The sequence below is a fragment of the Takifugu rubripes genome, chromosome 7, assembly GCF_901000725.2.
Source record: "Takifugu rubripes chromosome 7, fTakRub1.2, whole genome shotgun sequence".
Taxonomy (NCBI): domain Eukaryota; kingdom Metazoa; phylum Chordata; class Actinopteri; order Tetraodontiformes; family Tetraodontidae; genus Takifugu; species Takifugu rubripes.
Window position 1 is genome coordinate 864123 of NC_042291.1, and position 122291 is coordinate 986413.

Sequence of the window (122291 nt, forward strand, 5' to 3'; positions counted from 1 at the left end):
TTGAGCAGTACAGGTCTGTTAAGCACCAACTTTGATATTAATATAACATTATCAAAGTCGTTGTCATGCTAGAGAGTGGCGATTAAAACTAGACATGTGTGAAATTTGGAAGAATGAGCCATTTCCCTGTTTTGATTTGCTGATTCTTCCTGTTTTTAAACTACGGGCAGCCACTCGCTGTGTTCATGCACTCTAGCTGACTGTGGGCTTCCTGCCCAGCATGAGATGATGAAGAGCCAGGGTTACTGAGTGGCTGATGAATACAGTCAGACATCTGGGAAGCCAGAGAGCCAGATGTTTCTGCGCTAGAAGAGAAAACTGTGAAGATGAAGCAATAAATATTGGACTCCACTATATCGCTGCGTCTTGTGGAAGCGTGTCAGTGATGTACCCTTATGTTTGGGATGTGTGGTAAATTGATGTCTCACAGTCCTCAGACTGTTATTCATTCATTTTAACCTTCTCTTCACTATTATTTAATTACAATGCTCCAAATTTTTCTCTGTAGCAGTAACTTCTCTCCAAATGGTTCCATCTTTGTAGATTTCGGTGCGTCAGCAGCCATCAGAATCTCACCCTCATATAGCGTCTGTTACAATCAAAATTGCTTCTAGGAGCTTTCCAGAATCTCAGGGCCTGACCCCCAACAGTAACAGTGGCAAGGAAAAACTCCCCTTTAACAGGAAGAAACCTTGAGCAGGACCAGGCTCATGTAGGGGGACCCTCCTGCTGATGGCCGGCTGGGGGGAGAGAGAGGAGAGGGGGGAGGACAGGTAGAGGATAGAATAGGCAGAGATCATAGATACAATAATTACAACAAGCTGTCAGTTAAGAGTTGAGAGGGTCAGCGAGGGGTGAAGACAAGACAAGAGGAGACACAGTGACAGAGGCTGCTGTAATGGAGTTGCACTGCAAAATGGCTTTTTTTTTTTTACAATTTAATACTTTTTTCTTTATTTATTGTGAGTTTGGGGTTTCAACATTAAATAATTCCTTTTATAATGCAGATTGATACCTCTTCCTCACATCACGGACGCATTGGTCACCCGTCGATGCCCTGTAGTACCAGGGTCGGCCTCAGTACTAGCTGAATATTGCTTATTGCATGCTGCTTCAATTTTGCCTTTGGACAAATGGAATACAGCTCGTTATTTTTTGCCTGGTTGATTGTAGCACAAAGGGACTGAGAGGCCAAAGAAAACATGGGTGGGGACGCTGTAAAAGGGTCAAATTTGGATTTTCCAAGTGTTATGTAAATTCACTGGAAAATCAGACTCAGAACTTCAGTTGCTCAACAGATGTGTGAAGATCTGAAACAGTTCTCCCTGTTTCCTTTTTGCTTTCTACCTTCTGTGAGCCTGGGCTTATAATGTAAAGTTGTAGATTTTAATTTCCTTGTATGAAACAGCAGCAGATTGTCTTGGGTTCAGCTAATGTGATCCACCTGCACCGTGCTTCCGTATACCTTATTACCACAGCAATAAATATGTTATACTGGTATTTTCATGTTATCTGGTTTAGATAAACAGCCTACAAAGACCAATCATTTAAATGTGCTCATTCTTGGGCTTATTTGTGTGAAATGCAATAAAACTACTTTATCATGTTCTGTATTTTCTCTCAGCAGATCTGTATTGACTTAGCTTCCCTCTGAGAGTAAACAGATGCATGCAGGCGTAATAAAGGAGTGTGTATTAACTACAGTGCTATACGACTTGGGGCATCAAATTGCAGGGGGAAAAAAGCATGCAGTGTTGATTTAAATTAAATCTTTTTTTAATTTCTTCTTCCAAATGGAACCCAAATTAATGCATAGACAGAAAAGTTTTTTTTTTCATTTTAATATCACATATATTTTGGGATGCAAAAATTCTACACAGAGAGACTCTGACAATGATATGAACGTATTAGTGTCCACATTGATGTTCTGGACTATATGCAGCTACGTGCCTCGCAGCTTCAAGACAAACTACTGATGTGTGACAGAATAGCCCGATGGGTGGAGATGTGCACTCTGTATCAATGAAAGTGTCATCCTGCCTCGCCTAAATGTGCTCAGACACAGACATAGACTGAGGCTGTTGAATGGATCCTTGAAATGAACAGAGTCTTAGAATGATGAAAGTCAAGCAGTTTTGGGCCAGTGGTTTGGCTCCAGAATCAAGGAATCAAGCTCCGTCCTCCCGGTTAATTCTTGAAGAGACATGCAGGTGAGGGAGGTTGGCGGCATATGTTTAGCTAGAGGGCTGAGATGGCCGGCATAGACCCCTTGCTGTCATGGTTGTCGTATGTGTGCAAGTGCTGAGTGGCTGAAGGTGAGGTAAATGAGACAGAAGGAAGGAAAGAACAGTCATCAACTAAAACCCCCACAGTTCTCAGGAGAGCAGAGCAGACTAAAGTGATTGGTTATTCTTAAGTGATACTCAGATTTCAGACAGGCACGTAGAATGAAAAGTTGCCTACAGTGAAGCAATGTGAAACCTTACCGTATTATGAGGTAAATACACTCAAACATTTATGTTTTGCAAGCCGACATAGTTGACTTGGTGACAATTTGCCCAATTCAGTTGAATGGACTACGATGCTCATCCAAGGTGGCGTATTTTCACGTTGATTAGTTGACCTGCGTGTATGTTTTTTTTTTTAAATGTCATTTGAAAATTAAAGGTTCAAAAGATAGTTGAATATCACACGATGATCTGAGACTGACAACATTTTGCATTAAACATTTGGTGTTAAAAGTCCTGGGAGAAATAAATACACGTAAATGACCAAAAAAAAAAGCAAGAACAATCTGGTGAAAGAAACATTTTAAAAATAACCACAACACAGTGGCATAACAACAAAGATAACAGGAATATCAGGGGACAGTGGAAAAAGCAAAGTCAAATATGACAAACTAAATGTTATGAATAAAAAGTGCAGCAGTATTTCTGCTACAGTGACTCTGTAAGGAACCCTCCAAAATACCATGATGATTCTATGATGATGATGATGACTGCAGCAGGTCCCGGAAGACTTGTAAAAGTGGAAGGTAAGATAAATGTAGCAAAATAAAGAGAAATCCTCACAGACCTGAACCTCAGCCTGCAACCAAACTACAACTTGGAAAAATACTTATTCTCCAAGCAGAAAATGACTTGAATCATATCAGGAAAACCACACAGAAATGTTAATAAGACCTTTATGTTGTAGAATGTACTCTATATACTTTTCTATAGTTTACTTTGATTGTCTTTTATTGCAGTTGCTGATCTCGGAGTGACACCAACTGCTGAAGGCTAATTTAGTTATATCAGGTCTCCCATCCAACACAGAAGTTCTCACTGGGCTGAAAAGTGTTGTTCAAACTTAAAAATTGATAGTGGAGATGTAAGTATTGAAGATTTGGATTAAAGTTCAAATCCTTCTCTTCCTGTATGCCGTTGAAATGATTTACTCATTTACGTAACATGATGTTATGTTAATTTTGAGCCTGACAAGTCTATGTGGCATTCCTTAATACAGTCATTTAAAAAACAGGAAGTGAATTCTGCAGTCCTGAAAATCAGATCAGCCATATTCCAGTGCACAGGACATACTAGTGAACTAATAAAAGCAATTTACATTTTGTCATTTGTCCCTCCTTTTCGTAGATAACCCAACCTCTCCCTCCCCCAAATCACCACACAATTTTCATTTTACTATAAATTTACCAAAGTCAAATATGTTTAGCACAGTCAGCCTCGGCCAAGGTAACAGCAGTCTCACTGTGAGACATTTTGTTCTGACTACAGAGGCCTCAGCTTGTCATGTCGGTCTTTTCTGCTACTTTACTTTTGCCGCGAGGCTCAGCGTGTCATCACTGGGAGCTGGTGTGACATTTATGTGAGAATGCACAATGGCATTGCAGGTCACTTTAATTCACTGTCAAGCTAAGATCCTGGGATGAATTTCCAGCACAGGTTTTAATATTTGTGATCTACATCCCAGCAATTGTTTGATAAATCTTTGCTAATGCAGTCATGAAAATGCTAATATTAAGGCCGAGATGCAGCAATTTAACAAAGTAATTTCAACATTAATATACATAAATATAGCAAATTCTTACATAATTGGTGGAATCTGTTTAGTTATATCAGTAATAGGTCAGAGAAACATCTGTGTCCAAATGCTTTATCGCGTGCTTTACAGTCAAATTAAATGTTCTTGTTACAGTGACAAAGACGTTACTGTAACTCTGGGACTTTTCGTGCCAAATATCAGAAGGGACCAAGTATGAGAATGCAGATAATGCAAATGGTATACCAGCAGAGAATGATGGAGCCATAAGGCTGAGAGCAGCCACTCAGAGATGACACCAGGCACTAACATTATCCAGGGTCACGTTCCCAAGTAAATCTTGAGGAAAAGGTCACTTACTCTTTGAATGCAGGCTCAACATCTAACACCTGCTGCTGTCCTTGGCTACAGGTGCAGCATGTCCCTGCAGGGCAGATAGCTGCTTAGATGATCTCCCCAAGGTCACTGGAGACATTGGATCAAAGCAAATGGATGTATGGAATGCTGCAACTGACAGAGGTTATACCCCTTATTGCACCAAGCTAGTGTTTCAAATTGCATTTGACACCCACTGGAGCTCAGAAATATTCTGAGAAATAAATGCGAGGATTGTAGTTTGGAAATTCTTGTCACACTTCCATTGCTAAAATGAGCACTGCCTCAGAAAGGAAATGTAACTTCAGAACTTTGACCGAAGTTCTTTCAGGACAGATCTTTCACAACCGACCTTCACTGTGAGAAGCTTTTTGCAGCAGCCCTTAAGTGCTTGGGGCCACCATTCAGTGACACCATCTGCCATGCTGAGCCACTTTCCTCCATCCTCTTTTGGGTGCAGAGTCTAATTCAAAGCAGTGTTTTTATAGTGTCACAGCCGTGTGTCATGTCACTGAAAAAACAAAGGCCCCAAGAAGAGCCGGAGGACTTTGGATTTTCTGCTATTATTCAGTCATACAGATGACAGTGCAGCAAACCGTTTCGGCTCTGGCAGGAGTTTTTGTGAAAGCACCGGAGAGAACAAAATCAGACAAACAAGGAGATCTGGTTTCCCGGAGAGGAGCTTTTCAAAAGGTCACAGTGTGGAGTAACCTTACACGGGGCGCCAGGCATCACCAGGTCATATCCCTAGAAATAATTCAGTAAGGCCTAAATCCATATTTCAAATGAATTATTGTTTTTGTCTTATTTATATGAATACATGGTGCATCTTTTGGCTTTCGAAGACCTTGTTTGGTTTACTTTTGGAAAGTCTTCAGCTAGCTTGAATCAAAACGTACAACATTGATCAAAAAACCAGACTGACGTAATAAATAAGGATGGTTGGCACTGTTCAATCCAAGGCTTGTGCTCCAATTAATCAAAACATGTATTAATTAGGGTGAAATGAATACTGCTTTCCTCAGGTTGAACTTCTGTTTTGCATCAGCTCCAGGCTCCTGAAGTCCTGCGCAGACCAGCTGTGTGGGATCTTCAGTCACATGTTCAACCTGAGCCTGAAGCTGGGGAGAGTGCCACAGCTGTGGAAGACGTCCTGCATCGTCCCAGTGCCGAAGACACCGCACCCCAAGGAGCTCAACAGCTACAGGCCGGTAGCCCTGACGTCTCATCTGATGAAGACGCTGGAGAGGCTCATCCTCACCCACCTGCGCCCAATGGTGAGGTCGTTCATGGACCCGCTGCAGTTTGCCTACCATCTACCTCCTCCACACCTCCCTCACTCACCTGGAGAAGGCTGGAAGCACTGTGAGGATCATGTTTTTTGATTTCTCCAGTGCATTCAACACCATCCAGCCCAGGCTGTTGGGGGACAAGCTGCAGGTACCTGGGGTGGATCACCACCTCACAACATGGATTCTGGACTACCTCACACAAAGACCACAGTTTGTGAGGGTGAAGGGCTCCGAGTCAGATCGGCTTCTCTGCAGCACTGGTGTCCCGCAGGGAACAGTTCTGACTCCTTTCCTGTTCACCCTCTACACTGTGGACTTTTCACACAGTACATCTTCATGTCACCTCCAGAAGTTCTTTGACTACTCTGCTGCTGTCGGCCTCATCACTGATGGGGACGATACGGAGTACAGGGAACTTATTCAGGACTTTGTGGACTGGAGCCTGTGGAACAACCTCTAGATCAACGCTGGCAAAACCAAGGAGCTGGTGGTGGATTTCCGCAGGCGTACCAACCCCCCGCCTGCACCAGTGAACATCCTGGGAATGGATGTTGACGTGGTGGAGTCCTACAAGTACCTGGGTGTTCACCTAAACAATAACCTGGACTGGACACACAACACAGACGCCCTTGTCAAGAAGGGCAATAGCAGACTGTTCCTGCTCAGGAGGCTGAGGTCTTTTGGAGTGCAGGGACCACTTCTGAGGACTTTCTATGACTCTGTGGTGGGATCAGCCATCTTCTATGGGATAGTCTGCTGGTCCAGTAGCATCACGGACAGGGACAGGAAGAGGATGGACAGACTGGTAAGGAGGGCCAGCTCTGTCCTGGGATGTCCCCTGGACTCAGTGGAGGTAGTGGGAAATGGGAGGATGATGGCTAAGCTGTCATCTATGTTGAACAACACGTCCCCCCCCCTACAGGACACCCTGACAGCACTGGGCAGCTCATTCAGTGAGTGGCTGCTCCACCCTCGCTGTGTGAAGGAGAGGTATCGCAGATTTTTCCTGTCGGCTGCTGTCAGACTGCACAATAAACATAATGCCCGCTAACACAATCTGAATATTATATATTCTGATATGTATATTGTATTCACCCTCTGTACTATGTACAGGTATACAGGGCCCGTATATCCATTTACCTAGATTATTGTAAATATACATCCTCTTTGTATATTCCAAATTCTATTAGATTTTATCTTATTTTTCTCTGCGTGCTCTTGCTGTTGTTGCACTGTAAATGTCCCCGTGTGGGACAATAAAGGACCTAAATCTGAATCTGAATCTGAATTAAAGCGGCAGCTATGTAACTGTTTATTCACCTCGTGCCTGCCGCTCCTAACAATAATTATGACCATCATGGAAATTGAGGAACATTGGGAGAGGTCAGAATAGACAACAGAAAGAGACTAGATGTTCTGACAGGACGGGTAAGTGAAGAAGATGAACATCAACATCATCTCACCATTCCAGGATGGATTCTGCATTGGAACAAGATGTTTTATGCAATTGTATTTTATCCCCGCTTAAAAATGTGTTAGTTTGTCTTTTACATATGAAAACTATATATTTGGAAGTGTTTTTAATCAATAAATTAGTTACAAAGCCTGTGATATTCACACACAGATGCTGATGACAGGCCTATATTAATTAATGATTTCACTGGGACCAAGTCCAAGGGCGAAGCAAATGCGCCAGAACCCCAACATTAACAGCAGCACATATCTGGTGTTGAACTGTTTAAATGTGTATTGATGGACCATGGCAAATTGGTTGAGAGGCAGCCACTGAAGTGAACGGCAAACAAACATTTAATTGAACATTCTCTTCCACTTAGCAACTTTGTTAGGAAAGTAATCAATTTTAGAGAGCCACTTTGTTGGATCTGAAGGATGTGGAATGAGGGTTTTGTATAATTTTATTGTTCTGTAGAATTGTGATCATCACGATTTGACTCCTAGTGCACAAACTTTCTCTTCTACTTCCTACAACAATGAAAAGACTGATTATAGGTCTCTGCCAAGCTCAGAAAATTGTTTGCATGTTTTCATGTGCTAAGGGCCAGTTTTTAATCTACTTGTACATACAGTAGTTGTCTGACCACACAAATCTGAAATTATTCAAAAATCCCCTTAAAAAAAGGGGAGCTAATATGTGAGAATATGTTTCTCTGAAGTACAAGTCTGGCTGTCAGGCCAAAAGTTGCCCACCAAGTCTCTTTTCTGTTTTTATCAGTCCTGCAAAATCTATGTTCAGAGGGAAAGAAATCCAAATTGCTCCTGCAAGCGATAAGTCCCAAGCAGACAAAATGAATCAAAATTCATTTGCTCAGCCATTTAGCCGCATCTCTGGCCGAGTTCACTTAAGGAATCAATATCTGCCCTCTCTCACACTTGTGTAGCTGTTTGTTATACAACAAAGCAGCACTGAAGTTAATGGTACAAAAGGTGTGTGATTTAATAGCACTGTAGTTCTCAAAGCTAGTTTATCTGTCATGTAAAGATTGCTTTTCCAACACTACAAGCACATTTGTTATGACATAATCTGTCTTCGACAAACAGACTAAGCAGACCAATGTGTCATTTTATACGCATATCTATCAAATATATCTTTTTCACTTTCCCTGAATTGGAAGTCACAAATAACAATGATTTCTTGAGAATCTCAATCTAAATCTATTTACAGTGTACTGACCTGGACATTAACTGTCACCTATTTCATGAGTGCCTATTAATTACTTATTCATGAAGCTATAGTTTCTCTTCATTTGCTCATATTAAATTATAACGTTGAAGCACCATACCAAGTTGTCTTTTATCTTAATCTTGCAACAAGAATCTGAAAATCAAGCTAATACTATGTGCCATTGAGTGTTTGACAAAATAATGCATTCTTTTTAAATTTTATTGGAAAATATGTTTTAAAAAGACTTTAAAGTTCTTTGTCATCTTGGCAATATTCAGTGTTTGAACATCTATTTTAGCCCAACTACCTTCTACCCGTTTACTCCTTTTGGAGCTTTACCTCTTTTCTAAGTCTACTTGCAGGAAAAAGCACAACATAAGTTGCGGGTGAAAGGAAGCGGTACAGTGGAGTTTAACCACCAGAGGGGTGGCAATGGTGTTCCAGATTTCTGAGGTAAACTGTGAGCCTTGGTCCAAAAAAAAGGTTAGATGAGGTGGGCCGCAAAAACAGTCATCATCTGTCAGCATAATAGGGTCCAGCCATCGAGTGGTCTTATCCATCATTGTAAGGAAGAAAGTAAAAGAAAAATAGGAAGAAAGGGAGCCTTCAAAGTCTACAATTCTCTGGCAGGGGAGCTAGGGGTGTGCCGGTAGTGCTCTATTGTGCCAGTGAACTCCAGAATGCTGACACTCCACGAAGGTTCCCAGCACATCCTTCTTTAGTCTATGCTAAACAACCATGGATGTGGGAGAGGTTGTGTACCACACTGAACGCAAGCCGTTTCCATGCAGCTGGAATGATGGGCCTTGGTATGCCATTGGAAAAAGCACAGCAGCATGGTGCTGGCCTTGCCAAAGGCACTGTCCTTTAATTGCAGTTCAGTGGCCTTGGCTCTGAATGACACTGCCCCTGGGCATTGGTCTAATTGGTTGCAAAGTGGGCATAGTAAAGCCTCAGGTTGTCAATTCTGGCCAAAGCATGGGTGAGGCAGTCTGTGACAACATCGGTCTTGCTGGCAATATTTTAAATGTCTCTAGCAAATTTTGATATGTAGGACAATTGTCAACAGTGACAGGTGGACCAAGACTTGGACCGCTCAAAGCAGAAGTTTTACACAACAAGGTACAGGGCAAACAGTTCTTGTATGAGAGCATTAGCCTTGGGCGTGAAGTGGCAACACAAGTTCACCATTCCCAAGAACTCCTGCAAGGAACCACATCTGTATCATAGGAACTCAAACACCTATCTTAGACAGGAATGGAACGCCCCATCCTTCGGGAGTTGATGTCCCAGGACGTCAATTGTTGTTACCTCAAACTGGCAACCAGCTGGGTTAACAATGAGTCCATGTTGGCTGAAATGCTCAAAGGAGGTCCTTAGGTGGGACAGGTTTTGGCAGTGGACATATTTACTGCAAATATGTTGTCCACAAAAACAAAAATCAAGTCATACTTGATTTCATACCACAATGAAATCATTTGGTGGTGTTCTGAAGGCCAAAAGGTATCCTCTGAAAGTCAAACAGTCTGAAAGAGGTAATCAAGGCTGTCTTAGTGGGTGTATGTGCACTTGGTAATATCCACAGACAAGGTCGCCTTTTGAAATGAGGACCTCACCTGCCGGGTGTGATAAAAAATCCTAGATGTAGTGCACTGAATAGTAGTCCAGCTTAGTAACAGTGATGGTGGTAATCGCCATCTCTCAGCCTTGGGAACTCCCACTCTCAGGCTTGGGAACCATGTGGAGGGGAAAACACTAAGGGCTGTTGAAGCGGTGAATGATTCACAACTACTCCTTGTTGAATTTCACGACGGTGAACTTAGGGTTATCGCCCGTGGTGGCGATGAAGTGCTACACTTCTTGCTTGGTGGCAGAAGATGAAAGGTGGGCTGCATGAGTGCTGAATGAAACATCTAACATGGTTCTTTCAGCACTCATGCAGCCTGTGAGAGCACTGCAGACAATATGATGGAGCCTACACCACTACTGCACAGTTGTATGAACAAACATTGGTGGCTTCAATCAAGTGATAGTTTCCTGTACACACCTACAAGCTAGGCACCCAAGAGGGGAACAGCCACTTTGACGGTAATGAAGCCTCAGCTGAACTGCTGTGGCTGCCTTTGGGGACGGGCCATGTCTGTGTGCCAGGAAGTCCAGGTTTGTTGCAGGCAGGCTACTCCTCAGCAGCGATGCAGGTGTTATGGATGAACAGCAGCTCACCAACGTAGGTGATGCTCATGGCCACCTTTAAGAGCCAGCCCTGGCATTTCCTGTCCCCTCATAGCCGCAAGGTAGTTGGCAATGCTTGGCCTTGGGTCCAAGTTTTGCATGATATTAACATAAGCAAAGTGGACAACTCCCAAATTTCATTGCATCTTTCACCATCATTGCGGGAAGTATGTAGAATGTGGGCAGTCACCAGTGTGCAAATTACCTTGGAAGGAAGAGTCAATTTCTCACTTCAACAATGCAACGGCAAGTAATTTATTCAGTCATCACAGACAACACAGCAAGTGGACTTTAAACAATCGATAGGTAGCATATTTAAAGGGACAGTAATCGCATAACATGTACACAAAATAAGGCATGTTTGGGTGTAGAACGCAATAAAATTCTGAGTGGCATGGAACATATCATATTAATCATAAGGAGAATCATGTCCATAAAGTCAGCCACAATGGAATGGAGTGTTTGAAGAGTTTGAATATTGAAGTAGTGGAAAATGATAATGCATAATCTTACGCATCAATACCATCAGTGCTGTGGTGATGATCCAATCCTGACTGTCAATCACCACAATGACTTACTATACCAACGGCATCAAACACTTCTATGGACAGCAGTGAAGCACAGCATAGGTAAGCACTGGTGGAATAAGGCACAATGAGATGAAGATAGCGGAGGGAAAAGAGTAATATCAGTCTAGATGAGGTGGTGAAACGTCTGCAGAAATGCATCAATGATAAGAGGCAAGATCAATTCAGGATAAAATGTACGCAATTGATTTGGGAGGAAAAAATAGTGACAGCAGGTAGGCAGGCTATGTAAAAGGAAAATGGAAAATGAAAGATAAAGGGATATCAGTCGTGGATGAAACTGACCATGAAAAAGGGTGACACAGCAGGAATGTTCCAAATTAATGTTTTTAAATGTTCTTTTTAGTCATTACTTTAAATTGACATTTAAATTGACATTTAAATTGACATTTAAATGACAAAAGGTGAAAATAAAACCCAAAATCTGAAAACAGAAAAGTTTATGAAGAGAATGAAAGAAAATATTTTTTCATCAAATTAATTAATACATTAACTCTCTCAGGCACTACCTTTTTGCTCTACCTCTATCATTTTAAGTCAGACCCAGCACTACATGAGGGAGAACGGACACTACTTCAGTAGGCTCCGAAATCCATACTCATATTATTTGAGCACCTTGGTGACACTGAGGTCACAGAGAGGGGTAGTGTGTCTGTTGTACACCAGTTATTAAGTGCAGTTTTGGTCACAATTTAAAATGCTAACACAATAACATTACTAATGATGCAGGGAGTGTTGTAAAATATCACGAATTGCCTTTTATGCTATAGCTATTTTAATTAAAGTAGAGTAGTTTCATGGATAATGTGAGAAGGATCAACTGGGGTAAACTGGGAAACTTTATGTGAGCTTATTTGTGAAGAGAACAGAATAACAATGTGTGATATCTGTTTGGGTTAGGGCTCTCAAGGCTGTGCGCCGGTGTGCAGGCTGAGGACCGCTTCGGTATAGCCAAAATATGTGCAACGTGACTGAGCTGATGTAAACTATGTAACCATGGAAATGCTTCTTACTGTGTCTTTTACCCCCTGGTTGAAAAGCAACGTTGGCTTCTGATCTCAATTTGTGGTTAACTTGGTTCGTGCGCCTGTCTGAGTACACTTCTGAAGATTTCGACGTCAGGAGCTGCAGTTTTATGTATCTACAAGGTCAGGCCCTATGTGACTCAAGTAGATAATAATTCGATAAATGAACAATGTCAATCCAACAGAGACCAAATGGCAATAATCCTTTGGCACAAGTTAGAGTTATTTTGCTGCATGAGATTAGCAAGAAGATTACAGTGAATTAGAATTGTGTTTTTCATGAAATGATTTGCTTTTACCTTTTTTGCTTATCTTGCAGGCTAGGGTGCATTTGCCAAAAACTCTTCCTACAAACCGGTCTTTCTGCCTCCATGTCTGGTGCGCTGTATTCCCTGGTCCCATCTTCCATTTTCCCTCCTTTAACACCTCAGGCAAAATGTGCGGTTCCTATCCTTATTAACCTCGTGGTCTTTCTCCTGCTCACCCCAGGCCAAAACCACCTTAAGCTGCACTCATTACTGCTAAATCAAGCTGAGGAGACGAAGATTTGAAGCTGCAAGGAAGAGAAAGTGAGATTGGGAAAGACAAATTGTCAACTGGAGGAGAAAGACTGTCATGATGGGTGATCGAGAGGGAAATAAAAAAGAGAAACAAAAAAGTCAAAGAAAGATAGAGAGGAGTAACTCCCTTTAGTGTATTAAAGGATAAAAGAGACAGAGGATCTATTAGGGCGTTCTATAATGGCTACGATGATGTGTGATCAAGTCATAAGCCCGAAGTTTGAAACTTTGGCACTCGGTGTTGCTATCAATCTCAGTCGTGTCAGGTGTTCATCAACGCCTCAGTTCTCTTTCACAGCATTTGACTGTTCTTTCTTTTTTCTTGGGGATTCTGACTGGACACATCTGAAAAAGAAATTCAAAAATAGTCCCTCAAGAACTTCATGGAATTTGATTGTTAAGGACTGAAAAAAGAAAAGCACTCATGCAGCTGTTTTATCACAAATTTGAAAGAAAAACAAATCCAAGCATGGCACGGATTAGATGGGAAAGCATAGAACAAAGTCTTTGTTGAGCCCAGTTAAAAAACTGGACACAAAACATAATGAAGTGAATGGACCTGTGAGCGTGCTTCTTTCGGCACCGTACTTGCACGTCATTTAGAGGCAGGCGTCTGGATCCTGTTGATTTGTCTAGGCTGTTGCCATTGTGTTTCAGCTGCTCTGCAGGTGTGCTGTGCGGTTTAAAAATGGTGTGATGATGTTTCCGTATCCCACCCCTTTCCCGTGCACAGCACCTTTATGCCTGCTTTCATGTACCAGGGAACCCTCCGTCAGAGGGCCTGTGTTAAACATTTACACGTCCATTGATATGGTGTTGCTAACATAAGCTGAATTTTGAGGAGATGAAAGAAATACTGGATAAAAATAAAAAAATCTTGCTGGTCCTGAAAATGAGAAATTGGAGACAATTCCTATCATGGCAGGTCCTGCTCAATAGAACTTTCTGCTGCTTCCACCCATCTGCTATGATAATTATTTCCTCTAATTTGTTGTGATGATCAATGGCTTGTAAAACACATTAAGAGTACACTAATTACAATTTTAAAAAAAAATGGTAGTAGTTTTTCTTTGGCTGACATGAAACAAGAGAGCTCAGCAGCAAACGGGGACCCTGTAACTACAATAACAGAGGTACAGATACATAGTGTATGTGCTGCCATGTGTGCGTGTGTGTTTGAGGGGGTATCAGACACAGACACCAACTGCTTAAATCTGGAAAGGCAGTGCTCTTCCAATCACATTTTTATTGGGAGGAGAAATAAAATGAAGCTAACATTACAGTTGCATCTTGGAAGCCATAAAAGAGAGAGAGGGAAATAGAAGAGAGAGAGAGGCAGAGAGAGAGAGAGAGAGAACATTAGCCAGCAAACCTGATTAAAAATTCCATCATCTATTACAGCTTGGCTTGCAGCTTTGATCTAGCTTCAAGGCTGCACTCTGATGTGCATGGGCTCCATTTGCTTCTTAAAAGGTGACACTGCCTGCACTGTCTCATCATTCATTCACAATCCATCACTCTCCAGCAACTGGGAAAGGTGTCTATGAATGCCTGTATGCACCAAAATGCACTTAGTTACACTTAGCCTTGGTGTTTCTTCATCGCTTAAAGCAATTAGTAGCTTCCAACGAAGATGGAGTACAACATTTACATTTTTGGTTTCTGCAGTTTGTTTATCTTTGCTTGACTTCTCTTCCTTCACTTTGGTTTTTCAGCTACATCTCTTGGCAGACTCTGTCACATCCTTTTCAAATTCTGCTCTATTTTCTCAATTTCAAGGTACTTAAGAAGCATGGCATGCTGCAGCCGTGGCAGTGAGCGGTGAAAACAATTGTACACTTTAAGTGGATGTAACAACATTAACATGTGAGGCGATAACGGCACTGCTTGTACGAGGGGTGGAAATGAAACAAATTAATAGGTCATGGTTGATGAATCAATTCTCCTCAATTACAAATCTGAGGTCTATTTATTCCTGACTTTTACTCTCAGTTAAAAAAAGTTTATAGAGGACAAAAAAGGAAAATCATCTGTCCATGTCTTTATATCTCTTATGTGCTTACTTCCTAAACAACCCCTTTGGATAGACTGATGCCTGAGGCTTTCTCCCCATTTAAAATAAATAAATAAATAAATAAATAGATAGATAGATAGATAGATAGATAGATAGATAGATAGATAGATAGATAGATAGATAGATAGATAGATAGATAGATAGATAGATAGATAGATAGATAGATAGATAGATAGATAGATAGATAGATAGATAGATGGTACATCTTTTGTGTTAACAATGCAGCAAAGAACTATAGAACTACACATTATAAGTGTGCCATTGTAACGTTGTGCTGAATTTTTAAAAACTATATTCAAGCCAGAGATGATTTTTTAGAATGTGAACACTAGCTAAAAGGGGACTATAACAAATGATGGCAGCATCCTCTTTCCCTGTACAATTTCATAGCCTTGATTTTAATCAAACATTTAAACCTATTCACATTGTTTGCGTTACTAATGAGCTAACTCTTAATTACCATTTTTAATCCCTTCCATGCATCTCCTAACCGACCCTCCCCTTCCATGCATCTGCACTTCCGGGAGTGGGACGGCTTATGTGACAATATCATCTCCAGTTTATGTCCCTCTCTTCCACTTTCCATTTCTTTCTCTCTCTCTCCACCTCTCACATCTTCAGTCTTTGGCTTCCTTGCTCCTCCAGGGATGGCAAAACGCAGCGGAGAAGCTTTTCAAGACCAAAGGCTCCTGGGCACGGCCCCCCTCCCCATTCAATCCTTCCTAGTGGGGTTCTCCGAGGGACACTGATTACAACCAAGTGATTGCTGCTGCTGCCATGCTAATTAATGTACGTGGGCTTAAAGATGGAGCAAGGGGACAGAGGGAAAAGGTGCCCATGCCCGCATCACCATTCATTACCATACTAAGCAGGCTGGTAGGATGTCTCAGCCCAACTGGTAGCTCAACAGCGTGCTGTTCAGGGATGCACGCCTCCCCCCAGACAATCCGACATGTTTGCTTAAACTGTACGGCTCTTCAAACAGGCCCGGCAAGCTGTCCTTCTGCGTCTGTCCTCACAGCCACGGTGCCCCCTTTTGACAGGACAGGTCTGATCTTGACATCATTAATGATGTGGCTCATTGACACTGAAACAAAGATGCAAAGCTCCAAACATACACTGATTATACTTCTAAAAGGACAATTATGCATACATCGCTGTGTATAAACCTGCAAGGTACATGAGAGCCAAGCCATTATTTAACATTAATTCTACAATAGCTTAACGAGTCGAACAGCTATTAATGTATAAAATATAAACTATACAGGTAACTTCTCTGAGCTCAAATAACAGCATCTAAACATGGATTTCATAACCACAGTTACTGTCATTATATGTGCATCACATCTCAGTTTCCCACAGCATCTCTGTATTGTGATCTCTGAAAACTTACAATGCAGTCAAACTATATCCTCAATTACAAATGCACCAAATGGAAGTGGAGTCATGCAGAACCATGACAGGGAAATGAGGAGACAAAACAAACATGGCCTTTCTGCTTAAAACATATTCTCTATTCCAGCCAAACATGCTTATTGGATCTTTTCGGAAGTCCTATTTTTCGGGTTTGAAAAAGGGCACTTTATGTATATACAGATATATCCAAAAGCCATGTCTGCTCAGAATAACCTCCATCTTTCCTCAATGTTTGCAGTTATTTTTGCTCGTCTTTGAGTTAGATATGGTTGCAAGTGATTCCTCTGGCTGCAGCTCATTCAAACTACATCAAACTTGTCATTCCTATGTTGGGTAGGATCCTAGATTACAAAAGCAAGTTTTGCACTATCCTGCCCCTTAATGAAAAGGTAATGATAAGTAACCATAACTATTCCAGACTGACATATCAGAAAATGTCCTCAGTTACTATTTCATGCAATCAATCACTGCACTTTAGACACAGGAGACACACAGGAGGAACTAGAACTGTTTCCTGTAGCTATTACAAGCATCAATTGTAAAAGAAAAAAAGGTTGTAAGTAAAACAGAAAATTTACAAATGCTCAAAGCTCAATGCTCACTCTTCTAATTAGTATTAAGTCTGGAGATGATGAGGCTTTCCCTCCCCTCTTCACGATAAAACTGCGCCTCAAAAGCTATAAAAAAGAGCTGATTTTCTTTGATATTACAGTCTGTTTTTGTACCATCTTTGAATCAAATAGATACCCTGTACTGTCTATTCCATTATATCTAATTCAAACAACCTTTAAAAAGTTTCAGCTTGTCTTCGAATTCAGCTTGCCTTCAGCATTTTCACTTGCATTTCTTACCTCAAACATACTTTCCGACTGAATTCTGCTTTACTTGTGTGTCTTTGAATTTACTCTTTCATTTGTTTTCATTATTTACCATTTTGCAATCCCTCGCAAACCTCGGCGAACCTGCACAGGTCCTGTAATCCTCCAACAAGCCACAAGCCTGGCTCATCACTCATATTGAAGCTGCATATTAAAGCTGCACGTTGATGTGAGATAAAAATCCATGTCTTTCTTGGTGGTGGTGGGGGGGGGGGGGCTTGGATGGTGCATTTAGATTAAAAACATGTAATTAATTCAGGAAATTAATAAACCAGACCTGACAGTTAATCAAGATATTATCAGAAAAACAGCAACTGCAATAACTGGCACATTGAAACAGTTTGTTTTATTTCATAGGCTCCAGTCCGTGGCCAGTATGCTAATGATGGTATTGGTTTTAGAATATTGTTCTTGCCTCTGCGATCCACCCTTCTACCAACCTTAACCCTATCTGTTGACTTTGAGTTTGCTTGCCTGTTTAGACTGCCTGCCAGTACGAGCTGCGTGAAATAAAGGGAGACCTTCCCATTGTATATTCTGCATTCTGCAGTGGAGCCCAGCACAACTGTTTCTGACACTTAGTTAAGTTATGTAGGTGACAACAGATTTGCCTTACACCAAACTTGTGATTCAGTTCGTTCATATATATAAAATATACCTGAAATATTTTTATTTTCCATTTTGGAACTTGTTCATCATGGAAATCTTATGCACCATAATGATATAAGAACAAATGTTAGGGGATTCCTTTGAGGTGATAATAGAAGAACTGCTAAGGGACAAAGTGAGAGATGAAGAATGGATGAATAATTAATTTGGTCCTCAAATAGATTCAAGCATTGAGTTCATGCTGCGAAGCTACAAAGTGTTTTAGAAAACACCTCAGAGGTGGCAGCAAATGTAACTCTAAACTTCCTTAATCATCCAAATCATATGAAAATGATCTCTACATCTCAAGATCTAACATTTTAATGGACTCTGTCCTGCTGTAGGTGTCATATATTTGCCAAAATCTTGTGTTTTAACATAATGGTAAAATTATTTATATTGTAATAATCATATTCAGTCCGGGTTGTTTGTGTGACATTGTTTTTTATTTTTTTTAACTGATAGCACTGGGGTAATGCTACTCATTTCTAGACTTTTCATTCAGGTTGCTTAATAGTAAATCATATATATGTAAACAAATGATGCAGTAGTCCTATTAGTAACACGTATTTAGCTTTGATTAGCTGACGCATTAATCAGTCCTGTTCTCTTTGTTCTTGCCTGTTTTTCTCTGTCTTTCATCTAAGACAGACTTAGCCTGCAGTCACTCATTGTCAGAAATGTAGGTCTAATAATTCAATTTGGATACCATAAAGCAGCCAGCAGCCTGACTAATCATGTAATCAGACTGTTCAATGTAACAATCTTATAGTTTAATTCTGCAAGCAAATTATCTTTATTATGTAATCATATATTCAATTCATTGAAGGGTCAGAACGTGTGGCTTATTTGTTAAAAAGTGGACATGTGGGATGTATAAATGAACACATTTGTGTTGTGTTTGAAGGATCTGTCTCACTTTGTACAAACCAGTTCCAGTTCTAGTTCCAGACTGAGGTGATTGACCAGCAGGACTCCATCTGTAAAGGTAATTAAAGCCTTTTTGAAAGAGGAAAATTTAGACCTTTTATGAAAATGCTTCTCAAACTTTTTTTTTTTTTAGCAAACTGCAAATTATGTGAACCGGGTGACTGCAGTCTTAGGAAAGTTTTAATGTAAGAGCAGTCATTAGTAGTTTGTAATAAATTAAGTCTTAACTCGACATTACTGTTCTACTTGTATAACTCGCGGGGTTTTCTCAGTTATGAAGGCAACGGCTCTGTTTTTTTGTTTGCATTAAATATATTATAAAAAAAAAAAGCTGCTTGCCTCCATTCGAGCCTTTTTCACCTGTGTCCCTGCTGTAATCACGCCTGTCTGTCCCCCCGTGGACTGTTTTCTCGGTGTACTGCAGTAACATCGAACAGCTATAAATCACATTACATTATCGCCGCGTCGCGCTTCGCCTTGCGCACCGCCCTCCCAGTGCGCGCAAGCGATTGGCCGCTAAAGCTCCTCGGCCGGCCTCTCCGCGCGGGTTATCGGTCCAACCGTAAATCCCGCCTCCTTTCTCGGGGTCCAGTGATTGGGGAAAGTGGCTCTCCTTGAACTGTCAATCATGCTCTTTCTTGTGCGCCTCGCTTTCAGCGCAGCTCCCTGCAACGCGCCGAGTGCGGAGCGACGAGACGCGCTGCATACCAACAGACACACGAGAGCAGGACAGGGCTCAATTGGTGACTTGCGAACGGCCAGGACGCTGAACCGATCCAGATAACCGATAGCAACTATATTTATGCATTTATTTTTTTCCCATCTATTTTCTTAAATATTTGCTCTTTGTTTGAGAGCCCAATATTCATTTGTTGCTTTCTGCTCTGCTATTTTCTGGTTTTGATTCTTCTACAAGGGTGCACAAAAAAAAAAAAAATCTTCTCTGACACTACGGAAAAGTCAAGAGACCAAGACTGGTGTTTTTGTCCCGTCACATGTAGAAGCGTCGGACTATTGCTCCAGGCATTTCTTCACTGGGTCATTTTAACACAGGTTTACGTCAACGTCACCCTAAAGGAGGAATATCGAGGCTCTGTGCGCGTCAAAACAAGCAGAAATCCGGTCAGTACTCCATCATGGGCTGTCCCCTCTTGTGGAACGCGTTTGCAGCCTTGGTCCTGGTGCTGCTTTCCAAAGGTAAGTTCTCACCAGCTACTTTGACAGTGTGCATGCCGCCGCTCCACGCGCGCATCTCTGCCTTTGATTTTCTGAACACGCTCGTGGAGGTGAATACTAATGATGACGTGCAGGGTATTACCTGCCCGCGAGTCACGAGCTCGCGCCAAGCCACTGCGCTCCAGTTTCCTTAATTTCGTCCACGCACGTACGTAGAGAAGCCGAACGATTGGTGCGAGTGCGCGTGAGGTGTGCGCGTGTCTCCGAGCCAACCATGTGATTCAGCGAGGGTAACGAGGAGTGCATGTTAAGATGTTTACTACAAAAAAAAGAAAAAAAAAAAAACATCTCCAGGTTTCTGTGAACATTCCTTTACGTGACATGAATGGCAGGGTATCCCACGCGCATGACGCACCACCAGAACAAGAGGCGGGCGTGAGAGGAGGGGGGGTAGGAGAGGTGGTGGGTGCGAGGGGGCTATAAGTGGGTAAAAAGATTACAGGTGGTCTCTGGGGGAAGGACCATACATCCAAAAATAACGTGCAGATGAAGCAGATTACGATTGCTGTGAATCTCAATTATTCCTTTGTTTGTTTTTGGCACAGAGTTCTTGAGTCAGGATTTGTTTTTTTTAATACGGGTTTTGACATCATAACCATGTTAATGGGTGTGCCAACATATGACATTATCAGCATGTGCTTATTTCCCTCCAGACACAAACACACACCTGGCTCAATTAGTGGTGCCCCCCCTCCCCATCCTGTGGGAAATCACTATATAAATCAGCTACTCTGGACCTTAATAACAATAATTGATGTGTCAGTGCAATGAAATGTGAGGTTAACAATCTGCAAATTAAGACTGGGTGGGTGGGTGGGTTAGGGTTAGGATATGCAGGCGGGAGGTGACGCCTCGGGTACCATCGCGCTGTGGGCGCTCAAGTTTCTCTGGTGGGTGACGGGCTCCTCCTCAGTGAGGCTGGGGGTGTACCGTCCTAGATCGTCTGGTGGGGGCTCCACCAAAGCCATTTTGCTGTCTTGGGGAGGAATCGTGGTTGTCTTTGAGATGGTTGTTTAGCCTGTTGCAGACATCATTACAGCTCTGCTTAACAACTCGGTCTGTTATTATTAATTCTTTATTAATACATCTACTTTACTGTTGCACAAACAAAACAGTCATTTCTCCTATCTGGGCAACAATAAAGGATTTTTCTTATGTTTTGTTTTTTGTGTTTTGTTCGCTTCTGTTTCTATTTATATGTTTGCTTGGCTGCTGATATGCTTGGATGATTGCTTTCCTAGCTCACCTTCAGGTCCTGCATTTCCCTTAAAAATCAATCAATCAACCAATCAATCAATCAACCAATCAATCAATCAATAAATCAATTAACCAATCATCACACAAATAAATAAAAATCATCAATCATAATAATGATAAGATGAGCATAACAGAATGCAACTCAAATAAAAGGATCTGTACTGCTACTGTGCACTAAGACACATAAGACAGGACAAGTATTTAAAAGAAAAAGAAAAGAAAAGAGATTCAGACTGGCTTTATTGTCTTGCTCCTCAGATTCTCCAGGGTAGGAGGAGTGCAGGTGGACACGGTTGCCTTCTCACACTAAGACCCTTCTGCACTCTTGACGGTGCGCAGAAGGGTCCCCTGGTAACCCTGCAGGATACGAATGCAACACAACCATAATGGGCTCAACAGCACGCTAAGCAGCCTTATACACAGTCACATTCCACTTTTTTGGACGTTTACATGTGAAATCTATGGGCTTTTGGGATGTGACCATGCAGCCAATCATGTAACCTACAGTTAAGGGAATGTTGGATATTGAAGTGAGTTGTGCACATTGCGGCACTTATAAATATCAAGTTCTCTTCTGCTATTCCAAGATACTCCAGGTTCATCTTTTAGAAATAACATGCATTATAGAAGAACACGAGTGTTGAAAGAGCACACTTGGATGCTTGATAAATCATGCAGCAGAGGACTAATCCTATTTATCTGTGCCCAAAAGAGTTGGACCAGTGTGGCCTGCAGAAGCTTTGATGCTTTACTGCCACTGTTTATCAGATAGTGTCTGTATTTTTTTTATTGCTGAGTTAATGAGGTAAATTCTGGAGATTTGAGTCCTCATATTGTATTCATCCCAAAATATTGATGAGAGCTAAATAGGTGATATTCTGCCAAGATTATCACCTATTTAGGAATTAGAATGCAGCCAATATTAAAAGTGTGTCTGTACCCTGAGTTAGAGACAAAAATCTCATCATCTGTAACTATATCCAATGGCTCCTGTTGGCCTTGCTTAAGAATGTACTATGGATGCGTTGGTCATCTTTTCCACAATCATTTTCTCCTCCTCAGCCTTTTTTGTCCTTTCTTTCAATTAAAATGTCCGTGGATTGTCCCTCCAAAGAGGAGAATGGCTGCCTGCCCACTCGTACGACAGTGAAATATCTACATATTCCTGGCGCACGGCTCGTTTGCAAGTAATTTAAACCTGTTTCTATGAGACCAGAAATTTTGAGGTTTGCTGATTTCCCACTGATGGAACAATAAGGCTTAGGCAGTATCCGTGCACGCACGCACCTTGATGTGAAATTAAACAATTTAGCCTCTCCCCAGAGGATTTCTGTTATGACAGAAACCAGCAAGATCTGATAATGGAAATAATGCCATCACTGATACAGTGAAAAGCAAAGAAGACAAGAGAAATTTCTTATTATTATGGTATATAACATCAAAGCAGTTGACAATTAAGGCAATAAATCAAAATGGATCAGATTTAAGGAGAATTGCTTTTGTAATTGTTATACAAATTGCTGTACACATGTAGAAAGTAAAGATTAAAGAGCTTATTGAAAGTTGAGGTTCATAGATAAATGACATAACAGGGTTAGAACAGACTAAGGGAGGTAAAATGTTCAAGCATGTATGTGTTTAAGTTAGAAAGAGTATGGAAGATGAATAGTTACTGAGAGTGCAGGGAAGGCAAGAACGCTTGTAAGAGAGGAAAAGCATTTGGAACTGAGGTCAGGGCTTGGGCACTGAAAATTGTGTGAATACAAGTGAGCCTCAGTTGGCCACCGAGAATGTATCGAGAGAAGCTTCCTCGTCATTGTCGTTAGTACATCTCACACTCCTGAAGAATACCTATCACTTATATTCTGTTTATGTCCAACAGTCTAAGACCCTGGTCTGATGAATATTGTGGTTCGAGGCAGGAACAAAGATGAGAACAGGCAGGACCACTTTATTTTACCCACTCTATTTTCATCAGCAACTCATGGAACGTAGTAACATGTGCATTGCACATGTTGCATGTAGCCTTTCTGTACATACTATTCTGCTACACACACACACATATGCAAGCACACACAACTGGATCAAAAGTCTTGGCTGGGAAATGAGGGGAAAGGACATGCCAGCATCAACAGATGCCTTGCAGACTGTTTCTGGAGGGTCTTTCTCGCCCTTCCTTTGAAATCAGTGGGGGTTTTGTCCGCTGTTGTCTCTCTATGTTTGGCACGCAAACACATTGCCATTTTGGCAGCTTTTATTTATCACAAGCATTGGAGTAAGAGGGCCCGGAGCCTCAGGGACATGGGCCGAGGGTTTAAACCAGCCTGGAGTGGCTCTGCGTTTATCCATTGGGTTTATGACTTCACCGTGCCTCCTTGCTGTTGTGTGGTGGCCTGTGATGCAGTGAATCCAACATCTTCTGCTAATTCTCTCTCATGTGCTGAGCAGGGAAGGCAAGAATGAACTTGCCTAGTTAGCTCGAAGCTGCTTTGGGTGTTTTTAGATTACTGTGTTGTGATGAATAGAGAACTGATCCAAATGAATCATCCTGATAAAGTCAAAATATTTGGATAATAAAAATAGGTTTTCAGATCAGTTAAGCAATGCAAACATTTGGATGATGTGAGCCTATTATTTATTCTTCACGCAGTGCAAAGAATTGTGCCTTCGTCTGTGTTTTTACATCAAGGTCAAAATCAAGGACAGTAAAATACACTTCTGGTAGTTGTGTCACACAGGAGATATGAATTCCAGAATGACAAACTGAGCTGTGACAACAATCAGTTACCCTGTTTTGGCTAATTATGCAAAACATTAATAACATTCCTGTATTCCTCTCTGGGATAGATAAAATTTCAAATTACTAATGAGAAACTAGCATTTTTTCTTAATTGAAAGCAGTGCCTTTGTCTCAAAGCCTTAAAGCCACTAAAGAAATGACTTTTTAAAACAAGGTCTAGGAGGAAATCCATCCATCCGTCCGTCCGTCCATCCATCCATCCATCCGTCCGTCCGTCCATCCATCCATCCATCCATCCATCCATCCATCCATCCATCCATCCATCTGTCCGTCCGTCTGTCCATCCATCCGTCTGTCCGTCCGTCCGTCCGTACATACATACGTACATACATACATACATACATACAGCCATGCATTACACCTGTAAACATTCTTTCCAACCTAGAATAACACAGAATATCATTCCCTCTGCTTCATATTTTTACTGTAATTTGCAAACGTAAACTGTAAACATTTTTCTTCCATATCTATCCATATGTACATATGAAAACAGCATGTTTACACAGGAATACGGTCACTGTGCTTTGCATATATTTTAGATATGAATATTTTACAAGGACCTTATTTCTCAAGTTAGTTGTTCTCAACAACGATTATTTTTAATTGCAGAAATGAGAACACAATTCAGCGGCCTGTAATGACTTAAGCTTTGCGAAGTCTTCAGCTAAGAGTGTAGCCTTGCCTAGTTGTCCTACTGCAGAGCGCTGAAACAGAAGTAAAAACAACAATTTCTAATAATTTATAGGTACTATGAATACCCCCTATAAATAATAGTCTCTGCACAGAACACTGTGGTGGACCCTCAATTGTTTTTCAGTGGAAACACCTCGTCCTATATGAATGCCAAACCACTGAGGTCAGCAGTAACAGCGAGGGGTTTCTGATACCGTTCGGATGAGAATGGGGGAAACAGTGAGGCAGGTACCCTAAATAGAATTTGAGGGATGAATGTAAAAGGTTCCCAAAAACTGGATGTCCTCTCGAAGCAGTTTTTACACAGCTTTAAATGCAAAGGAACCAAATATCTGTCATAGCAAAAATACACAACGAAAGAAAAAAATAGCAACTGATGATATCAGGGGATATTAATAAGTTTGAAAACCACAGAACCGTATTTGAAAAATATGTTTTCATGGGATTTTGAAAGAGCTGAAGGGTTTTTCAAGGTAGATTTGCATTGGGAGCTTTTCCAGAATCATCATTTTGGGCTTGACCTTCTGGGATGTTCATCTATTTCTTTCAAAGAAGGTAATTTATGTTGTCAAAATGGTTTCAAGAATTGGCAACAGCATCAATTGAGGAATGTTGCATTTTATGTATTATCCCGCCCTTAGACACTTGTTTTCAATTACAGACAAAAATGAACAAACTTGACCCTGTGACCCTTCAGTCTAAAGCTGAAGTCTGCATTTTAAATGGTAGCAACTATCTATCAGGTGTCAAGTCTGAGAGGTCAAAGGGTCAAATCCATGTTTGAGCACCACTACATTGCCCTTTCAATTTTTCATGTCAGCTCTGATAAATACTTCACAGGTCACCACATTTGTTATAAGGCCGTGGGAATTACACAGTGTCAGTGTGAGGCTTGTTTACAATTCTAATTGTAGTTTTAATATGTGAAGCTCAGTGTGATAAACATGAGAGGCTCCTTCCTGCTGGAGACATGTAGTTATATTAGCTTTAATCACTGTTGAAATTCCCTACAACTCTGTCTCTTTTTTCAGTGTCAAATTCAGCTTTATGACACGCCTCGGTCCATGTGAGAATATGAGCACGTGGGTTCTCACATAAATGAAAGAGGGATGTATTTTATTTAGTGCAGGGTAAGGATCATTCAAGGGGGACTGAAATGGCAGGGAAAGCAGGAATAAGTGGTGGCTCATGCTCTTAAGTCAACCTTTGCCTACACACAAACACACGCACACACAAGCATGGAGGCACACGGGCTCACTGAGATGTTCTATCTCATGGAGAAATAAATGTATGCATGCATACCCTGTAGAATAGCTCCTACTACTTGAGCCGTTGGAAAGATGAATCTCAACAATTCCCTCCTCTAACAGTGTGACGATAAATCAATAGAGAGCATATAGCCAGCCTATACACATAGGGATATTAATAACTTTTATTGATCCCCATTCACCAGGGTAGACAAATCAAACAAAGTTTGGTAGAGTCCAATTTTCTACTCATTGGGTTTTAAGGCTTCAATCTAGTCTGCAGACTGAGCTGTGTGCGGAGGAAAAATAGACACCGTATTGTTTGCCGAGGTGTTGATATGTGGATGATCACATTGAAGTGGACAGAATATGGATCGGGAGCCTGCGCTAATTTCCTTTCCTTTTCCCACCTTCTCCCAGTCTTGTCGACCTCCTTTTACCAGGGACTTAGCAGCACTGAAAACGCAATTCAGATTAGTTCAGAGGGCAGTTTGTCCTAAGGGAGCTGAGCAGGACGAGGGTCTCCCTTTTCTCCCTGTCCTCATTACTGAAAGACAAGGCAAGGCAGCATGCTGGCAAATCAATAGGCTTAGACGCTAATGTAGGCCGTGCCTGGTGATAGGACACTTCTTGATGTGTGATTCCTGTGTTGTTCTTGGCTCGCATGTTTATATGTGGGACTTTCTCTTGCTTTCACATGTATGAATCACTTTAATCATTTGGGCTCCATCAGACAGCTGATGGCTGTAACCTGAAATACCCCTGTTGGCAGAGCTGATATTAACCATGGGGATGAGCAGTTCTGTGCTCAGATAAAGTATGATCCATCAGTGGATCTGTTTATTCTGATTATCGGTCTCCTTTATATTTATAAATGCTTTAGGCATTGTTGCTACTTTGTTGTTTCTTTAGTCTACAACAGCAATAAAAATCACATCCAGGTTGAACACAAAGGAAATGAAGGGCAAGCAAACACACACACACACACACACACACACACACACACACACACACACACACATTCTGATGCCAGTATCAAAACACTAAGTGCTCTAAGTGCTCATATACTGCACAGTGTGTCATACTGCTATGGGAGATGTTCATACTGCTACGGGCCATGCTATGGGAGACGTTCTCCTAACATTTACGTTCATCCCACACTTGCACCTGTTTTGTTTACACAGGTAAATCTACCGGGTGCAACAAACAGTGAATAATGGCTTCATGTTGTAGAGTTTTTTTATTGTTCCTGTGACGTTTCATGGCGCTGAAGGTGTTTCTGGGGTCGGTGTGGAGAAGGGAGGGCAAGCGGGAGGAGAGGGAAATAAATAAAACTGAGGAAAACAGATCAATAAATATTTCAGCAGCAACTCCCGTTGCCGACTTCTCCTGGAGCCATGAGAGGTGGAGAGAGAGAGAGAAAACAGGGAGAGGGATTGATAAAGTGCACGAAAGAGAGAGGACAGGGGTAATTGTGTTGCAGTCTTATTCGCAGAGGGTGAAAGAGTGGGATGGAGAATGGGGATAATTGTGTCCCAGGCTTTAATAGACAGAAGAGAAGGCATGAGTGAGGGGTGGAGAGCCAACCCAGGGTGTGCTAATGAGCATGACATACCAACACTGTCTCCTATAGAAACAAAAAAAAACGACATAAAAAATGAGGTCTCTGGGCTTTGTTGCTACCAAAAAGAGAGAGCAAGAATCTAAGTCATTGTGACATTCACATAGTTGTAATTCCCTCTCAGGAGTTAGAGGCAGACGGTGTGGGTGTGCCGTTTGTGGAGTTCCCAATGATAACAAGCTGGTCAGTAGTCAAGGCGAGTTGCTGTGAACCAAAGCCACCCTCCTCCAGTGATTAGCTGCTACGCTTTCACTGCGACATTAAAATTACACACATATGCGGATGGAGTGTATGTGTTTGTGGAGGTCTCTGTGCAGTTTTTCCTAAAGAAGCCGGGAGGGATGAGGGGCTCCCTTCTCCGCCTCCTGTCTTCATTAGTTAAAGACAAGGCGCTTGTCTGCCCATCAATAATCTTAGACGCCACACCAGGTGTTGGGAGTATTGTGTGTGTGTGATTTCTACATGTTTGCATGTTAATCAATCAATCAATCAATCAATCAATCAATCAATCAATCAATCAATCAATCAATCAATCAATCAATCAATCAATCAATCAATCAATCAATCAATCAATCAATCAATCAATCAATCAATCAATCAATCTTTATTTATATAGCGTCTTTTACAATCAAAATTGTTTCACGGCGCTTTCCAGAATCCCAGGGCCTAACCCCAGACAAGCAACAGTGGCAAGGAAAAACTCGCCTTTAACAGGAAGAAACCTTGAGCAGGACCAGGCTCATGTAGATGGGGGGGTGGGTAGAGAGAGAGGAGAAGGGGGAGGACAGGTAGAGGAGAGGAGAGGAGAGGAGAGGAGAGGAGAGGAGAGGAGAGGAGAGGAGAGGAGAGGAGAGGAGAGGAGAGGAGAGTGGATTGGCACACATGGAAGCAAGCACGTTTGATGTGTTGAGCGGGAAGCATTGTGAGGTGATAGGGCGGGAGAAATGAAGTTGTGTGTGTGTGTGGGGGGGAATTCGTGGGGGGGCTGCAGAGAGGAAGCAATTGAACAGTGACAGATGGTGTTAGATAAAAAAGGAGAAGGGAGTCAAAGGTGTGCAACATTCCTTGATTGAGATGGAATGATTTTGTAGGCAGATGATGTGGGTAGAATAACCGGGGGGGGGGGGGGTCCTTCCAATGGTAACAATATTTGAGCAATATTGCATGAGTGGGAGTTGTAATATTGTTACAGGGTCACTTGTGCTGTGATACTGTGGCAACAGGGGGCTGGTGTTAATGTGATATGCCACTGGTTAGAGAGTCAATTCAGCCAGACACCTCTAATAAGAAGCTCACGCAGCGCACCAACATCATAATAAGCGGTTATGAGCTTGTCAAGTATCCATGGGTGACATGAAATGTTATCTTTAGTCACTCCCTAAAATTGCTGATATACAGCACATTCAAACGCCCACAATACAGTTTTGCATTAAAAGCACCGATAATGAAAGGAAACAAGCCATGCTGGCGTTGCTGTTTGTCCTAAACAAAGGTCACGTTGCAATTTCGACATCTGTTGCTATCCTGAAAGTTTTTAATATTTACGCATGGCTCTGGCCCTCAGCGCACACAGCGGCTCAATGTTGTGATAGTAACATATGTTTATTTTCCATATATTTCACTTGTGTTTAGTAACAATTTCAATTTTTTTCTTTTCTTTTGTTTTGTTTTTTGTCCGCTTTATCCTCCTAATCTCCGGGGGCTACGGGGAGGATGCTGTAGCCTATCCCAGCTGCAGACAGGCAAAGGCACATTACACCCCCTGAGTGAGTCGCCAGCTCCTAGCAGGGCCCCATTTGGACCTTCGGTATCTTGCTCAAAGGCACCTAGGTGGTGCTCAGAAGATGTCCCGGCTCCTCTTCCTACTACCAGAACACCTCAGCACCAGGGCTTGAACAGAGAACCTCTGCCTCTCAGCCCAGTCCCCTACAGACTGAGCTACCTCCACCATCATTTTTAAAATATAGATATTTTTAGCAATATTTATAAGGCTGCAAATGAAAATGGTTGATTGTCCAGGGCAAAATGCATGACAGTGTTTGATGCCTTGAGCCCTCCAGTGGTTGCAGCTGATTTTTATTTATTTATTTTTACTTTATTCAAGGACTGGAAAAGTGATGCTGCTGTTTGTTTTGTTTGTTTGTTTGCTTGTCTGTTACTTTTCCCATCTTTTGAGCTACAAACTAGTAACATTCCAGACGGCAAATCTTTGGATGGTTAATCAAATTTTTGGCATTAAAACTAGTTTTGGCTCTTCCTCGCATCATTAATGTCGAGCACTTGCCAGAAATTGCAATTTTAATGTCTGACTAATGTCTTTAAAAATCTTCCACGCTGCTGCCATTTTAGCTTCTCCTGCTTTAACAATGCAGGGAGGATGTCTGCCTCTCTTTTCCATCCTTCCACTTTACCTTATCTTCTCTTCTGTTCCTCCTTTAGTACCCCATATGAGCCTGTTCTATCACTGCTAAATGGAGTTTTAAACCTGCCACTATTGCTTGTTTGGGGTCAGATTCTGGTTTTCTCTAAAGCTACTAGAGACAATCTTGAACGTACAATTTAAGGTTATACTGAATTAGAATTGGACTTTTTCCTCACATTTTAAAGCAGAATATTTATACCTTCTTAAAGAAAATAGCAGTAAAATAGCATTTTTGTTCCGTGGTGCTAATAAGATATGAGGTGCAAATCCATCAAACACTTGAGATGGACTATTAATTAAGATTTTGAGAAAATGGAACTATATTATCGTATTATTGCTTCCTAATTGGATGTGTGCATGGATAATGCTAAAAGTCCTTAATGGTTTTCCATCTTTTGTAATGCATTAAGTAAAATTCCTTTTGGATTTGGCCCTGCACTGGTGCAGATGTGAGCATCCTATTGGAATTGAAGACACTACGCATTTACTTTCTCTCGCTTTTTCTTGTAACATTCGGGGCATACCAGTGATCCTTGCTGATTACCATTTTTTGCCCCCGTGCTTTACTTATTTCATATTTCAAGGTCGTACATGGTAAGCTGCATGGTGAGCAACACATGTGAGCTGCTTACTTTATGTCCCATTTGTGTGCACAGCTATAGACATGGAGGAATTTAGCCAAATAGTGCTAATTAAAATGCATATCATTCCTGCCACCCAAGTCAAATTTCTAATTAAAACTCCTCTCCGTGCTGTCATTGTTGAGCAGCTGCTGTTTACTCCTAGTTAAAACTGTTATTACAACACATGAAAATGGATTAAAAAATGGATCGCCATGCCCTGTCATCCAGAGTGTCCTGGGCTAATGGTATGCTTGATACACTGATTAAATATATGACCAAAATCATCAGATAGCCACACTACATTAACTTTATCAAACCTCATATTTGAAAGGACTCCAGGAGATCATTCGGTCCCCACACTCTCTCTCCTTCCACCTATATTGATGTGACCTTTCTCTGACCAGCAGACCTCAAACTCCATTAAGGAATAATGAAAGTGTCAGAACAGAGCAATTAGCGGCTTAATGTGGGGCAAAAGTACTCTAATGCAGCATATTGTGCTGACTAGTCAAAATGAATTTTGAAAACAACTTAGACACTTTGAGATATAAGAGTTTTGTGCGTGGTTAATGTGGAATTTCATTTATTCAGCCATCCTATTAATTTAGGTTTGTTTTAAAAAGCACATAAATATGCTTCCATTATCCATTTCTTCATTCTTTGTTATAGCTTAACCCAAACCCTTACACTAATCTTACTAATCCCACCTGCATTAAATTCAACCTGAATCCCCAAATGTATGAAAAAGACAATTCATCATGATCAGCAGCATAGAGCTGAATTGCACAATTCATATGTAAAGGATTTGTTTAGGATCCTTTGACTGTCTTGATCCCAATTATCTCAATTGTTGCCAGCATGGAGAGGAACACATACGTTCTCTTTACTTGAACATGTACAGAGTTTATCCCATCTTTATTTTCCCAAGAGGTCAATGTGGGGGGTCACCCACACAGTATGTGACAGTCTCCATCCACCTTGAACAATGTCTACAGTAAAAGTTTTCTAATTGAGCTTCTTTATTAAACCCGAAAGAATTATTGATATGTGCGCATGTAACACGTGTAACTATCAACATACATGCAGCCCTTTGTGCTGCGCTCCCACACAATATCCCTCTTTGTCTGAGTTTACCTGAAACTGACCTGAGAACAGTGCACGAGAGGAAAAGCAATCCATTTAGCTAGAAATGTCATTGTTACTTGTCTTGCATCAACCTTGCGCACATATGGCATATCAAGCATCTATACTCTATTTATATTTGCAAATATATTTAATCTGTCTCTCTCAAAGTGGTGGGAAATATAACTTATAGATTAGGTAGGTCTGTAATTACATTTCTGGAGAGGTGTACTAATACAGGCACCTGCAATGTTTCAGATTCAGATTCAGATTCACTTCCTTTATTGTCCCACACGGGGAAATTTACAGCGCAACAACAGCAAGAGCACACAGAGACAATTAAGATACAAATAAAATAGAATAGAATAGAATTTGGAATATATAAAGAGGATGTATATTTACAGTAATCCAGATAAATGGATACTCGGCCAATGTATGCCTGTACATAGTACAAAGGGTGAATACAATATACATATCAGAATATATAATATTCAGACTGTGCTATGGGGCATTATGTTTATTGTGCAGCCTGACAGCAGCCGGCAGGAAAGATCTGTGATACCTCTCCTTTACACAGCGAGGGTGGAGCAGCCGCTCACTGAAGGAGTTGCCCAGTGCTGTCAGGGTGTCCTGTAGGGGGGGGGGGGGGGGGGGGGACGTGTTGTTCAACATGGATGACAGCTTAGCCATCATCCTCCCATTTCCCACTACCTCCACTGAGTCCAGGGGACATCCCAGGACAGAGCTGGCCCTCCTTACCAGTCTGTCCATCCTCTTCCTGTCCCTGTCCGTGATGCTGCTGGACCAGCAGACAATCCCATAGAAGATGGCTGATCCCACCACAGAGTCATAGAAAGTCCTCAGGAGTGGTCCCTGCACTCCAAAAGACCTCAGCAGGAACAGTCTGCTATTCGTTTGTAATTCCGTTTGTAAGTAGATTTAAACAGATTCATAATTGTGGCCATCAAAATCCAGATGTACGTTCTCTGTGATTAACTGACCAAAATGAATATGTAACATCAATACAGTGAAGGGTAACTATCCACACTTTAATGCAATAGAAAAATAAGCACACTTCAAGAATGTTGGGCCATTTACACCAACTGCTGCTCTTGAGGTACCAACTACACAGTGTTTAAAATAACATTAAACGTCCGTGAGGCTGTAAAGACAAAATACATGTTTGTGCGCTTTAGTCAGCTCCACTGGGTCCCGTGCAGCCAGACAGTGTGTAGCTTCCACTTTTATGGTTTATATAAAACATTTTTAAAGAGAGGCACGTTGTGAAAATGTGGCATTCCCCAGTTGACCGCAGAAAGCACAGAAAGCTTACATCTGTGATGTTGTATATTTCATCACATAATGTAGTATGCCCGTAACCCGGCAGACACCAGGTTGCCCTGGAAAAAGTCAACAGATGGTGTCAGTTTCTGTGCTGTGAGTGTTAGCCAAGTGCAGGAAGTAGCAATGGGTGAGTGGGCACAGCTGGAATGCCAGGGGGTCTCCAAAGAATAATTTCGAAAAGACAATCTGGCTAGCTTATGTGATGATAACCACTGTTCCAATTCTATCCAACCCCATATTTCACTAAAAATGTAAAAGGGTGTAATTCCAAAGACTAGCTATCAAAACCAGTCTCCTGTGGCTGGACAACTTGTGTTGCAATGAGCCTTTCGAATAAAATATAAAACCGTTTTTAATCATTCCTGGCCGGTACATCAAAAGAACACTTGATAAAAGTGTTCAAAAACAAAACACCCTTTTTTTTAAAAACTTACTGTTAAATTTCTGTTGACAGACTGAATACAAATACAGCATTTCACTCAATCATTTTCACGTTTCAGGCGAATGGTCGCTGACCCTAAATGGAGCCACCTGCCAATAAGGTTTGATCATGAAAGATTCAGGGAAGAATCAATCCTGTCAGGCTGATTGTGAACACACCTCCACCGCCTGCAGCACATTTGTCATGTCTGGTTTAGCTGCCTCCTGCGGTACACAGATCAATTTTGATTACAGTTGTCACACTGGATATAACAATTGTAACCGGAGGTTTAAGAAAGACGCCATCCAGAGTAAATATAAAGTTCGGCAAAAACTGATGAACTATTTTTGTTTAATACCGGTACATGAGATTACTGCAGTGTTTGACTCTGTGGCTCTTTGGATTCTGCAGTGTTATTCAGAGGTTAAGTTAGTATTAGGTTAGTATTAAGTGAGTATTAATATTAAGATTTCTAAGATAAAATGCATTTAAAGATTTCTAGATGGTAGAAATCTTGAAAATGCTTGAAAATCTTTATAGAAAGAAAGAAAGAAAGAAAGAAAGAAAGAAAGAAAGAAAGAAAGAAAGAAAGAAAGGAAGCCTCTGCATTGATTGAGAGGGTGATTTTCTGAATATTTATTCAAATAAAGTCTCAAAAAACAAATCCTACAAAAACCCTGGTCCTGCTCAAGGTTTCTTCCTGTTAAAGGGGAGTTTTCCCTTGCCACTGTTGCTTGTTGGGGGTCAGGACCTGGGATTCTGGAAAGCACCTAGAAACAATTTTGATTGTAACAGACACTATATAGACAGACAGACAGACAGACAGACAGACAGACAGACAGACAGACAGACAGACAGACAGACAGACAGACATACAGACAGGTGAGTGGGTGGCGGACGGACGGACAGCTAGATAGATAGATAGAGCACCTACAAACAATTTTGATTGTGACAGACAGTATATAAATTAAGTTTGATTGATTGATTGATTGATTGATTGATTGATTGATTGATTGATTGATTGATGAAACTGTTAGAAGCATCAGATGAGGTCATTTTTCAGTAGTTTGTTGTCAATATTGTTAGTGTTTTTAAGGATTTTGCAAAGTCGGAAGAATTGAGTGTAGCTTTGGTACAAATCTGGACACAGAAGTAAGTCCAGGAATTTTGACAGAAATAAGAGAATCGTTTGGCCTTGACAGAGTCACCTAAATGCCATTCTCTTCATTCAATAGAAAAAATGTGAAAATAAGATTGACGGCAGAGTTTAGATGACCTTAACTTTATGACTGCTATTTGAACCGCTCCTGCTACATGGATGATCTACTCTCATTAAACATGTTAAAAATCCAGATTAAATCCAGGTCTGTTGGGATTCTGACCTTGTCCATCACTCGAGCCACTCTTCCTAAACCCTACAGGTAGAGAGGACGTTGTCATTGAGTGGAACTAGAACTATCAGCAATTTCTACACTACACATATAAATACTTCCAAAACCACCCCAAGGTGATTTGACGCTACAGTCACACAGAATGAGAGAAGCAACACCTTTGATTTATCCAACAGCTAAAGAAGTGTTAACACAGGTGTGGTAGATTCCTTGTGTACAGAAAGGGTAAACCTGTTCCTGGGATAGATTGTGCACAATAGAATGGATGAGCAAGACAGAGTTGCTTAACATACCATTATTTAAGAAACTGGACTGCATCAAATGGTGACTGGTTGTTTTATTTATTTCCTTTGCCAGGTCATTTCATGTCATTTCATGCCCTTAATTACTCCACCTTCATGCCTGGTTGAAGCGGTTTTTAATAAAGTCTGAGCTTTGAGTGGGATATGTCCTTCAAGCACAGAAAAATGACGAGCTTTATCAATATGGTACATAAAGTTAGAGATTGTCAGGTCAAAAGGTCAAAAAGGACCCGATGAAAGTGACACTTTTTGTCACTATGACAGTAATACATGAGTACAATGAGAGACCCAAGAACAACAAATTAACCTCTCTGCCCCTGTTTTATACCTCTAATTTGATATGTAAGAATCGCGCCTGAGGAAAAACAGCCAATCAGTGGCAGAAGGTGTGACTGACGAGGTGTCAATCATTTCTCATGGCTGGACATGTACAGAGGTGAGGGGTGGGGTGAGTGTAGGTGTGTGACCTTTAATTTCCAACAACAATATCTCTTTATATTTATGATTCTAAAAAAAAATATTTAAATAAGTCTCTATGTGTGTGTGTGTGATATACAGGTATATATATATATATATATAGCTGCAATGTGTCTCTATAGTGACACATCTGCAGCAGTTTTATTTTCATGAATATCAATCTTTATTTGGATTTTTTTCTTTTCTCTACATAACCTACCGAAAAGCATAAACACGATCATGGCATTTTACATCTCTGTCAGGTAAAAGCTGACCTCTGTTTTTGTACCTCCTTCTCCCCCATATCAAAAAATACGTCCGTGTTAGAAGAGTCATACCCGCAGACTTCAGGCCACTAATGAATGATCCACAGCAAAGCTGTGTTTCATGATGAAATCTAATATTCATGAAATGGACTTTCAGCTCTGCTTGCCCACCCACTGGTATGTGTTTGCCTCTGTCGTTAGCCCATATTTGCACAGACGCTAGGCTAGCAGGGGTTAATGGTATCTGAAAAGTCCATTTTTGGGCCACTCGGTTAATTACACAGGGTTGATTGATGACCTTACCATGTGTTACCTGTGTAAAGCAATGCAGTGTTTGGGCATATCTAGGCTTTTCAAAGATTGGGGTCACAGTAAAGAGCAGGTAATCAAGGTTTTGTTTATACAAGAACTCAGCAGTCCATAACAAGATTCCATTTAAAGGTAGAAAATTGCTGTATATGTATGTACACCCTGCACTGTGCAAAGATATTAGCACATTCATAGCATGTGGTATACAGGAGCAGATTACTGCCACAAATTCAAGCTGTCTTTTATGTAATTATTTGATGGTTTATTTATTTATTTTTTTACCTTATACGATGAAATAATTTATATATATATATTTCAAGATATGTTTATCCTATGACAACCGGTCCAGAATCTTATTTGTGTATCTGCTCGATGTGCAGATCAGATGCAGGGCCCCTCTTGGATGTAGAAATGAAGTCGAAACTTGGACTTTCATGTATCTGAAAGTCTGTTTGAGGTGCAGATCAGAGGTCAAGATGAAAGTATGAAGGATGTAGAAATGGAGTCTAATATGTGACTGTCTGGGTAGTGTTTGGTATTTTTTTTCTGGAGGTCTTCTAGTATACAATATATTTCTTGCCTCACATTTCGAAAATCGAATTAGAACTTTAAACCATCTCGTCTGTAGTTTCATCTTATAATGTGAAAAAGTCCCTTAAAACATCACGCAATTAAAATGCCGCTTGTATTTTGTATTTTGGTTGTGTAGGACCAACATATTTCTGTAAGACTATTACTTATACTGTGTTCCCTTCTCTTCTGAACACATGTATGTACAACTGGTGGGTTTTAGGTTTTAATCTTGTATTCTTATCATGAGGAAAAGAAAAATCTATCAGGACGCTCCAGCAGAACCCGTAGAACCCCCTAACATCTGGAATCAGCCCTGAAATTCTTTTATCTTTTCTGAAATGTCCACTATGATTAGTCAAGCTGTGTCTATGACACGTCTTGTAGATGTCATCCCAACATCTTGCCCTTGATTAACAATTCTGTTGCCAGATTTATGTTTCTTTAGCATCAGGTTATGTAAATCTGATCTACAAGGTTACAGGAATCAGACCTTTGCTTAAAAATCTTCACTTGATCCAGATACATTAGTTATATATAGGCCTATTTCAAACTTTACAGCAATAGGGGATATGAACATTCGACTTTTTGAAAAGGTGGCAGTGCCTCCGTTGGCACGACACCATCTTCAGAGAAAAGATCTGTTTCAAATGGTTCTGTCGGGTTTCTAGTGCAGTAGAGTTTGTAGTGAAGTATCTTGTTGCTTGAGAGGGTGGAATGGTTTCTATACTGGTACTGCTGCTGCTGCCTTTGACAGATGGTGATAGATTCCTTTACAGGGACTAAACCATGTTATTGGCATTAAAATCAGGTTTGGGTCAAATTTTTCAGATTAATTCCAGTTAGTTTATGATGTTTCCGCTTCATATAGAAGGGATAGTCATGGACCAGTACTTTTCACTTTGTACATAAGCCACCTAATAAATAGTGTATTATTCTGTGGAATAGAATCAACTTTGCTGATGAAACTCAGTTGTACCTGTTGATAAAAGCAGAGGAAACAGGAGCTTAAGGTCATTCGAGCATAAGGTCTTGGCTGACCTCAAATTTCCTGCTTTGCAATTTGGAAAAAACTGAGGTCATTTTATTCTGTCCTGAACCCCTCAGGATTAGTTTAACTAATGACCTAATTACTAAGGATGGTAGTTTTTTTAGCCTCTTGTTTGTCTGTGAAGAAACCTGGAGTAAGAATTTACCATCTGTATTTTCACTTTACATCTAAAACTCCCGAAGTGCCTTTTCTTTTAAATAACATTGCAAAGATTAGGAGCACACTGCCTTAGAGTGATGGCCAAAAGCTAGTCCGTGCATTAGCTCCTTCTAGGCTGGACTATTGTAATTTAATGTTATCAGGATGTCAGAATTATTCTCTGGAAGCCTCCAGCTGATTCAAACATGGTGGTTGGACTGCAGGAAAGAAATATCACAATTCTCTTCATTGGCTGCCCACAAACTACAGAATAGGTTTCAAACTCCCTCTCCTGACCTACAAAGTCCTTAGAGGTCAAACTTCATCGTATCTGGAGGAGCTGATAGCATCATATCATCCAAATAGGCTGGTCCACTCTCAGAGTCCTGTTTACTTGAGGTTTCCAAAACCTTTAGCTATCAGAACTCTCTGCTGTGGAACTCAACTAACTGGTCTCTCTCACATTATTGATTTAGGGTTGCATGTCTTCTCCTCTCCTCTCCTCTCCTCTCCTCTCCTCTCCTCTCCTCTCCTCTCCTCTCCTCTCCTCTCCTCTCTATTTACACATTTAATGTATGCATTTGCTTGTCTCCCTTCTCTGCACACCTCTCTCCCCCCCTCCTTCCTCTTGTGGCTCCCATTTGGGTCTGGTCCTGTTCAAGGTTTCATCCTGTTAAGAAGGAGTTTTTTTTTTCTCCTTGATAGTGTTGCTTGATCAGGGTCAGGCTCTGGTATTCTTTAAAAAAAAAGAAGAAGAAGAATCCTGTAATTACCATTAATCAGATCTTATCATTCTATCTGAATCTGGTCATTAGGTGGCAGTAAACACTTTCCATTTTCTTTGTCCAATGCAAAATATGTTGTAATACAAGTGTCAAAATCAAATCAGTCCCAACTGCACGCAGCACAGGTATAGGGCGATCCATTTCAAGATTAAAGGGATAAGTTAATTTTCAGATGGCAGGTCGAAAATAAATTAACAATGGGCAAAAGCAAAGATAAAACCAAACAAATAGTCAGAAGATAGATGCATTAATCTGCTGAGACATGTTAGAATAGGATCATAAATCACATTTTAAAAATCTATCCATTCCAAAGTTTCTTAGTCTTATCAGAAAGAGATCAAGATCTGTGTACAATTAATCTCTGTGTCATGTTAATTTAAGCACTGTCAGCCCGCTGATGGTGTTTTAGAGCACCAGGAGCCACCTGTAACATGTGGTAACTGTGGACATACAGTGACGTGGGTTCCTTTTTCAGGTGGAAGGTGTCTGTCATCAACTGTCCGAGTTGAAAGCATTATATTTTATGAGACTATATTTTTCTTTCTGGTGACTTTCCAGGTATTATCTCAGTGTCTACTGTCCCCTACTGCTTTCAAATGTGTAAAAACACGAACATGATCACTAATTTTAATGGCAATATGTAGCAGAGGGAACGCTGTCAACTATTATGCTTATTTTTAAAGTGCTATTTTATATGTCACCTTAGTTTACATGCTGGACGGCTCATTACCATGGCTGAGAAATGGAAACGGAAAAGAAGAATGGGAAGGACGGTCATGCTTAAAGTTCAAGAATTAATTGAATTAGCCATTGTAGCCAAACAAATGCCCGCCACTCTTCCTTTGTGTTTTTTTTTTCAGTCATAGTAAATTTAAAATCAAAGCAAAGCATTGCCAGGCCTGTTTATAGCCGAGGGAAATATAGGCTATTGAATATTTGGAGTGTTAGGAGGAGAATTGCCTTTTCTAACAAAACAGGACTGATGTGATGCCAAATGGCCTCTGTGCTTTCATAAACTGCTGTAGAAAAGTTGAAACCTCTCTGAATCAAAGTGTGCCACCATAATACGACCATTATCGCTGTTATCTGTAGTCATTTTAACCATGTCTTTTTTAATTTGTATCGTGAAGGCATTATCCCACATTTGATCCTCACCACCTTCATTATGATAACCACCTACACTGCTATCATCAGGACTGATAATCAGCCCGATCTTTCTTCCCCATCTTCGTACTCTTATCTCTTCGACTTTATCGCTGTGGCTAATTCCCAGCATCTCACGCAGATCTCCGTGGCACAAGTGTGTTTTGCTGTAACAGTGAGCTAATATTTCGCTTTCTCTCCCTTTTTTTAACCACAATTACATACTCCACTGAAGCAGAGGAGATTATCCTTTCTTTCACTGTCTTTGATTTAATTTCATTGCACTCGATCTTCAACTCACCACCCCTCAACCCGATCTCTGTGCATGCTTTCACTGTGCAACACCTTTTTTTTCTGCAATGAAAGGAGCTTCATAGTTTCTTTTCAGTTGCCTTCATCCAACTGCTCTGAATCTCACTTTCGATCCTTTTGTTTCTTCCTTCTTCTTGACCGCTATATCGCGGCATCAGGGTCCCAGCTGCATATGGGTGATGCTCATCACAGGGGTTCGGTACCTTGCGGGGACTGGGTAGTGCTCTGAAGGTGTCCAGGCACCTCCCCCTGCTACCAGAACACCTTCCAATCTTTGACCAAACCGGGGCTTGAACCAAGAATCTCAACTTCTCTATGCAGTCCCGTACAGACTGCGCTGTGCGTGGCATTTTAAAAAAACTGCAAGAACTTTCAGTGCCATAAGGGTCTGCGGTTTTTGCATTGACGCTGTCCACGTGCATATGTGGCAAAACAAGAACGAGTCACATCTGTACTGCCTGAGGCTTTGAACAGGACCGAGTTAAGAGAATCACAGCGTAAGCCCTCCTCCCCCTGTGAAGCATGAGTCACCGCAGGAGCAAGACAGAGGTTTTACCAACGCCCCCTGAGGGGAACTCCACCCACAGGGACAAACGCCTTGTTATCTGCTTCACCGTTATCTCTGTTACTGTCGTCCACGCCACTGAAGCTGTCACTGCAAGCGAAAATGAAATAATCTCAAAAATACACACATGCTCCTTCAGCAAGGGAGCACCTGCTAAATGAACAAATTGGTTCTCAGTGCTGACAGGCAGCCACATGCTGAACAAAAAGCAAGACATTTCAAGAAATGCACTCTTAACAGACTCGCTTCAGCTGAACACAAAATGTACTGGGAAGAGCGCACACTTGCCACTCTGTGTATGGAGGCACACGGAGCATCGGCAGGCGAAACAAGCGTGTAAATCAGAGTTTTTTCTCCTCTCTTGCCTTTTTCATTCTGCTTCATTGCCATCTTCTGCCTGATCTCACAGCTTCAACTGGAAAAGAAAAGTAGAATTAAAAGTGCCTTTGATATCTTTTGCTTGCTAGGGATGAATACATAGCTCATCCACTGTCAGCAGGGGGACTTCTGTCATGTTGCACCCACCCCTCTCATCCCAGACCCCCTCCAGCTGCCATCCCACCACACTCCTCTGATTGGAATCTGTGGAATCTGGAAAGCCATTTGCTGCCATACTCTTAGAGCCAGCTCCAGCCTTGTCAGGTAGTCGGCACACGTCTCCCCACCCTCTCCTCCCGTCCCTCTTCCCCTCTTACTGCTCTCTCTTTTTGTCCTTACCCTTCTGCCGTCTGCTGCAGGCTCTGTGGAGAATTTGCCCAAATTACCTGTCATACTGGCAGCTATGTGTAAATAAGCCCAAAAAATGTCGCTTTTCTCAGTGCCCCCTTCCCCTGTTTTTCTTTTTCCTTTCCTACCCCACCTTGATGCTATCACATCTCACTTCAGACCAAACGTTTTGATCTTTTTAAATCCATCACAGCTTTCCCCGTTTTCCCGATTGCCCCAACCTCTAACACCCCTCCCGCTGTTTAAAGGTAGCTAATTTTCTCTTTCTCTGAACAATCTTCCGATTCTTCCTAGAGGGAGAAATATATTGGTCGATGAAGGAGATTTAACATGCAGAGAAACAAGACATTGACAACTTGTCATTTTGCCCTTTGGGCTTTGTGAATCAGAAATTGTAACCTTTGTTGCGCTGCACCTCTTACTCCAAGCAGCCTCGGGTGGTAGATGCTGGGGTTATGTTGTTTTTCACGCTCTTATCAATGGACAGGCATGTTTCTTTTAAGATAAAGCATCATAATATTTATTGCACGCCACTGAGCAATTTATTCAAATCTCACAAAGTGTAGACCTCCATTTTAAAACAGTTTTAATGTCAACGGATATATAAATATTGTATTTTGACATTTCAAGATTGCACTTTAAATCTCTGCATTATCTTAAAAGTCTTTGATGTCTAGAATTTTGGAAATCCCTTTTAACATTAATCATAATTGTGTGTTCTCTGTGTATTTCAGCCAGACGTGTCACATTAGAATCCTAACATTTTGCTCCGTCTTTTTTAAATCCTCTTCCACAAGTTATCAGGATTAGTGTTGATGGCTGTTTGCTGGTTAGTCACGTGCTTGCCATGACTGTTCCTTTTCACAATTTTGCTCTACACAAAACATACAGTTTGTACATAAGCATGGTCACGAATACGATCTTCATCACAGCGGGGTACTAATGAGCATTGTTTAGGTGAGCCTCTAGCTTATTAGTCAGGGTGGGTGGCGGGGGAGGCATGTAAGTAAGGTTAGGGGAAAGCTCTCAGTTCAATTTGTGCTTTAGAAGGTGTAATCATCTCTCACCCAGGGGTTACAGGTGCAAAGACTGTGATTTGTTGGGAGGCAAGCAGCGGTAGAAACCTGGAGGAGGATGTTGTAGCGATAAGGAGGACAGGGAGCCAGAGCCAGGCCCTCACCAGCAGCCTTGGAAGATTTATTTAGCTCCAACTCTTTTAAAAAAAATTAGAAACCAATTGAAATGTGTCATTCCAATTTTTTGATTAATAAATGGTCCCAATAATTGTCAATTGAAGGACAGTGTTTCAGAAGCTAATAACTTCATTTATCATAAATAGTCTTTGGGATGCTTCTTTTAAAGGATGATTAAAACTAAAAATGGAATTGATCTATTTCTTATTATAATAATGCAACTCAGTCGGATAAGTATATGCTTTTTGCACCAAGGGGGACTATGAGGGGCCCTATGAACAAAGGCCCCAGATTTTCAGAGGGCGTAACACCAGTTAACTAAAGAGAGTACAATCGTGAGCAGTCACGCATTAATTCCCAGTGATCAGACAATGTGGGAATGAGGATAAGATATACTCAGTGGGTTAAAGCTACAGCAGGGGGAGGGGAAGTCGCAAATAAAATACCTTATCATCCCTTATACCAAAGGAGTTCAAAGTAAAATTCTGTTGCCATCATTTGGTTGCCCAGAAGTGCATAGGAACATGACCATTATTTCCAAAACTGAACTGTTTTGAAACACAAACATAAAAAAACACATAATTTTATTTTCATTATCCCATAGGGCTCATGTAACCTCTTGTTCCCTCTGCCTGCCTGGCCCTGAGGCCTGTGATGCAAGCATGCTAAAATAGTGATGAGAAAAAGAGGACTTGCCTGTATATGAATGCGTTACTATATAGACATATAACAGTAATACAGTAACAGGAGTCCAGTTTGAATATGATTTTTTTGTTCAACATTATTGTTATCTTTTTTGAATTGATGTAGATTGTACATGGAGATTGTGTCTACACACTTTCTCCAGACAAAGGTGACGTTTATTCGACACCACTCTTAATTGTCTGTAATGTTCTTGAAAGTTGAGTTGGGCTTCTGTATGGTACAGGTGCTGAAGGGGGATTGTACAAGGCACAATCAATGCTGCTGTTCTGCAGAGCACATTTTGTGTTGTTGCCTTGTATTTTGTCTTTATTAATACAACAATTTTAGCGCAGATGGCAGGCGCAAGGATTTCAGTTGGTTATACAATGCCTACAGCATGCCAAGATCTTTCTGCAGAACCAAATGTTGATTATTTAAAAGGTGTTCATGAAAATGTAGGTGCAAGGGAGTGAACTAAATGCCTTTGTCAGTGCACTTTGCACAATTGTGATGTACAGATGAGGAAAAACATACTTTAACTTAATGGGCTCCGGACAAAATTCCTCACTATGCAATGTTGGCTTTTTATAGCTCCATTCCCTGTGACTTTAACCACCCGTCGCAGTAAACGGGCTTTCAAATTTATGCTTTCTACAACAGTGGCACTATCAAAGCAGAACTGGCGGATGGTGCAAGAGATAATAAAAGCAATGTGCGACTGGATCAATACCACAGTGCTCACTTGTGTTCAGGTAACGATATATAGGTGTAATTGAAACAGAAGTACTTAGTGCAAGGAGGCAACACATAGAAAAAAAAGTTATTTTAATTTTCTAAAAGACACTATTATGTTTATACTGATTGGATGTCTTTTTTGTGCACTTCTTTGTTTGATTTTCACTTGTGCATGCAGGAAACATGGACCCAAATGGAAGTGGATCACATAGTTTTGGCTCTCGGCTGAATAAATTCATAAACCCATTTCCCATGAAGACGGGGATGAGGAAAAATATATCTCCAAAGCCATCCAAGACTTTATTTGCACTTTTCTTTCCTCCCATCCCAGTTTAAATTTGCAATAAAATCTTATATCCACAAGTAACATTAAATGTTTGAAACAATGAAGACACATGGGAGCATGCCATCATCATTTCATTCCCTCCCAAGTTTAATTTAATTTTTTTTTTGTTGACACAAGCAATAACCATAGAGAATGCGGTGTTCAGAGGTATTTATCCACACATTATATTCTTGAAGAAACTGAGCTCTGCAGAGGAAAACGTTACTGGTTCTTCATGATGCATTTTAATGGATCACTCTAGCATTCAAGAACATTCTCAGTGCAGTGAGAACGGTGAGTAGACGTGCTCAGAGTGACATTTATTTGGCAGCTTGCATTGCTGGAGTGCTTGTTTCTGACCAGTGTTTTCCATGGACACAAAAATATTCAAAATAATATAAGTTTCCAAGCAAACGCACTTTCATTGTATAGATTTCTGAGGTATTGGTAAATCAACATTAATAAAGCAGTTAAAACATCCTTTGCTTCCATATTTATCTATTATACAAAGCGCATGGCAATATTTGATGTGACTCCCAGGGCTCAGCAGGAAACCAAAGCCTGCTCGGTGCAGCCTTTGCTGATAAAAGGGTCTTGGATGTGCATTGAAAAATGGCTAAAGATTCATCTTCTCATATGTGTTTAGTTCAGCATTAAATCTGTGTGGGAGGAAGAGAAAGAGGAAGAAAAGTCTATTTGTTGTACTGGAGAGGAGAAGTCACTGCAGTGTCAAGGGAAAACACTTTGCTGATGATGGAAACACTAAAGAGTATTGTTAGCCTCTGTGAAGCATAATGCAAATGAGAGTTAGCCAAGAGAAAAAGGGAATGGCAGAGGGGGATAATGAGATGGTCTGGGTGGAGATGACAGCCTTATATTGTACAGTGAGGATGAGAAAGGGTCGTCGAGGAGAAGAAAAGGGTCAAATACAGAAACAGAAGCCAGTTTGACTCATGTATTATTGCAGCCTACATTGATATATAAGGGGTACAAAAAAGAATTCCTGCCTTGAAACCAGATATTGACCAATGGGAGGGAGACGCCCGATCCATCCAGTAGAACCAGACATTCATTTTACACATTGAACAAAACCCAAGAGTCCTACAGTGTGTATGGAGTGTAGTTCATCCTTGCTTCAAACCTTCACAGACTTGGAGAAACATGTTGCCCCCTGTGGCTCTGTATCACATAATCCATCAACAAAAGTTTGTTGCACCATCTTCCTGCTACAGGCCAGAACTGGTTACAAATGCAATTAGGATGGGAGCATTGATTTAAGGATGCGAACACAGAAACTTGGACGGTTGACTCTCTTTTTCCCTTCAGGTGAAACCACCGTCGCTGACCTTGAGTAAAGTACATCGTTACCTCATGTGAACAATCGGTCTTATCAATATGGGCGTCATCTCATCAGGCTGACGTGCAGATAATAACATGGGTAGAGCAGCAGAAATCCAAAAGAAGAGACGTGTGTGTTGGCCATCACGTCCTTGGCCTTAGTGCAAGTTTGGGATGCTTCTGTGTGTGTCTGCGACATGCCGCCACAATGTGCTCTGATTGTGCTGTCTCACAAGTGATCTGTGGCTACAGCTGCCCCTCAGGCGTCTGATATCTGATCGCCTGGATTGATCAGCCCAAGGAGAGAGTGACTTTCAGCTAGTATCATGCCACAAGCTAGCCCAATAAAGGTCATGTTAGGGGAAATCATTGGATCCCTCCGTTGCAGAAAATTAATCAAGCCCACCACCAACCACACAAGTGGAAATGAAAAACTATCAGATGTGTTGATTTTGCAGTAGGCAGTGGAGGTTTCCATAGCTGTGATGGTGGGGGTGGATGTGGGCTTCCCTTTCTCTGCAGTGTGTCCCTTGAGATGCCAGTTCTGTCTTCAGACGAGACACAGAGGTTTTTAGTGGGGCTCCAGGCAGTACAGGTGCTGCCCCTGCCTCCACTGATCTCCCTGTGCTTTAACCATAGGGAATGTCAACCATGACAGCAGAATACACCCTCTGTAAGACTGAATACAAACACTGCTGGCCATCAACAACACACAGACCTGCTGTCAATACATCTTTCCATCTCATGAATACAACATGAACTGCTGACTTTACGAAAGGAACCTAACGATTTAATGTAAAGCAGGTTCCGATTTTACCTTAGGAAATGGTCTGCAATTCTTCTCTAGAGCTTTCATGATGGGATACCTATACATATAATTATTTATTCATTCCCTTGCCCTGAAAGGAAACATTTACTTTCACTGGAACTTTTTTTTACACTTCACGCTTCTGAATTGAATCGAATGCTTCATTTTCAGTGCCAAACATTTTCAAGTTAAATTTTGATTTCATTGACAGACTATTAATAATAGCGAGCACAGAAAAACCTGCAATTTTATACGCGACAATCTGCTTTTTTCTGCATGCTCTATTGTTCATACTGGTTTTCAAATAGCAGGGAATTGATTTGTTTTTTTCATTATAACTTCCAAGGGGCATCCGTCTCTCCTTCAGTAGCGTCAAAGTGGGAAAAGTTCTGCACCCACATGTAGACATATGCAGACATAAGTTGACAACAGAGACTCACTCACAGATGGATTCTCTGTGAATTGGAGTTTAATTCTATTAAAAAAATGAATAGTTGGAATTATCATGAGCTCCAGTCAAAGTGGATCCTCCAGGATCTAGATCCAGCTGTCCTTCTAGCGAAGAACTCCCACAAGACATAATTGACATTGTGTGACCACCTCATTATCCCCCTCTGCCCCTGCCTTCTTCTGTCTAGTTCTCTGCAGTCCTCTCACTGACATGAATCTGCTTTTAACTTGTGAAAGACCAGACCAAAAGAACTCAATTCTTTTGTAAAAGCTGGAAAGGGATCTCTAATGAACAAGGCGAGATTATTCCCTTTTGTTTGTGTGGCTCCAGTGTGTAGATGTGGTGTGAGATATTTCTCTCAGCATTGCCGTGATGCGGCTCATCTCTGCAGCTGACGTTGCACTTCAGGTTGTGCCTTCGGTTTGGCCAACAGCCATGGTCATCAGTGGCACTTACGGCTGTCTTTGATCATCAGTTGGGAGGGCACACCCCCACACTTCACAGCTTCTGGTTTCCCACTGAACACCTACCTGTCTTTCCCTGCAGTCTGTGCCCTTCCAAACTCCTCTAGTTAATGCAGCACTCCAGATGTCCAGACAGAGCCCTAACCAGATTCAGCGCTGAAGAACTCTTTAACTTGTAACTGATACTGTACATAAAGGGAAAATGTAGGTCTCCTTTGAAAGATTCAGTGTTGTGCTATGATTCTGTGTTGGGTGCGGAAGAATGAGCATACAGCTTAACAATTGTCCATCCATTTGCGCCTCTCACCCACATATGGGTTTGATTAGGCCATTAAATGTGTACGGGATTCACAGAACGCCTTCTGAATTGGGAAAAAATATCAGTTCATCTATATTTGGCCCTGATTGATGAGGATTACAACATAATCAAGGTTGCACACTTGAAGTTTCCTTTCTTTAATGAGTCTGGTTAAGATTCAATAGTGGAAAAAAAGCAGTTTTCACTCCATTGAATCGCTTTGTGGATGTAAAAAAATCTGGAAAAAGCCATTCAAAACACACGATAACATAGGTATCATGAATTTTGAATGGCTTTGTAACTGATTCACAATTCTGGGCAGTATTGAGCAGTGAGGAGAAAGACCTGATGCTGCCTGAGTAAAAGAAACATAGACGAGGAGATTGTGAACATTCTAACTTTCAACAATAACACCAACGACAATAATACAGTTCAGATTTAAGACATTTATTTAATGCTTTATTTATTTTTTTCTTGTTAATATTAGTATTAGAATTAGTATTATTAGATTTTTTTAAATGCTTTTTCAATGATTGATCATTTTGGTAATGTACTCTGAGAGAATCTCTACATGAGAGAAGTTTTCATTATCAAAGTGGAGCTCGGCACCACTTTGAGTAATTTTACACCTCTGGACCTGAAGATTGTTCCTCTCCTTTCTCCTCTAGCAGTCAACAATCTTGGCTTAAAACAGATAAAAAAGATGATCGTTCTGTGTTGCTGAAGTCTGTGGTGTGAAACATCGTGTTGGCCCACTGTTTGGCCCTCTTTAGTCCTCAATTTGAAATATTGGTGATGTGGTGATCTGTACTGTCACCTCTTGGCCCCGTATGTCTCTGAATAAAAATGTCCTTCTTGGAAAAGACAGTAGCTCCTTTGACTCCATTTGGCTGCGAGTATCTGAGCAGTGTCTTCCTGAGGTCGATCTGTCCTGTCCTGCTACCAGTGAACGAAACATTTTAAGTTGCTCATGTAATGGTTCTGATTTTAGCTTTATTAACATATCTTTCTGAATGTTTAGCCTTTTCTGTGGTTTTGCTCAGCTCTGTTGTTGCTCCATCCCAATTTGCTACTGGTACACTGTGAAATTGCGTGAGTCAACAGCTTCACTGGTGGCCTGATTTGCATGAATCTGCCCTTTGAAACAATATCCTCCCTCTGAATGTCTGAATGTGGGTTTCAGCAAGCACCATCTGGTTGCTGTTAGTGTCTGAAACGTGGATCATCGGATGCAAGACTGTATCGAGTACCTGTGGATTTTATTTATGATTAACATCTATTTCATCTCAGTCTATTTCTTTCTTTTAATTATTATTATTTGTGGAATCTGTTCTTCTTATTCTAAAGCCTGAAGGCCATGACACTGTTGCCTCCACAGCGGCAGCTCTGAACACATCCAATGTGTATTTTGATCACGTGTTTGAAAATGGGAGGCTGCCAAGTGGAAGGATAATAAGATGTGGAACGTGTGGGTGAATTTTAAAACAATTCCAATTTTTGCCCTCTGTTTTCATTATCATAATCTTCAAAGATGCTTGTCTTGTTCATTTTGCTCTGACCCTGGCTAGTAAGTCATTGAATTTCCTGAAATAACTGCAAATAAGAGAGCCATCATTAAGATCCCCAGTGCGTGGAGCGATAGGACAGCAGAGAGTTCGGATAGGAAAGGACATCCAGTTGATGGCTTTGCAAATGATCTGAACTCCACTCATGATATGAATGCAAATCTGTCAAGTTTTCCTTGAGACTGACCCTCGTGATTAGATATTCCGGGACGCGCATGTTGTGAAAGTGAGTGAAGTATTTTTACAGTTTAAAAGGTTGCAAAGCGTGCTGTTGTGTCTGGGCTGAGTGAGCTCAGGAGGATATGTAACTATTTTTGTACTAATATTTTTGCAAAAATGTTTGATTTCTGGACTATTTGATGGTTATCTGTTCATTTTAGTGCCCCCAAGTAAGTTTAAAAATGGAAAACAATGTAATCTTCTTTATGAGTAATTTGAAAATAAAAAGTATTAATATATTCAAATATTCTGTCATTGATTTATAATATCAGTGAAAGAACTTGGGTTCTGCTTCCAAAAGCCAGTGTGAACCCCTTTCCCTGCCACTGAGTCAAATCTGAATATTTGGATTCACGGCGATGCAACCTCATTTGGCTCTCCTGGGGTTTCGCTTTAACGTACAAATTTACTTTGTTGACCTAATGACACTCAGTATGTGCCAGTTATTTTTTCCCAAATAGGGGATGCAGTATATAAGTAGTTTGGGCTTTTTAGATCATTATAAGGAGGCCATTAGGAAAGGATCATTTCAGACCATCAAATCATCAAGGGCAACTGGCTAATGGACCAGGGTAAAACCTTTCCACTTGGAAACAAATTAATGACAACACTCCATTGTGTTCCTTTGTGTTCAACCTAATTTACTGATAATGTTGTCATAGTCAGTAGACAAGACTTCCAGATATATTAGACAAATAGGGGGGTGTATTGAGGTATTTGATGAATTTCTTATGATTGACTCATCCTATTTAATGATTTATAACCCTGTTACATTACTGTTATGTACATAGATAAAATAGGATGATAAAAACCTTAGCAATAGCTTTCTAGGGGGAAATATTGTGAACATGCATCTAGTTACAGTTGTCAACAGTTTATCTAGAGTTGTGCTGCTTCATTTATAATGCTTCACTACACTGTATCTGTGTCATTAGTGTGAGATCATTTCTAGCTTTGAAGATAGGAGTATTTTGGCAGGCCTGCGGCATATATGGCACAGATTTACAAGCTTTCAGTGACTCACACACACCTACATAGTTAGCAGGAGCATCCAAATCTGACCTGCTGAGCTGAACATTGTTGTGTGTTACACTTTACTTTCCTCTTATATTTATTTTAATGAGTTTACGACCCACCACTGTGACGTATAAAATCCTTTATTTCATTGACGAGAATAAATAATATAAATATGCGCAACAGCAGCATGCTACGGAAAAATAATATTATTTAAAAGTTTAGATTGAAATGCAAACTCGGGTGTCTGCTTTGATTGGTTGTCAATTAAAGGTCAACAGAGGCAACGTGCACACCAACAGGCAGCTGAAGATATTACATTGTTTAAAAATGCTGTGCTGTAGTTTCCCTTTTTAGCATAGCTTGTATTTCTTGTTTACTTGTTTGCTTTTAAAAGGCCTTTGATGCAAGGTATTTTCTTCTACTGCAGACGATGAGTAAATCTGCCAAAAAAGGATCTTCTGGAGCCACAGGCAAGCACTCGTAATCTATGACTCTATCCTTTAGATGAGCTATTCCGGCTGTTTTTGTGCCGATTTTTCCCGTTCCTGACCAAGGACAGCTAACGGCCAATTACCGCACCAACATTTAACCAATATTAAACGTATTCAATATTTACAACCAAAAATACCAAGTTGTGGCTCTGTCAATTGTGAGGTGGAATGTAGCCAATCCCCATCATTCCCTCTTGTCCAATGTTCTCTTGTATGCTGCCTGTTGTGTTAGCTGGTTCTTGTTTCTGGCCATGTTTCTTACTCCTTTTTGTTAGATCACGTGTGATCATGTGAGATTTCTGGCTTGGAGGATGAGATTGTAGCACGGCGCTGGGATGGCCTCGTAATGTATATGGCATGGTTCTGTGTGTAGTCACTTAATCTCACCTCTGAGATTCCAACAAAAGCCGTTAGTTCTTTATTGATTTTATGATTTTTGATTCATTTACATTTGAAGTGAATTTTTGTAGGAAGGCTGACAACATGCTGCAGCTGGGATCAGCTCTGGCTGCTACGGCAACCGTGACACCATTAAACTACATTTAGGGGATCGTGGGGTTTAATACTTGTTGATTGATTGATTGATTGATTGATTGATTGATTGATTGATTGATTGATTGACTGACTGACTGGCTGACATGTCCTTTACAGGACATATAAACAAGATCATATATGAGAGGAAAGAAATCCTCTGTTTACTTTAAAGGAATAGATGACACAGGGGTTTAGGAAACCTGGGAGGGATTTGATTTTCTGTACTACACCTTTCGTACAGTTCTAGTTAATTTTGACAAAAGACTTTAAGGAGAATTCTTTGTACAGAGCAATATTATCAGTGTCAACCAGTAAAAGCAGTGTCATTAGGCCACATGTAAGGGAAAGATATGCATAGTATCTTAATAATGATACAATATTCATGGTAAAGCTGTTTATTCCCGTTTTGACTGGACATTATAGCATTATAGCATTAGGGAAAGTGTGGTAAAACTGGAAACAGAGGGGAAATGAAAAAGCTCTTTTACCTTGCTCACAGCATCATACTATCAAACAAACTAAAAAAACCTATAATTCACAAACCGCCACAAACAACCGACAGTCCCCACAGAGATGGTGGTAATTAAAGTCTTACTCCAAACCACATTTCTGCCTGATTTTGTTAGCATGCCCGAATACAGCTATTTATATATCGTAAACAACACAAGAGGCTGACATGTGACTTTTCAATTATTATTTTTTTAACTGCAATCAAATGATGGCATTCTCAGTAAGGTTTCAAACATCCAAACATAAAAGCAGTTACAATTACATCATCTTACTTGCTGATTCCTCTGAATTTAGTCCAGAGCCCAGTCAAATGTGATGGTACCCGCCAAGTTTCCTATAAAAACAACTGATGTTTGTATCATCCTGCAGGCAGGCAGACAAGCAAATATTTTTGTCGACATCTCTTTGGCAGTGGTACTGAAAGAGCTTCAGCTAATAATATCAGAAAAAGTGTCATCGAGGATGATGATAAACGTTGTAAAGTGTAGCCATTTGTGTGTTTATGAGCCTGTCCACCCACTGATGAGCGTACTCCACGTTGTACAAACACCTTTCACTTATATTATATTTACTCTTTGAAATCACACAGTATTACTTCTTTCTCCATCTGAACTGTCCAGGTCTGATAAAACTGCATCAGGCAGTGCTTGAAGGTACAAACACTGCTTGGCAGTCTTTGATATAAAATGAATATTGGGCATTTATATCCATGCAGACATTGGGGGTTATCACCCTTTCCCTCAGCTCCACTCCTTGTTTTTACTGTCTCTCATCATCTCCACTGTCCTGCTGATTTCTCACACTATGGTGACAGAGATGGAGTAGTGTATCCTGGCTATAGCAAATCACATCGATCCACTCGGCCGCAGTCCACACCCAAACCTGCTGACTCCTGACAGAAAATAACGGGAGACACACACAAAAAAAGCACATCCTCAGCTATTTTCTGGCCTCTGCACTCCCTCTGCCCTATCACAGCCATCAACACTATAGGTCACTCCTCCACTTTTTGGTGTGCTCTTTCTTCCTCATGATCACACTCTTCATTTTCCATTTCACGCTTTTTCATTCTGACAATGCCTTCCACTATATCAGATGTGAGTGTCCCCTGTGTTTACTCCTCCTGTTCAGCAATGCTCCCCCCATCCCAATCCTGGGATCCAATTTTCCAATTCCCTTCATATTATAACCTCCCTTCCATCTATCTTTCCCTCTGTCCTCTTTGCATCTGCTCCATTCTGCTTCTCTCTGCACATCTTTGGCTCTGTGTACACAAGCGCACACTATCAAATGCACACACCTACACACATCTGTTACACACCCCCCCCCCCCCCCCACCCACACACACAGACACACACGCACATTGTTTGCATTATATATTGGAGGTTCAGTCCTAAGGGATTAGCCAGACTTGATCAAAGTCGCCAATACCAAGGTTAAATCTGTGACATTAAGATTTACTGCAGGTAAATGATAACACACAGGTCAGTTTCTTGAATCTGATTTCTGATTTTCAGTTTCATAGGATAGGTTGGTTTGCTCATTACTGCCATGCCCTCCATTTTAGGAGACATTTCAGTAATGAGAACTCCCCAAATAAACATCCCGTGGGCAACAATGCAATTCTTTTTTATTTAATTCTGTGCTTGTGCATTATTAAACAATATCATCTATGACCTGGTGCCCTCCATAAATCACTCCAACTCAAACTGTTGCCCAGTTCACAAGATCTCATTAAAACTCATGGAAAGCGAATGAAGACATCTCAACAAGGTGCGGCCTTGTTATTTAGATTCAACCTCCGGAGACCCTGCGCCCCCAAGAGAGGACGTTCATATGCTGCCTTTTAGTTATTACACTTATTCCTGCTAATACCATATATCAAGGAATTTTTTTAATTAACACCAAATGAAAGGTCTCAAAAACAATAATATTTTTTAAAAAGCGAACTTGGAAAGAGTGTACAAAATTGCTTACATTCTATTTTTTCAAATATTGATTTAAAAGAAGTGAGTGGGACTGTGAGTTTTCATAATTGCTTTATCAGTGCCTGAAATTCCCAATAGATATAGTAGACAGATTTTCATGCTTACTGCTTCTGCTTCCACCAACCACACGATTAAAAAGATGCAGCACTTTTTTCCCTTTTGTTTCTCACATTGTAATTCCACTATGAGTTGATTTTCTGTAGGTCCCACTGCTTATTTTTAGGTTTCTTTCAAATATCTTTAAAACGAAAAAGGTCTTTAAAACCTGGTGGAGCTGGAATATTTTTGTTTGAAAAGTGAGAAGAGTTATCGCATAGTTTGATCAGAAAGTTCATTCCTGCTATGATCTGATCTGAGTATTCTCTGCGCATGCCAAAGGCCACATATTTGCCCCTGTTGCCATGGCGTTGCTGTCATATGCCAACCGTGTGCCCGCTGGAGTTTTGGGGTAGAAAAAGAAGGTGTATTTGCACCTACACATTGCGTAGATACATACATTTGGATTTCATGATGAACTCAGCCTGGGTTGAAATGTCAATATTCCAACATGGCATTATTTTACATTATTCTTTGTATTTACTTACAATTGTGTTCAGTATTTGTCACCTTTCATTCTTCATAAGCTGTATTCAATTGCATTAATAGGATATAAATATTTAAGCTGCAACTGCATAACTGTTAGTGTGTCATAGCTATTATTACAACAGAGGAATGTTTCATAATTCTATAAATGCCCTATAGTTAAGAGTCATCCGTGTAAGCCTGATTATAACCGTTATCGCGAGTGTGAGTTTTCTCACTGAGGCTCTTTGGTTTGACATATTGTACGTTCACTGTTGGGAGGACACAATTTCATTCATTGACCTTTCAGTTTAGAATCCGTAAAAAAAAGGCTGTTTATTTATACCAATCACTGTCCCTGTTCCTCATTAGGCATCTAAATGAGACCTTAATTAGGTAATTGCCTAATTAAGTCCATTGGTCCCATGGAAGCAGGTGTGGCCTGGCTGTCATTCATCAGTGCTGCACAAACAGCAGAAGTGGGGTTGTTGTTCAGCAAGGGGGTTCCGGATCCAGATGATTGACCATGAGGAAGACATGCTGATGACTCTGATTTAATAAAGTGTGGTAGTTCAGCGGCACGGTCACTGTTTCTCAGTCCGCCCTCAGTCGCAGAGCTAAACAGCAGGTGAGGGGTGACTTTCAATTAGCACAATGAGCCTAATTAATCAACAAGAAGGTGATCTGTAATGGGAACCTGCAACGCCGTCCACCCGTCACTGAAGGGGCGAGAGGTTTCGCCCCATCACAATGACCTTCAATTCCACACACGAGCATCTACATAGAGCCAGGAACAGCTCCTCCCTCATTATCCAGCAATTCGTAGGACATTCCTGTTGCTGCTGTACATATTCATGGTGACCTGCACATGCGCGTCATCGTGACACGCTTGGCAGCATAAAAAGAACATTTCCACTGTGCCCTCCGTGTTGCAGTTGACATGTCAGATTAGTAAATTAAATTCATCACACCTTGTTCCTCACAAACCATCTAAAGTCATTCTTGACCCTCAAGAAAAGCATATATTTATATATTATATTAATATAATTTCCATACATACATACATACATACCGTAATTTCCGGACTATAGAACGCACCTGATTATAAGCCGCATAATCTAATTTTAGAAAGAAAATGAATTTTGTACTTATACAAGCCGCACCGGATTTTAAGCCGCAGGTATCCCACGTAGTAATATGAAAAATTAGATCGAAAACATTCAGTACCGGTAGATGTTTTTATTACCGTAAGAGACGAGTCACTGACGAGTGACAGACAGGTAAGAAACAACAGCCACTCTTTTCACTTGTATGTTTATACAGAGACCTTAAATTGAAATTTTATCACGTCAGGATTTTTTAACTTTTCTTTTAATTTAATCCGCTTAGCAACATTAACAAATATATTGTACCGGTAAATGCTTTTTTTTCTCCTAACGTGTCTGTAATGCAGCTACCTTGAAATATACGTTAGTATCAGCTTCACACAAATTACATTGTTTATGCTTTTTTACTCAAACAATGAACAATCTAAAACTCCCTGATGGCCCACCTCTAAAATCTTCTATTTTCATCGCGGTGGCGATTGCTTTTGCCTTCCGTCTGATTTGTACAGCGGAAACACTGCGGCCGCCTGCTCTCTGTGTGTTGACCCAGTCTTCCAGAACGTTTTCAAGCTCGGGCCACCTGCAATGTTTACGTCTAAAAGCTTTTGTCGTCTTTTTGCTTTGGATCAGTTCTTTATGCTGGCGTCTCCACCTTCTCGCCATTGATTACCACCGCACGGCAGCTCGATTTCCTTCTTCAACCGCCAGAATGATCGCTAATAAGACGCAGTGTTTAAAGTGTAGGAAAAAAGTAGCGGCTTATAGTCCGAAAATTACGGTACATTATATACTGTATAATCCATTTATTTATTAAGTGTAAGCTATGAAATGTCTAATATTGCTGTTGCTTGCTAAGATAAATGTGCCCAACCTATTGTAAAAAATAAAAAATAAATGTCTTGGAGGTCAAGTCACATCTAAATTTTTTGTATCTTTTCAGGGTTTCGTTTTTTTTAAATTATGAACAAAGTTGACGTAAAATTAAAGCTAACCAAAACTAATGTTTGGCTCTTGAGGGTCTATTAGAATCTCAAAACCTGCATAGAGTTTGAGTATTTCATCATTAATTTGGAAACCTCTCCGCAGCTCCATTAAGTTTTGTCAGTGATCTGATCAACATACATCAAAACGTCCAGATTGAACGAATTGTTCGAATATGGATTCTGTACATTTTTACTCCAGTGACAGCAGTAAACTGCTGGAAAGTATTCCTCACACTTTTACTGCACAATCAACTCCTTGTGTGCTGACACAAGCGCTGTCAGTGTCAGTTAACATTATTAACTATATAAAGTCCCAGTGTGTGACAGATGTGTCCGTTTCATGAAGACATATGCATGTGATTTATGAGGTCATCTTGCCTCGAAGGCTTTATGATGTTAGCTATGATGTAACGTGCTAATTTATTTGATGTTTGTACTTGCATGTTTGGAGAATGTGTGAGCGCACATGAGAGCATGAGCTTGTTTGTGCCTTTGTGCACCGTGTTCATAATGTGTATGTGCACTTGAGTTACAGGAAATGCCGTGGGTGTCGATGGTGCATTCGTATCAGCAGTGGACTCCCTCTTAAGGGTAAAATGTTTGCACTTGACTAAAAGCAGAACACCCACATGTACCCAGGCTTTTCATAACTAGCTGTTATACAAGTGTGAATGCTGATGCGAGGAGGTGCATGGGATTTTCAGTCTGCATGCCACTGTGGTGATGACAGCATTATATTCCTTTTCAGAAAGTTTCGCAAATGATTCTACAAGGGTGCAAAATATCAGTTGAATCGAATCAATTTGCTTTCTTCCTGCCTCTGCCGCAGTGTGCTTTGTTTAATTGACTGTAAACCTGCTGGTGCACTTCCAGCTCGTGTTCGGCAGATGCCAGGCCTTACGAGTGAGTACGCATGGCGGGGGCTAGCAACAAATTAACCAATTTGCATTCAGACTGGTGGTCTGATTGATGGAAGACAATAATAGCTTATTGGCTTTTAATTAAGGTTAGTGCAAAAGTGAATTGTGAGCTTGCAAAGTATTTTCAAGTCTTCATCATGATTTCTTTTTACTGTTGCTCCTCTAGACACAGGCTTCTCCAAAGTAGAACTCTGTATATCTCAATATAGCACAGAGATAAGAGATCACTGGGTTTAATTGTCCCTGATGGGTAACACCAAGGGAAACACTAACATGGTTGATATGTGCTTGCGTGTGCCAGTGTTTTGTGTGTGAGAGATGAAAGTAAACCAGAATGAGTAAGAGAGAGAAAGTGAGTGGCAATTTCCTCCTACTTGCTTCCTGTTTTTTAATGCTCATCACATCAAACGTCCCATCATGTTAACATCAATTTGTCACCCCCTCTACAGCACAACTCAAAGGGCCTGTTTCATTAGCTGCTATTTTGAGCTGCAGCCATCATTGTCTTGCTTAAATTAAACTTATTTATGAGTCATGAGCTCGCTGACTTCAAAAATATTGTCAGGATTTTAGTCTCATTTGACCCTTTCCCCAGAAGGTGCTTTGCAGAGTGCAATCATGCGTTAGCTCAGACTTGCTGGCTGTCGCTCATGTTGACAAGGTGTTTTTTTTTTTCCTTCTCCTCAAACTGTGGAGGCCACCGTGCATTTTTATGAATCCCTCAAAAAGAAAAAGAGGACTGATGGCACCCTGATTGATCAAGAGTTTAGAAGAGTGACTTTTCCCTATTGGGAGGCCTAAATAAAATTTAGATCTAGATTTCTGTTGATGCAGGAGAACGCAATGCTTTTAGTTAAGGACCACTTCCTATATAGGTCAATGTGTCACTATAAATCATTCCAGCATATTTGCCTGCTGATTCTGTCATTTAATTACTATACAAATCTTAAAATGAATGACCTTCTCTAGAACAACTGATCTAGTATGATTGTGATATGTCCACCCCCTTCAGGGTTTGGTAGGTATTGCCATTTATGGTACATAAAACAGTAACAGTACAGTACATAAAACTCCAATGGCAACAAATGAACAAAATCCAAAGAGTTTTTTTTTTTTTTTAGTGAGATCTAAAGTTCTGCTGAAATATTTTGCTTTTTAAATTTGGGCTTTAGAGCGACTGACCAATTCACCTATCATTCAAATAACAGTTCCTTATGTTTTAGCACAAATTGTGCAACCTGCTCCACAAAACCCTAGTTGATTTTTTTAAAAGATTTAAGCAAGTAAAAAGAGTGCATCAGTGGAGAAGCCCACTTTTTTAATCAAATGTGAAACAGTCACATGACTTTGGGGAAGCAATTCACCAGGGAGAGTATTAGGATGTTGCAGGCGTCGTGGAGTGATCAGCTGGGAAACAAGACGCATCAGAACAAGGAGCATCAGAAAGCACCAACTATGATGGATGAGCCTTAGATGCACAAAAATGCTAACTCAAGGAGGCATGCAACAAGGAGGCACTTGTCCCCAATGATATTCAACTGCAAGGACAAAATAAGGGTATAGGACAAGAAAAAAGAATCACAACGAAGCGCACCAGTATTAAAGCTTGTAAACGTAGCCTGAGGAGCTCATTGGGGTTGTGTGTTCTCAGAATGGCTAATAAACTAGCTCTATTCTGCATGGCAGCAGTGGTAACACGCTTGAACACATTAATTAATCTCTAAATCATCTCTGTGGGTGCCTTGTGGTTGAGCTCCATCAGTATTCTGACCTTTAACCGCTGCCAGTGAACTCTTCTCCAAGGATGCCATCCCAGTCATTGGTCTGCTGGTTTCAGGCTAACAAGCTATTAAACCAGTTGGTTCCAGTGACAGGGGTAACTGTCTCTAAACAAGACCGTACCATTGTCTGCTCTGCGTGTGGCAAAACGTCTGAAGCCATCCTGTCTCCCTGGAAGCTGTCTCAAGCTCATGGTTGCAGGCTGATATGAAGTGGGGGGAACAAAGACAATTCCATGTGGTTTTCCTTGATGTCATTTCACAAGCACTTCCAATCTCTTTAGAGGGAAGACGTAAAAGGCTCGTGGTGCTGCTTCTTTTGTTTCGCCTTTTTGCCATCACAAGCATTCTGGAAAAGAAGCAAACTGGAACAAAGACACAACAGGGAACACGGCAGAAAAATAAAGCTGCTGATTTAATCAGAGTGCTGTGGTTGTCTCACAATTTGGGCTTTTTTTTTTTTTTATCTTTTTATCCCTGCAAGTCAGCAGGAAATGCCAATTTCCAATACTGGGGTCTCACTGATCTTGTGTAACTAAGGAAAGAGATTATGTCACTCCTCATGGTGGCACAAAAGTGCAGGTGCTGATTAATTATCACCTTCTTGGTTCATCCCTTAGTCTGACAAACTGAGTAAAACATAGAGCATGAGTTTTCCAAATTGTGGAATCTGGTGATTAAAGCTGTAAGAGGAAAGGAATTAAAAAAGCCAGCTGTAGGTCGGAGGGAGGCAGATCACACCTAGTGCTGGCAAAACCTCCCCTAGATGCTCTAGCAGTTCCTAACTGGTCTCACTCTGGGATGCACACTTTCCCATTATTGTCCCTTATGTGTCCCTTATTGTCTTCAGTGAATGAAAACTCCACATTTTAAATGTCCCAGATCATGTCTCGCTTTGCCATCTTTCCTCTTAGAAACACAAACTTTAAGTGCGTTTTGATATGTCAGTGACCATGGCTAGCCCCTAGGCATGTATCTGATGTGTGCCTATAAAAATAAATGTTTTTTTTCAAATAATAGACATATCCAACATCAGATGCACGTTAGGTGTTATTTCGTTTTTTAACAGTTGCCACAATCCATCCAGAACGGGTCTGTGACCCACTTTTGGGTCCCGACCCATAGGTTTAGAACCATTGCTCTATCTTATATAGTCTATACATGCTGCCGCAGCTGCAGGACCAGTGGGGCATTTCAACATGACCCGGACAATTTAGACTAGGTGGGTGAATGACTTGTATATATACCAGCGAGCAGGAAAATGAGCAGGAAAAACAAATTATTTCATGCTCTATTTGCTGGTTTTATCTCAAAGAAAAGTGTGTATTGATGTGCTATGCAAGTACTGCAGCACCTCAATGAAAATACATGATGGGTAACAAGGAGAAGGAACACAGCAGAGCCATAGAGAAGGCAGATTTTGCAGCCTCATGAGAAATCACAGCTACAAGCAGCGTCCAGTATCCGTCAGAGGCCCTCGTATTCACAAACAAAGCTGGACTATTTAGGAAGGAAGGTAAAGCACTGGAGGTTGATGAAATCATCATCATGGTCAACCATTTTGTTGATGGGGAGGTATACAGCAGAGTGTGTACATTCAGCCCACATGACACACTCCATAATTCATAGTCGCTGTCTGACAGATTAATAGCTTAACAGGGTGAGCTGCCTGACATGTTGACTTACAACGACGTAAGCAGGAGAAACCCCCCCCAAAAAAAGCTTCCCGGGCAGCCTCTCCCTTCTTCTTTGCCCTTCTGGGTGTGTAGTCCAGAAAAGAGGCCAGGTAGTATGTAAAAGATCACTTTAGTATTGAAAAAGAATGTGAGAAATTATCAGTGGAAACAACACGCACTTCAGAGCAGAGGTGGTTTGTTTGTCTTTTTCTGATCAATACTTCCTACAGTGATGCACTGAAAGCAATTTATGAGTCATCTATCTATCTATCTATCTATCTATCTATCTATCTATCTATCTATCTATCTGTCTGTCTGTCTGTCTGTCTGTCTGTCTGTCTGTCTGTCTGTCTGTCTGTCTGTCTGTCTGTCTGTCTGTCTGTCTGTCTGTCTGTCTAATATTATACTTCCTCCTGTGTGTAGGTGTGTGTGTATCTCTTTCACTGTCTCTCTCTCTCTCTCTCACACACACACACACACACACACACTCAAGTGCCGGTGCCAGATGTGTGACAAGCCAGAGGCTGATAAGCACTGGTCATCTTCTCTCCAGATGGCAGTCTGAGCAGCAGCTGCCTGGAGGGTGGGAGTGGTAGGTAAAAGGGGTGAGGTGGGTGGAGTGGAAATACTTGTAATTTGTTAGAATTGAGGGATTGTATTTGACAGGAGTGGCCTGCTGTGGCACATACAAACAGAGGACGTCTTGCCAGCGCAGCGCCCACACTGTTGCCAGAGGTGCTGTGCTGATGGTTTTACTTTGTGGAGCTGATGCTGTAGAAGCTTCCCTCTGGTTCTGGAAGTAGCATATACCATATGACACCCACTGTAGCGCATAGAAAACCATGTCTGTTTGAGATTGTTTCCACTTGAGGAAGAGGTATTAATCAAAGTGTAACAATGTCATTTGTTCAGGTTAAACTAGTTGTTATGCAAGCATATGCATTTGCTGAATGAGATCAGCTTAAAAAAAAAAGACATATCCTCCCACAGTATTTGTTTCAGCGTGACTCACTGGTATGCCAACATACTCTGGAATGTGATGCAAGTCCAATTTCAGAGCCCTGCAGAGATGTGTATAAAATTAGAGGCTTTTTTTGTTATTTCTGTAATGTTCTCAGTCACGGCGCAGGCTCGTTTCTATTGGTGCTCATCATGTGAGTCACAGTGAGGGGTCAGTGCAAGAAAAAAGACTTCAAGTGAAAAACACATTTTTGACGGCCTTGTTCTCTATGGTATGCGTGCTGACGCACAACATAATCACAAAGAGTAGTCAGCGACGCAAAAGAGGATTTTAATCTTGTGTCTGCAAACAATCAGCAGGCTGATAGAAGTGATTTCTAACGGCTTTTAACCGGTCTTGGCAATTTAGGCTGATAATATTTAAACATTGTTACAAATGTGCAAGAAATTGATGCATCATTTTCTTGTTCTTTTACATTAATGCCTGGTTTGATGACTGACTGCTTTAGCCCTGTCAACAAAGAAACAAACAAATAACAGCCTAAACAAAGAACATAAAAGTCAGCTTGAGGACCACAACTAGTTGAAATTTATAGTTTTATTAGCTTCAGCAAAACAAAATTAGGAACATAAGCAAAAGCCCACATGTCATCCACACATTACCCATATTAAAGCATTTATATTCACAGAATATGCTCAGTTTAACTGAGAGGCATCCATGAGTTCGCTCACCTCATTTGCTTGTTTGGGCAGCGCATCCACCCGCAGCCCTTTACATTTGGAATGAGACATAGGCTAAACTCTCACTAAACTCAGCCGAGCTGAACTCCATCCACTTCAAACAAGGCCTGTTTTCTTCGAGCTGTCTGTGGGAAAAGCCAGCGCCAGTGGAGGATCTCCAAGGGACGTGTATGAGAGGCATACAAGTGAGAAAGCGATGGGATAGTGAGATTGGAAAGAGCAGGATTCAGAGTGAAGAGATACCTCCTGTGCATTACAATGAGGGGCCCATTCAATTAGCATCACTTTATGGCCCCTGATGTTGATTACCTCAGACAGGCCAGCAAGTCTCATCCTTTTACTGATTAAAACCAAGAGCAGGAGGGCAGCAAGACACTTGGAGGGAGTGGCCAGACGATAGAAGGTTTCTAATTTCTGTTTCATAAGCAAGGAGAAACAAGGTCGATATAGTCTTTGAAACAAACTTCTCTGTCCCTTCTTTGCACTTACAACAACTTGGATACCTCTGTAACCTAGAAAGGCATTTGATGTCATACATATGCATCTCGTAAATTCCGCCTGACAAGAAATGAAGCAGTAGGTGTGCGAATATTTACTCTCCGAAATGTCATTACCCCAATCAGTAATCAGCGCTTGCTACAGAGGGGTGGCGCTTATTCTGCCAAAGGTGTCAGCAGTGACAGTTTTCGATGAGGGCCAATGATCCTCAATTTAGAACTCAGGAACTGCCTACTCCTGCCAGTTAATCAAAGCAACAGTCTTATCATTTACCCATACAATGGAATATCTTTGTTTGTTTCATCACCTCGCTCTGTGTATAGTATGCCGTTAGTGATAATTGGCCCTGTTTTTTTGTTTTTCCTTGTGTGTGTGTGTGTGTGTGTGTGTGTGTGTGTGTGTGTGTTTGGCTTGGAAAACACTGTCAAAAATGATCAAATCTGAAGATACACTGTTACACAGTTTAGCAGCATCAGTCAGGAGGCGTTCAGTGGGTGCAGGTAAATCAGGAAGACACGCATGTCCGCCAAAACGTCTTTGCCGTGTCTAAAAATATAAAACCTTTCTTTCACGTCTTACCTGCTTTCTTGTTTGGTTTTCTTGGCTTCACTTAAGGTCACGCTGTCAGCGAATGTCAAAAAGTATAATTGTGGGCACAAGAGAATAAACACTGACATTAGCTCTACCGAGGCTCCTTGAAGCAAACTCTGAGTGTTGTCGGCCTGCTAAAAAGAACCGTAACAGACAGTTCTGACTTTCAAAGGTTTGGCTGATATGATGCAGGTTTTATCTGCGACGTTTGTTCACTTTTTTTTTAATACTTCCTCCTGAATTAAACATTTTGTCTTACATTTCCTCCCCTCTCTGTACAAAGTCAAATCTAAGGCAAATGAAATAAATACAGCTTTTTCAGTATTCAGACAGTTGCAGGGAGTATAAACAAGTGGAGGGAATCGGTAAATGCGATTGCCTTGGTAATTAAAGACAGAAGGCGAGAGAAAAATGGAAGAAAAGGGGAAGAATGGATGGGAGGATGTGTTAGTTATATCTGAAAAGCTTGTGACACGATTACATAAAGAAAAATAGGAGCGGATTACAGAAGGGCAAGAGAGGAGGAGGTGGAGAAATAGGAGAAGTAGGAGGAGGCCGAAATTGGATGAGGTCTCGAAGGCCCCGGGGTGTAGATTTAGTACACCATGACCTCACTGCTGAAGCCCAGCAGATGAGGTTTTTGTGTGTGCTTATGTCTGTATGTGTTTATTTTCGTGCACAGATTTGTGTGGGTGTGTCTAAAGTAAAACGAGGGAATAACTGTGAGATTTAAAGCAAATATACAGACGGCATTGGTGTTTTGGCTGGTCTGTTTGATGTGCGATACATGAAATAGATCTGCTGTTTTTGTGGTGTCCTCAGTTTTTGTTGGCTGCTTTTGCCATCTCACTGTGTTCATCTATGCAGTAGGTCTATAGGCATCTTACAGGAAGGGACCAGCGCAGGGAGACTAAGGAAGTGTTAATTAAGTGTTAGGAGGAAATGAGTGGTTTTGCATAGGCTGGCAGCATAAGGTGCTCATGGAGATGGAGAACCAAGGAGCAAGCTGCAAACCTGATCAATGACACGGCAGGTGCTGCCAGAACAAAGTGCTGCAACCCCAGTGTGTTGATGCGCTGGATATTGCATCTTCAAGGAAACATGCCTGATGAGATTGCCAGATCAATATAGGACGGGGGCTGCAAAGCTGCTGGAAAGGCAAGGGCAGCCAAGGCCTAGTCCTGAATAAGAATAGGAGTTGCAGACCCAGACTCCGTAACCTTCCACTGATGGCATAATACAATATGTCACCAGAGGGGCTGAGCTCAAGAAATGGGGGAATAGGGGAATGCCAACAAGAGCGGCTGTTAAGGTCTTTGGAATCGAAGAAGCAAACTGAACAAATTCAAAACCTCCACAGTAATCCTGAAATTGGCTGAAAAGCCGTAAGCATGCTGCAGTGCACAATAACCCATGGCCACAGCACATATAATGGTTCATGACTCTCCTTTACATCATCTGAAACATGTTCACGAATCAATAGTATTAGGACTTATTTATTAGGACACCTCTACAGTTACTCGTATATCTATGCAGAATCGTTCAGTCGGCCATGAAAGACAATCACATATGTACAATTTCTTTAAACTCACAGCATCCACACATGCATGCACATGCATACATGCAAAACACTCACCCAAGTCAAGCAATGCGGCACAGATTTTTCTCCCCACCCCCTCCAATACAGGGTTGTTTCTATAGCAACAAGCTCCAGTTTCTGGCAATGAAAAGTGGAAACTTGCAGGAAGTATGTGCAGCCTCCAGGCAGCTCACATGAGAATGGTTGGAGGGCTAGGTCAGTAGAGGAGTGTTAAAGAGTTAGGGGTTTAAAAGGTTGAGGTAGCACTGCAGTTGCCCACTATTTCAACATAATATTGCGTGTCTCCAAATGTTTATGAATCATTAGCGGCTTTTAGATATTAAATTTGTGACTGTCATTAAACCGGATGACGTCTTATTATCATGCAAATCAGATGGTGGCCTTGTAGCTCAAACTGAAGGTCTGACATGTAGGTCAAGGGTGCTTGAAAGCACGCTGACGTCATTTCATCTCTTATGTTGAGAGATTAAATGAGGCCAGAGATGAGACTGACCGCAGCTATCTAAGCAACTGAAACTCCTTTGGACTAGCAATAGCAAGCATAACGAGGGAACATTATCAATGCAACACCATTCAAGAAATCAACCTCTCATGCCTTTTTTTGCATTTTTTTTCTTCTGGCTTTGTTGCAGAATACAATTTATGATAACTTTATAAAGCATTTCCGGGTTACAAAATTTGGAAAAACCGTTTTAAAAAATAAAAAATATTTCCCTTTCCATTTAAGGGAGTTAAGTATGTTTAAGACCTTCCTGTTGAATTTCCCTCCCACTCCAACCCTGAAGGATGTTCTGCATAAGCTTTTACTTGCTCCAGCCAATTCACAAGGGAGAATCTCAACTGTACTGGTGTGAACTGATGATATTTGAATGAGGGAAAATTTTGGATTGCTAGCTTAAAATTCTGTGATCGTTTCCATAACTTTGAAGATGCGTCGGCACCTGTAAATGAGTTTTCCTTATTTTTTTTCTCCAGTAAGCTTGGGTTTTAATCCCCCGTGAGTCAAATTGTGTTTTTCTATATTTCTTGGCCTTGTTTCCCTCCTTGTGCTTCATCCTCACACTCTCTCAATGACCTTTTCCTCTCTGTCCTTCTTTATGTTTCCCTTGTTTACCTTTGTTCTTCGTTGATTGGACTTAGACAAGCACAATTCTTCTGACCCTTGGTACCTCGTCCTGGTTCTAGCTGTCCACAGGATTGAACAAATCTGAGGATCAATGCTTCCACTGTCTCTCCCTTGTGCGCAGCACACTCAACACTTAAATTCTTGCCAATCTGGCAGACACTGCAGAGATCAGTGCAGTGTAGCTTTTTGCCAAGCAATTACCACACTGCATCAACAACCCTGCCACCTGTCTCCACCAACACACACCTATGTACCACTGTGTCACTGTGCATTTACAACCTTGGACTGTTTGTCCACATTGTGTTTCAGAATGGATTTATTGACAAAATAGTATGTTATCATTTGGAATGAACGAACGAACATGAAGAAAACAACAGTTTCTTTCTTCAATCTTCCTTTCTTGACCACTGTTTCCCTCTCATGGTCCCAGCTGCATATGGGTGAAGGTAGGGTGGATCCGTGAATGAGTCATCAGCTCATTGAAGCTCATCCAAAGGCCCTATGTGAGCATTTTTGCGGGGTTGTTGCTCATAGGGTACGTCAGTGGTGCTCTGAAGGATTTCTGATCCTAGGGCCAGATACCAGGTTCTGTCTGCACCGGGACTTGAACAACGAACCCTCTGTTTCTCAGTTGAGTCGACTACAGAAATCTTTGAAGTCCTAATGTTCCCACATATTTCTAATTGTCTTGCATCTCCTCCCACAACCTCTGCCCCCTTCAATTTGTTCAAAATTATTATCTAAATTGTGAAGAGAGGGTTTTTCTTTGTTTTTGGCTTTTCTTCCAAAATAAACAAGTGCTGTAATTATAGTCAGTAATTAAAACCAAACAGAAAGATTTTTGGCCTCCCTCCTGAGCATGTACCTTTAGTGGGATCTAATTGAATATAGAGTTTGTGCCTGCAAACCACATTTCACACATGTCTGGCAGATATGTCCTGTACAGGTAGATTAAAAACATTGATCATTTGACTTAAATTACATTTATGCCAGTTTTAGGCTAAAATGTTCTTTGTCTGGGCCTGAAGTAATGCCTATACCTTGTTACAGATGCTCATTAATTCGATTTTACCCATTATTTTTAGAAGAGGTCCTTTATCATTGTTCCATTGGCTTTTTTTGCTTCTCATCTATTCCGTGGATGTTAGCAAAGGCAAACTGAAGTGGTTGTGACTGAAGCTTACAGCTTGCTTCTCCCAGTCCTTTACTTGTTTTTTTCCTTATTTATTTGGCCCAGTGTAAATGCTTTAGCTATATCATGCTGCCAACAGCCACTGTCAGCATCAAGGTCAGTGTTAACAACTTTTGTGAACCATCCCACTGCCTCTTGAAATACAGTTTTCAACTGAAAGGTGTATGAATTGAGCCAAGGGTTAGGGGTCAAAGGCTGTGTCAACCAGCTGGATTTGTATACTTTTACATGCCAGTTCGAATTTGTCATACATGAGCATTTCAACAAAAACCAATAAGAGACAGACCCATTTTTCAGTCTTTTGCCTCATAAAAAGCTGTTTTTCCTGTGTTGTTCAGAACTGCCGTGCTGATTAAGCCTTACACGTGAGCCTTACACGTGTCAAATCAAATAAGAGTAAAGATCATTATTTTCCCCGGCACACATCCTCTTATCATCTATCTGTGTATCTAGCATGTTCGTGCTGCCAGCAGGCTTCAAGGCCCCCATTAACAGTGTCCTCCCTTTTGCTGTCTGTTCTTTAAGGTCAAGAAAAAAAAAAATCCATATATATATTTTTTGATTTATTATTGATTCCCGCTTTCCTTGTTTCAGTAAGAAAAGAAAGAAACTCAAAGAAAGGAACAGAAAAGTAGTCACTTTAAGCCTGGTTCCCTGTTGGATGATTTGTCAGGTTAACTTTGGATTTTGGTCACTAACATTTTGTTGGTCTCCCATATGTATGTAAAACAGTGTGTGTGTGTGTGTGTGTGTGTGTGCGTGCGTGTGTCTGTCTGTCTATCTGTGTGTACTGTATTTATGTAATTTTGTAAAGTGTTTGGGGCATTCATTGGGGAATTCTGTTTGAAATGGAAAAGACCAATATCTTTATCCAAGTGAAAGATTCCATTCCAAGATCACATCCCATTGTTAAATCAACCCCTGCAGTTATTTCTGTGTAGTCAGTGGACAAGAATGAGGAGTTTTCCTTCACTGTGTTTGCACTAAGGTATGAGGTGCGACATGTGGCTCATGCTTCTGTATTCAAGTAAGCCAGGACTTAATTTCTGTGTTGAACCACAAAACCTAAAGTGACAAATGGCACAGCTGCATGCAGCGGCCTCCTCTGTGTACTCTGTGCTGTATTCCTGACTGTATTTCTTGCAGCACTCCCTCACCAGTCATCTTCCATGGCTTTAGCCAAGCGTGCAAATGGCAAATGGACAGCGGGCATCCAGGCAGCTCTCTAAGTCCATGTCTTATTCATGAGCAGGGGGCGGCACGATGCCCCTCGTCACACACCATGTCAGAAACACACTCTGGCCTGTGCACCAGGTACTTTTCCGCATTCTTCCTGAAAACCCCTTCTCACTCACTGAAAGTCCGGTGACATTTTCCCTTTATTTGCTGCTGTGCCCCCATCCTGCCTACAAAAGGAAGCCATAATAGTTACAGCCAGCTGTAACAGCAAGGCACACGCAACAAAAATGTAATCCACTGCTACATCCAGCTCACAGCTAGCCATTGCTCCTCTGTAATTCCCAAATATTCTGCAAGCATATAATAATGTCATTTCTGGGGGTGTTTTCATTTTCATTTATTGCAGCACATCAACGGTGCAAATGCGACACCGTGGTCAGGCCACAATCATGACTGCTGCACCCAGCGAATAACTCGTGAGGGGAGCCACGATTACATGGTTCTATGACTTTGTGAAGATGGGGCCCAGCATCCTGTGCAACTATGACATCAGCGGTCTGACATTCAGAATGTAATGTCAATAACACAGGCAGGAAGAAGCCAGTCAATAAAGTAATAAAGTCATACTGAGAATCAGGCTTTACTTAAAGGTTAGGTCATTTTTGATGGGCACGCCAAGGTCCTGGCTGTACAGAGCGTTGTGGTGTCACAAAAAACACACATGTTGTCAAATCCAGATTAGAGTTCCTAAACTCTGCATCTCTGTGACCACATTTCAAGGCGACAATTATAGCTAGAGGATGACTTTTAGATGTTGTCACATTGAGACCGTCCTGAAATTAGTTTGAACGCGCCAAATTGAAGATTTTCACCTTTATTACACCTTCATCCTTTTTAACTTCAGGCGGCTTCATTGAAAATCAACTGATCAATTCAATTTTAACAGGATGCCGGCAGAGAGCTCTCGGCAGGGCTTAAACAGTCAATCCATCATGCCCGTGGTGCTGTTTCTGTTTCACCATCTACACAGCTTTATTCTCCCCCCCTAACTGGTTTTGGGAAGGGCAAATTATCTCTTAATTAAAATTTAATTAAAAGCTATTTAGCTTTTTTCCACCTCCTCCATTGCCCTTAAAAGAAACAGACTTCATGTCCTGATGGGGAAGATCCCACTTTGGTGTCAGAGAAACAGCTCAGCACTCCTTGAGACCACAAATATTATTCCGTTCCTGTTATAGATCACTTCAGTTTCTGGCCAGCAATGTTGCTCTTCTGCCCCCCCCCCCCCCTTGCTGGTAAGCACATTCAAGTGTATTCAAATTGAAAAGCAATGGCGCAGCCACAATTCATAAATAACAATACTGCTGCTGTTCAACCTCACAATGAAAGCAAAATCAGTTTAAACTTAAATGAGCTCTTATTTAGGTTACCTAACAAAACAAATAGCATCCTCATTGTTCCTTAAGTGGAGATCAGAATCTTTGACCCAGTTTGGCCTAATGTCTAATGTGTAATACAAAGGTCATAACACACTCCACTTGGTGGTTATTACAGCATCCTCTTAATTAGCTTCTTCATGTCAGCCAGGTGTTTTTGGTCTGAGGACATAATTAGGAAAGTGAATAGGTGGTTTAGCTCATGCTTTCTACTCCTGCGGAAGGGAGTGTGTTTGTGGTCTGTGTGTGTGTGTGTGTTTGTGTGTGTGTGTGTGTGTGTGTGTGTGTGTGTGTGTGTGTGTGCGCACGCGCTTTTGATATCCATCTGCATGTGCTTTTGCTCTGTAATGGCCTGTAATGGAACTTCGAGTGTCACAGTACCGTGACTAACAGACTGGGCAGATTAGCTCCTGCCAAAGCCATGTCCCCAGCAAAGCCCCCATCTTCATCACACTCCAAAACACACGAACACACTCTCACGCACAAGAATGACGCAGGCTTTCTGTTGCTGAAAAGTGTGAAATGTGTTTATGTTGTCACCAATTTCTGTGTTTACTGTGTGGAGATGTGAGTGTGCGAATGGCTGTAAACATGCCTGTGAGTGCATCTGGGCAAAAGGAAGAGATTTATGGTACAGCTGTAAAATACAGCTACAGGAAAGCAGTTGTGCATATCATACCAAATTAGAGAACTCTATTAACCTGCTGGGCGCCCCTGCTGCACACACGAGCGGTTGATCCTCCTGCTTCATCCCATTCAGTTTGTATCTGGTTGACTACATGAGATGTGGATTACAACATTCTGATAATTTGATTCCTTTGTAGATGAAATATCGCTCGACCATCCAAGTGTTCGTGGAGTGCTCGGCCATGCTGTCAGCACATACGCATACCGAAGATACCGACACACACCTTAGGTCAGCAGAGCAAAAATTGTTTCTGGGAGAATCCTAATTATTTGTTGAAAAGTTTTGACATCAGCATTGGCCTCCATACGGCCATAAATGGAATGTAAATCGATTAAGAAATCATTCACTTTTCCGAGCGACACTCGCACGCGTCCCCTGCTGTGCATCTGTCTGTGCTGCAGCTGCTGTTTTTGTGAAAATGTGATTTTTTTTCTTCCTTCCACAGCCATGCTGAAGAACATCTGTGTCAGCACAATAGTGCAGAAACTGTTCGGGTGTGTGCATGGGAATGATTCCCAGGCCTTGTTTATGTGCCGGCTCACCAGTTTCACCCCTTTTTTTTACACCTTTCCCTCTTTCACCAGGGCAGGACCAACAGCCTTAAATACAGCGTTTAAACAGGAAAACTCCTGAAAGTGCAAATCATTGTTGAATCTGGAGTTAATGTATCAAAGGTGCTGTATTCTTTTTCTACCAATGCAACATTTTTGCATTGAAATATTTGATCCATTATTTTACATTGGCTCATAACTTTGGAGGTCCTTTGAAGGTTTTAGATTCATTTTTTTCTATATGCATTTTATTAATTCAATATAATTCTCATCAAGTGAATAAGATCCTTTCATTGATGTTGAAGTTGCTCATTAGGCCCCTGCATGTATGTATGTGTGTGTGTGTGTGTGTGTGTGTGTGTGTGTGTGTGTGTGTTGTGTGTGCTGCGCAGGCGCCTGATAAGCACGGTGGTATTTTGGTGCTCCAACTTGTTATTAGAAATCATAGGGAAAATGTACTTGTAATTACAGTTGTAATTACTCAGTTTATGTCTCAGCTTCTTTAGATATAGATGCACCTCTTTCCTTATGTCAGTGTGTGCACACAACACACACTTTGGAGATGTAATGAAAGTGAGAGAGGCCAGAGAAAGAGAGAAGTCTCACATCCTTTTAACTGGGTCTCATAAATCACAGACAGCAGCGTGGCAGGATTATGTTGTCAAGCACAAACGTGCACGTGTCTGTGTGTGTATGTGCGTGCATGTGTGTGTAATGGTGTGCAGCCCGCACAATCAACACAGACTTGCTCTGGTGGTGGAATAGGTATACTTAAAACCAGGCTCACTCTCAGACAGCTGAATAATCGGAAAAATCTCATCTGAAAAAACTTTGCAGGTGGATGAAAAGCTGAAATAAAGACATACAGGTTTCACCAATTGGCAGAGGAGAATACAAGATGTGTTTGTCTGTGGGTTAGAGAAAAGCATTAAAATGGTTCAGTGAATTCATAAAGAGAAAATTGGGCGAATACTTGAGAAATGCATCTTGATAACACCAGGAAAGCGGGAGTATATATAGAGGCAAAGGAGGAAAGATGGAATGAACGAGGAAAAGAGACCCAGATGAGGAAGAGTCCATCACAGAGCTTTGGGTGCAGGAGCCAATCAATTATTAACGCCATGCAGATTATCAGTGGTGCCAACAAACGATGCGGTGATGGCTGTCACTTTCCCCTGCACAGCCACCTACCTCAGGGAATGGTGGAGAAAGAGGAAATGACAGATTGAGAAACGGAGAGAAGTAATGATGAACAATGAAATGGAAACTACACAGTTGCAGCAAACTTGTGTTGCGTGTTGTTCCACCGGGAGAAAGAAGTAGGGACTGTGGGAGTGACGCTTTGATAACAGGAGAAGATAGATGAAGTTCAGTCGTCATCTGAAGTGCTCAAGCATTTAGTTCAGTTTAGAAGCTATGATAGCAAAATATGGAGGATATGGTGTGTAATCATATAACTTATTAATCAAGAAAAGTGTCATATTTAGTTGATTTATTTATTTTTACTTTTCGTTTTACAGCAGGATGAGACCATGCGACATAGTGAGATGCCCTCAGCAACATGGTGCTTAGTTCCAAGTTCCAAGTTTTACTCAATCTCTGACGATAGTATCTGACCTCTGTAGAGCATCCTTTACCTGCAGAGGTAAAAAGCAAAAAAAATAAGGTGGATGACATTTTCAACAAAGTACTCAATTTAAAGGAGTTTAGCCAATGGTGCAAGTCTCAAGGGCACTACTGTTTTGATGCCCTTGAGTTAGCACAATTAGCCTTTGCACTCATTTGTACTACAAAGCTCCCGAAAGACAGTGCCCAAGAATAGTCTATCAACAGAGCTTTTTAAAAGCTCAGAATTCATAAATCATTCAGTGTTACCTCCAGATGTACTGACCACATAGAGTTGCCCACGTAGCGGTTCTCATTCTATGCATTTCTAAAAGGCTCTAGATATATTCCTGGAAAGTGCATATCCAGCCGGAACTAAAAGGTCTTTCATTCTTTATTATGATATCACATCATTATGTACATTAATCACTTGAAAATGTATCAGAGACTGTAAATGTTTCAAAACAGATAGATTCAATTCTGAAACCCCGCAGCAGAATCAGGACAGCTGCCCCTGTCAGCAGCCAAACATGACGCTTTTTGCAATCATATGTGAGATATGTCTTAACTGCGATGCCCTGATGGAGAATAGCAGCCACACTATGGTCAGTGAGCACGTTGGGTGTTTTCATTAAACACTAGGGGCTCAGGTAAGGGCCCATTCAGAAATGTAGTTGAATATTTCTTTTTTGCTGTTCTTGGAGGTGGCAGATGCTCTACTGGTGCAGAACAGTGCCTTTTTAAAGCAGAGCCCTGGCTGCCTGCTATGCCATCTGTGGTTGCAAAGTGCCCAAAATTTCATTATGGTGAGAGGCGAGGGATATAAGGAGCAGAAATGCATCGGTGTATGACACACAGGGAGAGAGATCAGTAGGAAGAAGACAGAACATTGCAAGTGAGAGTGACCAGGGTGAAGAAGGCTGTTATTTTGAAGGTTTTTAATGGAAAATCTACTGCAAAGAAGTTGGAGAGTAACCATCGAGAAAGAGCAAAAGGCGGCTGACAGTGTGAAAATGAAGTCAAGAAGGCTGAGGTGCGCTAAGAAAATGAAGGGATAGATGATGCAGAGCAAGAGAGAAAACCAAGGCTGACAAAATAAAGCGAAGGGAGAAATGAGGCAGAGGGGAAGTAGAAAGAGAGAGGAGCACAGAGACAGGAGCTGATGAGGAGACTGGGGGTGTGCTAACATGGGGACCTTTGGATGCAGCAAGATGTTCTTTGTTCTCGTCAGCGTCTGACTAAAGATCAGGATTTGTGTGACACATCAACACTAAATCTTTAACAATGGCAATCTGTCTGTGGCTGTTCTCATCTGAGGAACAGTGTATCCCACTCACTCCTTGCTTTCTTTTAGTTTATTTTCAAAATCATATCTACTAAGAGCAAAAAAAATCTTAGTCGGTATAGTAGGATACTCTTATGCCTCACCAAAAAAAGAAGCAAAATTATTAAATGTATCTCATTTTTTAAAATTCATTTGATTCCTCGTTGAATACTTGCCTTCACATTTGTGCTGTGTGTTTGCAGCTTATATAAGTGTGTTTCCTGTTGATAGACATTGCTCCTTTATTTCACTGAAATTAAAGTGGTATGTAACAGAAAGGTTAATACAAGTAGATAAAAGTAGAAAAGGTCCAGAAAGCAAAGTCCTGAGAGTGCAAACACCTCAACTGTTACTGTAAAAGAATCTGGGCTATTTGTCTTTGCTGTGCCAGGATTTCTCTTTCTGTCCCCCCAAATGTCCATCTATTCCTCACCCAACCTCTCAACCAGCTTTTACATGGCCTTAAATCTTCAGTAGTTACTCACAATGCCCATAAGGACTGCCAGGTGACAGGGATCATACAGCTCTGTAGAACTTGTACACTCAGATAAGCTGCCGAATTAAGGTTGAGAAGATGAGCTGGCAAGAGGGGATGAGCAAGGAGGTAAGATCATAAGAAGGGAGGAAGGTGGAAGGAAAAAAAGGAATAGAGGGATTGAGAAGGTGTTGAAGGGAGAAAGAGAAGGCAGTAGTTTGGGACGGCATTGTGTGAGATGGGATGGATGAAGTAAGGAGGAAAAAAGCTGGGATGTTACACTTGAGACTAAATCTTGAATTATTGTTTATTATTGTTTTTAAATACAGACTGATTGAATGACACGTCTGATCTTGTTCCTTTACGAACGTAAAATATTACAATATACAAGCACTGCAATGGGGAGCTGTCATCCAAAATGAAATTATCTTTATTTAAAGCCCAGAATCATGAAACAGCTGAGCGTTCTTTGTTCTTTGTGGACAAAACACAGAATGTTCTGGTAATAGTGGGAACACTGGGAAGTGTCAGGAGACCTTCAAGGTACCTGTAAAGTCAACACTTTATATTTGTTGCACTTCTCTCAAATCGTCCATAACCTTTTTTGTTTTGCGGCACGCCATATTCTTCTACCAATACTCTCCTTTTTATTTCAGGTGCTGTGGTAAAGAGATTTATTGAAAGAATTGATGTCCTTTACATCAGGCCTGTCCAGCACTTTACAAAATGAGGATCATGTAAAGTTCCAGCCAGAATAGACCAGATAACTACATTTTTAGTGCTGTTTGCCTCATTTATTTAGGAGTTATTTCAGATATACAAATATACAAATGAGTTCAAAACTTTTCTGTACAGCTGACATTTAAAAACAATTATTCAGTAATTGGAAGAAAGGAAGGCTTGTTTTTATTGCCACGAGGCAGAGTTTTACATACGTAGTTGTAAAGGGTACAAATGACAAAGCAGCTCAGCTCATTTTTCCTTTTCATTGCATAAAGATTTCCAAATTATACCCCCATAACTCCAGGGATATACAATCAATCAAGGAAAAATAGGAAACAAATTGAAAGCCCATTTTTTCTATTAAAATAATGTTTCAAAAATACCACTTATATCATATCCATTTTTAACGTAAGAATACAGATAGTCCTCTTAATCATGTCTTTCTGGAGGTTAATCTACATCTCTGGAGACTCAATTTAATTATTTACTTCAAGCTGTTGCGCATGTAGAGAATAAACATCTGGCTAATGTTTGGGTGGGTCATTTGCAGAAGATGCCGGTGCCGATGTGGCGCGTAAGCAGTGAGCAATGATAATGAGACAGGCTGCTAAAAGCTTTGAAATCATGTCTTACAAAAAGCTCTTGCAATGACACTGTGGTAAATTTCTTCTGGTGATAGTTCAGATGTGCTGATGAAAAAGGAATCTTCGTAGACACCGACTTGGTTATGAGAGATGTTTATTGGAGAGAACAGTCAGGTATCAATTGGACACTGCAGATTGTCCGAGGGAGGTTTCGTGGTCCCGATGGTGCACATCTCCGAAGTGCTTTGTTCGGTAGACCCTTATATATGATCAAGTAAACACATTCCTTTCTTGTGACCTTGTGACACAATATAACCAACCAAATGGTATAGAGTCCACTCTGAGGGCCCAAGAGCCTGTTGATCCCTGCACTCCTTCACAGCAATTCCACTTGGGGGATAACAAGACATTAAATCACGAACACAGAACACAGATGGAACAAATTTGAGATGGTGCAAAAGTTAAGATCTTACAGAGGTAAAGGCCTGCTGAGGATCAATACACAGGCTTCAGATACTACAACACTCTAACTTTGTTTGGATGCTGGACATAATAATGAATGACTGGAATGACCTGTGATACATGCAAAGTAATTTTACACCAAACCACATCGATTTAGCTATTCAGAATTCCACCGGATTGACATAAAATATATAAAATCATCCCCTTCTTTGTCTCACTGTAAAATGTGTGACACCTATGAATAAATGATTCTTCTATTTGCTGCCTGTGTCAAGGGAAAATGCATAGCTGCTCTATGCATGCATAAGTGAAATAGGTTTTTTTTGATGAACTGTGCGCATATAGGCATTAGGAATGCAGTATCACATGTTGACGTGTGCTTGTGGCACAGTAGTAAAATAGTGTTTGCAGCACATTCACACACTGGCAAGGGAGCAAAGATCATTTTCAGCTCCGCACTTGAAGGAATATTAATCCAATCGGAACTGCTCCGAGGAGACAGCTTTCTAATAACTTACAGTGACTTGGGAATTTGTTTATGTTTATAACAGCCCCCTGAAAGATTAATAACTTCCGCAACAGTTATACAACCATGGAAAGGGTGGAGTGGTGGGGGAATAACATGTGAGAAATGGATTTGTAGCAATAAATGAAAGGCAAATTAGCCGGTGGCATTGTATTTAATTACACATTACTTCTGTCGCAGATTTAGTCATGCTTCTGATTTCCACAGTAGCTCTGGGCTTCGGTAAAATAACTCCATCTGTAAACAGGCTAGAAGATTTGTCGGTCCACAAAGGCCAACTTAAACACAGAGCTTTACTTTGACTCACCTAACAGGCTGCATCTGTCTCGCTGTCTAAAAACGGGCTGACACAGTCAGGCAGGTTCCCCTTTACCTCTCATCTCATCTCTTTTGCATCAATCTTGGCTTCTTTTTTCCCTCCTTCACTCAGCTCAGCTCAGCTGCAAAGATTTAATGGACTTTATTGATCACTCTTTGCTAATGCACCAGACTCTCAATAGAATTTCCAAAAGCTACCTTCCCTTTCATGTATATCTTAAATATCTTTGATTTACTTTAAAGGTCATTGATAGTTGAGTGCCTGCATACCTGCCGAGTATATGCTGTAAACAAGTTCTTAGATAAAAACATGCTTGTTTTTTTTAAGAAAACAGGTAACACAAGCATAATGCACTTTCTTTTATTCGTTAATTGCTCTACAGCATTACATTACTAAGGGAACTGGAAAGTTGCTATGTTGTAAATAATAAAGGCCAGCACATGGCCAAAAGCCAAAGCTGTCATTCATGTGTTCCATCCTCCCATCTGGTCTGAAACAAAGTAACAGAAAGGAACTATTTCTCTAAAAGGAAATGCATTCAAAGAAGAAGCCGGTTGCTCAGCAAAAAAAACATCACTGTTTTAAAATCTTACCAGCAGAGAACTGAGCCAAACAGCACTCAACGTGTCAGTTTGAATGTCTGCCACAAGCTCATCTTCATCAATTGTACCCAAACACAGCAGTTTGATTTTATGTTGCAGAAAGCTGAGTTATAGCAGTGGAGCAGCAACGGTAAATGTTGCTATGCTTTTGAATGCAAATGAACCTTCACAGCTGTAAGAATAGCTGTGGGCACAGCCAGAAAGAATGTGACTACACACACAAAGTATCCAAACATATGCACGGAACACACACACACACAATTCTGTGCTTTCTAGTGTGCTGTTGCACACACATTTCTCCTATTCCTCCCACTGTTTCCCTCAGAAGCTTCTTCCAAAGCAGGTGTTAGCTGATTTTTGCTCCCATAGGTGCTTCTGTTTGGTTCTTTGCGGTGAGTGTTTAATTATAGTGACATCCTGGCCTCTTTAGTCTCCCCCCAACCCATGATGATGAGACCAAGACCCTCCAATCAGCAGTGCTGATAAACACAAATATATGGAGACCAAACAGATGTAATGAAGCTGTACTGTAAGATGCATATTTAAGTGCTTTAAGTGTTTTGTAGTGAAAATGTCACTTCCCCCTGGAATGTCATTCCATCCGTTTGGCTGTTTGCATCAGGCTGAGAAAAATCCTTATTTATTTCGATCTGTTCATAACTGTACTGAATGCTTAATTACCCTCAGTTCAGCTGACAGAATTAAGTGGTCTTTTTTACTTTGAATATATTGCATATTTTGCATTTTTTCACACAAATATGTCTTTATCAGTTGGGACTGAATGGGTTGGGGGATTAATAAGCAAAATCAGCAGTAGTGCTATTTAAAAAAAGCTAAATGAGATCTTTTATTTAGCACCATATTGACTAGAGAATTGGTAATAAATTCACTGAATACATTTTCATTATCTTTTGTCTTAAATGGAAATTGCATGATTTCAGCTCTTTTGGAGTAAATTAAAGTCTAAACTGAAGACAGCGGCAGTAACTCTCAAGTTGTTGTCAAGGTCTTTTCTCTCATTACTCCCAGTTTTCTAGTGTGCTGTGAACCATTGGCTTGTATTTTCTGGTTACATTACAAACACAAACAGTCCGCTCACGTTTTTGATCCCTCAGTGTTTTTGATTGGATTTTTTCAGCCAATGGTTCTTTTAAAAGTAACTCTCGATGCTGTTATGCTCCCATATTTCTTGACACTATCAGCCAGTGAAGGCAGAACTGGCAGCAGAACTGGCAGCAGAACTGGAGGCAGAACTGGCAGCATTTGTGCGATGTCACAGCATATATTAGAACGCCAGTAAACTGCATAATACAGAAAACTCAGATTTGTGTGCAATGCATTTCCTACATATGCAACAATTTATCAGTACGTCCAAAAACTGCCATTCATGCAGCAATTCATCAGCTTGGCTTGACAACCAAAATTGCATTAAATTATTGACTGTACAGTAATTAAACATTGACATTGTAGGAATCTTAAAGCTTTCCAATCGTCCAACTATCTGCAAGAAAGTGACAATAACAAAAATGAACAGCAATTTCCTGTGACCTTCAGTCATTACTGACCTTAGAATGAATCGGACGGACGGACAGACAGACAGACAGATAGATGCTGATAGAGCTCTATCACCCTGTCATGGCTGCCTCTCTCCTCTCCTCTCCTCTCTTTTCTATCCTCTACCTGTCCTCCCTCTTCTCCTCTCTCTCTACCCAGCCAGCCATCAGCAGGAGGGTCCCCCAACATGAGCCTGGTCCTGCTCAAGGTTTCTTCCTGTTAAAGGGGAGTTTTTCCTTGCCACTGTTGCTTGTCTGGGGTTAGGCCCTGTGATTCTGGAAAGCGCCTTGAAACAATTCTGATTGTAACAGACGCAATATAAATAAAGATTGATTGATTGATTGATTAATTGATTGAAATGCACCATGTTGAGATATTGCATTCAGAATCTTTAGACTCTTCCATAGTTTCACCCCACAAAGACACAGAATTTTTTTTTTCTTGTTCTTACATTTGCTTTCCTGAAGTTAAAAAAAAATCTCCTTAAATTATTTTGGTCCCCTTTGACAACAGGCACTGAATGTCTCCTGGTAACCTTATTTGTTGTGTTGAACATCTGAACATTTCATCTCTGAGTCCTTGAGTGTAGAAACAGTAGATGTTGCTGGTCCCTCCAGACGACTGTATGTATTATCCTGGTTGCTCTTTTCTGTAGAATGTATAGAATGCATAGAGCTCTGGCACTATGGCTCTGGCACTCTCTATGCATTCTATGGCACTGAATGCATAGAGAAGTGAATTCCAATAATTGTTGCCCCAGATCTCGGCACGGTAAGTCAAATATGGTGATACAAGTGTGCAGTAGAGTGTGAAGTGATGTGTTATCTTGAACCACTTTTCCTCTACACAATGCTGCAATTGTACTCTAGACTTTAGATTGCAGCTGTGTTATGGGAGTTTTCCAATTCTGATTTTCATTCAATATCCACACCATCCCTTTGGGCTTTGTTTTGCAGTTTTGCTGCAATTATTTTTGTTTTGCTTAGAGTTAATGATAATTTATTTCAATCAAAACATGACTTTAATTTCATTAATTTCAAATTCCAAAGCTCAAAAATGTGGTATAAATCAGATACATAACAAAATATTTTACAAGCATCAGCAAACAAAACAGGTTTTGGCACGTCTGAAACATTATGTACTTAATATATAATATAACCAGTTTGCAGCTTAATACTGAACCCTGGGGGATGCCACAGGCAATGTCCATTTGTATTACCATTTGTTTAGTTGAACTAATTATTTTCTGGTGCCTAAGAAACAAATAACCCAACTTTATACTTTTCTCCTGATTCCATAAATTAAAAAAAAATATTAATATTTCATGATCTGTAAAGGCTTTTTCCAAGTCTAGAAATAGTCCAGCTGCATACATTTTCTTTGGGTCTATGGTATTTGTGACATGTTAAGTGCCAGTGATGTTAACGGATGTCTTACATGTTATTTTTCTATATTTTTTCAAGTCTATTATGGAAACGTTTCTCTGCAATCTTTGGGAATGGTTGCAGTATGGAGATATGTCTCTAATTTGTGAATGTGTTAGCGGATTTGACCAGAGGAATGAATTTTGTTATTTTCATTTCATGCGGAAATTTATCAGATTGCAATGATATGTAACAGATGTGTGATAATGGTTTCGCAATGCCTATAATAACCTTTCTTACTGTTATCATGTCGATATCGTTACAACCAGTAGACATTTTATTTCCATTTCACAGTTACCGTAATTTCCGGACTATAAGCCGCTACTTTTTTCCTGCACTTTAAACATTGCGGCTTATTCTACAGTGTGGCTTATTTATGTTGGGTTTTTTTTGTGGCGCACTATCGCAACTATTGTGAATCAGTCATTTTTACTAACCCTCATCAACAAGGAAAATACTGGAAGAAAAGCATATGATGCAACTTTTAAGTTAAAAGCGATTATTCTGGCGGTTGAAGAAGGAAATCGAGCTGCCGTGCGTAATCTTGGCAAACATTACGGTGGTGAGAAGGTGGATCAATGGTGAGAAGGTGGAAACACCAGCATAAAGAACTGATCCAAAGCAAAAAGATGACAAAAGACGCCACCGCGATGAAAATAGAAGATTTTAGAGGTGGGCCATCGGGGTTTTTAGAATGTTCATTCTTTGAGTAAAAAAGCATAAACAATGTAATTCGTGTGTAGCTGATACAAACGTATATTTCAAGGTAGCTGCATTACAGACACCGTTAGAAAAAAAAAGCATTTACCGGTACAATATATTTGTTTATGTTCATAAGCGGATTAGATTAAAAGAAAAGTTAAAAAATCCTGACGTGATGAAATTTGGATTTAAGGTCTCTGTATAAACATACAAGTAAAAAGAGTGGCTGTTGTTTCTTACCTGTCTCGTCTCTTACGGTAATAAAAACATCTACCGGTACTGAATGTTTTCGATCTAATTTTTCATATTACTATCCCACGTTACCTGCGGCTTAAAATCCGGTGCGGCTTGTATAAGTACAAAATTGATTTTCTTTCTAAAATTAGATTATGCGGCTTATAATCAGGTGCGCTCTATAGTCCGGAAATTACGGTATTATAACACACATGTTGATCTAATTTGATGGTGCTCTAGAAGAAAGCCGCTTTACATCCATACACAAGTTTAAAGTGTGATTTTTGACAACCAAAACAAACTAAAGGTTAATTACTTTTTCTAAATTAATTAAGATATTTTACTCCAGTAAGGCTCCAGTAAATATTACTACATCTTTTTTGCAAGTGCTTTCCTTTCCTTTTTGTTCATATTTATATCACATTTTAATTGGCTTTCATTACTTTCCAGCATTAACCTGCTAAGACGGTAATTTTGTCTCCGGACAGTTAAATGTGACTCGACAACAATAGACAACAAAATAACCAATGGGTTTAACAAGATGAACAAACTAACTTAAAAAGTTATGAACAGATTTTAATTAAATTTTCAGGAAATGTTGACAATGAGTCAACAAACAGCTAAGTCATTTTGGGTGACATTCCAAATCCCGGAGGGAATTTTAGTGATCTTCCAACATCTAAAGATCAAAAGTTAAGTTACGGTGAGGCGAGGGGAAAGCCAAGGTGCTTTTATCATATATACTACTGGTATTATGGTTATTTTTAAGTTCAACTCCCATTAAAGTAAGAGGACGCTGGAACACCTGCTCCCCCGATATTAACACGCCCAACGTTGTTTTGGGTTTAGTCACAATATGTGTGTGCCAAACAAGTCCTTTGGCAGGCGTCTGCACCCACTGAGTGCTTTTCTAGTTTTCACATGTATTGCATATATTCCTACAAATTTAGTGCATATAAAGCAGGCTATTGGAGGCAGTGCAACATGTCTGGCTCACAGTTTAAATCCTTTCTTTTACAGAAGTGGCAGCACTCCCCCCCCAAATCTGTCCCATTACCAGGGGTATATTTAGTGAAGTCTACAGAGCCTTGTCAAAGCCATGTGGGCATTTGTGTGCACTGGTTAGAGGATCTAAGTGTTGATTTTTAGTAGCCCTTAAGAACATGTAGAGGGGCCGATCACTGGTCTGAGCACACTCAGCTTTTCTCCCACGCCTGATTCATTGGGAAAGGTCGTTGGCTGCCCGTTGAAGTTGTACAACTGCTGCATTGAACACTGTATGGCTCTATGCACTCTGCAGTGCTCTATTGATTGATGTGTGAAGAGGGATTAGTGAGTGGGAGGGAGGGAGGAAAACAGATGCCGAAGGGGAGGTAGAGATGAGGGGTGGGTAGTAGAACCAGAAGCACAACTGTGAAAATAGCTGGTGCCTTAATAAAAGGGTTAATGTCACATCTTTGTTGAGGCCAAGAAACCCAGGGGTCATGTCCTGAATTTTCAGTAATTGGGGGTTTAGAGATCAAAGATTTAGCAGTGATTTCAGCAGCTGGGGTTGTTAGCATTGTGTCTCGTACAGCGCATGTCAGTTTTAAATATGGAGAGTGCCAAACCAGAAAAAGGCAGATCAGATCCCAGCATATTGTGAAATACACCATAGTATAGTGGTGTGAGTGTACCACACACACACACACACACACACACACACACACACACAGGCAGGCAGTAGTAATACAAGATAACATAGTAGGTTGCCTTCTGATCAAAGCTCCATGGCGTCCCTCTGCAGTCCAGAAAATTCACCATGATTAAATGAGCTCTTCCTTGGCCCTTTATCAACATTTCCCGAAAATTTAATTAAAATCTCTTTCTACGTTTTTGAGTTATTTTTCTGTCAGACAGACAGACGCCAGCTATCACATTTATCCGAATTCATCAAATCTGGGTCTTTAAAAAAATATTTTTTAAAACCTCGTGGTGGTGGCAGCTCAATCTGTTGGAGACTGGGCTGAGAAGCAGAGGGTTCTGGAAGGTGTTCTGTAGTATTGGCAAGGTGCCAGAATAGCTTCAGAGCACTGCCGAGGTACCCTTGAGCAAGGTACCAACCCCATAATTGCTCACATAGGGCCCTGCGATGAACTGGCGGCTCATCTAGGGGTGGTGCCTTCGCCCATATCGGCACCATCCCCATGACCCGGAACTAGATAAAGCAGTCAAGAAGATGAAAATAACCCAAACTACCTCATGCACCTCACTTCTGGGGTTAACGTTCCATACATGTTGGTGATGTAAGTGTTGACAAGGTTATCTTTAAACTGTGGTGTCAGAGATCAAAACATCAAAACCTTTATGTCATAAAGACTGGAGGTCACAATCTAACCCTAACCCTGCATATTTCTTGTCAATATCTCTAAATATAAAAGTCTCATATTTAGTGTTTGTTCAGAGGACTGTAAAGGTTCGGGGAATTAGTTACATGCAATTGTCATGGATAAAGTTGCAAGGAAGAAAAAACTGGGACACTGACTGAAATACTTCTACAGCTTTGGTCTGGAGGTCCAGACATTGATGCAAGCAGTTAATCATAGTATTCAAAATGTCAGACTTTTTTTTTTTTTTTTTTTAGATTTCCTGGTCGGTTGGCAGCAGAATGCAAATTTATGTTCTTGTGATGTCTGAGGACTGGGTTACTTTTATAGCTCTTTCTCGATGCCTGCGTTTGCTCTGCTGTTGCTTTGTCCCTGACAGGTGGTGAAGATAGTGGAAGGAGTAGGAGAGGGACATCTGGGGAATGGGCAGAAGGTCATTGGGCAATGAGATGGGCCCTCAGCGAGGGCAAGGTTGGACTTGAGCCATTCAAAGTAAATACGATCAGGGGAGTAGGAGAAAGGAATATCTATGCTGGTTAATGTTTAAATCCTGCACCTCCAGCCTACAGTCTCCCTGCAGCTCCTGGCAACTGATAATCCCTGGACTGCTGCTCTTCATCCTCAAGGTGTCGACGAGAAGTGCCTCTGTAAATATTTAATTGACTGCAGCATGCCGGTGTTAATTATGCGGTTGTGTCGTTTCCTTTCTTTACTTTGCTTCCTTAGCATCTCTGCTTCATTCTCCCTATATAGTAATGCAACAATTCATATAGTACCACTCTCTATCTCTGTCTATATGTATATATACACACATACATACAGTATGTATCTACGTATGTGTGTGTATTTCAAAATGTACAATAATCTTACAGAATAATGAATCTTAAAATAATTCCAAATCATCTGTTTCTGTATACTTAGAGAGCTAACTTGATATGCATTGTTCCTGTTGTACAATTATTATGATAATTATGTTAACTGTTCATGATTGTCCTCAGCTCTTTGCTATCCGGTTATTCAACATTTTCAAGCTACTTTTGCCATTCATTATTGTTATAAGTTTCATTATAGCAACTGCGGTTATCCTTTCTGATGCCAATCTTGCTTTCAGAAGGAGCTTTCCCTCCTCACTGTTTATTTGATCGTCGAGGGCAAAATGAAATTGATGAACAGTACAAAGGAGCATGCAAGGACTATGCAGGCTAAAGTTGTACAGTTCAATAGAGCTTCAGCTATAAGTGTCTGACAGTAGCAAGTGCAGTTTCAAACAGGCGCTCATAGAAACAAATAAATGAATGCATTGCAGCACTGTTACACATTTAGAGATAAAACATTATGATAAATACACGAAACAGGAATATAGGCTGAGCCAGTGTCATCCGCGGCTGGCTAAAACATCACTGTGCCTTTGCGAGACGTATGACTACAAAACAAACCTTCATTATTCTTTATTCTTCATTCTCCCAGCTTCTCCTTCTCTTTATGCTAAATACAATGCATCTATAAGAAATAAATGACCAAAATCTCAGCAAACTAAGAACCAGCAAAGGATTGGGCTTGGCCAGCAGGTGTGTTTGGGTGTCTACGTAGGCGTGTGTGAGTGCATGATATAGGAAATGAAAGTCCTCTTTTTAAGGCCAAAGCAGGGTCGTAGCAAGGACAGCGCACAGCAGTAGCCAGTAGGACAGAGGGACAGATAATAGTGAGTAATTCAGAACACACACACACAGAGTTCACCACTAACGCTGCTGTTGTGGTTCATCTGTTGTTTTAATAATATAGAAAGAGAAATTGCAGCGTATAACAGCAAAATACTGCATAAATGTTGTTGTTGGTGGGGTTTTTTTTAAATATGGCTCTAAAACAGTTTTTCTGTCTCTGCAGAACAACCAGACTTTTAACTTTACCCAGTAGGAATCACCTTCCTTTCTCAAACATTAGCCCTCCTCACGGGTGTAGTCAGTGCACGTTGAGCCACAAGAGGGAGCACAGAAAAAAAACTGAATTTGACATGGAGATCAATAAAACCAGAAGCAATCAAGCAACTGAAAATAGGTGAAGATTTTTATTAGAAATGCTATTTCCCCCACGCTCATTTAGACTGCTGTGGAGCAACGTATTCAGTGCTTAGTTCTCATTGGTTAAAACTGATATGTCTCATGTGCACCAATGATAAATTTATGTCTGTAATAATGGACTGGAATGAGATTCCCACAGTTACGACCCCTTGATTCATTTACAACATTTTCTTCCCATTGATACGTTGCCACAAATTTATACCACATAATTGACATATACAGTATATTCAGTATATAGGCACTATGTGGAGCTAACGAGTTATGATCAGAATGGTCCAAGAACTAATATGTAAGGTTGTGTAAACATTCCCCAAATCAATAAACACACCTGTTTTCACATATCCTGATGGCCCACTCAAGGCACGCTATTATTCTTTGCACCTAATAAAATCAAAATTTGGCATCGGATGTTGTACAATTGCACATTTACCCACTTGTAGTAAATAATGTTTACTGGTAAAGCCACAGCAGTATTTTATTATAATTGTCTTTACCTGCCTTGTGATTAATTTTGAATTATAATCCGTGACATTTTTGTCTTAAAGATCCTGCTAATATGACACGACTGTAACATGATTTTAACTGCTGTATTGAGTTTTATATCTCACTGCCATTGTTTATCCCTGATTTTCTGAGCCAGAGTAATCATTTTAGTGTACAATGAAGGCATTAGTCAGAACATGCGCATTTTGACATTCAAAAGAGTTAAGACAGTTTTTAATAATAAGCCATTTCAATGTGAAGAACGTCATGTCTTTATCACTGATGGCTCATTGATGAGTGTGCTTGCATGTGTAATTGTGTGTACAAGGGAGTGTGGGCTGAATATGTTGACCTGGTTTGCATGTTGCACAGTGCCTTAGGTTGGAGGCATGGTGGCAATTCAGCTGTAAAAATAGTATTTGAGTCACAAACTGGGGATAAACCACCCTGGCTTTACAACTTAGTAATTAGATGTATGTTGGGCCATCCAACATATGTTTTCACTGCGTATTCATTATACGTGTTTGGGTCATACATATCTCTGTGATTACGTCACCGCTATATTTATCTTTTTTCTTTATGTGTTTGTATTTAGCATGGTGGGGGTGGTAATGTGCATTTATGACAGCTTATCACAATCATCTCTCAGCCAAAAATCCTGAACGGGGGCATCATGCAGCCAAGTGACGGCGTGGAGCAATTCCCTGTAATAAAACTCAGAGATGAATATAGGCGCGTGATGGTTGTTTATCACCAGACTCAATGGATTATGTGCTATGCCCCGCCCCCAAGGCTTTTGGAAAAAATGGAGCCAATTCTGAGGTCCTTGGCCAGCCCGGACAGCGGCGCTGCGGCGGCAGCCATTAATGCAATTACAGCTTTCAGTGGGAGATTTTCAGGACTTTGTTTTGAGGCGTTATTAGTTTTTCCTCCTATTTTGTTTTTCCACTGCTGACTCACACATCGGCTGTATATAGTTGGCTACCTTCATATAAGCCACATGCAACACTGCACAATACACAAAGGAATATATGAATGCATAATACATGACTACATATAGCTTATAGTTATTGAGAATTAGATATGAGCAAAAAGAGAAAAAAAACATTTACATACACAAACATTTAAAAAAATAGAAGAGCAGCTGTAATTAGTCTATTTAAATGAAGATAAATTATGATTTGGCACACTTGGCACCATTTCTGCTGTGCAGTTTAAAAATCTTCTGATGAGCAATCCATCATGTTCATTATACCTCCAAAGTCTCTCTTGTTAATTTCTAGAATCAAACCACAAATGCAGGAAACCCTTTTTGTAATTTTAAACACATTCCCCCACACATCTCCTGTCTCTTGAACAGCATTTTTCTGGCATATTTGGTCTCAAGTCTCACCTATTTGTGTTGCGTGACACGTCCTTTGCTTTGTGCTTCTATTAACAAACCTCAGGACGTGTCTTCGGTCCTCACAGCAGTGGCTTCACTTCATAAAGTCACCATTTATTAAAGCTCAAGGCACCAGACTGCAGCCCAAACCAGTTATGATATTGAGGTCATTTTGCAGGTAGAAGAACAAAGAGATTGTCAGAGACAAGCAGCAGGAGTCATGCTGTGATTCCATAGAGTTTAGATGGACAAAGCCGACTTTGGTTGTAATTCACCTCAGCAGACATGAGTGACAGCACATGTATGAAACCCTTGGTTATCTTTGCTTTTAGTCAGTTACTGACAACCCTCAAGGCGTATTGAGACAAAATTTCACGGATGCAAGTTTGAATGCCTCCTCAAGTATCTGTTTTTACATTTGTGCACCTTGGAGAGTGTCTGTGTGTATTGGTAGGCAGGTTAGGCATCCCTTCTGTTTCCACTGCTGTCCCTTCATTTCATGCTTCAACAGCTTTGCGTGAATCCTCTTCTCTTGGCTCATTATCAGTGGTGTTCAATGAACGTGCACTCCACCAGAATGCAGCCTAAACCTAAATCATTATTTCGCTGTGGGGGTTGGGGGCTGACAGTGTGACTCCTTTGTTTAATGTGCATTACCTTCCTTTAAGGAAGAAAAAGGTAGAAAGTGGAAATGAGTCAAAGAACGAAGGGCTCAAGAACCTGACATGATGAATATAGACAATCAATGATAAAACCATTGCATTCTCATGTATTTCTTTATTTTTTGTCCTTGACAGGAAGCAGTTTGCAAGGGGCAGAATTTGGACATGTACAGGACAATATTACGGTATTGGAAGGAGAAAGCGTCACTTTGAGGTAATTCTTTTTCCTGGATCTACACCTACTAACCATGCTAAACATGGATTTTCCACCACCACCTATCATGCCATTCAAATTTTGAGTTCTCTGTCACATAACTTATATTAAATATTCACATTGAAATGCTTTTGGCAGCTCTGTCAGGCTCTTAATAGTTAAATTAGTCCATCAGGGTTGACATTATTTGTTTCCTTTTGCTTACATGCACCTCCTGACAACCTCTGTCTGCAATTAAAGTAAAAATATGGTGTTTTTGTGCATCTTAGTGGTTGTGACATAAAAACTGAAAATATTTTTCAAACAGAAACTGCGTTTTAGAGTTTTATCACAGTTTTTAGTGACGTTAAGTCCATGGAAATCAACACTCAACCAAGCGGCAACCTTCCACAACGTCACTCTCTGGTTTGTTTTAGACATGTGTGGTTTGGCTTACAGGACAGCACCATTTTAAGATTCTGGAGCCAGAAGTAACCATATTTGGGTGTAACTTTTGACATCAGTCTATGCAGCCCACTGACAGACTATATTGTACTTCAGGCATGCCAATAAAATAAATACGTCCCCAGTTTTAAAGGATTGATGTCTAATCAATTTGGAGTACAGTATAAATGAGTCTGGGCTTTTGGGAGCCTTGGTGGTATTGCACATGAAGTCACTTCTGCGTTTGTTTTATTTTTAGACAGTCTATGCAATCAACAAACGAAAGCTGATCGTGTGTGCTCATTTATACTTAAAGTATCAAATTTCCTAACAGAATGTCTTATTACTCCCAGAGGGAAATTACAGCTTCTACACTCTGTTGTAGACACATTACTTTACATGCAATTACTGATGGAGAGGTGTCAGAGAGAGTAAGCTCTTGAGGGCATTTGGGGGTTTGCTCATGTCTCTCAAAAATGGTCATCAGCACAATTAATTTCAATCTTCTAGTTTTTGCCCTCCACACCAATACTGAAGCCACTATTTTCGAATTGTTGTCATAATCCAAACCCACTTCATTTTAGATTAATTTAAAACAAAAGGACCTTAGTGAGGAGGTAGTCCAAATATCGAGTAGAGAAAGAAAGCATTGCTTTCTCCACCTTCACGTCCATTTACCATCTACTGGAGTCCGATTATTGGAGAACACTTTGGTCTGCGTAACTTGTGTGTTTTTTATTCATAGCCTGTATCTTATTAGACTATCCTTAGCCAGACAATACTGTGTACTCATAAAATATGATTTACCATTAACCATTTACCGTGGCATAAACTGTTTACCCAGTGTCTTCTTGTATAGTCAGATTCTTTGCCACTAAAGTTTTGTCACTGGACGTCTCTTTGTCACTGGCTGTTTTTCAGTTTTATGTAAATTGTGAGAGCAACAACAAATCAAAAACATGATCGTTTTCCTGTGGAATAGACCTGAAATCAACCCATTTTTTTCTTTCTCTCTGATTAGAACATCCTCTCTTAGCCTTGAATTGCAAACCAAATCTCAATTGTTAACCATTAATTGTAAATTAACTCAGTGGAGAAGTTTAAATTCATAACTCGGAGATTTTGGCTTTTTTGCATTCAGTTTGTGTATATGTGTGTTCTAGTACATGTAAAATAATGAGGACCAAAATATCTGTTTCACTGGCACAAGCGAGGCCATTTCTGAATAAGGAAGACATTTTGACTGGTCCCACAAAGTGCTGTTTGTGGGTAAAGACTAGGTTTTGAGGTTAATGTTTAGAATCGAGTGATTAACATTAGAATATGGGTTAAGTTTAGAGATTTAGTTGTGAAGGTCATGGGGAATGCATGAGGCCAGAGGTTTCACAAATATTTTAGAGGATAAAACAAAGATACGGAGAATAGTTTCAGGAAGTGAAGACATTTGGTTTGGTTCTCACAGCCTCAAAGGGGTATTTTAGGGTGTAGACTTAGTAACCGCTTGAGAAACGATAGCTCTTGGCTGGCCAGGGAGCATCTAAGGATTCCCCAGAGGAGCCTGTGGAAGTGACTGGGGAGGGAAGTGTGTGGGTCTCCCTGCTAAGGTTGCTACCTCCATCGCCTGAACTCGGATAAGTCGTTTCAAGATGAAGACTTTGGCCCCACTTGAACAACAATATTTTCTTAATCCGTAGCAAAAGAGTTCCCAGTGTAGATAACAGCATGTGCACAGACCAACCAAAACACTGTGGTGCAAATACCAGGGGAGTAGGTGGCGGTAAGGAATCATGTGGACTTGTAGGGGCACTTTTGTCTTTGGAGCTTTAAGGAAGCATGCGATCACAATAGCGAACTTCTGCAAAACAACATTGATTCTAATAGTGAGCAACAGTGGATCGATGATGAGGTGGAGTTGCTTCTACCAGCAGCCCTGAACTATAAAACTGAGAAACTTGCAGAGAAATTGGTTAGGACGTTGGTTGGGAAGTTGCTATGGTTCTTCTTCTACTCTCAATGTCCTCAGGCCACGCCCACGTATGGTCTAGGACTACTTGTGCCAGCTAGGTTGCCTGCAGATGTAATGTGCATGCTCAGAGTCGCATTCTCATGTAAACAGACAGCCAAAATGGAACAAAAGTTTTGTGTTTTCACCTGAAAACACTGTTGCCCGAAGGCCCTGCTCACAAGACAACAAAAACATTTGCAGAGTCTCAAACGTTGCCTGAATCGTCACATTTTTTTTAAACTGGGCTCCAGAGTGAAAAGGTTGAAAATTGTTTTGGTCTCTTTGTTAACCAGAAGTGCCATTTTTAGTGAAATATAGTTGTAACATGTTTCATGTTTTACAAACTTACTTTGCCAAATGCTGGCCTGGTGTGATTTCAGTGAAGGCCATGCATCATTTTCACACCGAGGACACCATGAAAACACAATCCTCTCCATTTCTAGGGCAAATGTTGTCATATTATCGTGGCCTTAGTTTGTTTCGGGTTAAAATATTGGAGTCATTTAGTTGTTTAGTTATGAGGGTATTGTTTATTAAAACTTTCATAGGGATACTGCGTGTGTGTGTGTGTGTGTGTGTGTGTGTGTGTGAGTGTGATAGACAGCATGAGAGAGATAAGAAAGATATCTCAGGACTCAAGGCCATAGATCTTCCCTCAACATATTTTTTATATGTTTAAGAAATGGCTATTCAGATGATGCACATTTGAAGCTTTTATGGTCTCCATTTGCTCTGGGCCTGCAGTCCTTTAGCAATATCATCAGTGGTGAAATGATTAATTTTACAAATAGATTAACAGAGCCTTTGGTACACTGCTAATTAATCCGTATTTAGTTTTTTCTGATTGCATTGACTCATCATTTAGTCTCTTTTAATATTAAATGCATTTCAATTAATCTTTGAAAACTTGCTTGAATTTGCTCATTCACTATCCTGCTCACTGTTTGGCCTCTGAGTGGTGGACATTAGCCTAAGGCCTTGTAACAAATCTATCATAAAGTTATTTAAAGTTTGCTTACAAGCGTTGTGCTGTCACTGCTGTTCCGTGGCCTTTCTGCGGTCTTCCTGAGCAGTGATAACCATCCAGGTTGTGTCAGTTAGACATGACTACAGAAACATCCCTTCCAGCTAGCTGAAGCTGGGGAAGGACATCTAGTGGCAAAGTCAAGAATTCAAGTCAAGGTCAAGAATTTGGCTCCTAAATCATCACATCTGTCAAACGTACATCATTATTTCCTGAACTTTAATCATCACAACACCATATTTGAGTGAATTTACATATATTGTATTGTATTAACTTTAAGCATCAGTCCCAAGCCAACTTGCAAGCAAGAATGACACTTTGTGAGCTGGACCTAAGCTGTACACACCCCAGGCTACACTCATGTACTTATTAAAAAGAAAATGTGAATAGAATAATGGAAATTTGGAAAGCTGCTGATCTTAGTACAGATGAAGAATTCATATGCACATCAAACACAATAACCTCTTAAGCTCCCCCCAGGAGAGATGAGAAAATAAATTAAAAGGAGATGATTTCTTTTGTTGTTTAAATGTTTAACTAATCTCAGTCTTCTTTTGTTTTGTTTTTTTTTGGGAGGGGGGGGGGATCTGTCCCATGTTACTCATCTTGTATGACTATAATCATGCTATTGGATATTGCACATGTTGCAAATAAATGATGATTAAAGCATGATCTTTTTAACTGGCTGTTCTCAACTGCTGCCCAGTCTTGAAAGAAATCTAAATGTTATTTGTTATCAACCGCCAACAGAATTAACTGGACTTCCTCTCCCCTCACAGATGTCGGATTGATGAGGATGTGACCCACAAGGCCTGGCTGAACCGCTCAAACATCCTTTTCACAGGGACAGACAAATGGACGCTGGACAAACGTGTGACACTGGTCAATAACAACAGCAGTGACTTCTCCATTCACATTGACAATGTGCAAGTATCCGACGAGGGGCCTTACACCTGCAGCTTCCAGGCCAATAACAAGCCCGGTCTTGCCTATGTCTACCTCATTGTCCAAGGTAAGAAGATGAATAAGGATGTGTGAAGGGTGAAACTGTGACAGAACTGGAATTTATTTCATTTTATCCTATCCATTTTAAGATCAGGCTCATTTACATAAAATAACTCTGCAAAATTGCCGCTTCTCAGCAATAGAAGTGCATTTACGCTACTGTGAACATCCTTTATTTAAACACCTGCTAAATGGCTTAATGTTGCATTTCAACATCCATCCACTTGCAGTGCTGTCAATTGGCCATGATTGAAGTCTTCTTCGAGAAAATGCAATCAATCTTTTCAGTGGTTCAATTTCAAAGAACGTAATCATGCCTAAATGTCTGATTGACAACTTTACCGTAGCGTAATGTAGTGTTTTTACGATGCTTTTCAGTATACTAAGTTGGTATTTTATTTGAACAAAATCAATTTGATTATGTTTTTTGTTTGCCTCTGAATGTGCAGGCAGATGTGTGCGCGCACACACACACTCACACACACACGTGCGCATGTATGTGTGATCGTGTGTGTGTTCTTGAGCATGTGGCAAAGTGAATATCCATTTCAAATCATTCCTCATAACATTTCTTTTAATTGCTAATTAGGCAGGTCAGACTGATTAAGTTATTTGTGTAGTTATTAGTGTAGAATTATATTTGTGTAGCTGGCTATCCAACTGGTGGATTAAATGAGTGAGGACGTGAGATGTGATCATCTCATCAAGTGACCGACAAAACTGACTGATCCAAATGGCATGATGTACATATGGGTATATGACTGCCTAGAGGACGGCCCTCACACACTATACCCTGTGTGTGTATCAGCTTTCTTTAGATGTTGGACCGTGTATATTGGGAGTGTTGCGATCAATGCTATCTTCCTCCTGAATAAAAATAACCCAAATTGAGAGATAATGCTGCATCAAAGCCTAGCTCTTTGAGGGGCTGTGATGCAGACGTGGGTGACAGGAGCATACACTTAATTCCAAATTACTTGTAATTTCAGCTTTACCTTGATATCACCAAAATAATTACACCCTCCAGATAGTTGTTCGGGAGCAGCTTCGTCGCCAGTCCAGTCCGTTCTTTATCGCTGCAAAAATTCAATGCCTGCAAGATTAGAAGAGAAATGGAATCCGCACTCACCCAAAGCAATCGCATGCCAAGCTCATTAAAACATTGATAATGGCCCATTTACAATGAAGAACCATCTTGTTATCAAACTACCTGCATTTACAGCACTTTGTGGTTGGGACAATCTTGGTGTTCAGGGGTGGTACTAAAGCTAAAGACCACCTGCAAATGTTACTTTTCTAAAGATCAAACTTGATTAAATGTTAGGAAAAAGAGATTTTAATGGCCATTTCTTAGCACTTAGAATCCAGGACAATTTAAGTAGACCGTCAATTATGTTGTTGCATAGATCAGTAAGCACTTAGACACAGATCATTAATCAACTCATTGCCCATCTGTCGGAGGTGCGGAAATGTGCATCATCCTGAAAAATAAATAAGCTGTGATTTCTATATCAATGAAATAAAATAATAAATGATGATCCTAAAGTCATGTCTTTCTCTTAAATGTGTTTTTCAGTGCCAGCCAAAATTGTCAACATCTCAAAAGACATTTCTGTGAATGAAGGAGAGAATGTAAACCTGCACTGTCTGGCAGTGGGTCGACCTGAGCCCACCGTCACCTGGAAAGTCCAGAAATGTAAGCTACCTCCTCTTTGTCTGCTTCATCTTCAGATCCAGACAGCTCATGTTCACAGCATCACCTTCATCTTTTGGCCTTCACATTCGTTCCCATGGGGGAAGATTTATTCTTTTCCATCTATCCTAACAGCTTAGTAGCATTAAGCTTGTGTTCATGTCTTCATCCCCTAATTCCCATGCCATCACTCTTTAACCCAGCTGTTTGGTCAGAACCCTTTTAAATTCATAGCTGCACATTTCCCTTTGTCCTAGTTTTTTCCACCAGATAACTACGTATAATACATATTTATCCCCACAGCACCGCCTGCCATCATCAGCATCTGTCTTCATCCAGCATGTCATCTCTCATCATGCCGCCCACCAAGGCTAACAGCCACTTTTGGCACAGTTTTACCCTCCATCGTGTTCTTAAATCAGATTAAATCAAGTTCAGTGTTGGCAGGATGCATATACAATAGGGACCAGAATTATTGGAACACTTGTCAAAATTAAGCTGTTTTATTTGTTTTTATTGAATTATCTGTTAGAATAAACACTCTTTTCACGATCGCACACGTGACAGAAGGAAGCTTCCTGAATACTGAAAATGATGGAGGGGCTCCCTCAAAGGCCAGACCACAACCTCATTAAATACATTTGTTAAATAACCTGTACAGATCTGTGGTACAATCAAAGGAAAGCCAGTGGCTGACATGAGGTAGCAATTATGTTGAAGTTCTCAGAAATTCAAACATTAATCTTGACAGTATGCCAGAGAGACGCCCTGGTGGACTTGCTGGAAAAGGTGGGCACACCAAAGTTAATCAGATATTTGTTTTGCTCATCTGCTGCATATTTCATGAACAATTATCAAATGAAATCAACCCAAAAAGGTCAGTATTTTCAGATCTGTCGGGTCTAATAATTTTCCATATGATTTTATCAGAATTTATCATTTATTTCCTATTTTTCACTTTGAAAAATTGAAGAAAACCTTGAGCAGGACCAGGCTCATGTAGGGGGACCCTCCTGCTGATGGGGGGGCTGGGTAGAGAGAGAGGAGAAGGTGGAGGACAGGTAGAGGAGAGAATAGGTAGAGAACATAGAAATACATTGCATTAATTAAAATAAGCTGCTGTAGAGTCAGGTTGAGTGGGTCAGCGGGGTCGGAGGTCAGTAGGTCAGCATATTTCAAATGTCTATTGACCAGTATACGGTGCTACACTGTTCTGAGCCCATTTAATCACTTGTAAGTACATCATGAAATCAGCTCAGAGATGCACTTTTTCACCTGTCTGGCCCTCTTTCTTCACACCATGTCAAGATGATCCACTTGTACATGTACCAACACTACACTTCACTCAAACCTACAGTACTTTTTTTTTTACTTGTATAATATTTGTAGTTGTGTTTGTTGTTCCTCTCAGTTTGGGATTTGCCCACAAAATAGAACAATGTGCATTGATCAATCTATTTTTGTTCTATTGTTTGTGGTAGTGTAGGTTGTATTTCAAAGAAATACTATTACAGAAATTTGCCTCATTTCATTTTGATTCTAGCACCCGAGGTCTGTAACAGCTTTCTTTTTACTAGATGTCAAGTTAGATACTGACAGATAAAACATTATAATGATTATGAACTTGGACTTACCAGGTTTTGAGAGTCAATGGGCTTATGAGACTTTGATTAAGTATCACCACAATCAAAATTCTTTAAAACATTTTAACCATATAACAGTGTATAACAATAGTTTTACTACAGTGTCACATTGTCACACAGAGGAAGAAAATAATATATAGTTATAATGATAGCAACAACAATAATGATAATACTAATAACTACTATGAACTTCCTCTCAAAACATTGTACTGCTTGTCTAAATGCATATATACTGTACAGCAGTAGTTACAGGCTGCTCAGAGGGCTTCACCTCCTTGTTTCTCCTTTGTCCGTCCTTGGGTTAGTCTCCTGTGTATCTATTGTCCTTTTTTGTGCAGATAATAGCTACAATACGGCACCTCAGGCAGGGACAGGCAGAAAAGCATGCATGAATGCACACCTGCAGCAAACACACACACACACACACACACTACAAGTGAAGTTGTCCTCACTTGCAGGTCTATAGCATTTCTCCTCTGTCAGCAATAACCATCCATCTCAAACCACCCCCCCCCCACACTAGTTCATACCACACACCTCCCTCCCTCCCTCCATAACCTTGCATCTTGTAGAAAGAGAGAGGGGCTGAATTGCTATTCTCTGTGAGTCTCCTCAACCAAGTCTTCAGTTGCCAGGGTCCAGTGTCAGTGGAGAAGGAATTGTCTAAAGAAATAGCAGTACACTGCCAACGGTGTCCTTATTATTCAGGGAGAAACTGCAGGGAACAGGGGTTTGGAGAAGAACGGTGTATAAGCATCGTAAGATGGTGTTTACCTCAGAATGTTTGGGGAGATTAGACATGCATGTCAGAGATCAGGTGGATGCAGACATACGCTCGACCCCATAACAACTTGGCCACACAGATAGCTGCAGGTTATTAAGAATCCTGTTTAGCATTTAAGAGACAAGAGTCTCTTAAATGTCAATCGAACAAGGACGAGACGTTTGCGCTTACACTTACCCATCAATTAGCCTACAGAAGTGCATCAAAGACTTCATTTGACATTCCATCCATTAAAAGATAAAGGCCCATAGGTTTAGCATAAATTAATGTTTACTGGGGAGCACATTGTGATGAGAACCAAGCCTATATTTGACAGGATATTTATGAGATTTGTGATGAGTGAGGGAAACTCATGATTCATGAGCTTTTATACAAAATTAGCCAGGAAAAGCAGACGGATAATAGTTTTGAGAATTTGTCATAAGTGTGTTTATGTCATATGTTATTGGCTGAGCCAAAAGGAAGACAGCCAATAGTAGTTTCACCAGATTCAACTTACCCTGAACGTAAATTCAAATGTTATGCTAAATTCAGTGGCTTTTGTTACTTTTTGTTGAAAACTAATAATCATGTTCTTGTCCTATTTGTTAATTATTACAATGCTAAATATTTTGAAATGACCTTACACAGTTTTAAGTAGCTGAAGAAATACACCTTATATTGTTTTTCATCCTGACCTCTTTAATTTCTACATTGGATTTATGTTTTGTTGGGGGTTTCATCATGGGGAAAAAAAAGGAGACATGGTGATATCAAGTCTATCTGAATTGTTATTGGGAAATAGAAAACTGTTACCCTCTCCTCTTATTCATACATTCCTCTTGACTGTCAGGTACAATCCATCTGTCTCTGGTGGTCAGAAGTCGAGTTCCTTCAAAAGCCATAAGTGGTTGATGGAGCTGTATTTTACGGACCATTTTACGAGTGTCAGGGGGGTTTTGTGTGCCATCTGATATGATCTTCAGCTAAAAGTGGAGCAAGGCATGATGGGATGGAAAGAAAAAGTAAAGGAAGTGAGAAATTGTTTTGCTCATGTCATATTGTGGAAAGAAAATCCACAGGATCAAAAGGCCACAAAGAAGTAAATACACATCAAATACCTGACTGGGCACCTCTGGGAGATTCTGTCTCTGAGTGCATCAGTGTATTTTCTTCTACTTCTCCTCATCTGCTCAGCTTATTTGGGTCTGGCTCATGAGGGCAGCAGCATCACTGCAGTGAATAATTTCTGATTGATTTAGGCTTGAGGCCCATGCACTCATCTCTCCAGCCACTTCCAGTAGCATCTCCAGGGGATTCAGAAAGGCGCTTCCAGGCCAGCCGAGAGATTTAATCTCTCTGGTGTGTCGAAGGTCCGCCACGGGGTCTCCTCCCGGTTGAACATGCCAGGAAACACCTCCCCAGTGAGTTGCCTGGGACTCCCTCAATTGGCGCCTCCTGACACTGAGGGGCAGCAGCTCCACTCTCACCCTATCTCTAGAGCTGACCTTAGCCCCTGTCACTTTGGTTGCTTGGAGATTGAAGGTTCAAGATATGTTATTGTCATTTCCACATGCAGTGTACAAGGGAATTATATTGCAGGTCTCTTAGCTGTGTGTTTTCTTGCATAAAATAAAAGGTAGAGATACAAAATATACAATAAGATAATAAAATTACTTTTAAGTACACACAACGTGCTGTACATGTACACACAAGCCATCAAATTGTATGTGATCATGTCTTCTACCCACTGCCAGAGGTTAGGGATGTAATGCAGATTGACCTAAACAGAGAGCATTATTCGTCTGTGTTCCTTATGTTATTACATTTGCATCTTTTCAGCATTTCCACACCGCATGTGCTATGTCCACTGCAGGATATCAGATATTTTTGTTTCCATGTTTCTGGGGCCCCCAAACACATGGACCCACACCACCTTCAGCCACATTAGGTGTTCTGCTTCCTTGACAGAGATGTCACAAGACACCTGTAGTTATTAGACTAATGGATTGAGTGAATAACATTGCACCAACCCCCCCATCAGCAACTGCACATCCGACCGCACCGGCAGCCATCGGCACTTGTGCACAGCAGCTGAAAATAATCTTCTACAGCTCAGTAGCTGCACTAATAATCCTGCAGTATAATCTTCAATTAGAGCTACTATGCTATTCTCTGAGAAGAATTATCGTGGCATTTTGTGTCTTTTTGGGTGTGCATGTGTGTACATGTTGCCAACAAAGGTGCTCAAGAGCTGCTTGTTTGATTTTGATGCTACGAAAAGGTCCACTGCCTGATTGTATCTGTGTATTTATGTTTGGGGAACAGGGAGAAAATGGGAGCTGGTATTTTAAGAGCAGTATTTTCTCGTTAGTTGGGGAGATTGTGTACTACATCATGTTTAACTATTTGACTTACTTAAAGAGGTAAAGGGGAGGTGGGGTGAAATAGTTTTAGGCGCTCTGAGACAACTAGTTACCAAGAAAGGAGGAAGAGAGATGTGGCTCTTATTTCTATTTTATTCTTTTGATCTATTTCTCAATCTCGCTGCAACAAGCCAATATCACCTTATACATTTATCTCACCGTGTGAAGGAGCAGTAACTTCGCTTCCCATCACTCTGACCCCCCCTCCACCACCACCACCACCACCTCTTCTTGGTTGCTTTTGTCACCCAGGGGGAAAAGAGCGAAGTGTGAAACTGACTGATTTGGTTTTTGGGGAGTTTGTCAACATCAAATATTCTCCAAATATAATTCTGACTGTATGATGAAGCGACCCCCAAGCGAGCAAGGCATCACACCTCTGGTGTATCCATTTCTTGGAGGGAAATCTTAAAATTTCCCTTGATGCTATGAAGTAATATTGTGACTACTGTATAATCATGTTTATTTACTTTGTTCCAAGCAGGCACCACCTGTTTACCGTTTATTTTACTGAAGAAATGAACATCCAACAACCTCACACATACACCCAGACAGACAGATGGATGGATGGATGGATGGATGGATGGATAAGTGAGTGGGTGGGTAGGTGGGTGGGTAGGTAGGTAGGTAGGTAGGTAGGTAGGTAGGTAGGTAGGTAGGTAGGTAGGTAGGTAGGTAGGTTGGTAGGTAGGTAGGTAGCGGGTGGGCGGGCGGACATAGACAGACAGACAGACAGACAGACAGACAGATCCCCAGCAAATGTTCTGTCATTCCCCGGTGTGCCTATTCTATCCTCTACCTCTGCTCTCGTCTCGTCTCGTCTCGTCTCGTCTCGTCTCCTCTCCTCTCCTCTCCTCTCCTCTCCTCTCCTCTCCTCTCCTCTCCTCTCCTCCTTTCTCTCTACCCAGCCTGCTAAAGGTTTCTTCCTGTTAACTCCACTGTTGCTTGTCTGGGGTTAGGCCCTGGGATTCTGGAAAGCGCCTAGAAACAATTTTGATTGTAAGAGACGCTGTATAAATAAAAATTGATTGATTGCTTGATTGCTTGATTGCTTGATTGCTTGATTGATTGATTGATTGATTGATTGATTGATTGATTGATTGATTGATTGCTTGCTTGATTGAGTGATTGGTAATTCTCCAGTTTCTCTTGTTCCTTCGTCCTGATGTTGCGATCACGTTTGGCTGCTGCATTTATCATCACAGCTCTCTTCTGACATTTGTCCTCAAAACAATGTCCAGGTGGTTCACCGTTATCTGGAAGCCCCACAAGATCTCAGCACAGTGCTCCACTACCTTTGTGGGCATACCACATTTTGATTTTAGGACTAACAGTCGAAACTCAGTACTGATGTTCCTGTATGCTGTGTTCCTGGTACGCTTTATCTGTCTAGCATGCACATCAGATCTTGCCTTGTGTGGTACATTCAGGTCCTCTATTGCTCTTGTGCTTTGTGCCTGCCCTCTGTGCCTGCCCATATCAGAATTTCCTGATATCAGTCACTTCTTCATTTTGGCAGTGGCACGTACCATGCAGGGGGTTTTCCCTCCCATGATGCTTGCAGCTGCTCACCAGATTTCTGCTGCTGAGCAATTCATCACTGGAGGCCATCTTCGATATGTACTCATTGATCTTCCTTCTTTCATTCAAAATAGCAGCTCTAAAGCTGGGTGGCCCTCAGCATCCCTCGTGTCGCCTCACTTACAGCCTCAGGGTGCTGGGCTTAGGGGGAAGAAGGGAGATGTTTACTAGTCCTTTTACCAGTGGCCTCTATTTCCCCCTGTGGCCAGGATATTATACCAGTGGGTTAGGTAATGTTTGGCAGGGTGTTTATCATCTTTATCATCAAACCTTGTCCTTTCCATTCAGCTGAATTTTCAGGACTTGCCTTGGCTGGCTTCCTTGTAACATCTTCAAAGTTGCCAGTTGCTTTGCATGTGGGATCCCAAGGTTTTTGTAGCTGTTATTAATAGCTGCAATGTCATTGCCATTAGCCCAATGATGTGTGAAGCTTCTTTTCCCCATCTTTCAGTATTGTTCAGTCTCCAGCCTCAGAGGAATAACCTTCAATGTATCTCAGTAATCTGTTGGCCTCCCGCTTCTCTGGTGTATTTCTGTTGTTAGGTTGCCAGTTTTGTGAGCCTCTGCTGGGCAGTTTCAACTGCCTCCTGTATGGATAGCCTGTAGTATTTCTTAGGTGCCATTTCATCAGTGCAACACAACTGTGATGGACTAAGCGGTAACAATTTCCATCACTTCCTGATTCTTCTGCAGAGATATGGACTGTGTGTTGTTTTGAATTAATGTTAACTACTCGGGCAATTCAAGTTACTACTACTAAAACAAATTACACAAATACGCGACTCAAATTTGTCACTAGGATGTTTTGACTGTTGAGTGCTCAGTATTTTACTGAGCATTATCATTAGCATGGCCTCACCATCTGTTTCACCTGGTGTTTCACCCTGTGTTTGCTCAGTGTGTGAATTGTTTTGATAGTATTCTGCCTCCTTTAGTAATAATAATACTAATACCCATAGAAAGTTCCATTTATTTATGACTTTGGCTTCGTGACCTTGAGGCACACTTCCACAGTTTGAAGTTGTCTGAAGTTGTGTCAGGTAGCCAGGACAAATTAGCTTCTGCAGAACTTCCCAGCATAGCAAGAGCTGTCCTCCAACAGCAACCAAGCAGCCAGTTCGAAGAAAGCATAACCCAAACCAAAGGTCCCCAGTGCACCACCAATCTATGAAAAAGAAAATATTAAATCAGAGGTGGTATGCCCCTTGGTATAAGCTGCAGATTTGGACCCTCGAAGGAGAAAGCATTGGTAGCAGTGGTAGCTCAGTATGTGGGGGGACAGTGCTGAAAATCATGGAAGGCGTTGTGGTAAATTTCTTCTAATGATAGTAGAGATGTGCTGATGAAAAAAGAATCTTCGTAGACACCAACTTGGTTATCATAGATGTTTTTTGGAGAGAACAGTCAGGCATCAATCGAACACTGCAGATTGTCCGAGGGAGGTTTTGTGGTCCTGATGGTGAAGATCTCCGAAGTGCTTTGTTCGGTAGACCCTTATATATGGTCGAGTAAACACATTCCTTTCTTGTGACCTCATGACACAGTATAACCAACCAAATGGTATAGAGTCCAGTCTGAGAACCCAGGAGCCTCTGGACCCCTGTACTCCTTCACAGCAAGTCTTCTAGGGGGATAACAAGACATTAAATCACGAGCACAGAAAAACATACCTGACAGGACACAAATGGAACATGTTGAGATGGTGCCAGGATGGCTGAAAAGGAAGATAAGATCTCCAAAGCTAAGATCCTCAGAGGTCAAAAGTCAGGATCTGCTAGGGACAATACACATTCTTCGGACACCACAGTGTTGTGGTAGCAGGTGAAGGTTCGAGAACACCTTCAGAGCAGTGCTGAGGTATGCTTCAGCAAGGTACCAGACTCACAAATGTTCGCATGGGGCCCTGCAATGAATTAGCAACTAATTGAGAGGTGTGCCTTCCCTTCAACCGTATGCACGCCCTCCGAGTCCCTCCGAAAGGGATAAAGAGGTCAAGAGGGTGATGACGAAGCAGAAAATGCAAAGATTAGAAAGGAAGTGATATTGTTGTAAAATAGATAGCTACCATTTAGCCTGGAAATACTGTCTTGAGGGTTACAAAACAAAAAGCCCTCCATACAGCTAGAATGGCCATTTATTCTTCCTAATTGAAGAAAAGCAGTATAACTCTAGGTTGTTTCAGAAATCACATTGTTTTGGGTCCACGTATCCCTTCTTCCCTTAGTGGTGAGGATTTCATGAGCTTTTTTCACTTATAAAGTTAGAACTATTTGGGAAAAAGCTAATCAGGCAATCCCAACAGTTGTTAGACTGCCCCCAGACGTGTTGATGTGCTTGTGTTAAAAGACATAAATCTTGGATGACATCAAATTTCCCTTTTCCTTACTTCGGGAGAAATTGAGGTCATGGAGTTTGGTCCTGAACCTCTCAGCGATATATTAGATCACATTATCACTCTAGATGGTATCTCATTAACATCTAGTCTCTCTGAGGAATCTTGGAGTAACTTTTGACCAAAATCTCTCCTTCAACTCACACATTAAAACAGTCTCTAGAAGTGTCTTTTTTCACCTGAGGAACATCACAAGGATCAGGAAGCTACTGACGCGGCATGATGCTGAAAAGTTAGTCCATGCATTTGTTACTTCCAGGCTGGACTATTGTAATTCTTTATTATCAGGGTGTCCAAACAACTCTTTAAGAAGCCTCCAGTTGATCCAAAATGCTGCAGCCAGAATTCTGACAGGTATTGACAAAAGAGATCACATAACTCCTGTACTGGCGTCTCTTCATTGGCTGCCCGTTAAATTTAGAATAATTTTTAAAACCCTTCTTTTGACCTACAAGGTCCTCAGAGGCCTAGCTCCATCCTACCTAGAGTAGCTAATGACGCCTTATAATCCCAATAAACCACTCCATTCTCAGAATGGTTTATGTGTGGTCCCCAGAAACTTTAAAAAAATCAGTGGGCGAGTATTGAGTGATCAGGCCTCCCTGCTGTGGAACCAGCTCCCTGTTCACGTAGGAGACAGGGAGCTCTTTGACAAAGTTTATCATACATTCATTCTATAGTTATAGTCATTATTCCAGTCACAATAATTTACAATATTTAAAGAGCCGTCTAATTGTTAGGCTACCATCTTAGTCATGCTGCTATAGGCCAAGGCTGCTGGGCTCCAGAGAGACATGATCACCTGACAGGCTTCTGTCACCCTGCTGGTTCATTGCTTCCTCTCCTCTCCTCTCCTCTCCTCTCCTCTCCTCTCCTCTCCTCTCCTCTCCTCTCCTCTCCTCTCCTCTCCTCTCCTCTCCTCTCCTCTCCTCTCCTGCAAAATGCTGGCCCCAGGGAGATTCAAACCTGGGACTTCCTGGCCTTCTTCTTTATCCTAATAATTTCCCTGATCTGATATATGCATCCTTGTCATCCCCATGCTGGTAAATCATTGCAGCTGTAAGTTGAATTTCAAGTACTGGCCATTAAATCAGCAGCCTGAGTGTCCACTCATTTGATTTGTAGAGTGACCCATGACATGTACCTTCTGTCACCAGATGGATTGGTGAGCGAGGGAGAATTCCTCGACATTACAGAGATTAAGAGGCAGCAGGCTGAGGACTATGAATGCCTCACCAACAATGGGGTGGCTCCCCCCGATCAGCGCAAGGTTAAAGTTACAGTCAACTGTAAGTATCTTTTTCTGTGCTGCTTAAAAGCCCAGACCAAATAGTTCAGCTCAAAATGGACTTCCAGTGTTATACAATAATGATCTATTATTGATGTATATGGAAATCTAGTGTGTTCATTATTGTACATAAATTCTTAATTTTGTTGCAACGTAACCCCAGGCTGGCCTGCCTGTAGTGAACATGTACGCAAATTGCTGAATTAGCTACTTCTATGTCTTACTTTTCTTTCTTCTTTTTTCCCCTTAAAATAGACCCTCCCATGATCACAGATATAAAGAACATGCCGGCTCATTTGGGGAAGACAGCCATATTGCGCTGTGAAGCCATGGCAGTGCCCTCAGCTTTCTTTGAGTGGTACAGAGACGACCACAGGTAAGATAATCGGGAAAAAGCCAACCGTTTTATTTACTGATTTGTTCAGGGAAAATTGTTAGATGGTGCAAATATAGCAGTATCAAAATGTAAAGGAAAATTTGTGCTGCAGTAACTGAAATTGAACATTGGCAGTAGCATTTTATTTAGCATTATAGATCTGCTTAGAGATATTTAGGCCCATTCTTTGGCACAAGACACCTTAGTCTTGTTTTGGGGTTCTTTATCTGAACTGTTCAGTTTGTTATAGACAACAAATCTAGGGGTTTGAGAGAGTCCACTCAAAAATGAAAATTTACTCATTATCTACCTCCACTTCGTTGAAGGACAGGTAAACTGAGGGAAGTTTCTTAGGAGAAAATCTTAGGACTTAGAGCTTTTTATCGAGATTCTTCTTACTGACATCTGACCTTGTGATTTATTAAATTTGCTGACGTCACTTGTTCAGATTTTACTTTTCCCTTCTGATAAGCTCAAATGCTGCAAAACTAGGCCAACATGCTACCCCAGTAATGCCACCACAGTAACATTCTGATGCTGCAATTCAGTGCTTTCTTTCTCTGAATAAAACTTGACCACATGTTTGAGATGACCTCTTCCAAAATAAAAAAAAGTTTATCTTTAGTGGCATCTTTAGTTCCCTTGCAACATGCTTTTATGGTAAACATGAACAATAATGTTAGCCCATGTAAGACAATCAGTGGTTTTCATTCCCCAGCATTCCCGTGGTATCTCTTTGACTATTCCACACCTTTTCCTATAAGAAAATGTCACTATTCGATTATTCTTGAAAATATAAAAATGGTTTTGATGTTTCTAATTTATTTGGAACCTGTCAGACTTTTTGTCAGACTGTGAGTTGCAAATAACTTTGTAATTGTTCAGAGACAGCCAAATGTCAACAGCAGCTTTGATGAGCTCTTTTAAAACTCCATTTATTCTCCTTTAAAAATGCCACTCGAAGATTAGATCCTGATAGATTTGTGATCTTTGATGGAACCAAACACCCTCTTACATAGAATTTCAATTTTGGTGATTTGTTTGCCTTAAAATCTTTTCCTGAAAAAATAACTATTCAGAATATACTGTTGCCATAATAACTACGGGGGTGAAACCGTCTTTGATGTTTTTGAGAAATCATGGCTCTGCAACTGCTTTTGTCCTTTGTGTCTCATTATTAATTTGTTTTCCACTACATCTGGTTAGCTTTAATTGCAATTGAGTCTCAAACAGCCCTAACGTCATAAATTTGATTTATTTATTCCTTTTGGGGTCACAGAGCAGATGCTGGAGCCTATCCCAGCCACATATGATTGACGGTTGGGTACACCCCTGAATGGGTCCTCAGCTCATTGCTGGGCCCTATGTGAGAATCTCGGGATTTGGAACCTTGCTCAAGGGTACCTTGCTCAAGGGTACCTTAGCAGTGCTCTGAAGGTGTCCTGGCTGAGAACCCTCGGCTTCTCAGCCCAGTCACCCATAGACTGAGATGCCTCCATCCCTGTAAATCAGTCTTGAATTTGAATTTAAAATGAAAGCGAATTTATTGAAAATGTAGACAATAAGGATTCATCCTTATTGTTTGTTTGTTTCTAAAAATGATCCATTGGATCTGGTCTTGGCTGGTGGCTATTGCTTTAATGAAATCTGTTACCTCTTCGTTGTCGCATAATCTGTTCTTCAAAGCTCCCAAAGAGCCAAGAAGACAAAAACATTCATCTGCAAGTCAGACAGGGCTGTTATTGGAGTATTGTAGGGACCCAGCAGGAGCTCTCTCTTATTATGGACTGTTTGATTTTAACACCACGGTAAGGCAAAGCTGATTTGTACATGCTCGTCTCAGGAGTGATAGAGAAGAAAATGTCATTTTTTTCTGCTAACTGTGAATGTCGTATTATCCTCCTTTTCCTGTCACTTTTTTTTAACTTTGTGCTTCCGTGCTTCATTTTCACTCCCCTGCCACCCAGGCCGGTAGAGAATGACAACACCCTGAGGATCAAAAACGAGAAAACGCGTTCGCTGTTGCTGTTTACCAACGTGACAGAGAAACACTTTGGCAACTACACCTGTTTCGCCTCGAACCGTCTGGGGGCTTCCAATGCCAGCATGCTGCTGTTTCGTGAGTAAACACATAGAACTGCATACGGATCCAAGAATACGATGACACGTGGACAAACACAAGATGTCACACACAGAGAAGTACACCCAGGTTTATCTCATGTGACAGCCAGTGTAGCAGAGCTGGAACAGTGATAGTTTACTACCGCTAAATGATACATGTGCATGGAAACACTTTTCCCCATGCACACCATCTCACTTCTGCTTTTTGCCCTGCGCAGCATTTTTTCAACCATCTAACGCTCCCCTTTCCACATTTTCTTTATTCTCTGGCCCATTAAAGCTTTGCTAGCCTTGATTACCCTCTCTTTCAATCGTTCACCGTTTCACCCCCCATCTCTTCTTCGTACACATTCCCGTGCGCGCCTGACGCTCTGCTGATCGCGCTACACAAGATGTTGTCAGTTCACTCTATGCCCAGTTCACATTGAATGTCCCCAATGAGCAATTTCCTACTCTTCCATTTCCTGCCACCCTCCCTCTACCCCTTTAGTGCATTTGGTATTACCATCTTAAGCGAGTCCTTCATCTATCCCCTGTTCTTTGTTCATTCCTTTATCCATTATCACAGCCTTTTCTCGCTTCAGTGACTAACGCCCCATCAGATACATACATCTTCCTGTTCACTTTTTGCATGTGCTGCCTCCTGTTTCAACCATCATCTGTCATTTTGTCTCCTTTGTCATTCCTAATCTTCTCATGGCATCATTAGACACAACCAACAACATCGTATTCAGGGGCATTCATGGAAGATTTGGACATATCCCTTTTAAGGCATATCTATTTATCTCATTTTGTTTTTGTGAAGTAGCACTTTGATTATTCATTTTAGTGGTGGCACATGTAATATTTTATCACTGACTTTTGTATCACTGACATTATTGGAAATATATTTCGTCTTAAACCCAGAGCAGCCCCAGATCAGGCTATAAAGCATATTAGGTTGTAGAAATTGTCATTTTAAGCATTTTATTTGGCCTTTTCTTCCTCATAGCACTTTTTGTTTGTTTCTTTAAGACTATTATAAAGTCAGTGTTGACACCATGCTTGTGTGATTTCATTTCATTTGGGCATTCCAGGATGTGGCTCATTCAGACTAACTGAACAATTTCTGACACTCATTATTAGAAATTCTCCATTAAAATGTGTCATGAAGTCCAACATAGAATTTCATTAATAATGGCCAAAGTCTTTTCAGTTTCTGCAGTTTCTGTTCATACAACAGAGCAATCATTTAGTATTTAATGTTTTGTATGTGACATTGTCTAATCTCTATACTTTTATTATGTAACATGCCAGTTACACATGTACATTTATTTGAACATTTAGTAAAGTACTATTTTTGTCCTTTTCAAGATTTTGGGAGCAATTGTAATGATTTAAATAAAAGTGACCCATAACGCTGTTAATAATTGCATACAGCTCTTTTTCTTTAACTGGTTAATTTTTACTGATATCTTTTCCTCATCTTGTTTCCCTATGATCCTTCATAAAGGACCAGGTGCCATACAGGGGCGAGGGACCGGTTTACATGCAGGGCTAAGTGCCGGCATGTGCATTTTGGTTTCTTTCTCGGCTTTTCTTCTGATGATGGTGTAAAGATGGAGCTTTTCCTTCTCTGCGTGGATTTGTCCCAAAACGTCCCTGAAGGCCCACCTTTTTCCTCCTCTCTCTCCCTCTCTTGCCATCTACAGAAAGGAAGAAGGAAATGGAATTCTTTAATTATGAACCCATCACTGTGAACAAAAGAATATGCATTAATCCAGGAGCCATTGAATCACTGCATAAAACAACTGCCCCCCCGTCCAAAACCTCAATTAAATTCCAAGGTCAAATCATGGTCATTATCTCTTCTACTCTCAACCATACGGTCTTCTTTTGTCTCCAAAAATGCCTTGCAGAGCAGTCTGACTTGGTACTTCTACCCACACCTGGCTTTCCCCTCATTAATATCACCAAGCCGATGTTGATACAGAACGTAAATTAACAATTGTTGTGATGTGATCAATGACAAAATAACAGCAAGATAAACCAACTGGATGGGCATTCGTTTTGCTATTCTACACAGACTGGTAATAACTCGTCTGCAATGTTTGCCTTATGGGAAGGAAACATAAATCACAAAATCACAAAGGATGTGTATTAAAATTGGGAAGATAATGTCTTACGGTTGGTCACTGAACCTTTTGGATGCTGTGTAGTTGGTGGCCATGTGAAATGTCACACTACGATCATGCGCCTGGATATGGATTTTTAATTTTAACTGTATAGCAGCGGTTCTGCTGTGAATGATGTCAAAATGTATGAAAAAAAAAGGTTGGGTGGTGATGGTGTCTGTCTTAACTACCCCTTAATGTAATTTGGGGATTTATACCAAGGTTTTGCATGTAGACACCCTCCCTACACACACCTTTTTAACACCCCACCCCTCTGTTGTGTGTCGAGTCGCCCTTCGCATTGCTTGATGTTATCCCACCTTCTTGCCTCTGTCTTCCTCCCCAGTGTAAATATGCAGTATAGAGGCCACCCGGCAACCCCACGTTGCCCGGTGCGAACCAACATCTTTCATCAGCCTCAACTACAGTTTTCCAGCAGCAAGGAACTGTCCAATTCCAACATATTCTGTTTTAAAACTGCAGCTCCATTCTCTGTGTCGCTTGTTAATAGCATGTACCGGTTAAAAATGTAACTGTTGTGAGTCTACACTTCCTGCCTCCTTCCCTCCCTCCCTGCACTGTGTCTGTTTTTGTCTGCAAGGTTACCTGCTTTTACTTTTTTGGTGTTAATAATAGTACAGATGGTGATGATGAAGTATTTGAATAAATAAGAACAGTGAAACAATGTGAGATTAAACACTAAGAAAATATAATATGGAGATATGCGTGGAGGAGATTTTTTTTTTGTACTTTTCTCTGACGAGTCACACACAATAAAAAAAAAGACAAATGGAAAAAAGATGTAAAGTTTTCAAAGTGATGTGCTCGAATTTGCCATGGCAGGCTTTTTAAAAATGCATTTGAAACACTCTGAGGAATTATTTCATCCAGAAGCAGTGAATGATGATGTAATTTATAATTTGTAATCGTTTATGTATTGAACTTTATCTCATATTGTTGCATCACATACATTTTAGAGCATTCTTGTCTCTTATTTTTTATTATCTCCCCCCGATCGGCAAGATAAAGGAATCGGATCCATGTCAGTCTCCGGTTGTGACCATAAGTCAGTTCTTGTTCATCCAGACCACAGGGAGATAAAGATGTAATTAGCCTTTAGCTGTGGCTGGCTAAGTGAAGGAGCCTGGGCTCCACCTGCCCTTCCTGCCAGCCAGTGACGGCCCCAATAAATCAAGCTCAATCCTACCGCTGACAAGAATCCTCTTCAAGGACAATCTCGCCACGGTGCACCACTTCTCGCTCCACTTTGTACCGGCGACATAAAGGCATCGGTACAATTATCCACGCGGTTCTTCTTGCCAGCACAAACAGTGGGAGAGAGTCCCACCTTTCAAAGCGGAAGCACTCGGTTTTGAGCTGAAATTATGTTTCGCTCACATGCGGCAACTGTATGCAAATTTGCTAAAGCAAGCCAGCATGAGATGAGTTTACCCCCATCTGAACCCAGACTACAACAACATTAAAGGGGAATAACTTGGTTGTGAATCAGTTGTCTGAATGTGTCGTTTGAGTTTGTTTCAAACCAGCAATAACCCCCCCCCCCCCCCCCAACTCCACTGTGCAACACGTACCAGATATGATTCAAGCTGTGTTGTAATATTTGAAAAAAGTTCTATAACAAGGTATATCAAATCTGTTGTTGTACTTTGACTGTGTGCAGTACTATGAAATGATTGTGAAACTATGTTTAATGGCCCTTAAGCTAGAACACTACATGTTGTAAACAAAAGGTCTGCAATATAGTCAGGTTGTCTGTGTGAGAGAACACACTGTTTGTGCATGCATCTCGTTGCCCCATAAATGATGATGAGCACCATTTCAAGCACAAGAGCAGCTCATCTGGTCTTAATTAATCCTCTCAATGTCTGCCATGCATTTAAGCAAAAGCAAAGCTGTGCAACATCTGTATGTTATGTAAGTAGCCTGGTCTTGATTGTGTAAAAAGAACAAACAAAAAGAAAGAAAGAAAGCAAACAAAAAAGCAGGAACAAAAAACATGGTCATGTTTCTCAGTGTGGGTCTGGTAAGAAGCATGTCGATGTTTATGTATGACTCAAATTTGCAAATGTTGGAAAAAAGAAAAAGGTGTGTTGTGTTCAGGGCCGGGGGCTTTGGGTCTCAGTTGAAGGAAAAGAACAGAGCAACAAGACTTGAAGTTACTGAATAGTATAAATATGCGGCTTTCCATGACTTTTGTTCTAAGGAATTTCTCGGGTGTGCAAATGGATGAAAAAGATGACCAGGTCTGACGGACTCATGGGATCCCTGCATGCAAACTCCAAAATCGCTGAGGGCCGGAGAGAGAGATGGGCTGGGACAGTAACCAGACGGTGAACCTTTTATTTATGCACGATCATGTTGCATTTCCCAGTGGAAGGTGCAACACATGCGGGTTCCGCTGTGTAATCTAACCAGCATTAACATAGTCTTGATCACTAATGCCGTCTGGCCTACTTCAAGTGTATAAATAACACACCAACTGGAGTTCAGTGAGTTTACAGTGGGACAAACAAGATGCTTGCGTGGCCCCTAATTGCTTCCATCACACACTGGTTCAAAGAGCATTGATTGGCTTCTGCAGCTGAAGGTTATGATAATTTGTTTTCAGACTGTTTTGTGTAATAAGTTGGCAGTAAGTTGTTGTTGTTTTTTTACAACATAAACCCTGTTTGGACTACAAAGCATTGTGTTGCAGATTAATAATAGGATTTGTTTATTCATGTCCGAAGAGTCGGATATTGAGATGTAAGTTCTCAAGGGAAAATGTCGCACATGATTGCTTATTTGATGTGGTGACAGAAGGAAAAATAGTGGTGCTTTAAGGCCAGGATTGTAGAATAGAGAAAGAAGTGTGTAGTGGAGACAAGAGATGGTTTAAAGGTGCTGTTTTCTGTTTTAAATGGTGTGGACTCTGGCTGTAGCACCCTCACTCCAAGACTATAAATTCAGAATGCAATAGCTAATCGATATATTCGACTGAATGGCTTTGGAATGGAGCAATTGGTCTTGCCTTACTACGCCCCTAGAAGCTGGATTGATCAAGTGTCTATTGACCAGCCTCAGAATAGAGAGCATAATTCATCATGCCTGATACAAGATGCCCCTAATTGCGCATTGATTTTAAGCCTCTTCTTCGAAACTATTTGGGCTCTACTGTCAGCTCAGTAAACTATGTGCTTATAGCTGTGCTTTAGACGTAGCCAATGAAGAATTAATCACTCCTTTTCTCATTCATTTCTTTTTGGTTTACTTTCTTGAAAAACATAGTTTGAGCCACAGCCAAATTGTTCCAGGACATATAGTTTTGTATTTATATACCATAATACTAATGTACTATAATACTTTATTCAGCTATTAGCGTTAGCTGCATGGATAGCTTATCAAGAGGCTCGTATGTAAATACTCAAAAGGATGACCCAGTTTACCCGGCCGCAGTGCCAGTCTTATAAAAAGAATAGTGGAAATTCACTATCATTGATCCACAATATCTACCTAATGCACATAATTTATCCATATTATTCACTTTTCACCGACTATTTACTGGCTCATTGAGTTGTCTTGGGCAAAGTCCAAAGTTCAATATGCTTCCATTAAAATCCATTCTTTCTACCACAGACAGACAGACAGACAGACAGACAGACAGACAGACAGAGATAGATAGATAGATAGATAGATAGATAGATAGATAGATAGATAGATAGATAGATAGATAGATAGATAGATAGATAGATAGATAGATAGATAGATAGATAGATAGATAGATAGATAGATAGATAGATAGATAGATAGATAGATCGATCCTGAGCATACAATGATGGTGTGAGGCTCTTCTCTTGTCCGTTCCCTCTCTTGCGAGATGAGAGGAGCCAAAGCAGCATTTGCACAATAAGGGAGATCTTTTCCATCACATCTCCCCCAGTCATTAAGTCGCCCACCTTACATTTCTAACAGTCCCATTATTTGGCCTCTGAATCATCAGCCTACGCTTGATATTCTCCTTGTCAGTCACCGAATGTGTAGGTATTGGTTGAAAAGCTAACAACCGTCAGGAGGAACTTGGATTTCTCTTGCAATTGTGAGCGACAACAGCTGGTGCTGGTTATGATTTATGATGCAGTCCTGAGAAGCAGGGTAAACTCAGCTGTGGTTAATCTACAGACGTGGGACACAAGTGTCGTATTACTGTGAGTTGGAGGGATGAGATGTTTGATAATGGGATGGTCAGACGCTGTAGGCCTCAATAGGGTGTTAGTGTCATCAGGCTGCAGGAACCATCACTGCATGGTAATGAAAATCGTTCTATTTGGAAACTAATAACATTCTTAAACTGCCGTGCATAATTGGAGCAACGATTTGGCTTAAGGTAGTGACTGTGGAACCCATCTCTCTCTCCCACTCTCTTGTCCTCTGGCTCCCTCACACACAGGACCTTAGAAAATGTGTTTTGCAGCATTGGGACAGGTCTTTCATCCCTACAGAAATCTGACTGAAGTAAGTGGCTCACACACGCTTACACATAGCATATTAGTGTAGCGAGGGTCAAATAACCTGTGTATATGACTGCACCAGTTATTCCCTGTTAATCCTAGGTCCAATCACCAATGCGCTTCTCCTTGCCAGTGCAAACAGTGTCACAGAATCCCATGTTACAAAATGGAAGGACTAGTTTTGAGCTGCAGCAACCATCTCAAACTTGCTGAATGAAGCCTGTGCAAAGCCTGACGAGGTGACCTAAACTGAAGCCAGGCCACAGCGACATTAAAGGGGAATTACTTGGTTACCTGAATGTGTTGTTTGATTTTGCTTCTGGCTATGATTGCACCAGTTATCCCCAGTTACCTGATCTTGTGTCTGGAACGTGTCCTCAAAATAGACACTCGCGGCGTATTAACGCGTGTGTTCCTGAACAGACTTTTATTTCCTTCGTGTGACACGGGGGTTCAGTGCAAGCAATTGTTACAATCCTCAGACTCTACTTGGTGTAAACACACAATGTGATAAAACAAAGCATTTGTCTGCCGTCCTGACAGATGCCGAGTGCTGTGAAGCAATGATTGTACTTCTTTTTGATTTGTTCACTTGCTAAACTTGTCCTCTTTCAACTTTTGTTTTTGAGTGTCTCTTTATTTTGAGTGGAGATAAAAAAAATCACATCAAGTGGGGAGAACAAAAAAAAGAATAAAATAAAGAGCAGTTTTGATTTTAACAGAGCTCACTGTGTGTGTGTTTTATCTGCTGGAAGTGGGGCTGTGAGTGTTGCCCCCTGCTGTTGGAAGGAAGATGAGGCCAGTGGTTACTTTTGATTACTTTTGTGTTTCTGCTCCCTGCAGTTTTTCTCCTCTCCAGTTTTTGTACTGTTTTTTTAAAATGTTTTTTATTTGTTTAAATACATATTTGCACACTGTCAGGATAAGTGGCTCATATCAAACCCTACAGGTTAACAAACGCTTAAAATGTTCCAAGTAGGTGTTTGCACAGTAATAGACTTGATCTCTAATATTAACTAAGGTAATTAATAAGAAAAGCTTATCTTTTTTTATTATTATTTACATATAGATAAGAAACTGAAACATTTGTTCTCATAGATATGTCACCAAGGGCAATTTAATTCACTTTGAAACCGATTTATTCTAATGTTAAAGAGGTTCCAGCCACCAGAAACTATTAAAGGATATGAGGGTAGCAACAAGGAATAGATTTTAACCCCCGATACTCTAAAGGTCAAAACCAACAAGAGCTTTTTCTGACAATTGATATTCATGAGACATAAATAGGGCAGCAGCAGCAGTCTATGGGGGGCTTCGCTGGGTAGTGCAGGGTTCTTAGTTCAAGCCCCGATGTGTACAAACATGGAAAGTGTTCTGCTAGTAGGGTGAAGTGCCTGGACACTAACACTGAGGTACCTTTGAGCAAGGTATGCTCACACAGAGCCCCAGGACTTGTATATATGCAGCTGTGCCAGGCTCCAGCACCCTCCCTTTGACCCTGACAGATATATAGTGGTCAAGAAAAAGAAAGAAAGCTTTACAAATATTACAGTAAAATGACTAAAATGCTATGTGCTATAAATCTGATCATTAGCCATAATCCTCCAGGATTTTTTTGCTAACTCTCACAAATGCATGCAGCCTGTTGTCACTGTGGTTTCTGTCACCTCGCAGATTTGTGTGTTTGTTGAGACACTGACAATGTAGTCAAAAGAACCCAACAAGGCCTTTTTACACCACTCTATCTTGGGAAATAGCAGCGAAAGCCTGGTGAAACTTCCTTCCTGGTGAAACTTTCGGTTGTTTAAGGGTCAGTGTGAAAAGTGTAAAAACCAGTTCCGTGTGACTCCAGGTCATTTTAGCAATAAATGCATTTACTTCCTTATCTAGAGTTTATAAATACATCCTATTTTTTATGACAAAGGAACATGTTGTAATGTGATTAAAATTAAGAATATATGTTATTAAAAGCAGCATTGGAGACAATACTCATTAAGAACACCTGCAGTCCTTCACAATAAATATTTTCTAGGTAACATTCTAGAATAAATGAATTAATATTAATGAATATTTATAGCACATCCTCATTTGTGTCCTAATACTGTTAGAATATTTTTTCACATTTCATATTTTTAACCGAGTTTTCTTCTCAAGAACAACTACATTGACACTTCAGTCAAATCAAATCAAATCAATCTTTATTTATATAGCGTCTTATACAATCAAAATTGTTTCAAGGCGCTTTCCAGAATCCCAGGGCCTGACCCCAGACAAGCAACAGTGGCAAGGAAAAACTCCCCTTTAACAGGAAGAAACCTTGAGCAGGACCAGGCTCATGTAGGGGGACCCTCCTGCTGATGGCTGGCTGGGTAGAGAGAGGAGAGGAGAGGAGAGGAGAGGAGAGGAGAGGAGAGGAGAGGAGAGGAGAGGAGAGGAGAGGAGAGGAGAGGAGAGGAGAGGAGAGGAGAGGCACAGAGCACAGAAACACACACAAAAACACTATACAACGGGTCAGCGGGGCCGGAGGTCATCATGCATCTCCGAAGGCGGCGATACCTGTAAATGAATGGGGAAAAACTACACAGGAATCATCATCACTAGTCTGCTTGAGGAGGAGGAGGAGAGGAGAGGAGAGGAGAGGAGAGGAGAGGAGAGGAGAGGAGAGGAGAGGAGAGGAGAGGAGAGGAGAGGAGAGGAGAGGAGAGGAGAGGAGAGGAGAGGAGAGGAAAAGACCCAAGTCAGCCATGCCCGGGGCAAAGAGAGAAACCACCTACTTCAGGAGGAGGTCCGAGCAGGCGGGAGGAGGAGCGAGTGAGTAGGGCAGTGGGACTCCGGCAGCAGGGGGCATGGACAAGGTGGGAGAGCGCGTGACAGCGTAACAAAGTTACCTGGTCAAACATCATGCAGGCAGACTTCCACCGCGTCCGGTTCCTTGTGGCAGCAGTCTACGATGCCCTCCGCAGCCCAGCAAACCTCCATGCGTGGGGAAAGAGCCACATGTTCCCTTTGCTCCGGAAGAGGCTCCCTGGAACACCTCCTTAGCAGCTGCCCAAAGTCCCTGGCTGATGGTCGCTATCGCTGGCGCCACAACCAGGTACTCAAAGCAGTGGCTGAGAGCATAGCCCTGGCCATTAGCACCAGCAAACACCATCATGCTCCGAAGAAGGCAATCTCCTTCATAAAAGCTGGAGAGAGACCTCGTGCAGGCCCACAGATAACAACGGGACTCCTCCACACAGCTCCTGATTGGCAACTGCACATTGACCTGGGAAAACAACTGATATTCCCCCAGCACATCGTAACAACATCTCTACGCCCAGACATGATCATCATCTCAGAGGCTTCGAAATACCTGATCATGCTGGAGCTTACAGTGCCCTGGGAAGAGCGGCTTGAGGGAGCCAATGAAAGGAAACGTGCCAAATATCAGGAGCTGGTGGAGGAGTGCAGGGGCAGGGGCTGGAGGACCTTTTACGAGCCCATAGAAGTTGGCTGTAGGGGCTTTGCAGGACGCTCCCTCTGTAAAGTCTTTGGCCGATTGGGAGTCACAGGGACAGCCAAAAAGAGGGCCATTGAAACCGCAAATGAAGCTGCAGAGAAAGCCACGAGGTGGCTGTGGCTGAAAAGGGCAGATCCGTGGGTTGCTACTGGGACACAAGCTGGGTCTTGATCACCTCGGCTGGGTCGCCTGGGCGAGAGTGTATGATGTTGTGAGACTCGAAACACCCTATGAACCCAGGATACATCACTGATGATGTGTCCCAGTGCATCCAGGAGATGTATCTTTTAAGTATGTAAAATTAGAGAATAATGTTTGTTTTTTTGCTGTTTATTTAAATGTATTATACCAAAATTTGTATTTATACTTCATGAAAAGGTTTTGCTTATCTTGTGTCATTTTTTATTGCAATTAAAAGTCAGTTTAGCACATTTATCCAGACAGGCAGCCACAAACAACAGCAATGGCAAAGGTTTTGAATCAGTCTGCATTTTAAAACGGGACATATAATTGTTGGCACAGCGTAAAGTGTTCACAGTAAATTACCTCTCCAGTCTTGTTTTGCTTTTTTTCCCCCACCTTTTTTTTGGTCATTGTTTTTGCAAGACAAAATTTGGTCCCAGTTATTATCCAGGTAACAGCTAGTTATTTTAAGAGAGTTTGTAGTTGACCTGCAGGTCTCCTTTGCAGTTTTAAAAAGTTGCTTCTATGACACATTCTATTAATGGTTTTCTCTGAAGTCTTGACAGCATCCACGGGGACCGAAGGTTTGACAGAACCCCCCTTTTCTGAGTGTAACCGAGGGTGAGCCAGCAACCCTTCCCTGTCATTTCAAAGTCAAATCCCTCAGGTTTGGAGTTCAGTGGTTCAAAATGAAGTTGGAAGAGCAGCTCATCCATCCCCAGATATATGAGTATATACCAGAGCGAGGTAAACGTGCTGAGACACCCATAGTGGGGCAATGGGACCAAACCAGTTGTTTTTAGGAAGGAAGGTTTCCTCTAGTGAGGTTTGTATGCAAGGAGTTACAGCCAATTTCGCATAATTTGAATATCACAGCATTTGATGTGAGGCAGTGTGATACAAACTGGCGTAGACCGTCACGCACCAGCACGAAACGGATCAATATATAGAAATAAAGCCTGTGAAATTCCCTCAGTTCAACTTTGTGCCTGAAAAGCTTTGTGACAGATCTAGAAATTATCACCTCTGCTCTGTGCACGGTGCCCTGTATCGATCTTGCTCAGGGAATTGAAAGTCTAAAAAACAAGGCATGTGAGGGATAGTCAAATTATTATGTGGAAATCCTTCGAGCTGAAGAAAAACTTTCTCGTAAGACTCTTTCGACAAGCACTCAGCGCAGATGTCTGCCAAGCAGCTCATTCCCCCACCTGTAGCATATACAGGCAGTGGCAACACAAGGTTATAAAACATATAGTGTGCTTTATGATCAAAGGTCAAAGTCCCTCCGAAAATCCGAAACATACCAACATTTCCTCACAATTTCATTAAAATCTGTTTAGAACTGTTTGAGATATTTTGCTGAAAGGAAGACATCATCCTCATTATTTTATCACTGATCTTTAGTTGTTTTTTATATGCTTTTAGACAAACATGCTCCGAAAATGACAGAACTTGGATTAATGGAAATGTTAATTAAGGCTATTAATGATAAAAGTGTGAGGATAGTTTTACTGTCGGTCAACAATAATTTAGCGGAGCAATTATTTTAAAAAGAGGACTTAATATTTTTACCTCCGCCAACGCGATTATGTGAAAACCGACAGCCAGCATCTGTCTGTCTGTCTGTCTGTCTGCCTGCCTCCCTGCCTGCCTGTCTCTCTGGCTGGCTGGCTGGCTGGCTGGCTGGCTGGCTGGCTGTCTGTCTGTCTGTCTGTCTGTCTGTCTGTCTGTCTGCCTGCCTGCCTGCCTGTCTGTCTCTCTGGCTGGCTGGCTGGCTGGCTGGCTGGCTGGCTGGCTGTCTGTCTCTTAGAAATGTAACGCAAAAAGTTATAGAGGGTTTAAGTGATTTTTTTTTTAAAGGGAATAATGAGCCAAGGAAGAGCTCATCATAATGTTGATGATGCTCTGGACCTTCCAAACTCAAGAGCACCATCTCCTCAGCATCAACCTTAAAGCTCCCTCTGACGGAGGAGTTGGTCAGTGGGCTCTGCTCTGCTCCACGGGGGGATTCCGCCCAGCACGCCAGCCCTCTCAGCAGCGAGTATTGATCACCTGTCTGTCAACAATTGCACCCTTCCTGCAATCCACCCTCGTGATACCCTTTTAGAACACCAAGCTGGCGAACCCCTGTTGTCATCAGAATGGGTGTTGAACTCAAGGTGTCTCATGATGACTGGCAGACACGGTCAGAAAGTTTACTGCTCTGATGTGGTTTTTCCCTCCACTGAATCCATCCATGGAAACAGGAATTGCTTCCTTGCGCTGTGTGAAACAACCACCCTGCAATGAGCAGAGGCCCCATCCACCTGGGGAGCAATGCAGAAAATCATTCCAATAAATAAAGAATTATTTGTCTTAGAAATAGTTAAACCACAAAACTACCGGAGAAGTTTTCAGCCTGAAAAAGCCCCGTAGCCCAAAAGACACAATTCTTACTTTTCTATTTACACTAGCCACCACTTTGTTAAAACATGAGCTAAAAGCAATAAACTCAGCTAAAATAAAGCAACCAAAGTAGATTTTGGTTTTACCAAAGGATTATGCACCCCTCTGGATACACAAATGATGATACACACATGATGATACACACATGATGATACACACATAATTTGGGGAGCCTGGTTTTAAATGCTTGCCCATTTTGCTGCTATCAGTCAGTTTGTCCTAGATTTTGAATAGATGCTCTGGTCACATGACAGCTTATTGGAATTAATGTATTTCTATGATCTCTACCTATTCTCTCCTCTACCTGTCCTCTCCCTCTCCCTCTCTCTTTACCCAGCTGGCCATCAGCAGGAGGGTCCCCCTACATGAGCCTGGTCCTGCTCGAGGTTTCTTCCTGTTAAAGGGGAGTTTTTCCTTGCCACTGTTGCTTGTCTGGGGTTAGGCCCTGGGATTCTGGAAAGCGCCTAGAAACAATTTTGATTGTAACAGACGCTATATAAATAAAGATTGATTGATTGAATGTCCAGCTCGTCATTTATCAATGTTTTGCCACAGGACATCATTCAGGAAGTCCATCAGGTATTTCTTGTCTAAGACAAAGACATAATTTAATAATTACTCAGGGAATTGAAGGCTGGGGTGGAGTTCATCTCAGTCAATTGTCACCGAGACATTTTTCAATCATCCATGATTTAATTTACCTGCAAATCTTTTAAGGCTTCAAAACTTACTTTACACTTTGGTACATTATAATAAACTTCTTGCACATCCGGGGCTGCTTGGCCAACTTGACTGTTAATGTGGGTCACGCATCGGTCATTGCGAGGCAACAGCTCACCTGCGATGCTGCATACCTGAACAAATTAAAGATTTTTCTCGATCAATATTTGGGCACCTTTCCTCCCAGATAGGAGGTGAACGTCCATCAACCGCAGCCAGTTCAACCTTGCTGATCGAATCCAGTCGTGTTCAATAACGTGAGAAGCTAACGCTGATCAACATTTGCCAATTTCCTTCTCTATCTGATTTCTTGATGTCTCTCCTCATTAGATGAATACAAAATATTCAAGACGTGCGTCCTTTCTGTCACCCCAGCTGTGTTTTTCCTGGAAGTTGCACGAATAATCCTCTCAGTAAGAACGTCATCGCTTTCTACCAGCAGAGGAAGTGACACCAACCATATAAGCAGAATTTACTTCTCCGCCCTCAGCAAACATATTTTAAACACTATGTAGACGTGCCACCTATCACACAGACTTCAGAAATAAAAACTGATATGATGGAAGAAGAAGGAA

At 41.0% G+C, this 122291-nt stretch overlaps 1 protein-coding gene across 1 annotated transcript; it reads left to right on the forward strand.

Annotated features, from left to right (window-relative positions):
• Nucleotides 1-19398: 19398 nt before the first annotated feature.
• Nucleotides 19399-115608, forward strand: iglon5 (IgLON family member 5). Its single transcript, XM_011605095.2, has 8 exons — nucleotides 19399-19938; nucleotides 89390-89468; nucleotides 93700-93932; nucleotides 95502-95621; nucleotides 105581-105712; nucleotides 105967-106087; nucleotides 108055-108206; nucleotides 109701-115608. Exons 1-8 carry the CDS (start codon nucleotides 19878-19880, stop codon nucleotides 109802-109804), a joined length of 1002 nt encoding a protein of 333 aa, XP_011603397.2. The 5' UTR covers nucleotides 19399-19877; the 3' UTR covers nucleotides 109805-115608.
• Nucleotides 115609-122291: the final 6683 nt, after the last annotated feature.

What these genes read in the sequence shown, in the direction of transcription:
- iglon5 (XM_011605095.2), top strand. Translation starts at nt 19,878, where the DNA reads ATGGGCTGTCCCCTCTTGTGGAACGCGTTTGCAGCCTTGGTCCTGGTG. An exon ending in CCTGGTGCTGCTTTCCAAAG is followed by an intron (nt 19,939 to 89,389) that starts GTAAGTTCTCAC and finishes TGTCCTTGACAG; the next exon opens with GAAGCAGTTTGCAAGGGGCA. An exon ending in TGCCAGCATGCTGCTGTTTC is followed by an intron (nt 108,207 to 109,700) that starts GTGAGTAAACAC and finishes TCCTTCATAAAG; the next exon opens with GACCAGGTGCCATACAGGGG.